This window comes from Heterodontus francisci, unplaced genomic scaffold (genome assembly GCF_036365525.1).
Source record: "Heterodontus francisci isolate sHetFra1 unplaced genomic scaffold, sHetFra1.hap1 HAP1_SCAFFOLD_218, whole genome shotgun sequence".
Lineage (NCBI taxonomy): Eukaryota > Metazoa > Chordata > Chondrichthyes > Heterodontiformes > Heterodontidae > Heterodontus > Heterodontus francisci.
In genome coordinates this window covers 2,895,718-3,039,896 of record NW_027141931.1, presented here as the reverse complement: position 1 = coordinate 3,039,896, position 144,179 = coordinate 2,895,718, and the positions used below count along the sequence as shown (strand labels likewise).

The window sequence follows — 144,179 nt, the reverse complement described above, 5'->3', positions numbered from 1 at the left end:
GACTTGAGGTTGTTTTCGTTGGAGAGAAGGAGGAGGAGAGGTGACTTAATAGAGACATATAAGATAATCAGTGGGTTAGATAGGGTGGATAGTGAGAGTCTTTTTCCTCGGATGGTGATGGCAAACACGAGGAGACATCGCTTTAAGTCAAGGGGTGATAGATATAGGACAGGTGTTGGAGCTAGTTTCCTTACTCAGAGAGTAGTAGGGGCGTGGAACACCCTGTCAGCAACAGTAGTAGACTCGCCAACTTTAAGGGCATTTAAGTGGTCATTGGATAGACATATGGATGAAATGGAATAGTGTAGGTCAGATGGTTTCACAAGTCGGTGCAACATCGAGGGCCGAAGGGCCTGTACTGCGCTGTAATGTTCTAATTCTCTTATTCTTAATGGCATATTGGCCTTTATCGCTAGGGGATTGGAGTGCAGGAATAAAGAAGTCTTACGAAAATTATACAGGACTTTGGTGAGACTGCACCTTTCTACTGTGTGTATTTTTGTCTCCACATTTAAGAAAGGATGCACTTGCACTGGAGGCGGTGCATAAAAGATTCACTAAATTCGTCTCTGGTGTAAGTGTTTTTTCCTATGATGAGAGGCTCATTGGCCCCATATTCTCTGGAGTTTGGAAGAATGAGTGGCGATCTGATTGGCACATACAATCAGAAAGGGCCGGGTCGGGTAGAACTTGAGGGATTGTCTCTGTTGCTCGGGGAATCTATAACACGGGGACAAAGTTAATGGGTGAATCATTCAAGGCTGAGATGAGGAGAAATTACTACTTTCAAAGTGTTGGAAATCTTTGGAATACTCTCCCCTAGAGGGTTGTGCATGTACCGTCGTTGAATATATTTGTGGCCTGAATCGATAGATATTTGGTCTCACAGGCAATAAAGGGATATGGGGAGCGTCGGGGAAAGTGGAATCTTAGCTCAAGATTATCCATGATTATTTTGAATAGAGAAGCAGGCTTGATGGGCCATATGGTCTACTTCTGCTCCTATTTCTTGTGTTTTTGTATTCTTCGAGTTAAAGTGCCAAACCTGGGCAATATAAAGCCCCATAAAACAAAGGTTAATTGTTTGAAAACGATGTTTTGCCTTTCATTCATAGGGAATGGTTTGTATCTTAATTCTGTCGCATTTGAAATTATATTTGTTGTCATTTTTCTTTTACATTGCCCCTCACAAAGAAGGTTTTTGCTGAGGGCCAACGAGACCCACCGTGGCCGCCATTGTTGACAACAAGGATCCAGGAGGAGGCAAAAGAGAACCAAGAGTTTCCATCCACTCTGACAGCGCCAGTGGCAGCTTATGACCATTCAGTTGCAGAATCATACTGTTTTGTTTCTTTAAAATAGTTAGTTTGCTCTCGGGAATTTTTTTCTTCACTTTCCCTCATTCAAGTGCGCAATATTTAATTCATGAATATAGGCAGTGAGAGCTGACATGGTATTCAGACATGGAAGACTACACATGTGGGCAAGGTCCTGGAACTAGCTCAATAGCCATTGCTGTGGAAGCTCCATAGTCAGAAATGTCAGGAGCTGGTTCTGGAGGAAAGACTAAACACGAACTACCTTCTCAAGGAAAAATTAAGGACAGACAGATTATGTTGGACACAAATTTAATGATGTATTTGCCATTTTGTTTACTTGTGCAAGTAGTCAATCTTTGCCAGCACTTGTTGTAGTGACGTGAGGTATTCCAGGTAGATGCCCATCTGTCAGGAGTGATCTTGATCACTCTCTCTCCCTCTCTGTCTGTCTGTTTCTCTGTCTGCCTCTTTCCCTGTATTCCCCCTTTGTGTCGTCCACGCCTTTTGTATACCCATATTATTCGATCTGTCGCCTCTCACTGTCCCCCACTCTCTCTCTCTCTCCCCATTGTGTCTCTGTTCCTCTCTCTGTCTCTGCCCCTCTCTGTATTCCCCAATCCTCTCTCTTCCCGTTTTACCTCTCCCTCTTTCCCACCAATGTCTCTCTGCCCCTCTCTCTGCCCCTCTATACCTGTCCCTCTCACTCCCTTTCTGTATACAACCCCCTCTTTCTGTAGATGGTGGACAGGCTTTAGGGAGTACGGAGATGAATTACTCGCCGCAGGATACCTAACCGCCGACCTGCTCTTGTAGCCACGGTATTTATATGGATATTCCAGTTTAGTTTCTGCTCAATGATCGCCCCTAGGATGTTGACAGTGGGGGATTCAGCGATGGTAGTGGCATTAAATGTCAAGGGGCGATGATTAGATTCTCTTTTTCTGGAGATGCCTGTTACTTCTGTGGTGTCAATGTTACTTTCCACTGATAAGCCCAATCCTGGATATTGTCCAAGTCTTGCTGCATTTCTAGATGGACTGCTTCAGTATCTGAGGAGTCACGAATGGTGCTAAAAATTGTGCAATCATCAGTGAACTCTCCCACTTCTGACTTTATGTTTGAAGGAAAGTCCTTGATGAAGCAGCTGAAGATGGTTCGACTTAGGACATTTCCATGAGGAACTCCTGCAGTGATGTTCTGGAGCTCAGATGATTGACCTGCAACAACCACAACCATCTTCCTTTGCACGAGGGATGACTCCAACCATCGGAGAGGTTCACCCTGATTCCCATTGACTTCATTTTTGAAAGGGCTCCTTGTGCCATACTGGGTCAAATGTTGGCTTGATGTCAAGGGCAGTCACTTTCACCTCACCTCTTGAGATCAGTTATTTTGTCTATGCTTGAACCAAGGCTGTACTGTCAGGAGCTGAGTGGCCCTGGCGGAACAGAAACTGAGCGGCACTGAGCAGGGTATTGCTCAGCAATTGCTGCTTGATGGCACTGTTGATGACACCTTCCATCACTTTACTGATGATTGAGATTAGACTGATGGGGCGGTAATTGGCCCTTTTGTACTTGTCCTGCGTTTTGTGTACAGGACATACCTGGGCAATTTTCCACATTGCCGGGTGGATGCCAGCGTTGTAGCTGTTCTGGAACAGCTTGACTATGTATGCAGCAATTTCTGGAGTTCGGGTCTTCAGTACTATTGCCAGAATATTGTCAGGAACATAGCCTTTGCAGTATACAGTGCTTTCAGTCGTTTCCTGATAATACGTGGAGTGAATCGAATTGGGTAAAGTCTGGCATCTGTGACGCCAGGGACTTCAGGAGGAGGCCGAGATGAATCATCAACTCGGCACTTTTGGCTGAAGATTGTTGCAAATGCTTATTCCTTATCTTTCGCAGTGATGTGCTGGGCTCCCCCATCATTGAGGATAGGGATATTAGTGGAGCCACCTCCTCCAGTTTGTTGTTTAATTGTCCACCAACATTCACGTCTGGATGTTGCAGAACTGCAGAGCCCATATCAGACGTGGTTATGGGATCGCATAGCTCTATCTATCGCATGCTGTTTACACAGTTTGGCACACAAGTAGTGCTGTGTTAGAGCTTCACCAAGTTGATGCCTCTTTTTCTGGTAAGCCTAGTTCTGCTCCTGGCATGCCCTCCTGCGCACTTTGTTGAACCAGGGTTGGCCTTCTGGCATGATGGTAATGGTAGGATGAGGGACATGCAGGGCTATGAGCTTACAGATTGTGTTTTAGTACAATTCTGCTGCTGCTAATGGCCCACAGCGCCTCATGGATGCCCAGTTTTGCATTGATAGATCTGTTCGAAATCTATCTAGTTGCTTTTGCAATAATAAGTTTTATTTTCCGAGCAGATGTGAGGAAATTAGAAGGCAACCAGTGGAGGGGGAAGAGAAAGTGATGCTATTGTTATGCTTCCTGTCCTGCAAGGAGACTCTAAAATTCCTTCTGCCCCCTTTCTCTCTGGTCTTCCGTCGCTCACCACTTGCCACCACCCAACTGATGCTTGACGTGTATTAATCATCAACATGCCTGCTGAGATTGCATTTCAGTTAATCTAGATGTCGGTCACTTGATGCCTTCTGGGCCGCTGCTCTTTGGTGTGTGTGACCACCTCCCGACTACACACCCCACCCCCTACTCTCACTGCAGGCTTATCGTATGTAATCCAGCTGTTGGTTAATTCTGACCAGCAGCCCCATTGCTCTTTGGCGTGTGCGATCCCCTTCCGGCGCCCGCCAATGTATTTTCAGTCATCTAGCTGTTGGTAACCTCTTGACTGCTGTCCTGCTGCTCTGACAATCGTGAGACCCCACCCGCCAAACCCCACAACCCACCCCACCGCTTGTGCATTTCATGCCGTCCATCTGTCAGTCAACTATTGCCATTTGGGCATAGATATAACATCCATGGACTGGAAACAGCTCTGGGATGCTCTCAGTTGTTTTGTTTATTCATTAATTGAATAATTGATGTAACTGGATACTTCACCATACTTTTGAACTGCTCTCCTAAGTCGCCCCGTAAATACATGTGTTTGTGCAGCAACTTAAATTTTGCAGCATATATCCAACAAGTTCAAATATGTATTCAGAATTGATATAATCTCCGGGATCTTTTCCTGAAATGTTATAATAGAAGAATTCTATAACAGTTACCAACCACAGGAGTATGAAGCTGCCGGATATGGTAATGAGTAAAATGACAGACTTCCTACTGCTCTCCATCTCTGGATCACTGCGATTCTCTCCCTTGCTGTGACTCCTCAGTCCTTTATGGACTTGAGTAGCCACTAAAATATGTCTGACTGTCATGAAACACCTCAGGCTATTGCATCATATCCAATTAAAAGAGTATCACAAGAACATTGCTCAAACTAAAGCAATTCCTCAGAGCAATACAGATCCTCAAAGAACAAAGAACAAAGAACAGTACAGCACAGGAACAGGCCATTCGGCCCTCCAAGCCTGTGCTGATCTTGATGCCTGCCTAAACTAACACCTTCTACACTTCTGGGACCCATATCCCACTATTCCCATCCTATTCATATATTTCTCAAGATGTCTCTTAAACATCGCTATCGTATCTGCTTCCACTGCCTCCCCTGGCAGCAAGTTCCAGGCACTCACCACCCTCTGTGTAAAAAGCTTGCCTCGCACATCCCCTCTAAACTTTGCCCCTCGCACCTTAAACCTATGTCCCCTAGTAACTGACTCTTGCACCCTGGGAAAAAGCTTCTGACTATCCACTCTGTCCATGCCGCTCATAACTTTGTAATCATCTATCATGTCGCCCCCTCCATCTCCGTCGTTCCAGTGAAAACAATCAGAGTTTATCCAACCTCTCCTCATAACTACTGCCCTCCAGACTAGGCAACATCCTGGAAAACCTCCTCTGTACCCTCTCCAAAGCCTCCACGTCCTTCTGCTGGTGTGGCGACCAGAATTGCACGCAATATTCTAAGTGTGGTCTAACTAAAGTTCTGTACAGCTGCAACATGACTTGCCAATTTTTATACTCTATGCCCCGACCGATGAAGGCAAGCATGTCGTATGCCTTCTTGACGACCTTATCCACCTGCGTTGCCACTTTCAGTGACCTGTGGACCTATACGTCCAGATCTCTCTGCCTGTCAGTAATCCTAAGGGTTCTGCCATTTACTCTATACCTCCCACCTGCATTGGACCTTCCAAAATGCATTACCTCACATTTGTCCGGATTAAACTCCATCTGCCATTTCTCCGCCCAAGCCTCCAACCGATCTATATCCTGCCGTATCCTCTGACAATCGTCATCATTATCCGCAACTCCACCAACCTTTGTGTCATCCACAAACTTACTAATCAGACCAGCTACATTTTCCTCCAAATCATTTATATATACTACAAACAGCAAAGGTCCCAGCACTGATCCCTGCAGAACACCACTAGTCACATCCCTCCATTCAGAAGAACACCCATCCAATGTTACCCTCTGTCTTCTGTGACTGAGCCAGTTCTGTATCCATCTTGCCAGCTCACCTCTGATCCCGTGTGACATCACCTCAAACCCATACAGTACACAAAACTAATACAACGTAGAATTATCGAATGATATACATTTATGGCAAAGAATGAGGCCATTTGGCCCTGTGTGTCAGTATCCATCTCTGTCAAAAAAAGAACAAAAAACAGCTGTTTAACAAAAGGATGATGGTCGGAAGCCCTCTAAGTTAAGGCATTTAAATACCTTCACTCAGAGAGTGGTAGGTATCTGGAACTCACTGCCTGTAAGGGTGGTAGAGGCAGAAACATTCCTCACATTAAAATTGCCTTCTGTATGCGCTTGAGTTGTTGTAATCTACAGGGTTATGGACCAAAGGCTGGAAGGCATGATTAGGCTGGACATATCCTCATGGTACTATAAACATGTTGGACCATATGGCCTCTTTCTGTGCTGCAAATCTTTCTCTGTCCCAATGTTTTTAACCGCACTGTTTTAGGCGAGTTGGCACAGTGTGAAAACGGAAGACTGAAGACGGGTGAGGAAAACACAGGAGGACAGACAGAGCATTTTGGACAGAATGAGCAACAAGTGAGCAAGCTCTGGGCTTCGCAATTAATTTGCTCGTTCCTTTGCGATGCTGTACTGTGGTTAAATGCTTTCATATGTTGTGGGGTGGTTATCTAACGTACAATATATCATTCAAACTTTCCAGTACTTTAACTCTCACCAAGTGTCATTAACACGTCACCTCCTGTGTTCACTGATCAATATTGGCTCCTGGTCCAGCAAGAGTCGGATTTTAAAATTCGCATCCTCGTTTTGAAGTCCCTCTATGACTCTCCTTCCTCTCCCTATCTCTGTAACTTCCTGCAGCCCTAAAAACTTCGATCCCTGTAACATCCAACAGCCCCTACCAACCCACCTATCGCACTAACCTCCTCCAGCTTTACAACCCTCCTTCTCTCTTAAACCTCATCCAGTCCCTACAACCCTCCCCATCTCTGTAACATCCTTCAGCACATACAAACCTTCCCTAGCTCTGTAATCAAACCGAGCCTACAACTCTCACAATCTCTGAAACCTAATCCAGCGTTAGAACCTCTCTATCTGTAAAGCCCCCTGCAACTCTACAGGCCCTCTAAAACCGCTGAGCTCTTTCAATTTTGACTGTTTACATCCCCGATTTCCATCCCTCCACCATTGACGACCGTGTCAAGAGCCGCTGAAGTCGTGAGCTCTTGAATTCCCTCCTTACCCTCTCCACAAACATACTCTCTTTATTTTTTAAATATCCAGGACCTTTACATTTTGTTGCATGACCGTATATGGGCATTAATTTAAAGGTCCTGACTCCTGCCTGCCTTCTGTGGGTATTTTCGCGTTGGCGTGAACATTCATCACTGCCTCTCCAGTTAATATGTTCCGTAAAACCTAACTCATTGAACAAGCTTTTGGTCACCTCTCCCAATATCCCTTTATGTGACTCGGTATCAAATATTTGTCTGATTAACGCCTGTGCAAAACACCTTGGGAGGTTGTTAACTGCAGTAAAGGGGCTATGCAAATGCAGATTGGTGTCGTTGTTGCAAGCAGACAGTCAGTGATACTGATCTAGACAGAGCGAGGGATATTTATAACTCTAGCGAAACTGTGGGCTGGACTTTGCTCCACAGAGGCTAGTCCCACTGTCGGATACAGAAGTGAGGTTGCACAACATCGAGACCAGGAGTGGCAGGCCACACAAAATGCATTTGCAACAAGCAGAATAATGGCCAAGAATTACGAGGTCAACAAATTCCATGGTCGGTGGCTGTACCACAGCCGGAGCCGCAGACGTCAAGTGGTGGCACCATTCTAAAGGCCTGCCAGCCTTGCATTCAATCTTGCTGTCTATAGTCAGAGGAGCGGCATTACTCAGGGACGCTGCAGAGTGATGGTGAAAATTAGACCACATATGGTCTCATTCCTCAGTGATGCCTCCATTCAGTTGCTTCTACCTGCTGCCAGGGAAAGGCAGCATATACTATTCCTTAGAGATGGGAGCAGGAGACTTGGAGCCTGACTAAGTGAGTCTGGCTGCAGATTTTGGAGGAGTTCAGAAGCTATGCTGTAATACCATGGAGCTGGATTCTGTATCACACGCCTCTCAATGACCTCTTAATCCTTTCACTTCTTGGGGCTTTTACCTAGCAAAGAAGGGAGGATGCGTCCATCGAGGCTTGGGCAAAGGGGCAGGGGTTGCATGCAATCTGCCTGTGGCGTAGTGAAATTACCCTGAAAGGAGCTCATTTATTATTAGACCCTCAAGACGACTCTGGAAAGGGGCTAATGTTTAGCCTAACCCTGTGTTCCAGCTCTTTGTCAGTAGCCCTGTAGTTCACAGCATCTGAAGTGAATATCCAAATGTCTACTTATTAAAAATTTGTTGATGATTTCTGCATCAATAACCATTTCAGGCAGTATGTTGCAGATACCCACCATCCACTTGGTGAAAATATTTCTCCACAACTCCCCTCTAATCCTTATACGAATTCTATACCCCGTCGTTGGTGATCTTTTCTGTAAGTGTATTAGTCCCTTCCAATCGACTCTATTTAAGACGTTCATAATTGTGTACACCGCGGTTATATCTCACCTCACCCTTCTCTTTTACAAAGGGAACACTCCCAGCCTATCCAATCTTTCTTCATGGTTAAAATTCTACAGTCCTGGCAACAACTCTGTAAATATCTTGTGTACCCTCCCTCGTGCGATCACCTACTACCTCTAATGTGGTAAGCAGAATTGTACAGTGTTCATTAGCTGTGGTCTGGACAGTTCAGCACAGAAGCGTCATAAATGGAGTGCACAACAGAGTGCAGAATTTGGGAATTTGCTACGTGGAAATTCGGAGCTGGGGGAAAGCCTTGCTTTTGCCTCCACTATTTTAGTGGTTCGTGTTACAGGCAAATATTAAGCTTATTTCCCAATAACTTAAACTGGATCAAATAATCAGTGGAATACAGTTTTCCATCATTGTATGTTTTTCAATTGTGCTCGATATTTTGTGCTGGTATTGAAGCAGCAATTGCGGGATAGAAAATAGAAAAAGGTGCATTTCTATAGCGCCTTTCACAATACACCATCCATTCCAACGCACTTTGCAGCCAGTCAACGGCTTCCTGAAGTATAGTCTGTATTGTAATGTGGAAAACACAGTAGTAAATTCATGCACAGCAAGCAAAATCCTGGAACTCCCTTCCTCATAGCACAGTCAGTGTACCTACCCCATACAGACTGCAGCGGTTCAAGAAGAGAGCTCACCACCACCTTGGAAAGGGCAATTACGAATGTGCAATAAATGCTGGCCTAGCCACAGACGACCACATCCCATGAACGAATAGAAAAGCTCCCACGAGCAGCAATATGATTATGACTCATAGTTCTGGAGGCGGTTACATAGATAGGGAAGTTTGTAAGGGCTAAAATAGACAACAGAGCCAGGAAGGGATGTAGGGATGAGAGACGTTTACAGAAATAGGGAGGACAGTCGGGGCTGGAGGATGTTCAATAGATAGTGACTGTTGTAGTGGATGGAAGAGGTTACAGACATATTGAGATTTGCAGGCTGTGGAGGAAGTTGCAGAAATCGGGATGATTGTAGCAGAAACAGCAGGTTGCAGAGACAGGCGGGCAGCAGGGGCTGGAGGTTGTTACAGAGATGGAGAGGGTTGCAGGTGCTGGAGGAGGTTACAGAGATAGGACGGCAGTAAGGGCTGGAGGTGGCTACAGAGATGGAGAGGGTTGTAGATGCTACAGGAGGTTACAGAGATAGTGAATTTGCTAGGGCTGGTGGAGGTTACAAAGATATGGATGGTTGTATGACTAGAGGAGGTTGCAGAGATAGGACGGGCAGTAGGGGCTGGAGGAGGTGACAGAGAAAGAGAGGGTTGTAGGTGCTGGAGGAGGTTACAGAGATAGGACGGGCAGTAGGGGCTGGAGGAGGTGACAGAGAAAGAGAGGGTTGTAGGTGCTGGAGGAGGTTACAGAGATAGGACGGGCAGTAGGGGCTGGAGGAGGCTACATAGATGGAGAGGGTTGTAGGTGATGTAGGTGCTGCAGGGGGTTACAGAGATAGTGAATTTTCTGGGGCTGGTGGAGGTTACAAAGATATGGACGGTTGTATGACTAGAGAAGGTTACAGAGATAGGGAGGGTCAAAGCCGCAGAGGGATTCGAAGACAAGAACAGAGTTTTAAATGGAATCATTCGATGAATGCAAGGTGTTGTTCTTGTTGTACATTCCTGAATCATCAAGCAGAGCATGGGAGTGCACGTTACAAAAAAATGAAACTCTCTCTCACACTTCTGCCCCTCTCAGCCTATCGAGAATCACTTTCCATCACCCAAGTGGAGAAGAGGTCAAACAGGATAGATTGCTGTCTAATCAGCACTGGCCTCCGGAGATGATGAGAAGAGTTACCGTTCACTGATCAATGCTGGAGGTTTCGCACATGCAGGAAAGCTTCTCCGTGTCCTTGTTGGCTTTATAAGAAGATAACAGTTCAGAGAAGGAGTCGGCAATTCGGCCGCTCGAGCCCACTTCGCCAACCAATAAGATCTTGGATGGTCAAACTACCTCAACACCCGCCCTATCCTCAAACCTCTTAATACCCCCGTACCCAAAAATCTCTCTATCTCAATCTTGAATATACACAATGACAGCATCCACAGATCTATGGGGGAGAGAATTCCAAAGATTTAAACCCCACTGAACGAAGAGATTTCTTCTGATCTCAGTCTGAAATGGCTGACTCCTTATCCTGATACTGTGAACTCATAGTTCTATATTCTCTAGCCAACAGGAAGCAGCCTCTCCCAACTAACTTATCAAGTCATCTCAGGATTTTATACATTTCGATGAGTTCACCACTAAATCCGCTATGCTCCAGAGAGTATTGATCCACTCTACTCAATAACCGATTAAACGAAGACTTTTTCTTTTTTGGGTGGTGACTTTATTAATATAGAAGCAGTAAATTAAATTCAATCACTTGATCTACTGATCAAGTGAATTATCAAAACACTTCTCTGGGAAGTATGCAAAATGTCTGCCTCTTCCTCTACCGGGAGTTCTACCTTTCGCCCACTTTCTATCCTCTCTCCCTCCTGCCATTTCGCCTGTTCAACATAGGGTGTCAGAAATCAGCCACTCCACGATCACATATTTCCAGTAACTCTTAGCCTACAGCACACACTAACATCACATGATTAATCTTCAAGCTGGCCTTTGGGATGAATGAAGATCAGGATCTGCCACCATTCCTTTCAACAATAGAACCCACAGTCTGATCAATGGTTCACAGGTCAAACTCAAGAGGGATTCTGATAGAGCAAATAAGGGGAAACTGTTTTCAGTGACGGGGGAGTCGGAAACCAAAGGTTACAGATTTTAGATAATTGGTAAAAGAACCAGAGAGGGAGATGAGGAGAAATGTTCTTGTGATCTGGAACGCGCTGCCTGAAAGGCCATTGGAAGCAGATTCAATAGGAACTTTCAAAAGGGAAATGGGGCATATACTTAAAGAGGAAAAAGGTTCAGAGCTGCCGAGTAAGAGTTAGGAAAGTGGGTCTACTTCGATAGCACTTACAAGGAGTCAGTACAGACACAATGGGCAGCAAGCAATCCTGTGACACTGTGCTGTTCTCCCTCCAAAGCAAGCATATTGTTTCTTACATATGGAGACCAAAACAGCACTCAGTGCTCCAGATACGGTATCAACAAAGCCCTGTATAATTGTAGAAAGACTGCCTTATCACTGTACTCCAATCCCGTCGAAATAAAGACCAATATGTTATTTCCCTTCCTAAATTATTGCTGTAATTGCATGTTAACTTTTTTGTGTTCATTATTCCACCAGACTGTTGACATCCTCTTAAACTTTATCACGGCACTTCTCACAGCTCACAGTACTTCCAAGTTTTGTGTCAGCTGGAAAGTGTGCAATAGTGCCCTGTACACTCAAGGTTACGTCATTAATATAGATCCAGAAATGCAGTCATCCTAATGGTCAGAGAACGTTTGGACACTGATATTGTAAACGAGGTTTTGTGAGTTCAAATTTCTCTGGGGCCGACTCAACTTTGGCTTCCCTTTCTAAACTCATGGTTAGCTCATAACCCGATTATACAATCAACAAGAACCAGTCATTCTGAACGTTAAAGGCTCCTCTATCGTGATGTTTTCATATCGAATCTCAGGCCCATGACTATATGGAAGTTTGGCTAGCTAACAGAAAACACAGGGTATGCACAAATTTTCTGATTAGCAGGATGTGATGATTGGAGGTATGCAGGGGTCTCTGCTGGGGCCTCAAGTTGTTACAATTATATCAATGACTTAGATGAGGGTAACAATCGCACAGTAGTTTCGATTGCAAATGACACAAAGATAGGGAGGGAACTATGTTGTGAAAAGGACATAAGGAGGTGTCAGACCGATATAGATAGGTTGAGTGAGTGGGAAAAAAATCTGGCAGATGGAGAATAATCTGAAGTTGTCCACTTTGGCAGGAAGAATAAAAAGCAGAGAATTACTGAAATGGAGAACGACAGCAGAATTCCTAGGTTTTGTGGGATCTAGGTTTTCTGGTGCATGAGTCGCAGAAAGTTAGCATGCAGGTACTGCAAGTTATAAAGAAGGCTAATGGAATGCTATCGTTTATTATGAGAGTAAAATAAAAGTAAGAATGTTCTGCTTCAATTATACAAGGAAATGGTGAAACCACATCTTGCATACTGTGTGCAATTTTGGTCTCCTTATTTAAGGAAGGATGTAAATGCATTGGAGGCAGTTGAGATTAGATTTACCAGATTGGCATCTGGAATGAGCGGGTTGTCTTCTGAGGAAATTTTGGACAGACTGGGCTTGTTTTCACTGGTGTTAAGAAGAGTGAGGGGAGACTTGATTGAAGATTATAAGATCCTGGACGATATTGACCAGGTGGATGTGCAAAGGATGTTTCCTCTTGTGGGTGACTCTAGAACTAAGCGACTCTGCTTTAAAATTAGGGGACGCCCTTTTTAGTGATGATGAAATTTTATTTTCCCCCTCATGCTTGTAGACTTTGGAATTCTCTGCCTCTGAAGATTTGGAGGCGTGGTCATTGAATATTTCAAAGGCGTAGGTGGATAGATTATTGTTAGGCAAGGGATTCAAAGATCATGGGGGATAGGTGGGAGTGCGGCATTTGAGACAGAAAATAGATCAGCCATGATCTTATTTAATAGGGGAGCAGGTTCAAGGAGCCAAATGGCCCACTTCTGCTCCTAATGTGTATGTTTATATGTTTGCATGCATCCTGATATTTCACATGTCCTGGGAGAATGGAACAGATTCTTCCGAGGCAGCGGGGTCGGGAGAAGCATCAGCAAAGAAACTGCGGGAATCGGTGGGATTTAAATAAATATTGGTGGTCAGCCAATCCACTCAAATTGTGGTTCAGCTGTCGAGGACAGGAAGTGAATTGTCAGAGACGGACAATGAGAAGACAAATCGGACGGGAGAAGGGGGAACTGAAAACAAAGTTGCTGAAACTGTCTAGTTAAAGGCTCAGGAAGAAAATTGAACCAGCACAGTCACTTATGTGACAGTTAGAAAAATAAGGAGAGATCCTGAGTAGGATGATAAAAAAGAATGTTCCACGTATTTTGCATAAAGTAGGCATAATTGGATCCAAATGGGTTCCCATAGCTACACCATATGGATGTGGAATATCCCAATGTCCCAAAGTGTGACTGGATGCTGCAAGAGTTTTCTTTCCCAGACCAGAGTCGGTGAGGAAGAGAGGAGATCCAGCCGGATTGGAATAAGATAAAAACAAAATAAATCAATTTGAAATGGGGTTTTTGAATGTACCAGCAGGAGATGGTGGAGGCAAAGGTGCTGGGGAATGGTCTCATGCTGTATGTCATGTAAACTCCCAACCAGTATAAATTTAAACACGGCTTGGGTTTATTGGCCTTTGGAGCAGAGAGGGTCAGACTGACAGGTACAGAAATGTAAATGAAATTCTGGAGCGCATCGCCGAGCACAGAAGGAAGGAAGTCTCATATGATGTGGCAAAGTCAGTGCTGAATCAGGCAGTGGATGCGGAGTCAGAGGTTGAAGAAGGGAAAGACATCTCTGAGGAGAGGTATTAACAATCTGAGCGAATAAATTTGACAAACATCCAAGCCATTGTATGTAAACGTATGGAGATATTCGGGAGAGATCGAAGAGTGTGGAACTTCTTTGCTTCAGATGGATTACATACCTAAAAAGATAGGGAAGAGATAACAGAGGCACGATTGTACGTTCTTTTATAATCATCAGAATCGGGAACAGTTCCAGAGGACAGATGACAGCTGATGTGAGTCCTGTAGTTGAAGCAGAAGGTAGAGCAAGTTGAAGTGAGAGGGGCAGGAAGAGTGCAAGTGAGAGGGGCGTGAACAGAGAGAAAATGAGGGAGCAGACAGCGAGAACATCAGAGAGGCAGGTGGTGAGAGAAAGTGAGGGGCAAAGGGAAAGAGGGACAAAGTGGGTGGAGCAGGGAGAGATAAAAAGTGGGAGGAGCAGGAAGACAGAGAAAGTGGGAGGAGCAGGGAGAGAGAGGACATGAGAGCATCAGATAGAGAGAGAGAATATGACAGGAACAGATGGAGAGAGTAAAAGTAATAGGAAACACAGGGACAGTCAAAGTACGAGTGGCATGCAGAGTGCAAGTCAGAGTGCCGTGGAGAGAGAGAAAGTGAGAGCATCAGACAGAGAAGAAATGAGAGGGGCTGGGAGAGAAAAATAGAGAAGTTCAGGGAGACAGCGAGAGAGCTTCCAGAGACAGAGACAGTGAGATGGTGAGGGAGCGAGAGAAAGTGACAGGTGCTGGGAGAGCGAGAGAAAGTGACAGGTGAAGGCAATGTGAGGGAAAGTGACAGATGCAGGGAAGTGATAGAAAGTGATAGGTGCAGGGAAGTGAGGGAAAGTGACAGGTGCAGGGAGAGTGAGGGAAAGTGACAGGTGCATGGAAGTGAGGGAAAGTGACAGGTGCAGGGAAGTGAGGGAAAATGACAGGTGCAGGGAGAGTGAGGGAAAGTGACAGGTGCAGGGAGATTGAGAGGGCAGCTAGAGAGACAAAGTAAGAGGGGTGCCACATTATTCCCCGATGGCCGAATATCTGCCTGATGGGATTTTGGGTTGGTGTCAATCGTGGGCGATATAATGACCCCTGAAAAGTCTTCATGGTAGTAAAAGCATCAATTCTCTTTCTTTCATTGGGAAAGGTCAGTGTTTTAATCCCTTCTCGTTTGCAAGTTAAGCTGCTGAATTTTCTTTTTGCATGTGCCCCTCACAATGATGGCGGCAGCTGAGGGCAACGAGACCGACTGGGCCTCCATTGCTGATACGGAGGATCTGCGAGGACACAAGAGTGAACTATATTAGCTCTCCCCTCCAACAGCACCAGAGGGGGCTTGTAGATAGCCAACTGCAGCAATCAGATTGTTCTGTTCCATTCAAAAACATATTAACAGATATGTCACTTTAATTTCTGGTAATTGCTTCCTTGTATTCCCTCAGTCAGGTGGCCCAGTGTTCATCTATGAATACACACAAGGGGTCTTCGCAGACTCTTCGTGCATGCAAGTCTGCACAAATGAGCAACGTCCTTGTACTCCCTGAATCGCATCAAATTTGGAAATTCCTTCGCCAGAACAACAGCAACTGGTTTAAGAGAGCCCAGATCCACCATGGCAAGGGATAATTACAAATGGGAAATCAATGCTTGCCTTGCCAGTGGCACCAACATCCCGCGAATTAATCTACACAGTGAACAGCTATTCGCAATAGACAACAGATATATTTTTCAGTGTGTTTGAAAGAACCAGCTCAGCTGGGATGATAAGTCCTACGAAATGTATTAAGTGTCAGTGAGCACGTTAGTGTGGCTTATGAATGGCGTAATATAGCATTTGATCTGACAGTGACACTGAATTTGAGCAGGTGGGTGAATAACACATCTCCACTCCTGCTTCAGCTCATCGACTGCTGATACCCTAATCCATGCCTTTGCTTTCAAAAAAAAAAGTTCACGGATGCGGGCGTCACTAAATAGGCTAGCATTTGTTGTCCATCCACATTGCCCTTGAGAAGGTGTTGCTGAGCTGCACTCTTGAACTGCTGCAGGCCATGTGATGTATGAACACCCACAGTGTTGTTCGGGAGGGATTTCCAAGATTATGAACCAGCGAGAGTGAAGGAAAGGCGATATTATTCCAAGTCGGGTGTGTGACTTGGAAGAGAATTTTCGGGTGGTAGTGTTCCCATTAATCTGCAGCCCTTGTTATCCTCCGTGGTAGACGTTCTGTGTTTGGAAGGCGCTTTGGAAGGAGCCTTGGTGAGTTGCTCAGAGCATATTGTAGATGGTGGACAATAGATCAGATTTCACGATGTGCCCCCATAATTACCCAGGCGAACCTGGGTAAGCAACTGTTACACCAGCAGATTAGATTCCAGGAAACAGAAATGGTAAGGGAAGGAATTTCTGGGACCTTGACAGAAATCTTTGCATCCTCATTGGCTACAGGTGAGGTCCCAGAGGACTGGAGAATAGCCAATGTTGTTCCTTTGTTTAAGAAGGGTAGCAAGGATAATTCAGGAAATTATAGGCCCCTGAGCCTTACGTCAGTGGTAGGGAAATTATTAGAGAGGATTTTTCGGGACAGGATTTACTCCCGTTTGGAAACAAACAAGCTTATTAGCGAGAGGCAGCATGGTTTTCTGAAGGGGAGGTCGTGTCTCACTAATTTGATTGAGTTTGTTGAGGAAGTGACAAAGATGATTGATTAATAAAGGGCAGTGGATGTTATCTACATGGACTTCAGTAAAGCCTTTGACAAGGTCTCTCATGGCAGACTGGTACAAAAGGTGAAGTCTCACGGGATCAGATGTGAACTGGCAAGATGGATATAGAACTGGCTCTGTCGTGGAAGACAGAGGGTAGCAGTGGAAGGGTGCTTTTCTGAGTGGAGGGATGTGACCAGTCGTGTTCCACCGGGATCAGTGCTGGGACCTTTGCTCTTTGTAATATAGATAAATGATTTGGAGGAAAATATAGCTGGTCTGATTAGTAAGTTTGAGGACGACACAAAGGTTGGTGAAGTTGCAGATAGTGATGAGGATTGTCAGAGGATACAGCAGGATACAGATCGGTTGGAGAGTTGGGCGGAAAAATGGCAGATGGAGTTTAATCCGGACAAATGTCAGGTAATGCATTTTGGAAGATCTAATGCAGGTGGGAAGTATATAGTAAATGGCAGAACCCTTAGATATTGACAGGCAGAGAGATCTGGGCATACAGGTTCACAGGTCATTGAAAGTAGCAACGCTGGTGTATAAGGTAGTCAAGAAGGAATACGGCATGTTTGCCATCATCGGTCGGGGCATAGAGTATAAAAATTGGCAAGTCATGTTGCAGCTGTACAGAACTTTAGTTAGGCCACACTATGAATATTGCGTGCAATTCAGGTCACCACACTACCAGAAGGACGTGGAGGCTTTGGAGAGGGTACAGAAGAGGTTTACCAGCATGTTTCCTAGTCAGGAGGGCATTAGCTATGCGGAGAGGTTGGATAAACTCGGATTGTTTCACTGGAACGACGGAGGTGGAGGGGCGACATGATAGAGGTTTACAAAGTTATGAGCGGCATGGACAGAGTGGATAGTCAGAAGCTTTTTCCCAGCGTGGAAGAGTCAGTTACTAGAAGACGTAGGTTTAGGGTGAGAGGGGCAAAGTTTAGAAGGGATGTGCGAGGCAAGTTCTTTACACAGAGGGTGGTGAGTGTATGGAACTTGCTGCCGGGGGAGGTGGAAGCAGGTACGATAATTTCGTTTAAGAGGCATCATGACAAATACATGAACATCCCCTCTAAACCTTGCCCCTCGCACCTTAAACCTATGTCCCCTAGTAACTGACTCTTGCACCCTGGAAAAAAGCTTCTGACGATCCACTCTGTCCATGCCGCTCATAACTTTGTAAACCTCTATCATGTCGCCCCTCCACCTCCGTCGTTCCAGTGAAAACAATCCGAGATTTTCCAACCTCTCCTCATAGCTAATGCCCTCCAGACCAGGCACCATCCTGGTAAATCTCCTCGGTACCCTCTCCAAAGCCTCCACCTCCTTCTGGTATTGTGGCAACCATAATTGCACGCAATATTCTAAGTGTGTGCTAACGAAGGTTCTGTACAGCTTCAACATGCTTGTCAATTTTTATACTCTATGCCCCGACCGATGAAGGTAAGCATGCCGAATTCCTTCTTTACTAACTTATCCACCTGCGTTGCCGCTTTCAGTGACCTGTGGACCTGTACGCCCAGATCTCTCTGCTTGTCAATACTCCTAAGGGTTCTGCCATTTACTGTACACCTCTCACCTGCATTAGAACTTCCAAAATGCATTACCTCACATCTGTCCAGATTAAACTCCATCTGCCATTTCTCCGCCCAAGCCTCCAACCGATCTATATCCTGCTGTATTCTCTGACAATCCTCATCATTATCCGCAACTGCACCAACCTTTGTGTCGTCCGCAAACTTACTACTCAGACCAGCTATATTTTCCTCCAAATCATTTATATATACTACAAACAACAAAGCTCCCAGCGCTGATCCCTGCAGAACACCACTCTTCACATCCCTCCATTCAGAAAAACGCCCATCCACTGCTACCCTCTGTCTTCTGTGACCGAGCCAGTTCTGTATCCATCTTGCCAGCTCACCTCTGATCCCGTGTGACTTCACCTTTTGCACCAGTCTGCCATGCGGGACCTTGTCAAAAGCTTTACTAAAGTCCATATAGACAACATCCACCGCCCTTCCCTCATCAGTCATCTTCGTCACTTCCTCAAAAACACAATCAAATTAGTAAGACACGACCTCCCCTTCACAAAACCATGCTGTCGCTCGCTAATAAGTTCGTTTGTTTCCAAATAGGTGTAAATCCTGTCCCGAAGAAACCTCCCTGGTAGTTTCCCTACCACTGACGGAAGGCTCAGGGGACTATAATTTCCTGGATTATCCTTGCCACCCTTCTTAAACAAAGGAACAACATTGGCTATTCTCCAGTCCACTGGGACCTCACCTGTAGCCAATGAGGATGCAAAGATTTCTGTCAAGGCCCCAGCAATTTCTTCCCTTGTTTCAGTCAGTATTGTAGGGTAGATTCCATCAGGCCCTGGGGACATATCTACCTTAATGCTTTGCAAGACACCCAACACCACCTCCTTTTTAATAATGAGATGACTGAGACTATCTGCACTCCCTTCCCTAAGCTCATCATCCACCAAGTCATTCTCCTTGGTGAATACTGATGCAAAGTACTCATTTAGCACCTCGCCCATTTCCTCTGGCTCCACGCATAGATTTCCATCTATGTCCTTGAGTGGGCCAACCCTTTCCCTGGTTACCCACTTGCTCTTTATAGATGTATAAAAAGCCTTGGGATTTTCCTTAATCCTGTTTGCCAATGACTTTTCATGACCCCTTTTAGCCCTCCTAACTCCTTGCTTAAGTTCCTTCCTACTGTCTTTATATTCCTCAAGTCCTTTATCTGTTCCTAGCCTTCCAGCCCTTACAAATGCTTCCTTTTTCTTTTTGACGAGGCTCACAATATCCTGTGTTATCCAAGCTTCCCGAAACTTGCCAAACTTGTCTTTCTTCCTCACAGGAACATGCTGGTACTGGATTCTAACTAGCTGACGTTTGCAAGACTCCCACATGTCTGATGTTGATTTGCTCTCAAACAGCCGCCCCCAATCTAAATTCTTCAGTTCCTGCCTAATATTGTTATAATTAGCCTTCCCCCAATTTAGCACCTTCACCTGAGGACTACTCTTATCCTTATCCACAAGTACTTTAACACTTATGGAATTATGGTTACTGCTCCCGAAATGCTCCCCCACTGAAACATCGACCACCTGGCTGGGCTCATTCCCCAATACCATGTCCAGAATGTCCCCATCCCTGGTTGGAATATCTACATACTGTTTCAAGAAGCCCTCCTGGATGCTCCTCACAAATTCTGCCCCATCCAAGCCCCTAGCATTAAGTGAGTCCCAGTCAATATTGGGGAAGTTAAAATCACCCACCACGACAACCCTGTTACCTTTACATCTTTCCAAAATCTGTCCACATATCTGCTCCTCTACCTCCCGCAGGCTGTTGGGAGGCCTGTAGTAAACCCCCAACATCGTGACTGCACCCTTCCTATTCCTGAGCTCCACCCATATTGCCTCGCTGCATGACGCCTCTGAGGTGTCCTCCCGCAGTCCAGCTGTGATATTCTCCTTAACCAGTAATGCAACTCCCCCTCCCCTTTTACACCCCCCTCTATCCCGCCTGAAGCTTCTAAAGCCTGGAACATTTAGCTGCCAATCCTGCCCTTCCAACAACCAAGTCTCTGTAATAGCAACAACATCATATTTCCAAGTACTAATCCAAGCTCTAAGTTCATCTGCCCTACCTGTTATGCTTCTCGTATTGAAACAAAAACCTTCCTGAACAAGATCTACCAGCCGCTATCCTTTTTATCAAGGAATGTGAAACATGGGAAGTCACTAACAAGTTCCTTGTGACAAACCCGACCTGGCAAATGGCCGGCTTTTAACTACCACTGCGACAGTGGTCCTTGCTCAACACGTTCAGCATAAGCCTTGCACATCCACCGTCTACCGCTGAGGCCTCAGTGCAAATACCTTCTGCTCTGTGGAAAAAACTCGAGCAATGCTGCACAATACCATGACCTGTGCATCTACAGACTAAATGGCGGACTAATAACTTCAACATCAGCAAACGATGAGGCTATTGCTTGACTCTGGGTATTTTCATTCCATAAATAATAATAAAGTTAATCTTATTGATTGTACTCATTCAATCCATTGTGCGTTTTTGGTGGAGGGAATGAATGCTGAAGGTGGTGGATGGGTTCGCAATCCAATGGGCTGTCTGTCCTGGATGGTGTCAAGCTTCTTGAGTGTTGTTGGAGATGTCCTCAACTAGGCAAGTGGGGAATACTCGATCACACTCCTGACTTCTGCCTTGTAGATGGTGGACAGGCTTTGGGGAAACATGAGCTGAGTTACCTGCTGCTGAATTCCTAGCCTGTGACCTGCTCTTATAGTCACAGTGGTTATGTGGCTTGTCCAGTTCCATCTGTTTAATGGTAATCCAGGGTGTTGGTAGTGGGGGATTCAGCGATGGTCATGCCATTGAATGTCAATGGGCGATGCTTGGATTATCTTTTCTTTGAAATGTATATTGCCTGGCAATTGTGTGGCGCAAATGTAACTTACCACTTATTAGCCCAAGGCTGAAAAATGTACAGGTCTTATTGCAGATGGACACGGACTGCTCCAGTATCTGAGGAATCACAAATAGTGCTGAACAATGCGCAATCAGCAGCGAACATCTCCACTTCTGCCCTTATGATGGAGGGAAGGTCATTGATAAAGCAGCTGAATATGGTTAGGCCAAGGACACGACCCTGAGTAACCCCTGTAGTGATGTCCGGAGCCTGAGATGACTTATTTCCACAGTGGCCTCCCCAATCCCCACAACGCCAACATATCTGTAACATCCTCCAGCGCTGCAAAACATCCTGCCTCTGTGACCTGCTCCAACCCTACATCCCACCATATTTAGAGAGAGGGTCTGGATCGGCGCAGGCTTGGAGGGCCGAAGGGCCTGTTCCTGTGCTGTAATTATCTTTGTTCTTTGTTCTTTTATCTCTATCAACACCTCAGCCTTTGCAACCATCCCTAACTCTTCCGCCTTTCGAACGCTTCTAATCCTCGATATCACAGAAACCTTTCCCAGCTCCTAAATCCTCCATTTCTCTGTAACGTCCTCGAACCCCTATAACTCTCCCTCTCTCCGCAACCTCCGCCAGCCCCAGCAACTCTCCTTACGTCTGGAAACTCTTCCGGTCTCGACACCCCTACGAGATCTCTGTGCTTATCTAATTCTTAATTCTCAAAGAACCCCCGGAAAATCCACTATCGAAATCACGGAGTGGTGATGACAAGAGAAATAGAGAGAGAGAGAGATGGTAGTGAGCAGACTGGGGAATGGAAGGGAGATGCACTCAATAATGTGTTGCCAAACATAGAAGAATAAACAATAAACTCACACAGGATGATTTCCAAAATCTTTTATTTTTAAGAAGCTTTTCCTTCTGAGCAGATGTGAGGAACTAAGAATGGAACCAGTGAAGCTTGAGGAGAGATTCTGTCTGCTGTTTCCCCGGATGCTCTCAGTTGCTTAGCTTATTCATAAATTGAATAATTGATGTAAATGGATATTTCACCGCGATCCTGAACTGCTCCCTGAACTTGGAATGAGTCACCACATAAATAAATGTATTTGTGCAGCAGCTCAACGTCCGCAGCATATATCCAAATCTTTTGAACATATATTCAGAATCGTTGTAATCCCCGGGTTCTGATCCTGAAATGATATAATATAAGAATTGTATAACATACACCAACCAGAGTAGCATGAAGCTGCCAGATATGGTGAAAAGTAAAATAACAGATTTTCTTCCACTATCCATCTCTGGATTACTGCAATTAACTCCCTTGCTCTGACCTCTCAGTCCCTTACGGATTCAACTGGCCACTAAAATGTGTCTGACTGTCAGAGCGTTGAGCAACAGAATTAAAGCGAATTGGAGCAATGGGGTTAAAAGCGTATCAAAACAGTCAAGTCCCACCCAACCAGCATCAGTATAATAGCTTGACTTTAAAGCACAGAACCATGGCATATTGTCGATTATCCATAAAGGTTCATATGCAAAGTAGAAGGGGACGTTTTTTACACAAAGCAGAATCGAGGTTGTTGTTAGAACCACAACCGCAGTTTTCTCGGTGCAATATTTTCTTTTCAGCTTCTGGCGACAAATGGCCATAAATTGATCAAAGGTGAAAGCGACAGTGAACCAGACAGAAAACTCTGTGGCTGCACGAAATATGACAGCGGTTACAATACAAACAGGGGTGATGACCAAGAAAGAACCCAGGAAATAATAAAAAGTGATCCTCCACAGTAAGACCCCAGTGATAATGAAGAGTAGGTCCGTCATTGCCATGGCCACCAGGTATCGAGTGGTGCAGGTGGTGAGGCCACAGTTTCCCTGGGAGAGGATCACAATCGCCAGTAAATTAACTGTAAGAGAGAGAATGGAAAAGAGACTGGAGATTACTGATCAAACATTCCCTACATCTGACAAAGACAATAAGGGAACGATATTGGCACCAAAAGCAGCTGCTATGGAAGCAACACTGATCCCAATGTATTTCTGATCCACCAACTTCCGTGTTTAATGGGGTCGGGGCAGCGGACGGGAATGGAACTGCTCTCAGGAGGCAGGTTGGCAATTTAAATATTTTAATAATCCTGGAAGTCTCTGAATTAATCTGTTTTACGTATGTAACTCTGGCCGCCAAATTTCCCCGTTTATAACCCAAGCCACGTTGAAAGACACCGAGATTGGCAATCAGAAACATCCCCCACTGTGGGATCAAGCTGGTCCCTCTATATTGACTCACACATAGAATCGGTTGACGTGCAGGATAGACCACGCCCCCTCCCCCGTCCCCCCCCCCCCCACCCCTACCCACTACCACGGTTTGAAGTCCCCTCGAGATTGGAGCCCAGCACGGAATCAGATCCCACGACCCGGGACCGGAACTTCCATCGTGTCCCTCGTCCTATCTGGGACCACGCTCCTGCGTTGCAGACCCATCCCCCGTGTTGAGGATCAGAAATATCAACTCCCCCTCCCCTTGCACTTCCCCATTCACGGATCATGCTGCGCAATAGGCGACTCCTCCTTAGGCGAGGTAATTGACAGCTCAACGATCATAAATCTCACCTACTGCAGAGTTGGTGCTTGGTCACCCCCTCCCCCCCAAAATCATACATTGAACCCCCTACCCGGGGTCATGTTTTGGACAGCCCTGGTCCTGACGTCTGCTGCAGACTCCTCTCTGCACAACTGTAAGCCAAGCCCATCAATTGGCTGATGTCACGGTGGGGAAACCCCACAACATTAAAGAAGCAGACTATGGAGTTAGAAATCTGGAAATCCAGTTACCACCTTTCTCACACCCCTTTTGATATCCAAGCTTAAGCATTATCATGAAAATAAAACACTAAAGCAACTGCAAAGCTGATTAAATAGGAAAATACTGAAAATATTCAGCACGTCAGGCAGTGTCTGTGGAGAAAGAAACAGTGTTAACGTTTCAAGTCTTCGCTTTTCCCCAGAACTGGACGATACTGGAAATTGCCTATTTTTCAAACAATTATGCAGCCATTTAAAAGTGGGGTATGGGGTAAAGAAAGGGAAATGGGAAAGTGTTGTTCTTGGGTGGGGGACAGGAGTGATTCGGTGACAAAGGGATGGTGGGAAAACTTCTCGAAAAACATGTGGACAACATCTATAGTCACATGCACAAACGTGAGTTAATTAAGGAAAGCCAGCATGTATTTCTTAATGGAAAATCATGTTCAGCTAACTTGCTAGAGTTTTTCTTAGAAGGTAACAGAGACAATTGATGAAGGCAATGCTGTTGATGTGGTGTGCATGGACTTCCCAAAGGCGTTTGATACAATGCTGCACAAAAGACCTGTGAGCAAACATGGAGCTTTTGGAATAAAAGGGACGGTAGCAACATGGATATGAAATTGGTCAAGTGACAGGAAGCAAAGTGTAGTGCTCGATTGATGTTTTTCGGTCTGGAGGAAGCTTTGAATTTGTTTTTCTCAGGAATCAGTGTTGGGAGCCTTTCTTTTTATGATACATATTAATGGTCTAGACTTTGGTGCACAGGGCGCAATTTCAAAGTTTGCAGATCATGCGGAACTTGGAAGCATTGTGACCTGTGAGGAGGACAGTGTAGAACTTCAAAAGAACATGGACAAGTTGGTGGAAGTAGGTATGAATTTGGTCAGAAGAATGAGGACATACAATGCAGAGTAAAGGGTACAATTCTAAAGCGGGTGAAGGAGCAGGGGAACCTAGCTGCATATGTGCATATGTCTTGAAGGTGTCCGGACAGGTTAGGAGAGCATTAGGCATACAGCAACTTGGGCTTAATTAGTAGGTGTATAGAGAACAAGAGCAAGGAAGTGATATTGAACTTGTATAAGACACTAGCTCGGCCTCAGCTGTGGGCATTGCCTCCAGTTCTGGGCGCACACTTGAAGAAATACGTGAGGGCATTAGAGAGCGTACAGGAAAGATTCACGAGAGTGGTTCCAGGGATGAGAAATTTCAGATAAGATAGATTGGAGAAGTTAGGACTGTTTTCCTTGGAAAAGAGAAGGCTGAGAGTTTATTTGATAGAGGTATTCAAGATCGTGAGGATTCTGGACAGATTAGATTTAGAGACAAAAACAAGAAATGCTGGATTCACTCAGCAGGTCTGGCAGCATCTGTGGAAAGAGAAGCAGAGTTAACGTTTCGGGTCAGTGACCCTTCTTCGGAACTGACAAATATTAGAAAAGTCACAGATTATAAACAAGTAAGGTGGGGGTTGGGCAAGAGATAACAAAGGAGAAGGTGCAGATTGGACCAGGCCACATAGCTGACCAAAAGGTCACAGAGCAAAGGCAAACAATATGTTAATAGTGTTTTGAAAGACAAAGCATTAGTACAGATTAGGTGTGAATATACTGAATATAGAACATCAGCAAGTGCAAACCTGAAAAAAAACAACCTGAAAAAAACAGTGGGTAAGCAAACTGAACAAACTAAGATGAAATGAAATAAATGCAAAAAATGTAAAAAGGAATGCAAAAAAAAGGAAGAAAAAAAAAAAAAAAAAAAAAAAAAAATAAAAAAAAAATAATAAAATAAAATAATAACTAAAAATGACTAAAAATGAAAGTAAAGTGGGGGGCTGTCATGCTCTGAAATTATTGAACTCAATGTTCAGTCCGGAAGGCTGTAGTGTGCCTAATCGGTAGATGAGATGCTGTTCCTCGAGCTTGCGTTGATGTTCACTGGAACACTGCAGCAATCCCAGGACAGAGATGTGAGCATGAGAGCAGGGGGGAGTGTTGAAATGGCAAGCAACCGGAAGCTCAGGGTCCTGCTTGCGGACTGAGCGGAGATGTTCTGCAAAGCGGTCACCCAGTCTGCGCTTGGTCTCCCCAATGTAGAGGAGACCACACTGTGAGCAGCGAATACAGTATACTACATTGAAAGAAGTACAAGTAAATCGCTGCTTCACCTGAAAGGAGTGTTTGGGGCCTGGGATAGTGAGGAGAGAGGAGGTAAATGGGCAGGTATTACACCTCCTGCGATTGCAAGGGAAGGTGCCCTGGGACGGGGACGAGGTGGTGGGGGTAATGGAGGAGTGGACCAGGGTGTCATGGAGGGAACGATCCCTTCGGAATGCTGACAGGGGAAGGGAGGGGAAGATGCGACTGGTAGTGGCATCACGCTGGAGGTGGCGAAAATGGCGGAGGATGATCCTTTGGATATGGAGGCTGGTGGGATGAAAAGTGAGGACAAGGGGAACCCTGTCACGGTTCTGGGAGGGAGGGGAAGGGGTGAGGGTAGAGGTGCGGGGAATGGGTCGGACACGGTTGAGGGCCCTGTCAACCACAGTGGGGGGAAATCCTCGGTTGAGGAAAAAGGAGGTCATATCAGAAGCACCGTCATGGAAGGTAGCATCATCAGAGCAGATGCGTCGGAGACGGAGAAACTGGGAGAATGGAATGGAGTCCTTACAGGAGGTAGGGTGTGAAGAAGTGTAGTCGAGGTAGCTGTGGGAGTCAGTGGGCTTATAATGGATATTGGTAGACAACCTATCCCCAGAGATGAAGACAGAGAAGTCGAGGAAGGGAAGGGAAGTGTCAGAGATGGACCATGTAAAGGTGAGAGAAGGGTGGAAATTGGAAGCAAAGTTGATAAAGTTTTCCAGTTCGGGGCGGGAGCAGGAAACGGCACCGATACAGTCATCAATGTACCGGAAAAAGAGTTGGGGGTGGGGGCCTGAGTAGGACTGGAACAAAGAATGCTCGACATATCCCACAAAAAGACAGGCATAACTAGGACCCATGCGGGTACCCATAGCGACACCTTTTACTTGAAGGAAGTGCGTGGAGTTGAAGGAGAAGTTGTTCAATGTGAGAACAAGTTCAGCCAGGCGGAGGAGGGTGGTGGTGGATGGGGACTGGTTGGGCCTCTGTTCCAGGAAGAAGCGGAGAGCCCTCAAACCATCCTGGTGGGGGATGGAGGTGTAGAGCGATTGGACGTCCATAGTGAAGAGGAGGCGGTTGGGACCAGGAAACTGGAAATTGTCAAAATGACGTAGGGCGTCAGAAGAGTCACGGATGTAGGTGGGAAGAGACTGCACCAGCGGAGAAAAGATAGAGTCTAGATAGGAAGAAATAAGTTCAGTTGGGCAGGAGCAGGCTGACACAATGGGTCTGCCGGGACAGTCCCGTTTGTGGATTTTGGGAAGGAGATAGAAGCGGGCTGTCCGGGGTTGCGGGACTATGAGGTTGGAAGCTGTAGAGGGAAGATCTCCAGAGGAGATGAGGTCAGTGACAGTCCTTTGGACGGTGGCTTGATGTTCGGTGGTGGGGTCATGGTCCAGAGGGAGGTAGGAAGAGGTGTCTGTGAGTTGGCGTTGAGCTTCTGCAAGGTAGAGGTCGGTACACCATACAACAACAGCACCACCCTTGTCTGCAGGTTTGATGACCATGTCGGGGTTAGACCTGAGAGAACGGAGTGCCTCAAGTTCAGAGGGGGACAGATTAGAGTGAGTGAGGGGGGCAGAGAAATTGAGACGACCAATGTCTCGCCGACAGTTTTCAATGAAGAGATCAAGAGCGGGTAAGAGGCCAGGGTGAGGGGTCCAGGTAGAGGGAGAATGCTGGAGGCGGGTGAATGGGTCTGCTGGTCGGGGGGAGGACTCCTGGTCAAAGAAGTGAGCCCGGAGGCGGAGGCGACGGAAGAAGAGCTCAACGTCATGCCGAGCGCGAAATTCATTGAGGTGGGGGCGTAAGGGGATAAAACTGAGTCCTTTGCTGAGTACAGAACGCTCAGCATCAGAGAGGGGGAGGTCAGAGGGTATAGTGAATACACGGCAAGGGGTCAGATCAGAAGGGGTGGGGTCAGAGGGAAGTGAAGCGGAAGGAGGATCTGGAGGGGCATTAGTCCCCATCAGCTGCTGGAGCTTGCGTTCCTTAACACCTGAAAGGAAGAAAAAAAGTTTTTTGTTAATGCGTCGGATGAGACGTAAGATGAGATGAAACTGCGGAGTAGAACAGATTTGAGATAAGGTGAGACGGTGCTGCTGGAGAGAGAGGTCCAGTGTGTGCATATGGCGGCGCATAGCACTGAGTGTAGATCTCAGGATGCGGCGAGAGTAGCAGTCCGAGGAACGTTGTATTTCTCGGAGATACCTGTGATCCTGGGTGGTTTCAAAGCATGATGGGTGAAACTGCAGTTGGAATCCACGTGGAATCAGTTGGAGCCGGAGACAGTCACTGAGGAAGGAGATGTGGCTGTGAAAACGAGTTTTGGTAGATACCTTATCAAACACCAGGAGGGAAATAGAAAGCAATGAAGGTGAACAAGGTAAAAGAGACAAACGAAAATCCCGTCGGAGAGAAGAGCAGAACTTCTTCAAGGTAGGCATTCCTGGAAGAGAAGTGGCAGTGAATTAAACACTAAAATAAAAGCAAAATACTGCGGATGCTGGAAATCTGAAACAAAAACAAGAAATGCTGGATTCACTCAGCAGGTCTGGCAGCATCTGTGGAAAGAGAAGCAGAGTTAACGTTTCGGGTCAGTGACCCTTCTTCGGAACTGACAAATATTAGAAAAGTCACAGATTATAAACAAGTAAGGTGGGGGTTGGGCAAGAGATAACAAAGGAGAAGGTGCAGATTGGACCAGGCCACATAGCTGACCAAAAGGTCACAGAGCAAAGGCAAACAATATGTTAATAGTGTTTTGAAAGACAAAGCATTAGTACAGATTAGGTGTGAATATACTGAATATAGAACATCAGCAAGTGCAAACCTGAAAAAAAACAACCTGAAAAAAACAGTGGGTAAGCAAACTGAACAAACTAAGATGAAATGAAATAAATGCAAAAAATGTAAAAAGGAATGCAAAAAAAAGGAAAAAAAATAAATAAATAAATAAATAAATAAAAAAAAAAATAAAAAAAAAAAATAATAAAATAAAATAATAACTAAAAATGACTAAAAATGAAAGTAAAGTGGGGGGCTGTCATGCTCTGAAATTATTGAACTCAATGTTCAGTCCGGAAGGCTGTAGTGTGCCTAATCGGTAGATGAGATGCTGTTCCTCGAGCTTGCGTTGATGTTCACTGGAACACTGCAGCAATCCCAGGACAGAGATGTGAGCATGAGAGCAGGGGGGAGTGTTGAAATGGCAAGCAACCGGAAGCTCAGGGTCCTGCTTGCGGACTGAGCGGAGATGTTCTGCAAAGCGGTCACCCAGTCTGCGCTTGGTCTCCCCAATGTAAATAGATTTAGAGAAACTGTTTCCACTCGTGAAAGGATCGGGATTGGGAGGGCACAGATTTAAATTATTTGCGAAGAGAAACAAATCGACATGAGGAAAGACTCAGTGAGTGGTTAAGGTCTGTAATGCGCTGCCTGACAGTGTGGTGAGGCAGGTTCAATTGAAGTATTCAAAAGGGGATTAGACAGTTATATGCAAAGAAAGAATGTGTAGGTTTATGGGGAGAAGGCGGGGAATGGAACTGAGAGAGTTGTTGTTTCGGATATGAAGAGCTGTTTGGCCTCTTTCTGCGCTACAATGATTCAGTTATAAAACAATTCTTATTGAAAGATGCAACAGAAATGAATAAACATTTAGACAAACGTAATATGTTAATGAGCAGTCAGTATTAATTCCAAATGGAAAAGCCATATTACATTATTGGATAATATCAGAAATCGGAGTTAAAACTAATGATGCAGACTTATCATACTTGGACTATCGAAAGATCTTCTATAAGATGCCGCACGCAGACTCGTGAATAATCTTAGTGCAAGTAATGTTAGGGGACAAACAACAGAATGGAGAGCAAGCTTGAGAGTCTTCATTATTTCAGGGGCTGTATTCGTTTGAGTGCCTTATTAATTTGAGGGGCTACAGAGCGAATCAATTTGAGAGGAGCAGGTGGAGTGCAAGTTAGAGTGGCGTGGAGAGAGAGAGAAAGTAAAAGGGACAGACAGAGAGAAAGTGCAAAGGACAGGGAGAGACATAGTGAGAGCCGCATGGAGACAGAGAATGTGGGAGGAGCAGGGAGAGAAAGTAGGTGTGAGGGACACGCACAGATATAATGTGAGAGGGACAAATAGAGAGATTAAAAGTGATAGGGTACGCAGAGAGATTCAAAGAGAGAGCGGTAGGCACTGATCATCATTGAGTTTCAATGGAAGAATATAGGAGGTTGAGCATAGAACTGACAGAATGGGAGTTAAATTCAGAATTAAAATTACATGTGACCAGAAACGCATGTACAATTAATGGATATGTTCAACAAAACAATCTTCCAATCTGAGTTTGCTCCTCACTCAATGTCCAGGAGATTGCATCGTGAGCAGAACATACAGTTACAATATTGTAAGAAGTGCAAGCATATCACAGTCACCTGGAAGGAGTGTTTTGGTGTTTGGACTGTGGGAAGGGAGGAGGTGAAATAATAGCTGTTACATCTCTTGTGCTTGCATGGAAAGGTGATCTCGGAAAGGGAGTGGATATTGCTGCTAATGGAAGAGTGGACCACAATTTCTCCATGAGCGTGGGGATGGGAAAGGAAGCAGAATATACCGTTTGTGGTGGACTTAGCTGGACATGGCAGAAATGTTGGAGGATGGTGCATTGAATGTGGGGGCTGGTGAGGTGCAAAGCAAGGACACGGGAAACCTTATCATGGTTCTGTCAGGGAAGGGAATGAAGTGAAGACAGTAATGCGGGAAATGGGCTGGACATGGTCGAGGGCCCTGTTAAACACAGTGGAGTGGAATCCAGACTGCGGAATACTGAAGACATTTCAGAAGCACAGGTGTGGAAGGTAGCGTCATGGGAACAGATGGGACAGTGGTGAAGTAACTTGGAGAATGGAACAGAGTCATTCCAGATAGTGGGGTCGGAGGAAGTATAATCAAAGAAACTGCAGGGGTCGGTGGGGTTGAAATAGATATTGGTGGATCTCCAATCGCCTGAAATGGCGGTGCAGACGTCGAGGAAGGGAAGTGATGTGTCAGAGACGGACAATGAGAGGGCGAATAGGGCGAGGGAAGGGGGATCAAAAGAAAATTTGATGAGATTTTCCAGTTCAGGGCTAAAGGAGAAAATGGTATCAGCACAGGCACTTCTCTGTCAGTAATATGACTTGGGTTGATTGGCCTTTGGAACAGAGAGGCGCAGACTGACAGGTGCAGAAATGTACATGGATTTCTGCAGCGCATCTCTGAACACAGAAAGAAGGAAGTCTGATATGTTGTGGGAAAGTTAGGGCTGAATCAGACAGTGGGCAGAGTCTGAAGAAGGGAAAGACATCTCTGAGGAAAGGTTTTAACAGTCAGATATTAGCGAATAAACTCAGCAAGTACTTCAAGCTATTTTCTGCAAAAGTTGGGGAGATATTGGAGAGAAATCAAAGAGTGGGAAATGCACTGCTTCAGATGATTTTCATCCACACCTACGGAAAAGATAGGGATGAGATAGCAAAGGCACGATTATATGTTCTTTATAAATCATCAGAATAGAGAATAGCTCCAGAGGAGTGATGACAGCTGATGTGATTCCTGTATTTGAAAAAGAAGGTAAAACAAGTTGAAGTGAGAGGGGCGGGCGGATGCATGTGAGAATGGTGTGGATAGGGAGAAAATGAGAGGTGCAGAGAGAGAAAGTGAGAGGGGCAGGGAGAGAGAGAGAGAGAACGTGAGAGGAACAGGGGGGAGAGAAATAAGGGGTGAAGCGAGAGAGAGAACGTGAAAGTGGCAGGGAGAGAAAATGTGAGTGACACGCATCGAGAGAATTTGGCAGATAGAGAGAGTAAATGGTTAAGGGTGCGCAGGGAGAGTCAAAGAGAGAGTGGCAGGTAGTGTACAATCAGAGTGACGTGCGCAGAAAAAAAAGTGAGAGGGCCAGGGAGAGAAACATTGAGAGTGTGAGGGAGCGAGAGCAAGTGACACATGCAGGGTTATGGAGAGAAAGTGAGAGGAGCAGGGAGAGAGAAGAAGTGAGAGGGGCGCCACATTATTCCCCTTTGGCCAAATATCACCTTGAGGGGGATTTGGGTTAAAAGAGTCAAACATGGGCTACATAATTCCCCCTAAAAAGGATTAATGGTATTATAGCCATCAATTCCATTTCTTTCATTGGGAAAGACCAGTGTTTTAATCCTATCTCGTTTGGAAGTTAAGCTGCTGAATTTTCTTTCTTTTTTTTTTGTTTCGTATATGCCCCTCATAAAGATGCTACTGCTGTTAGCAGCGAGTCCGACTGGGCCTCCATTGTTGACACGGAGGATCTGCGAGGACCCCAGAGTGAACTAAATTAGTTTTCTCCTCCAACAGCACCAGAGGTGCTAGTAGCCACCCAACTGCAACCAATAGATTGTTTTGATCGTTTCAAATAGATATTAACAAATATGTCACTTTAATTTCTGATCATTTCTTCCTTGTATTCTCTTATTCAAGTGGCCAAGTCTTCACCTGTGAAAATTGACAAGGGTCTTTACAGGCTCTTCGTCCATGAGCACAAATGAGCAACGCACTGGTACTCCCTCAATAACATCAACTTTGGAAGCTCCTTCGCCAGACGGGTAGTAATTAGTACAAGAGAGCAAAGACCCACATTGTCAAGTGCTAATTAAACAGAAAAAAGTCAATACTTGCCTTGCCAGTGGCACCAACATCCTGCGAATTAATCTATACAGTGAACAGACATTGGAAATAGACAACAAATATTTGTTTTGAAAGTGTCATTGAAAGGCCCTGCTGGGTTGGGCTGATATGTCCTACGATAGATTTTCAGTGTCAGTACATCTGGCTTATGAATGGGGTAATATAGATCTCGATCTGACAGTGCCACTTAATCTGAGCAGGTGGGTGAAGAATGCTTGTCTCCACTTCCACTTCATCTCATCTGCTGCTGAAACCCTTTGCTTTGTTATAACTCTTTCACGGTTGTGGGTGTCACTGATTAGGCTGTCATTTATCCACAGTTGCCCTTGAGAAGGTGTTGGTGAGGTGCACTATTGCATCGCTGCAGTCCATGTGGTTTATGAACCAGTAACAGTGAAGGAACGGCGATATAATTCCAATCCGGGATGGTGTGTGGCTTCGAGGGGAACTTGCGGGTGGTGGTGTTCCCATATATCTGTTGCTTTTGTTGTTCCAGGTGTTAAAGTTCGCGGGTTTCGAAGGTGCTTTCGAAGGAGCCTTGGTGTGTTGCTGCAGTGCACCTTGTAGATTGGGGACAATAGATCAGCGTTCCCGCTGCGCCCCCAGTCATTACCAAGGCACCCCTGTGTTAACCTCTGGCCGATTAATTTCCAGGAGAAAGTTTAAGGACACGGATAGAGTCCCCTTACCGAATCCCAGTCACCCCAGGACCACCAGGTGCAAGAATGAGTCCTTCTGGCTTCATAGTAATAGGGCATGCACTCCAAATCATACATCTTAATGTTGAGGTTCTTTCAGCCGCCATGTGAAACATCATTGGAGGTCCTGCCACCGACTATTCCTTTGAAATTATTTGCCTGCAAAAGAAAGATATTGGAAATGAAGTACCAAGCCGCTATTACATCAAAGACTTTGACCTACTGCGTTACCCACCTCATGTTAAATACGGTCGCGCCACCTATCTGCAATCTGACATTGCCGATGCAGTAGGCCTGTCATCAACCAACTTCTGTGACACAATTCGGGTGTGCAGTTTTCATATTGCAAACGTGTACGAGCCTGCAAGTGCCAGTTGGGAAAAGGAACTTCTGCCAATACTATCTCAACCAGCCATCAAAGTGGGAGATTTCAACAGCACCCCCACACTGATTGGGGTATCATAGCACCAGACAAAGTTGGTGAACAACTTCTGGAGTAGGCCTCGAGAAACGACCTCATTCTAAGACAGGACCCCAGTCAATGGGATAATTATCATCCAGCCAGATGGAGTCGGAAATACTCTTGTCAGTTCCCTTGAAGATCACCCGCAACCATCACAGTGCCTAGTCCTGGGCGACTTTCCACATAATCAACACAGGTCATCGTTCATTTACATTGACCGTTGCACTCCAGTCATCAACAGTGCAAGGAAGATGTAATGGAAATTCCATAAAGCAGAAGGGGAAAATGCAGCGATTGTAAATGTAGCTATCAATAATATACCTATGGAACAATTATATACGGATTTCAGTGTTGCCATTCTCAAAGCTGCTTGCACAGCCATGCCTCGCAGCTACCCATCCATCCACATTCCATGCCTTGAAGCAGAGAGTGCAGCACTCCTAAAGGAATATAAATCATCTGGTAACCCTGATATAATAGACCACCTCATGGAGTCTCTCAATGCTGCACATCGCGACAGATGGGAGGAAATGACAGCAGCGATATCTTTCACTCCTCGTAGTGCTGGAGCCTGATTTGCAGCCTTGGAACAGCCCTTAAATCACCTGTATTAGCCATGTTGCTTGTCATCTTTTCCACGTAGCGATGTCACTATTGGTAATGAAAACAAAACACTTCAGCTACAATGAGCAGAGAAAAATCAACAGCAAAAACATGCAGAATATGCAGTCCTCACCTTTTCAAGAATGCAGAACTGGAGAAAGCATTAATGGGCCTGGAATATCGCAAAGCGGCGGGATATGACAACATTGCACCAGAATTCTTGAAACGACTTGGCCATGTGCTCGTGTCCAGCTGAATCAGTTCCACACATATACCAACATTGATTGCCGTTCCAAAATATAGAAGATGTCAGATCCTTAACGAAGAGAACACAAAGGCTGCTGCAGCACATGTTGTCCATATGTTAATCCCCCGAAAACCATATTCAGTGTATTCCACATCCACAAAGCCAGTACAGTAAAAATTTATGTATATTCATGGGTGGTCAGAGATTAAAGCATTTTCCCCAAACAATATACTTGCAAATGACTCTCGATAGGACTGTGTTCTTCCGTGAGCATCTGAAAAAAATGCAGCAAAGGTCAAAACAAGAAACAAACTATTCAGCAGACTTGGTGGATCGACATGGGGCGCTGCTACCTCAGCACTCCACAACTCAGCACCAAAGTACTATGCACCTGTCTGGCATAGGTCACGACACGCAAATTCAAATGATCATTAAATGTGAATACAGCAATGTGTATTATAAATGAACCCTCCACTCAACACGCCTCCCCTGGCTTCCTGTTCTCACAAACATCACTCGCCCACACTTTCGCTGACTGAAGATAAGCCACTAGCTGGTTAAAATCATGCGTGCTGCACATCAGTTACCACTCCATAATGACATTTGGAATCCACTGACTGCCGCCATTCATCGTGGCGCCTCATATGGAGCAACATTCCTGAGCAAGATCTACCAGCAGATATCCTTTGGATCAAGGAATGGCAAATATGGGAAATCACTGACAAGTTCCTTGTGACAAACTCTATCTGTCAAATGGCAGGCTTTCAACTACCACGGTGAAAGTAGACCTTGCAAAAGTGGCTCAGCACAAGCCAGAGCCCTTGCGCAGCCTACATCCGCCGCTGAGGCCTCAGTACTAGGCAATGTCCATGTAAAACAAGAGAGAATCCAACCATCACACCTTGACATTCTGCTTATGTGTAAAAACGCGAGCAATGCTGCATATTGCCGAGACCCGTACCATCTACACACTAAATGGCGTACTAATAACTTCAACATCAGAAAAAGAGAAGGTTGATGCTTAACTCTGCCATTTTCATTCGATAAATAAGAACAAAAATTATCTTGTTGATTGTACACATTGAATCCATTGTGCTTGGTGGTGGAGGGAATCAATGTTTTCCATCTACCATCACATTTTCCATCATCCAAATACCTCAGCTCATCCAACTGTCTGTGACCCAATATTCTAACTCAGAGCAGGGACAATTCATCCATTTCTTCATTGTTCACTGATCAACATTACATTCTGATCCAAAAGCATCTCAATTTAGAATATTCATCTCTGTGTTCGAATATCTCCACGGCTTTGCCACCCATCACCCTAATCTTCCCAACCTCTAAAACCCGCCCAGTCACTACAATCCTCCAGCCCCTCAATACTGACCTTCCCACCCCCTGCAACGCACCCATGTCTGTAACATCCTCCAGTCTATCTCTGTAAACTGCTGCAACCCTACCACCCACCATATCTCTGTTAACCTCTCCAGCCCTCACAACCATCCCAAGTCTTCCTCCTTCTCGAACGCTTCCAATCCTCCATAAACCTCACCCGGTCCCTAAAACCCTCCACATCTCTTTAACGTCCTCCAGCCCCTACAACTCTCCCTATCTCCACAAACTTCTCCAGGCCCTTAAACTCTCCTTATATTTGGAATCTCCTCCGATCCCTGCAACCCCCGAGAGCTCCTTGCTTCACTGATTCTCATAATTTGAGAATCCTCAAAGGACACCCGCCAACACCACCATCTAACTCACGGGGTGGGGATAACAAGACAGAGAGAGAGATGCCAATGAACGGCCTAGGGAATGGGAGGGAGATGCACTCAAAAAAGTGTCGCCAAACATAAAGAAATTAATAATCAACTTACACGGGAAGATTTCCAACATATTTTATTTTTAAGAAGCTTTTCCTTCTAAGTAGATGTGACGAACTGAGAATAGAACCAGTGGAGCTGGAGGAGAGACTCTGTCTGCTGTTACCCCGGCTGACTTGCCGGGGTCGGTGTGACTCTTAAGTCGTGTGTTGCAAACCCGCCCGCGGTAGTCTATTTTCTGTCTGTCACTCCTTGACTGTCACCTTGCTGCTCTTTGTCATGTGCGGTCCCCCGTCGTTGTATTCGTGTTATAAAGCTGTTGGTCACATTTTTCCCCTCGGTGATCAATAGTACATTCATAGAAGGGAATAAATGGGACCCGCCACTGGGCTGCCCTCAGTTGCTTAGTTTATTCATTAATTGAATAATTGATGTAACTGGATATTTCACCATATTCCTAATCTGCTCCCTGAACTTGGATTGAGTCACTGCATAAATAAATGTATTTGTACAGCAATTAAAAGCCCGCAGCATATAACTTAATCTTTGAAACATATATTCAGAATCGCTGTAATCCCGGGGATCTGATCCTGTAATGATATAATAGAAGAAATGTATAACGTACACCAACCAGAGGAGCATAAAGCTGCCCGATATGGTGAAAAGTAAAATAATCGATTTTCTTCTGCTCTCCATCTCTCGGTCACTGCAATTCTCTCCCTTGCTCCGACCCTTCAGTGCCTTACGGACTCGACTGGCCACTAAAATGTGTCTTACTGTCAGCGCGTTGAGCAAAAAAATTAGAGCGAATGGGAGCAATGGGGTTAAAACCGTATCAAACCAGTCAAGTCCCACCCAACCAGCATCAGTATAATAGCTTGACTTTAAAGCACAGAACCATGGCATATTGTCGATTATCCATAAAGGTTCATATGCAAAGTAGAAGGGGACATTTTTTATGCAAAGCAGAATCGAGGTTGTTGCGAGAACCACAACCGCAGTTTTCTCGGTGCAATATTTTGTCTTCAGCTTCTGGCAACAAATGGCAATAAATCGATCAAAGGTGAAAGTAACTGTGAACCATACAGAAACTTCGGTAGCTGCACGAAACATGACAGCGATAACAATACAGACAGGGGTGGTGACCAAGATAGATCCCAGGAAATAATAAAAAGCAACCCGCCACAGTATGACCCCAGTGATAATGAAGAGTAGGTCCGTCATTGCCATGGCCACCAGGTATCGAGTGGTGCAGGTGGAGAGGCCGCAATTTCCCTGGGAGAGGATCACAATCGCCAGTAAATTAACTGTAAGAGAGAGCAGGGAAAAGTGACTGGAAATTACTGATCAAACATTCTCTGCATCTGACAAAAACAGAAAGGGCAGGATATTAGCAACAAAAGCAGGTGGGATTGAAACAAGTCATATGTCTTTTTTTAAAAATGTCAACACTAATCCCTAGGTAGCTCTGACCCGTCAACTTCCGGGTTTAATGGAGTCGGGACAGGGGACGGAAAGAGAACTGCTCCCAGGAGGAGGGTTGGCAATTTAAATATTTTCATGATCCTGGAAGTCTCTCATGTAATCTGTTTTACATATGCAACTCTGGCCGCCAGGTTTTCCCGTTTATAACCCAAGCCACATCGGAAGACACTCGAGATTAGCAATCAGAATCATCCGCTACTCTGTTATCAAGCTACTCGCTCTGAATTGAATAAGTCACAGCATGGGTTGATGTGCAGGATGGAACTGTCCAACCGCAGGATTCAATAAACCGCGGGAATGCAGCCCAGCAAGAAATCAGACCCCACTACCTGGGACCGGACCTTCCATTGTGTCTTGTACCAAACATCTCCCTCGCCCTATCTAGGCCCATTCCCCAGAATTGCAGACTCATCCTGGTGTTGAGGATCAGAAATTCCAACTCCCCTGATCCTACTTTTACACGGACCATGCTGCACAATAGCCGACTCCTCTCTGGGCTAGGAAATTGGCAGCTCAGCGATTAGAAATTTCTCCTCCTGCAGATCTAGTGTTTGGCCATCCCCCAATGTAGCACAATGAACCCCCGAACCGGGGGTAAGGATTTGGACAGCTCTGGTCATGAGATCTGCTCCAGACTCCTTCACAACGAACTGGAAGCCAAGACCATCAATTGGCTGATTTCACCAAGGAGAATACCACAAGCACAAAAGAGGCATCTGTGGAGTGAGTAATCGGAAACTCCTGTTCCCACATATCTCACACCCCTGTTGATATCCAGGCTTAACCATTGTCGTGGAAACAAAAGATTGAAACAGCAGTAAAACTGATTAAATAGGAAAATACTGAGAACATTCACCACGCCAGACAGTGCCTGTGGGGAAATAAACAGCGTTACCCATTCAACTGATCGGTTTTCCTCAGAAATGGAAGAAACTGGAGATAATCTGTTTGCAAGTAATTATACAGTCATTTAAAAGTGGGGTATGAGGGAAAGAAAGAGAAGTGGGAAACGTCTATAAATGGGTGGAGGACAGGAGTGATTCATTGATAAAGGGATGATAGTGCATGGCAAATGGAACAATTAAAGAAACAGAGAATGGGTCCAGATGTGGTGCAAATTGTAAACACAGAATAACAGAGCAAGATGAGAGAATTAAAAATCTATTTAAAAAAATGCTTCCAATGGCCCCGGAAGTGTGACAGGGAATTGGAGAAGGCGGGGTGGCGGATGCGGGTAGATCCCAGTGGTGTGGATCAGCCTGCCAGTTTTGTTACAGAAGGGGAAGTCCTTCCCAAGCAGCAACCCCAAACAACCTGCATTTCCAGTGACTCGGATATAGCCATCCTTCATAAAAGCACAAGCCATCTGAGAATGTTTGAGCGATGGTTATCAGTGGAAGCATTTAATCTCAGTGTTGGGTCTGACAGGCAATAAAATGCCTAATCAGAAAATCCGGTGCTGTTCCTCGGTGAGAATCAGTAGACTGTATTACGAGGTCGAGGATCGCAAGATCATAACGGGAATGGGATGGAAAGATTTACGTGGCAAGTGACCGGACGCTCAGGGTTATGATTGTGGACTGAACGGAGATGTTCAGAAAAGTAATCACTCAATCTGTGTTTGCGTCTTTTCCGATGTATAGGGGTCTCCTTTGAGAACACCGAATACAGTTTCTATGCGAGAATAAGTGCAAGAAAACCGCCTGGAAGAAGGGGCTGATGCCTCAGGCATCGGAACGGGAGGAGGTGAGAGGGCAGGTATTACAGCCCCTGTGCTTGCAAGTAAGGGTACTCTTAAAAAGTGAGCAGATGTTGGGTGATTGAGAAGTCGACACGGGGTCGCAAAGATCTGGTGAAAAGGGAGGGGAGAAGCATATACGGTATTGATGGACTGAGCTGGATGTGGCAGAAATGTTGGAGGATGAGGCGTTGAATGTGGAGGCTTGATAGGTTGGAAGTTGAGGACAGGGAAACCTTGTCTTGGTTCTGGAAGGGAGGGGATTGACTGTAGGCAGTAAGATGGGAAATTTGATGGACATGGTCTCGGGCCCTATTAAGCACAGTGAAGGCGAATCCTTGGCTGAGGAAAAACAAAGTCATTTCAGAAGCACTAGTGTGAAAGTTAGCATCATTGGAGGGGATGGAGCAGAGAAGGAGAAACATAGAGAATGGAACAGAATCTTCGCAGAAAACAGAGTTGGAGGATGTATAATCAAGGTAGCTGTGGATGAAGGTGAGATTATAGTCCGTATTGTTGGGCAGCCAATCCCCTGAAATGGAGGTGGGGAAAGCGAGGAAGCGAAGGGCAGTGTCAGAGACGGTATGTTTGAAGTCGAGGGACGGGTGGAAATTAGAAACAGGGATGATGAAATGTTCCAGTTCAAGTAAAACGAAGGTAAGAGCAACAGCACTGTCAGCACAATCAAACTAGCAAACAATATGTGTGATGGAGAGGACTGGAGGAGGATTGAAACAAAGGATGGACTATGTTTCCTCCATAAAAGCAGCACATCTAGGACCAGAACAGCTCCCATAGCGACACCATTTGATGGTGGAATTTGCCAAGGCTCGCACTAGAGGTCCAGACGTCAATACCTTACAACATGGTCAGGATCAAAATCCTTTGAGGTTACCATTCCCAGACTAGAACCAGTGATGAAGTGAGGAGATCGAGCGGGAATGACGAGAAATTTAAACGAAACAAATCTGTTCCAGATGGGGTCCTCGAAATGTGCTAGAAGAGGATGGTGGAGGAAACTGATAAGGAAACGGCCTTATTGTGTCTGTCACGACAGATCCCATCCATTGTGAGTTTAAGGACATCTCAGGTTTACGGGATTTGAATCAGAGAGGGACAGCGTGACATAGTCATAAATGTAAATGGACCCGTGCAGAGCAGCTATGAGCTCAGCTGGAAGGAACTCTGGTGTGCAGTGAGATGGTTGGCACAGATGTAGATCACTATTCAGAGTCTGAAGAATGGAAACAGGTCTCTAAAGGGAGGAGCCGAACATTCAAATTATAATGAATCATTTCATTGTAAAACTTCAGGTTAGTTAACATAGAAATTGGGATCATATGTGCAAAAGCATTCAAATAGAGCATAAACTCTTTGGTTTAGATGGATTTCAACCACGTACACTAACAAAGCTAGGGAAGAATTAGCAGAGTCAAAATTATCTGTTCATTAATAATCATCTGAATATGGAATAGAGCGAGAGAAATTCCGGACAGCTAATGTGATTCTTATATTTCAAGCAGAAGATTGAATGATCCGAAGATATTTCAACCAGTTTACATGTTTTTAATGGTCGTGAAGATAATCCAGTATTTATTTCCTGCTTTGGTGCAGTGGTTGGAGTTGTTTGATGAATTCGGGGTAAGCTATTCTACTCATAATAAATAAGTCTGTAAAATTAAGGTATGGCAGGGCAGTTTTTCCGAGAGGAATGTACAACCTGTGGCATGTGGGATCTCATGGACGCACCGCGGGTCTTAGATGAACACATCAGCAGGAGGCATCACCGGTTGCAGAAGCTTAGGTTCCATTTTTCGGAACTCGAAGGAGACTGTAGTCACTGTTGTACATCCACGAAATGAACGACTACTTGGATCGCAGGTTTAGGGAGGTGGTCTCAACGCAGGTCAGAAGTATGCAGGCAAATAGGGAATGAGTGACCGCCAGGCAGACAAAGAGGACCAGGCAGGTACTGCAGGAGTTCACCAGGGTGGTTTGCACTCGCTTGTCGGTTTCCCATTTTGGATACTGCTGAGGGTAATGTTTCCTCAGAGGATTGCAGTCACAGCCAGATTTGTGGCGCCACAGGAGGCTCAGATGCACAGGAAGGGAGGAGGAAGAGTGAAAGAGCAGTAGTGAATCGTTCGTGAGGGGAACAGACAGGCGTTTCTGCGGCAGTGAACAAGATTCCAGGATGGTGTGTTTCTTTCCTGGTGCCAGGGTCAAGAATGTCATGGAGCGGCTGCAGAACATTCTTCCCGGGAAAGGTGAACAGCTCGAGGTCGTGGTCCACATCGGTACCAGTTACATAGGTAAGAACGGGGATGAGGTCCTGCAAGCAATTTTTAGGGAGCTAAAATGAGATTAAAAATCAGGACGAAAAATGCAGTAATATCAAAATTACTCCCAGTCCCACGTGTAAGTGAGCACAAGAATAGGAGAACTGAATGATTGAACACATGGCTGAAGAACTGGTGTAGGAGGGAGAGCAACAGATTTCTGAGACATTAAGACCGTATCTGGGGCAAGTGGGACTTGTCAACGATGGAGGGGTTGCATCTCAGCAGGACTGGGATGAATATCCTCACAGGGAGATTTGCTAGTGCTTTTGGGGAGGGTTTAAACGAAATTGTCAGAGGCATGGGAACCTGCGAGTGTGCTCAGATTGGAAAGAAGCAAAAATGGCAAATCTGCTGCGGTGTGGGAAACAGGAACAAGTATCAGAGATGAATACGAAGGTGCATAGAATGCTGGGGGAGAAAGATAACCCAACAGTAGGACATATACGGTGTGGTCAGATTAAGGGGGAAAGCAAACGTTGCCAGTCATGGTTAATGTATATATATATATATATATGTGAAGGCATGGAGTGTGGTTAATAAGACTGGTACGATACAGGCGCAGATCTCCATGTGGAAATATGACGTTGTGGCTGTAACAGAGACCTGGCTCAAAGAAGGGCGGGATTGGATGATAAATATTCCTGGATGCAAGTTGCTCAGGAAAGATAGGAAAAGAAAAAAAGTGGGAAGGTGGCAGCATAGATTAAGAAGAGCATTGCAGTGCTGTAGAAACATGATGCCAAGAGGGTTCGAGATAAAATCAATTAGACTAGAGCTGAGGAATGAAAAGGTGCGGTTCCATTGCTCGGTTTTTGTCTAAAAAGCACCAGCTTGTGAGAAGGATGAAGAGGAACAAATTTGCAAATAAATTACAGAAAGGTGCAAAACATATCGGGTAGTTATACTGGGGGACGTTTATTATCCAACCATATACTGGGATGGCAGTAGCTTAAAGGGCAGCGAGGGACAAGAGTTCCTAGAGTGTGTTCAGGAAATATTTCTGCAACAATATGCTGCGAGTCCAACGAGAAAGGAGGCACTGCTAGACCTGGTACTTGGAAATGAGGTGGGCCAAGTGGATCAAGGAGGGCATTTAGGGGACAGTAATCGTTGTATCATAAGGTTTAGGCTGACTATGGAAAAGGAAAAAGAACAATCCAAGTTAAGAATAATTAACTGGGTGAAGGCTAAATTCACTGTGGTAGGAATGGAGCTGTGGCGAATAAATTGGTGTCAAAAGCTGGCAGGAAAACGGGTAGATGAACAATGGGCTACCTTCAAAGAAGAGATAGTTGGGGAACAGTCAAGGTATGTTCCCTCGAACGGAAACGTAAAGCAAACAAATCCAGAGCTCCCTGGATCACAAAAGAGTTAGCAATTAAGTTAAAGAAGAAAACATGCTCATGGCAGATGCCAGGTAGAAAGTACTATTGAGAACCAGGCTGAAGATAGAAGGTCCTGAGAGGACGTGAAAAAGCAAATAAGGGAAGCAAAGAGGGAGCATGAAAAGAGACTGAAAGTTAGCATTAAAGGAATTCCCAAAGTTTTCTATAGGCAAATAAATAGTAAAAGGTTGGTACAAAGAGGGGTGGGACCGATTAGGGACCAGAAAGTGGATTTAACCATGGTGTCAGAGGGCACATTTGAGGTATTAACCTTTTACCAAGGAAGAAGATGCAACCCAGGCAATGTTGATATAGGAGGTAAGTCAGACACTAGAGAGGTTTACAATTGTTAAAGAAGAAATATTAGGAAGGGTTTCTTTACCCAAAGTGGGCAAAGCACCAGGGGCGGATGAGATGCATCCAACAATACCAAGGGAAGTGATGGTGGAATTCGCAGAGGCACTGGCCATCATTTTCCTGTCTTCCTTCGACTCAGTGGTGGTTCCAGAGGACTGGAAAATTGCAAACCTTACACATTTTTTCAAAAAAGGGTGTAAAGATCAACGCAGCAACTACAGGCCAGTCAGTTTAACTTCGGTGGTGGGAAAACCTTTAGAAAAAATAATTAGGGACAACATTAATTGCCACATGGGCAACGTGAATTAATTAAAGAAAGCCAGCATGCATTTCGTTAAGGAAAATCATGTTTATCTAAGTTGATGGAGTTTTCCTGAGGAGATAACATTGACGGTTGATGAAGGCAATGCTGTTGATGTGGTGAAAATGAACTTTCAAAAGACGTTTGATACAATGCCACACAGCAGAACTGTGAGTACACATGTAGCTCGTGGAATAAAAGGGAACGTAGCAACACAGATACGAAATTGGCCGAGTGACAGGAAACAAAGAGTAGAGTTTAATTGATGTTTTTTGATTGGAGGAAGGTGTGCAGTTGAGTTTCTCAGGGATCAATGATGGGACCCTTGCATTTCATGACAGATAGTAAAGGCCTAGACCTTGGTGTACAGGACACTATTTCAAAGTTTGCCGATCGTACGAAACTTGGAAGCATTGTGACCTGTAAGGAGGATAGTGTGGAACTTCGAAAGGAGATGAGCAAGTTTGTTCAATGGGCAGACAGGTGACAGATGATGTTCAATGCAGAGAAATGTAAAGTGATTCATTTTGGTAGGAAGAACATGGAGAGACGATATACAATAAAGGGTATAATGCTAAAGGGTGTGCTCGATCAGAGGAACCTACGTGTATATGTGTCAACGAGGTTGATAGGACAGGTTGCGAGAGCGGTTCAGAAAGCAGACTTTATTAATAGGGGCATAGAGAACAAGAGCAAGGAACTAATGTTGAACTTGTATAAGACAATAGCTCGGCCTCAGCTGGAGTATTACGTCCAGGTCTGGGCGCCACACTTGAAGAAAAACGTGAGGGCATTGGAGAGAGTACATGAAAGATTCACCAGAGCGGTTCCAGCGATGAGGAATTTAACTTATGAAGATAGATTGGAGAAGTTAGGACTGTTTTCCTTCGAGAAGACAAGGCTGAGAGGTGACTTGACGAAGGTTTTCAATTCATGAAGGGTCAGGACACACTATATAGAGGCAAAATGTTCCCGCTCGTGAAAGGATCGAGAACGGGAGGGCACAGATTTAAAGTATTTGTTAAGGAAGCAAAAGCGACATGCAGAAAACTTTTCTTTTCACGCATCGAGTGGTTAAGGTCTGGAATGCACTGATGGAGGGTGGTGGAAGCAGGTTCAATTGAAGCACTCAAAAGGGAATTAGACAGCCGTATGAAAAGTGAGAACTGTCCACTGGTGTAGTACCGGATGATTGGAGGGTGGCAAATGTTGTTCCCTTGTTCAAGAAAGAGAATAGGGATAACCCTGGGAATTATAGACCAGTCAGTCTTACGTCGGTAGTGGGCACCTTATTGGAGAGGATTCTGAGAGACAGGATTTATGATTATTTGGCAAAGCATAGTTTGATTAAAGACAGTCAGCATGGCTTTGTAAGGGGCAGGTCATGCCTCACAAGCCTCATTGAATTATTTGAGGATGTGACAAAACACATTGATGAAGGAAGAGCAGTGGATGTGGTGGATATGGATTTTAGCAAGGCGTTTGATAAGGTTCCCCATGGTAGGCTCATTCAGAAATTAAGGAGGCATGGGATTCAGGGAAAGTTGGCTGTCTGGATACAAAATTGGCTGGTCCATAGAAGTCAGAGGGTGGTAGTAGATGGCAAGTATTCAGCCTGGAGCTCGGTGAGCAGTGGTGTTCCACACAGATTTGTTCTGGGACCTCTGCTCTTTGTGATTTTTATAAATGACTTGGATGAGGAAGTGGAAGGCTGTGTTAGCAAGTTTGCCGATGACACGAAGGTAGCTGGAGTTGTGGATAGTGTGGAAGGTTATTTTAGGTTGCAACGGGACATTGACAGTATGCAGAGCTGGGCTGAGAACTGGCAGATGGAGTTCAACCTGGAAAAGTGTGAAGTGATTCATTTTGGAAGGTCGAATTTGAATGCGGAATATCGGCTTAAAGACAGGATTCTTGGTAGTGTGGAGGAACAGAGGGATCTCGGGGTCCATGTCCATATATCGCTCAGAATTGCCACCCAAGTTGATAGGGTTGTTAAGAAGGCGTATGGTGTGTAGGCTTTCATTAACAGGGGGATTGAGTTTAAGAGCCGTGAGGTTATGCTGCAGCTCTATCAGGCCCTGGTTCGAGCAAACATGGAATATTTGTGTTCAGTTCTGGTCGCCTCATTATAGGAAGGATGTGAAAGCTTTAGAGAGGGTGCAGAGGAGATTTACCAGGATGCTGCCTGGACTGGAGGGCATGTCCTACGAAGAAAGATTGAGGGAGCTAGGGCTTTTCTCATTGGAGCGAAGAAGGATGAGAGGTGACTTGATAGAGGGGTACAACATGATGAGAGGCATAGATAGAGTGGATAGCCAGAGACTTTCTCCCAGGGTGGAAAGGGCTCTCACCAGGGAACATAATTTTAAGGTGATTGGAAGTAATTTTAGGGGAGATGTCAGAGGTAAGTTCTTTACACAGAGAGTGGTGGGTGCGTGGAATGCGCTGCCAGCGGTGGTACTAGAAGCAGATACATTAGGGGCATTTTAGCGACTCTTTGATAGGTACATGGGTGATAGTAGAATGAAGGGTAGGTAGTTAGTTTGATCTTAGAGTAGGTTAAAGGTTCTGCACAACATCGTCGGCCGAAGGGCCTGTTCGGGGCTGTACTGTTCTATGTTCTAACGTGCAGGGTTTTGGGGAAAAGGCAGGGTAATGGAATTGAGGGTCTTGTTCTTTCAGAAAGCCGGTTCGGGCACGATGGACCGAATGGACTCCTTCTGTACTGTAATGATTCTGTAATTTTGTGATTCTGTGATGATGGAATTCGTATTGATAGCTGTAACTGAAAAATGAATAAACATCCAGACAAACATAATTAAGATAGAGCAGTCACCACATATTACAAAAGGAAAAGCCATATTAAATTATTTGAATAATACCGGAAATCGTTGTGAAGACTACTGAAGTAGAAGGAACACATTGGATACCATAGGATACCATAAGCAGACTCATGAATATTCATAGCGCAAATGGAATTAGGGGACAAGCAGCAGAATGGACAGCAAGCTGGCTGCAGAAACAGGCAACAATGGGGAGGTTCCTTACTCTGATTGGCAGGGGAGCAGTGATATTTCCCAATAATTGGCATTGGGGTCACTGTTAATCATCAATTCCATAATCGACATGGTCTTGGGAAGCAGAAGCACAAATTCGAAATATAAAGACACATCCACATTGAAAGTACAGTTACCACAGTGGAAGAATGCAACAAATTCCTGAAGATATTAATGACCTTTTACAATGGACATTTAAATGCTGCAATCATACAGGGTTTTGATGAACCCACAATCTGTGTACTATCTACAGTTTTGATCTCTGTAGCTAAGGAAGGACATACTTGCCTTGGAGGGAGTGCAACGAACGTTAACTAGACTGATTCCTTTCTGAAGAGGATTGTCTAACAAGGAGATTGAGAGAGTACCCACGTATTCTCTGTAGCTTAAAAGAATGAGAGGTGATCTCAATGAAACTTACAGCATTCTCAGTTTGCTTGACAAGGTAGATGAGGGGTTGCTTCTCCTTGGCTGGGGCATAGTCTCAGGATTAGGCGTCGGTCATTTCATACTGAAATAAGGGGAAACATCATCACTCAGAGGGCTTCGAATCCTTGAGAAATCTTTACCCAGAGAGCTGTGGGTGCTCCGTTGTTGTTTATATTCAAGACTGGGATCAATAGATACTGCACTTGGTAAATGAGCCCTGATTTTGTTAAATGCTGGAGTAGGTTGGAGGTGCTGCATGGACTGCTCCAGCTTCTATTTCTCATCTTTCATACGTATGTAATTCATTTTGAACAAATAAATCTCGCATTCTAATCTGCAAGTGCATTTATTCAGTCAGTACGTTCCAAAAAAGCAATATTCAGCTGAATAGCCCGAGGGCCAGAGAGTGATATATGCACTCGACCATGAGAGGTAAGCTCACACAATCTGGCAACATCCTAATAACATATTCAACTCATATTTCCTCTTCCCAATTCTACAGAAAGTTTTGTCAGCTCATTCTGAGGAATTATTTACATGCTACCACCCTCTTTCTGTCCTTTATTGCCTCGACCACTCCCTCTAGTTTTCGTCCACTGTCTGTTTAATACTTCTTTCACAATCTCTGTTCCCTCTCTTTCTCACCTTCTCAGTTATCCTTTCTCGTTCACTTAAATACTAATACCATGCGCCTGCATTCTGTTCATGAGCCCAAGTTTAATCATCTTACTCGCAGAATTATTTTGTTCGAGGATGAATGCTGTGTGAATACCTTCTTGTTTATCCAGATCACACAAATCTCCAACTGTTTGGCTACTCTGTTCACCTCATCTACAATTCATTGAATAAACATAATAGAAAGCCACTTCCGGACACATATCATTAATATAATTGAAACTCCTGTAGCCAGTCCTTTAGCTAGAATTTATTCAACTAAAAGGGAGCCAACATCTGCAGATCTGGCGATTGTGCAGTGAAGTAATGTACGGTAAATTGCCAGAAGTGGAGAAAGTTTCATATCCAAGGCACCAATCAGACTTTCAACTTAACTCTTGAAACATACTAGGAGATGAAATGAGGTTATTCATGCGTAGACACTGACACAATCGAGCGATTTCATACCGGTCAAGAGATAGCTAATGCAAGCAGATAGGCCAATGCTGCATGTCAATCCAGATATAAGAGACTTATCTCAACTGTTGAACTCGTGCAGAAACTTCAAATAATATTTACAAACTAGCAATGTGTGGTTTCCAGAATGTCTGGGCAATCAGTCACATCCCTTGGAAATTATAATCCGACAAAAAAATGCTTCACTAAGGATACCCATGTACAGAATTATGAATCTTGACCATTTTCCACATTCAGACGGGTTCGGGTCGGAATTTTAATTGGGTCAAGGGGAGGAGGTGCGGCTTCACCGACCAACACTACGTGTACTAGAATTATGAAGTGCAGCGATAGATGGTGGGTTTGTCCAATTCATACAACACCAACATCACCGCTGCAGTTTATAATCTCCAGATAAATAGAGGGACTCATTATTCCAATAGATACAGTGTAAAATGATACAAGATCACATACATACATTCAATCTTACAATGTCGCCTAGTCTTTCTGATTTAATCCACAGTGAAACAGAAAAGGAAATGTGGAGGGAAGTACATTGTAGTGTCTCCTTGCAACACTGACTCCAGTAGTTGTCTCATTATCAATCCCTGAAACCAGATTCATAACAACGTTCCAGGACAGGTTAGTTCCACAACATGAAACAGACAATCGGGGCAGTCCGATTCCTGCTCTGAGGTAAAATAACTGTGTCAAATAAATTCAGAGCAGAAGACAATGCTGTGACATTATCATGGTTGGATAAACAGACATGATTACAGAAAGAGTACAGCTTCTAGAAAATTGAAAGATTAGAGACCGAGGACGTTCCATCATTGAACCGCTGGAAGAGAACAACGGTTCTATAAAACATACAGTGAGAAAAATATGCCGAGTTCAAAAACAAAGTTAACACCTTTTGACACCAATGACAGATGATATAACAGCTTACCAGGAATTCCAACAGCTGCAAGAACAGGAATATAGATGTATTCTATCTGATCAATGATTGCACGTCCCATGTCTGTGAGAAGCAGCAACATCTGCTGCTCCGGCAGCCACTCTGAGCTGATCCATTCCAATGGGCCCTCATTTATACAGCAGAACAGTCTCCACTGACATGGTTATACCCCTGATCATTTCAATTAGATACAACCACCTGAACAAACACATTATATCAGCAGCTTTGATTCGATGTAAATAATATGGTGGTTAAAAAGCAAACATCTCAAAATCCAGGACATCGAGCAGAAAGAACGCTGAAAGCTTCGTTTATTACCTGACTTGTCACACAATAATAAAACGTTTCATTTACAGGTTTCATATGGTTTTTTGATCATGTTCAAAACAGGCGATGCAATTTTACATCTCATTGATTTCTCCACTGTAGGCATTGATCTATGGTCGCAAGCCGAGCTGTCTCACTCTGCTCGTGCAGTTTCCCACGTAAAATACGAAGTTTGAGTTGCTGACACGGTGCAGTTAAGGGTCATGTTCAGGATTGCCTAGTAAGCACTGTGGGTAATATCAGGGGACAGACATTAGAAGTACCCCATTCATATTTCTCTCACTGCTATCTCACTTCAGATGGTGACTTGGTTAATGCATATATTTCAATGACTCCAGTAAAATTAGAACTATGACCCCTCCTCATTACATTCCTCGAGTTCTCCCTGACCAGCTACCCAGTCTCCACCTTCCAACAATACCAACTGATCCAAAACTCTGTTGTCCATGTCCATGCCTCACCAAATCCCTCTCTCTTGCCCTCACTGATCCACATTGGCTTTCAGTTCCCAGATGCATTAAATGTCAAAGTTCCATCCATAAATGTGAAGGCTAAAATAAAAGCAAAATACTGCGGATGCAGGAAATCTGAATTAAAAAGAAGAAATGCAGGAACCACTCAGCAGGTCTGGCAGCATCTGTGGAAAGAGAAGCAGAGTTAACGTTTCTGGTCAGTGACCCTTCTTCGGAACTGACAAATATTAAAAATGTCACAGGTTATAAGCCAGTGAGATGGGGGTAGGGCAAGAGGTAAAAATGGAGAAGGTGTAGATTGCACAAGGCCACATAGCTGACCAAAAGGTCATGGAGCAAAGGCAAACAATATGTTAATGGTGTGTTGAAAGACAACGCATTAGTGCAGAATAGGTGTCAACAGACTGAATATTGAACAGCAGCAAGTGCAAACATGAAAAATAACAGTGGGTAAGCAAACTGCGCAAACTAAGATGATGTTCACTGGAACACTGCAGCAATCCCAGGACAGAGATGTGAGCATGAGAGCAGGGGGCAGTGTTGAAATGGTAAGCAACCGGAAGCTCAGGGTCCTGCTTGCAGACCGAGCGGAGGTGTTCCGCAAAACCATCACCCAGTCTGCACGTGGCCTCCCCAATGTAGAGGAGACCACATTGTGAGCAGTGAATACAGTATACTACATTGAAAGAAGTACAAGTAAATCGCTGCTTCACCTCAAAGGAGTGTTTGGGGCCTGGGATAGTGAGGAGAGAGGAGGTAAATGGGCAGGTATTACACCTGCAATTGCAGGGAAAGGTGCCATGGGATGGGGACGAGGTGGTGGAGGTAATGGAGGAGTGGACCAGGGTGTCGCAGAGGGAACGATCCCTTCGGAATGCTGACAGGGAAGGGAGGGAAGCTTCTGGTAGGACCTCCTTTTTCCTCAACCGAGGATCCCCCCCCCCAATGTTGTTGTCAGGGCCCTCAACCGTGTCCGGCCCATTTCCCGTACCTCTGCCCTCAACCCTTCCCCTCCCTCCCATAACCATGACAAGATTCCCCTTGTCCTCATTTTCCACCCCATCAGCCTCCATATCCAAAGGATCATCCTCCACCATTTCCACCACCTCCAGCGTGATGCCACTACCAAACGCATCTTCCCCTCCCTTCCCCTTTCAGCATTCCGAAGGGATCATTCCCTCCGCGACACCCTGGTCCACTCCTCCATTACCCCCACCACGTCGTCCCCATTCCATGGCACCTTCCCCTGAAATCGCAGGAGGTGCAATACCCGCCCACTTACCTCCTCTCTCTTCACTATCCCAGGCCCAAACACTCCTTTCAGGTGAAGCAGCGATTTACTTGTACTTCTTTCAATGTAGTATACTGTATTCACTGCTCACCATGTGGTCTCCTCTACATTGGAGAGACCAAGCGCAGACTGGGTGACCGTTTTGCGGAACACCTCCACTCGGTTCACAAGCAGGACCCTGAGCTTCCGGTTGCTTGCCATTGCAACACTTCCCCCTGCTCTCATGCTCACATCTCTGTCCTGGGATTGCTGCAGTGTTCCAGTGAACATCAACGCAAGCTCGAGGAACAGCATCTCATCTATCGATTAAGCACACTACAGCCTGCCAGACTGAATATTGAGTTCAATAATTTCAGAGTACGACAGCCCCCCATTTTACTTTCATTTTTAGTTGTTTTTTCTTTTGATTTCTTTTTTTTCTTTTTTAGATTTTTTACAACCATTTTTTGCATTTATTTCATTTCATCTTAGTTTGTTCAGTTTGCTTACCCACTTATATTTTTCATCTTTGCACTTGCTGCTGTTCAATATTCAGACCGTTAACACCTATTCTGTTCTAATGCTTTGACTTTCAACACACCATTAACATATCGTTTGCCTTTGCTCCATGTCCTTTTGGTCAGCTATATGGCCTTGTCCAATCTGCACCTTCTCCTTTGTTATCTCTAGACCCACCCCTACTTCACTTGCTTATAACCTGTGACATTTTTTTAATTAGATTAGATTAGAGATACAGCACTGAAACAGTCCCTTCGGCCCACCGAGTCTGTGCCGACCATCAACCACCCATTTATATTAATCCTACACTAATCCCATATTCCTACCAAACATCCCCACCTGTCCCTATGTTTCCCTACCACCTACCTATACTAGTGACAATTTATAATGGCCAATTTACCTATCAACCTGCAAGTCTTTTTTTGGCTTGTGGGAGGAAACCGGAGCACCCGGAGAAAACCCACGCAGACACAGGGAGAACTTGCAAACTCCACACAGGCAGTACCCGGAATCGAACTCGGGTCCCTGGAGCTGTGAGGCTGCGGTGCTAACCACTGCGCCACTGTGCTGCAAATACTAATACTTGTTAGTTCCGAAGAAGGGTCACTGACCTGAAACGTTAACTCTGCTTCTCTTTCCACAGATGCTGCCAGACCTGCTGAGTGGTTCCAGCATTTCTTCTTTTTATTTCATAAATTTGAAGGGTTGTGTTCGTTTGAGGGTCTGTGTTAGTTTGAGGGGCCGTATTAGTTTGAGGGGTTGGTTTGGTTTGAAGGTCTATGCTAGATTGAACGGCGGCAGTAGTGTGAGGTCCTGCAGTAGTTTCAGCGGCTGCATTAGTTTGAAGGGCTGCATTAGTTTGAGCGACTGAACATAGGAATATGAAAAATAGGCACAGGAGTAGGTCGTGCGGTCCCTCATGCCTGCCCTCCTATTTAATATGACCATGACTGATCTGTCCCAGACCTCAACTCCTCTTTTATGCCATCTCCTCAGAGCCCTCAAATGGCCGAGATTTCAAAAATCTATCGACCTCCTCTTTAAATACTTTCAGAGATCTAGCCTCCACAACTCTCTGGCGTAGAGGATTCCAAACATTCATTACCCTCTGAGAGAAGAAATTGCATTTCATCTCAGTTTTAAATGAATGTCCCCTTATTCTGTAACTATTTCCCCGAGATCAAGACTCCCCCACTAGTGGAAACATCTTCTCAACATGTATCCTGTCAAGCCCCCTCAGAATCTTGTACATTTCAATAAGATCACCCCTCATTCTTCTAAACTCTCATGAATAAATGCATAACCTGCTTAGCCGTTCTTGATAAGTCAACCCCTCCTCCCAGGAATCAGCCTGGCGAATCTCTTTTGAACAGCCTCCAATGCCAAAATATCCTTTCTTAAATACGGGGACCAAAACTGTACACAGTACTCCAGGTGCGACCTCACCAACACCCTGTACAGTTGTAACAAGACTTCCTTATTTTAAACTCCAACCCCTAGCAATAAAAGCCAGTATTCTATTTGCCTTCTTAGTTCCTTGCTGCACAGGCACGATTACTTTTTGTGTTTCATGCACAAGAACACCAAGATTCCTCTGTGCTGCACTTTTTTGGAGTCTATCTCAATTTAAATAATAGTCTGCCTTTAGATTTGCCAGCAAAAGTGCACGGCCTCACACGTTTCTACATTACACTCCATCTGTTAAGTTTTTGCCCACTCACTCAACCTATCTATATCCCCTTTCAGATTCCTTATCCCCTCTTCACAACATGCCCTTCCACTTATTGGTGTATCGTTTGCAAATATGGATATAACAATGCTCTGCCCCTTCCTCCAAGTCATGAATATAGATAGTAAATAATTGAGGCCGTAGAACTGATCCTTGTGGCACTCCACTAGTTACATCTTTCTGACGTGGAAAAGACTCATTCACCCCGACTCTCTGCCTTCTGTGAGTTGCCCAATCCTTATTCCATGCTAATACATTACCCTCACTACTGTGAGCTCCTAAATTGTGTCATAATTTTTTATGTGGCACCTTATCGAATGCGCTCTGGAAATCCAAATATACTACATCTACCGGTTCCCCTTATCAACTCTGCTTGTTAGATCCTCAAAGAACTCCAGCAAATTTGTCGAACATGATTTCTCTTTCACAAAGCCATGTTGACTCTTTTTGATTGTGTTAACCTTTTATAAATGTCCTGCTACTTCTTCCTTAATGATGCATTCCAGAATTTTCCGAACGACCGATGTTTGGCATACTGGCCTATAACTTCCTGTTTTTTGCCCTCCTCCCTAATTGCACAGGGGCGTCATATTAGCGGTTTTCCAACTAATTGCTTTCGTTTGAGGCGCTGCATTAGTCTGAGAGTCTGCATCAGTTTGAAGGGACGCGTTCATCTGAATGATTGCATTAGTTTGAGGGTCTGCATTAGTTTGAGGGATTGTAATATATTGAGGGGAAATATTAGGTTAACGGACTGTGTTAGTTTGAGGGGCTGCATTAGTCATAGAGTCTTGGAGTCACAGAACAGAAGCAGGCATTTCGCTCCACCGTGTCTGTGGCGGCCATCAAGCCTATCTATTCTAATGCCATTTTCCAGCAATTGACCCATAGCCTTGTATGCTATGACATTTCAAGTGCTCATTTAAATATTTCTTAGATGTTGTGAGGATTCCTACCTCTACCACCCCTTCAGGCAGTGTGTTCCATATTCCAACCACCCTCTAGGTTTAAAATAAAAATCCACAACTCGGCCCTTAACCATCCGTCCCTTCCCTTATATCTAAGTCCCGTGGTTACTGACACCTCTGCGAAGGGAGTAGGTTTCTTCATATCTACCCTATCTATGTGCCTCATAATTTTGTATAACTCAATCAGTTCCCCCCTCAACCTTCTCTGCTCTGAGGAAAACATCCTGGTGAATCTCCTCTGCACCCTCTCCAGTGCAATCACATCCTTCCTATAATGTGGCGAACAGAAGAGTACACAGTATTCCAGCTGTGGCCTAACCAGCATTTTGTACAGTTCCATCATAACCTCCCTGCTCTTATATTCTATGCAAGCCAATTATCCCATATGGCTTCCTAACCACCTTATCTACCTGTCCTGCTGCCTTCAGTGATCTATGGAAAAGTACACCAAGGTCCCTCTGACTGTCTGTACTTCTTATGCCCCTACCATCCATTGACTTGTTAGTCATCCAAAAGTGCATCACCTCCCACATCTCAGGATTAAATTCCATTTGTCACTACTCTGCCTATCACACCAGCCCACCTATATCGTCCTGTAATGTAAGGCTTTGCTCCTCACTATTTACAACACCACCAATTTTCGGGTGCTCGGTGAACTTATTGATATACCTCCTATATTCTCATCTAAATCATTAAAGTATACTTCAAAAAGCAATGGTCCCAGCACAAATCGCTGCGGTACACCACTGGTCATCAGCTTCCATTCGCAAAAACAATCTTCGACCATCACCCTCTGCCCCTGCAACGAAGCCAATTTTAGATCCAATTTGCCAAATTGCCCTGGATCCCATGGGCTCTTACCTTCTTGAACAATCTTACATACGGGTCCTTATCAAAAGCCTTACTCAAGTCCATGTAGCCTATGTCAACTGCTTTACCCTCATTTAGACACCTCGTTACCTCCTTTAAAAATTCTATCAAATTGGTTAGACATGATCTCCCCTTGACAATGCCATGCTGACCACTCTTGATTAATCCCTGTCTCTCCAAGTGGAGAATAATCCTGTCCCTCATATTTATTTTCCCAACAGTTTCCCTACCACTGATATCAGACTCACTGGCCTGTAATTACCTTGTTTATCCCCACTACCCTTCTTGAATAGTAGTACCACATTCGCTGTCCTCCAGTCCTCTGGCACTTCTCCTGTTTGAGGATTTGAAAATTTCTGTCAGAGCTCCTTGAATCTCCTCCCTTGCCTCACATAGCAGCCTGGGATACATCTCATCTGGGCGTGGGGATGTATCCACTTTTACGCCCGCTAAAACAGGTAATGCATCCTCCCTTACAATGTTGATTTGTTCAAGCATATCATAACTCCCCTCCCTGATTTCTACACCTACACCGTCCTTTTCCATCGTGAACACAGATTAAAAGTAATCATTTAAAACATCACCTGCGTCCTCTGGCTCTGCACACAGATTGCCACTTTGGTCCTCAATGGGCCTTATTAATTCCTCGCATATCCTCTTGCCCTTTATTTATTTATGAAAGGCCTTGGGACTTTCCTTCCTCTTGCTCGCCAGTGCTTTTTTCATGCCCCCTCTTCGCTCTCCTAATTACTTTTTTAAAGTACCCCCCACCCCACACACACACATACACACTTTCTATATTCCTATAGAGACTACGCGGTTTTCATCAGTCGAGTCTGCCATCAGCCTCCTTTTTGCCTTATCCAATCCTCGAGATCCCTTGACAGCCAGGGTTTTCTGGACTTATTGGTCCTACCCTTGATCTTTATGGGAACATGTTGGTCCTGAACTCTGACTAATGCCTTTTTGAAAGACGCCCAATGGTCTGATGTAGACTTTCCTACAGGTATCTGCTCCTAGCCCACTTTGGTCAGGTCCTATTTTATTACATTAGAATCGGCCTTCCCCCAATTCCTTTATTTCTGGTCCATTTTTGTCCGTTTCCATAACTACCTGAAAAAATTACATAGTTATGGTCACTATCCCCGAAATGCTCCCCCACTGACACTTCCATCACTTTCCCGGTTTCATTCCCTAAGATTAGTTCCAGTACCGCCACTTCTCTAGTAGGATTTTTTACATGCTGGCTCAACAAGCTCTCCTGGATGCACTTTAAGAAATCCACCCCATTTAAGCCTCTTGCACTAAGACTAGCCTAGTTAATATTGGGGAAGTTGAAATCCCCTACTATTATTACTTCATTATTTTTATACCTCTCTGAGATTTCCCTATATATCTGCTCCTCTATCGCTCCCTGACTTTTTGGAGGCCTGTAGTGAACTCCCAGCAAAGTGATTGCTCCCTTTTTGTTTTTAAATTCAACCCATACAGCTTCATTTGAGGAACCATTTAAGGTATCATCCCTCCTTACCTAAGTAATTGACTCCTTGACCAATAGTGCAATTCCACCTCCTCTTTGACAGATCCCTCAGTCACGCCTGAAGATTCTATACCCTGGAATATTAAGCTGCCAGTCCAGCCCTTACCTCAACCATGTATCTGTGATAGCAGTACTGTCATATTCCCATGTGTTAATCAACGCCCTCAACTCATCTCCCTTATGTGTAAGACTCCTTGCGTTAAAATAGATGCAATCCATCGTTGCACTGTTCACTTGTGCCTGAACAGGAACTTGTGCCTTAACATTTGCTCTGGCTTCTAGACTGACTTAATTTCCCTTCTATATTTTGATGTGCATCACCCCCTACTCTGTTTCCAATACCCCTGCCAAATTAGTTTAAACAACCCCGACAGCTCTCCACACTACCCCCCCCCCCCCCGCCACCCCCCCCCCCCCCCCCCAAACAACAACACTAGCAAACCTCGCTGCAAGAATGCTGGTCCCGTTCTGGTTCTGGTGCATTCCGTCCAAAAGTGCCCTGGTCCCACCTTCTTCAGAAACAGACCTAGTGATCCAGGAATATCAAGCCATCCCCGCTGCACCATCCCTTCTGCCACGCATTCATCGGCTCTATTCTCCTATTCCTATACTCACTAGCACGTGTTACTGGGAGTAATCAAGAGACTGCAACCTTTGAAATCCTGCTCATTAATCTGCTCCCTATCTCCATAAATTCTTGTAGCAGGACATCATTCCTCTTTCTACCTATGTCATTGGTACCAATGCCAATCACGACCTCTGACTATTCACACTCCCCCTTCAACCACTCCGTGACATCCTTCACTCGAGCACCAGGGAGGCAACATACCCTGTTGTTGTCACGTTTGCAGTCACAGAAACGACTATCTCTACCCCGGACGATAGAATCCCCTATCACTATAGCTCTCCCACTCATTTACTTCCAATCCTGTGCAGTTGAACAGCCCGTGGTGCTACAGACTTGGCTTTTGCTGCATTCCACTGAGAGGTTACCTCCCCCGACACTTCCCAAAGCAGAAAGTATTTTAGAGAAGGAGATGCACCCAGGGGACTCATGCATCGTCTGCCTATTTCTTCTACTCTGCCTGGCGGTCACCCATTCCCTTTCTGCTTGAGCAGTCGTTACCTGCGGTGTGACCACCTCTCTGTACGTGCTATCCAAGATGATCTCAGCCTCACGGATGCTCCACAATGTCCCCAGCGGCCGCTCCAGATCCGAAACGTGGATTTCGAGTAGCTGCAGCTGGAGACACCTCCTGCACACGTGTTCGCCCTGGACATTGTAAGTGTCCCTGACTTCCCACATTGCACAGGAGGAGCACTCCATCCTGCCGAGCTGTCCTGCCATGCTTTATCCTTAATTTACCCCCTTAAATTACTCAAACGTTAGAGACTATTTACACTAGGGATCTTGATTCCCTAAACAAACACTACTTACTATATATCAAAAATATGTAGACCTTCCCTTTCTCTTTACTTTTGTTACTAACCCGGCTATTTATAGATGCTCCCCAACAGCATTTGCTCACCACATTGCAGCTCTCCTGTGATGTCACTGTCCTTTATTTTTTTCAAACTCAAACTCAGTCAGTGCGCGCCAACTCTTGAAGATGTCTGACTGCTATTCACTCCTGAAGGTAAGTGAACACTCAGAGTCTCGTGCTGAATTTATCTGCTCCCGATTCTAGCGTTTGTTTAAGGGACTGCAGTCGTTTAAGTGGCTGCAGAGATAGTCAGTTTGAGATGAGCAGGTGGAGTGCAAGTGAGAGTGGCGTGGACAGAGAGAAAGTAAGAGGGACAGAGATAAATTGAGAAAGGCAGGAAGAGAGACAGTGAGAGATGCAGGGAGACAGATAAGGTGGGAGTAGCAGGGAGAGAGAGTCGGAATGAGGGACACACACACACAGAATGTGAAAAGGACGGATAGAGAGAGTAAAACCGATAGGGTACACAGAGAGAATCAAAGGGCGAGTGGCAGGCAATGTTCATCATTGAGTTTCAGTGGAAGTGTGTAGGAGTCGAGGATAGAACTGACAGAGTGAGAGTGGAGTGTAGAATTAAAATGATAAATGGCCATAAATTCAGGATCACGCATGCACAATGACGGGAGATGTTCAACAAATCAGTCATCCAATCTGAGTTTGCTGCTCTCCCAATGTCCAGGAGATCCCATCCTGAGCAGCGAATACAGTTAGAAAATTGTAAGAAGAGCAAGCAAATCTTAGAGACCTGGAAGGAGTGATTTTGCGTTTGGACAGTGCTTGAAATGGGAAGGGGATCTCGGAAAGGGGTCGATGTTGAGGGTAAATGAAGAGTTCGTCACGATTTCTGTTAGAGCTTGGGGAAGGGAAGGGAGCAGAATATACCTTTTGTGGTGGACTTAGCTGGACATGGCAGACATGGTGGCGGATGATGAGTTGAATGTGGAGGCTGGTGGGCTGGAAGTTGAGGACATGGCAAACCTTATCATGGTTCTGTCGGGAAAGGGAATGAAGTGAAGACAGTAATGCGGGAAAAGGGCTGGACATTGTCCAGGGCCCTGCACAGCATAGTGGAGTGGAATTTCGACTGAGGAATACTGAAGACATTTCAGAAGCACAGGGTTGGAAGTTTACATCGTGGGAACAGATGGGACAGAGGTGAAGAAACTGCGAGAATGGAACAGAGTCATTCCAGGAAGCGGGGTCAGATGAAGTATAATTAAAGAAACTGCAGGAGTCGGTGGGGTTGAAATAGATATTGATGGACATCCAATTCCCTGAAATGGCGGTGCAGACGTCGAGGAAGGGAAGTGAAGTGTCAGAGACGGACAATGAAAAGACAAATGAGGAAGGGGAAGCGGGACGAAAAGCAAAGTTGAAGAAATTTTCCAGTTCAGGGATAAAGGAGAAATTCGGAGGAGCACGGTCACATATGTGTCAGTAAAAAATGTGAAGGAAAGATCCTGAGTAGGATTATGAAAAATAATGTTCCCCATATCATACACAAAGGAAGAATAGCTGGGACCCAAACTGGTTTCCATAGAGACACCGTTTGCGAGGGGAATATCCCATTGTACTAATGTGTGTCTGGATGCTACAAGAGTTTTGATTCCCAGACCAGAGCCGGTGAGGAAGAGAGGAGATCCAGCGTGATTGGAGAAAGAACAAAACAAAAGTAGTCAATTCGAAATGGTCCCTCGGAATTTACCAGCAGGATATGGTGGAGGGAAGCTGGCTGGGGAATGGTCTTATGCTGTCTGTCAAGTAAAATTCCATCCACTGTGAATTTAAACACAGCTTGGATTTATTGATCTCTGGAGCAGTGAGGGACAAACTGACAGGTACAGAAATGTAAATGGATTTCTGCAGCGCGTCTCCAAGCACAAAAAGAAGGAGGTCTGACGAGTTGTGGGAAAGTCGGGGCTGAATCACACAGTACATGCGGATTCAGAGCCTGAAGAAGGGAAAGGCATAACTGAGGATAGGTTTTAACAGTCATTTAATAGCGAATAAATTCAGCAAAGAATTTTAAGCCGTTTTATGCAGAAAGTGGAGAGATATTGGAGAGATACCAAAGAGTGGGAAGCGCGCTGCTTCAGATGGAGTGCATCTACACCTACCAAATGATCGGGAAGAGATAACAGAGGAATGATTATAAGTTATTTAATAAATAACAAAATAGGGAATAGTTCCAAAGGACGGATGCCAGCTGATGTGATTCCTGTATGTGAAACAGAAGATGAAACAAATTGAAGTGAGAGGGGCAGGTAGAGTGCAAGTGAGAGTAGGGTGGACAGGGAGAAAATGAGATACACAGAGAAAGAAAGTGAGAGGGGTAAGCAGAGAGAGAAATGTGGGGTGAAGGGAAAGGCAGAAAGTGAGCGTGGCAGGGAGAGAGAGAAAGTGGGAGGAACAGGGAGGGAGAAAGGAAGTGGAAGGAGGAGCGATAGAGAGAAGGTGTGAGGGAAATGCACAGAGAGAACGTGAGCGGGGCAAATAGAGAGAGGAAATTTAGTAGGGTGCACAAGGAGAGTCAAAGAACGAGCGGCAGGCAGAGTACAAGTCAGAGTGCCGTGGACAGACATAAAATGAGAGGGGCAGGGAGTGAAAAATTGGGAGGTTGAGGGAACGATAGTGAGAGGGCAACAGAGAGAGAGAGACCGTGAGAAGGTGTGAGAGAGAGAAAGTGACACTTACAATGTGATGGAGAGAAAGTGAGAGGAGCAGTGGAGGGAGAGGAAAAGTGAGAGGGGCGCCATATTATTTATTGCCTGGCGGCCGAAGATTACATTGAGGGGAATTTGGGTTAAAAATGTTAAACATGGGCTACAGAATGCCACCTGAAAAGGATTAATGGTATTTAAACCATAAATTATCTTTCTTTCCTTGGGAAAGGTCAGTGCTTTAATCAATTCCCGTTTGGAAGTGAAGCTGTTGAGCTGCACTCTTGAACCGCTGCCGTCCATTTGGTGTAAATATACCCGCAGTACTCTTCAGAAGGGAGTTCCAAAATTTTGAACCAGCGACATTGAAGGAGCAGCGATATAGTTCCAAGTCAGGACGACGTGTGAGTTGGAGGGGAATTTGCGGGTGGCGGTGTTCCCATGCATCTGCTGCCCTTGTTTTTTTCTGTGCTAGACCTTCTGGGTTCGGAAGCTGCTTTCGAAGGAGCCTTGGTGAGTTGCTGCAGTGCATCTTGTAGATGGCGGGCAATAGATCAGCGTACACGCCACGCACCCTTCAGTACCTAGGCGCCAGAACTAAGCAACTGATCCACCGGCAGACTAAATTCCAGGCGAAAATTAAAGGACACGAAAAGAGCCCTCTTGCCGGATCCACGTCACCCCAAAGCCACCAGTCGCAACAATAAGCAGCCTCTAGCTTTGTAGCAATACGACATGCACTCCAAGACTTGCAACTTAATGTTGATGGTCCATCGGCCTTCATGTGAAACCTCATTGGAGGTCCTGCCACCCAAAATTCCTTGGAATTCATTTGCCGACAAGTGACTATTATTGGAATTAAAGAAGCAAGCCGCTATTACATCAAAGACTTTGACCGACTGTGCTACTCACCTCATGCTTTATATGGCCGTGCCACCGATGTTCAATCTGACATTGCCGATGCAGCAGACCCCTCACAAACCACGTTCTGTGACACAATTCCGATGTACTGTTTTCATATTGAATACGTGTGCAAGACTTCAGGTGCCAGTCGGGAAAAGCATGTTCTGCCAATGCTGCCTCACAGACACATAAGTGCGAGACTTTTACAGCCACTACACTGAATGTGGTATCATAGCATCTGACACAGATGGTGAACAGCTCATTGTGTGGACCTCCAGCAAATAACTAACCCGAAGCACAACCCCAAGCAATGGGGAAATTCTCATTCAGCCAGTTGGAGTCGGAAATATTCACCTGACCTGGGCAGGGTCAGTTCCCTTGATGATCACCCTCAAACATCATAGTGTCTAGTCCTGGACGGCTTCCCACATAATCAACACAGATCATCGTTCATTTACATTGACCTCTGCACTCTAGTCATCAACACTGCAAGGCAGATGTAACAGCAATTCCATAAAGCAGATTGGCAAACATACAGCGAGTCCTTGGACGGCATCATTGTAACTATATCTATCAATAATATACCTACTGAAGCATTATATAAGTAATTCTGTGTTGCAAATTACCAAAGCTGATTGCATAGCCATGCCTCGTAGCTACCTATCCGTCTATGTTCCAAGCCTTGATGCAGAGAGTGCAGCATTCCATAAGGAATATGAATCATCTGGTGACCCTGAAATAATAGACCACCTCTTGGAGTCCCTCAATGGTGCACGTCGCGCCAAAGGGGATAAAATGACAGCAGGGCTAACTTTCACTACTTGCAGTGCAGGAGTCTCACCGCCTTTGAGCTGCCCAAAAACTAACTGTATTAAATCGTCCATCAGTCAACCCAAACTAAATTGTTGGTCATCTTTTCCATCTAGCGATGGCACCATTGGTAAAGAAATAAAAAAAAACACATCAGCTATAATGAGCTGAAGAAGGTAACACCAAAAATATGCAGAAAATGCAGAACCTCATCCTCTCAAGAATACAGAACTGGAGAAAGCACTAAAGGGTCTCAAATGTCGCAAAACAACGGATTATGGAAATATTGCACCAGAATTTATGAAACGAATTGGTCATGTGCTCGTGAATCAGTTCTGCACAAGAATCCTCAGCTCCAATTCACTCCCGAAAGTCGGGCATTTGCCGAAAATCATTGCCATTACAAAATCCGGAAGAAAGCTCACACTGGCTGCCAGCTATCGACCAATTTCACTACGTTCTGTTTGCTTTAAGATTCACGCGCGTTTTATCCTGCAATACGTATCTCCAGAAGTAGAGAGCACCCTTAATGTCTATCAGGTTGGTTTCCATAAAGGGCGCAGCACATGTCAACACGTTCTGGCACTCACCACCTACATGAAAAGTGGCTTCCAAAAGAACCTAAAAACTGTCATACTGGACCTCACAGCTGCCTGTGATACAGTGTGGCAAAGTGGCCTGCTCCTAAAGCTCTCCATAATTCTTCCAACCTGGGTCCGGACAGTAGCTTAAACATTCGTTCCCGACAGATGATTTACACTTCACATTGGACAAGGGAGAAGTGAGTGGAGAAGACTGGAAAACGGATTTCCACAGGCCTCAGTACTCACCCAAAGCTGTTCAACATATATACAAATGGCCTGCCGACACGTCTCGCAAGTTCATCTATTCGAATGACATCTGTTGTACCATACAAGCTAAATCCTGCTGCACCCTGGACCAGATCCCAAATGAAGACATCACAAAGTTGATGAACTGCTGCAGCTCATGACGTTTCACCGTGAATCCCGCTAAAGCCATATTCAGTGTCTGCCCCCTCCATAGAGCCAGTAGGTAAATAATTGCATATATGCATGGATGGTCAGGGACAAAAACATCATTCCAAACCAATATTTTTGTAAGTGCCTCTAGATAGGACTGTGTTCTTCCGGGAGCATATAAAAATAAAATACAGCAGCAAAGGTCAACATCAGAAACAAACTATTGAGCAAACTTGCTGGATCAATGTGGGGCGCTGCTGCCTCTGCACTCCGGAAGTCACCAGCAGTGCATAGTATACCATGTGTAGCATAGGTCTCCACACACAAATTCAAATGACCATAACATTTGAATGCAGCAACCCTCCACTCAACATGTTTCCCTCTGGCTTCCTGATCTCACAAACATCAATCGCCCACACATTCGCCAACTGAAGAAAACCTCCTAGCTTGTTGAAATAATCCATGCTGCAGCTCATTATTCTATAATGACACTTTCAATCCACTATCTGCCTGCCTTCCTTCGTGGCGCCCCAGATGGTGCAACCTTCCTGACCAATCTATCAGCAGATATCCTTTGGATCAAGAAATGGGAAACACGGGAAGTCACTAACAAGCTCCCTGTGAAAAACCCTGGAAAATGGACGGCTTTTAACGACGACGGCCAGAAATGTCCTTGCAAAACAGGTTCAGCATAAGCCAGGGCCCCCGCACAGCCAACCTCCACCATGAAGCCGCAGTGTAAACACCTTCTGCTTGTGTGGAAATGCGTGAGCAATGCTGCACATTACCGAGACCTGTACATCAACAGACTAAATGGTGGACTAATAACCTCAACATCAGAAAATGAGGAGGCTCTTGATTGACTCTGGGTATTTTCACTCCAAAATTAATTATAAAAATAATCCTGTTGATTGTACATATTGAAGGCATTGAGTCTTGTTGGTGAAGGGAATTAATGTTGAAGGTGGTGGAAGGGTTGGCAATCCAATGGGCCGTCTGTCCTCGACGCTGTCAAGCTTCTTGAGTGTTGTTGGAGATGTACTCATCTAGGCAAGTGGGGATCAATTCTTCCAGGCGATTTACTTTCATTTCTAATAACATAGTAGCTGCATTCGGTGCTCACAAAGGAGTATCCTGTACTTCGAAAAAGGAGCAAATGGAGATTGAGTGATTAGTTTGGGAAAGTTCTCCATTCAGTCCACAGTCATGACCCTGAGCTTCCAGTCGTTAGTCACGTTAATTTTACATCCTAATCCCGCTCTGACCTTGCTCTCCTTGACCTCCGACAATAGTCCACTGACTCTCACCGAGGAACAGCACCGGACTTTTTGAATAGGCACTACTAGTTTGTCGGACCAACGCTGAGATTAAATAATTCCGGTTATAACCATTGCTCAAACCTTCTCAGATGACTGTGCTGTTATGGGGGATGGCTACATCCGAGTCACCAGAATTACAGGGTGTGTGGGGATGGTGCTTGTGAAGAACATCCCCTTTTGTTAGAAAGCTGGCAGGCTGATCAACACAGCTGGGATCAACCCACCCCTCCTTCCATTCCTTGTCGCTTTGCCTAGCCTTTGTAGTCCTTTTCTTTTAGATTTTCTTTTAGATTTTTCTCTTGCTCTGTTATTCTGTTGTTTACAATTCACACCACATCTGGACACATCCACTGTTTATTTAATTGTTCGATTTGCCTTGCACTATCATCCCTTTATCACTGAATCACTCCTGTCCTCCAGCCAATGACAAACATTCCCAGTTATCTTTCTTTCCACCATACCCCACTTTTAAATGGCTGCATAATTGCTTGTAAAGAGGTAATAGAACATAAAACATAGAACATTACAGCGCAGTACAGGCCCTTCGGCCCTCGATGTTGCACCGACCTGTGAAACCAACTGACCTACACTATTCCATTTTCATCCGAATGTCTATCCAATGACCACTTAAATGCCCTTAAAGTTGGCGAGTCTACTACTGTTGCAGGCAAGGTATTTCACACCCCTACTACTCTCTGAGTAAAGAAACTACCTCAGACATCTGTCCTATATCTATCACCCCTCAACTTAAAGCTATGTCCCCTCGTGTTTGCCAATCACCATCCGAGGAAAAGGACTCTCACTATCCACCCTATCTAACCCTCTGATTATCTTATATGTCTCTATTAAGTCACCTCTCCTCCTCCTTCTCTCCAACGAAAACAACCTCAAGTCCCTCAGCCTTTCCTCGTAAGACCTTCCCTCCATACCAGGCAACATCCTAGTAAATCTCCTCTGCACCCTTTCCAAAGCTTCCACATCCTTCCATTAATGCGGTCACCGGAACTGCACGCAATACTCCAGGTGCGGCCGCACCAGAGTTTTGTACAGCTGCAGCATGACTTCGTGGCTCCGAAACTCGATCCCTCTACTAATAAAAGCTAACACACCGTATGCTTTCTTAACAGCCCTATTAACCTGGGTGGCAACTTTCAGGGATTTATGTACCTGGACACCAAGATCTCTCTGCTCATCTACACGACCAAGAATCTTACCATTAGCCCAGTACTCTGCATTCCTGTTACTCCTTCCAAAGTGAATCACCTCACACTTTTCCGCATTAAACTCCATTTGCCATCTCTCAGCCCAGCTCTGCAGCCTATCTATGTCCCTCTGTAACCGACAACATCCTTCGGCACTATCCACAACTCCACCGACATTCGTGTCATCCGCAAATTTACTAACCCACCCTTCTACTCCCTGATCCAGGTCATTTATAAAAATGACAAACAGCAGTCAACCCAAAACAGATCCTTGCGGTACACCACTAGTAACTAAACTCCAGTTATGGTTTGCCATAAACCACCACCCTCTGTCTTCTTTCAGTTAGTCAATTTCTGATCCAAAGCAATAAATCACCTTCAATCCCATACTTCCGTATTTTCTGCAATAGCCTACCGTGGGGAACCTTATCAAACGCCTTACTGAAATCCATATACACCACATCCACTGCTTTACCCTCATCCACCTGTTTGGTCACCTTCTCAAAAACTCAATAAGGTTTGTGAGGCACGACCTACCCGTCACAAAACCGTGCTGACTATCTCTAATGAACTTATTCTTTTCAAGATGATTATAAATACTATCTCTTATAACCTCTTCCAACATTTTACCCACAACCGAAGTAAGTCTCACAGGACTATAATTACCAGAGCTGTCTCTACTCCCCTTCTTGAACAAGGGGACAACATTTGCTCTCCTCCAGTCTTCCGGCACTATTCCTGTCGACAATGACGACATAAAGATCAAGGAAAAAGGCTCTGCAATCTCCTCCCTGGCTTCCCAGAGAATCCTAGGATAAATCCCATCTGGCCCAGGGCACTTATCTATTTTCACACTTTTCAAAATTGCTAACACCTCCTCCTTGTGAACCTCAATCCCATCTAGCCTAGTAGTCTGTATCTCAGTATTCTCCTCGACAACATTTTCTTTCTCGACTGTAAATACTGACGAAAAATATTCATTTAACTCTTCCCCTATCTCCTCTGATTCCACACACTACTTCCCACTACTATCCTTGATTGGCCCTAATCTAACTCTAGTCATTCTTTTATTCCTGATATACCTATAGAAAGCCTTAGGGTTTTCCTTGATCCTATCCGCCAATGAATTCTCGTGTCCTCTCCTCGCTCTTCGTAGCTCCCCCTTTAGATCCTTCCTGGCTAGCTTGTAACTCTCAAGCGCCCGAACTGAGCCTTCACGTCTCATCCTAACATAAGCCTTCTTCTTCCTCTTGACAAGCGCTTCAACTTCTTTCGTAAACCATGGCTCCTTCACTCGACAACTTCCTCCCTGCCTGACAGGTACATACTTATCAAGGACACGCAGTTGCTGCTCCCTCAATAAGCTCCACATTTCGACTGTGCCCATCACCTGCAGTTTCCTTCCCCATCCGATGCATCCTAAATCTTGCCTAATCGCATCATAATTTCCTTTCCCCCAGCTATAATTCTTGCCCTGCGGTATATACCTGTCCCTGCCCATCGCTTAGGTAAACCTAACCGATTGTGATCACTATCACCAAAGTGCTCACCGACATCTAAATCTAACACCTGGCCGGGTTCTCCCGCTCCTGTCGTGAATCATCTTCACTATCCTTTCCTCTACATCTCTGGAACTATTCGGAGGTCGATAGAAAACTCCCAACAGGGTGACCTCTCCTCTCCTGTTTCTAACCTCGGCCCATACTACCTCAGTAGACGAGTCCTCAAACGTCCTTTCTGCCACCGTAATACTCTCCTTGATTAACAATGTCACCTCCCCCCCCCCCTCTTTTACCATCTTCTCTGTTCTTACTGAAACATCTAAATCCCGGAACCTGCAACATCCATTCCTGTCCCTGCTCTACCTATGTCTCCGAAATGGCCACAACATCGAGATCCCAGGTACCAACCCATGCTGCAAGCTCACCCACCTTGTTCCGGATGCTCCTGGTGTTGAAGTAGACACACTTTAAACCAAGTTCTTGCTTGCCAGTGCCCTCTTGCGTCCCTGTAACCTTATCCCTGACCTCACTACTCTCAATATCCTGTGCACTGGAACTACAATTTAGGTTCCCATCCCCCTGCTGAATTAGTTTAAACCCCCCCCCCCCCCCGAAGAGCACTAGCAAATCTCCCCCCCAGGATATTGGTACCGCTCTGGTTCAGGTGAAGACCATCCTGTTTGTAGAGGTCCCACCTACCCCAGAAAGAGCCCCAATTATCCAGGAAACCAAAACCCTCCCTCCTACACCATCCCTGCAGCCACATGTTCGATTCCTCTCTCTCCCTATTCCTCGCTTCGCTAGCACGTGGCACGGGCAACAACCCAGAGATAGCAACTCTGTTTGTTCTCGCTCGAAGCTTCCACCTTAGCTCCCTGAATTTCTGCCTTAAATCCCCATCTCTCTTCCTACCTATGTCGTTGGTGCCTATGTGGACCACGACTTGGGGCTGCTCCCCCTCCCCCTTAAGTATCCCAAAAAACACGATCCGAGACATCATGAACCCTGGCACCTGGGAGGCAACACACCAACCGTGAGTCTCTCTCGTTCCCACAGAACATGCTATCTGTTCCCCTAACTATGGAGTCCCCAATCACTAATGCTCTGCTCCTCTTCCCCCTTCCCTTCTGAGCAACAGGGACAGACTCTGTGCCAGAGACCTGTACCCCAGTGCTTACCCCGGTAAGTCGTCCCCCCCAACAGTATCCAAAAAGGTATACTTGTTGTTGACTGAAACGGCCACAGGGGATCCCTGCACTGCCTGCTGGTTCCCTCTCCTTCCCCTGACGGTAACCCATCTACCTACTTCTTTTACCTGAGGTGTGATTACCTCCCTATAACTCCTCTCAATAACCCACTCCACCTCTCGAATGATCCGAAGTTCATCCAGCTCCAGCTCCAGTATCCTAACGCGGTTCTCGAGGAGCTGGAGTTGGGTGCACTTCCCACAGATGCAGTCCCTGCCGTTCACAATGTCCAGTACCTTCCAGTTCTGAGGAAAACCGATGACTTGAAACGTTAGAGCTGCTTATTTCTCCAGAGACGCCGCCTGGCGTGCTGAATGTTTGTAGCATTTTCCTATTTACTCAGCTTTTCAGTTGTTTCAGTATTTTGTTTTCACAATAATGCTTAAGCCTGGATATCAAGCGGGATGTCGATTGGTGGTAACAGGAGTTTCAGATTTCTGACTCCACAGTCTGCTTCTTTTCTGCTTGTGGGTTTCCTGAGCGTGAAATCAGCCGATTGATGGGCTTGGATTCCGGTTGGGAAGGGAGGAGTCTGGGGGGTATTTTGAGGGAAATATTTTGCGAGGGGGAATAATTTCCGGGGGACAAATTTGCGATGGGGGCTATTGCAGGGCGAGGGGAGGCAAAGAAAGAGAGAGAAAGCAGAAAAATTGAAAAAGAAGGAGAGAGAAAGCAGAAAAAGAGAGAGAAAGAGACAAAGTCCGAGAGGGAGAGGAAGTCAGAAAGAGACAAAGAAAAAGAAGTCATAGAAATGGATAAAAGACAGCAAGAAAATGAAAATAAAAAAGATAAATAAAGAGAAAAGGCAGAAAAAAAGTGGAGGGAAAAAAGGGGAGGGAAAGAACGGAGACACAAAGAAATTGCAAACACCAGAGAGACAGAAAACCAATTGCAGAAAGTCACAGAGAAACACTGAGAGAGAAAGAAAAACACAAAGCGAGAGAGAGATTGAGAGAGAGATGGCGAGATAAAGCCGGTGAAACAGAAAGACACACAATCACTCATGGAGAAGCAAAGAGAGAAACACAGAGAGAGGGAGAGAGAAATTGAGAGAGAGAGAGAGAAACCGAAAGAGAGAGAGAGAAACAGAGGGAGAGAGAGAGAGAAACACAAAGAGTGAGAGAGAGACTGAGGGAGATATAGCTAGAGAAAGCCAGTGAGACAGAAAGACACAGAATCACTCAAAGAGAAACATAAAGAGAAACACAGAAAGAGGAAGAGAAACAAAAAGTGAGGCAGAGAGCGTTTGAGAGAGAGAGAGAGAGATTGAGAGAGAGATGGCCAGAGAAAGCCAGTGAGACAGAAAGAAACGCAATCACTCACAGAGAAACAGAGAGAGACACACACACCAAGTGAGGATGAGAGAGAGAGAAACAGAAAGAGAGAGTGAGAGAAACACAGAGAGACAGAAGGAGTGAGAAACACAGAGAAAGGGAGCGAGAGAGAAACACAGAGAGAGGGAGAGAGAGAAAAACAGACAGGGAAACAGAGAGATTGAGGGAGAGAGAGACTGAGGGAGAGAGATTGAGGGAGGGAGAGATTGAGGGAGAGATTGAAAGAGAGAGATAGAGAGATCAATTGAGAGAGAGAGAGATTGAGATATATTGGGAGAACCAGATTGAGATGGAGAGATTGAGAGAGAGAGAGAGATTGAGAGGGATAGATTTAGAGAGAGAGAGACAGATTGAGAGGGATAGATTGAGTCATATGAAGGGAGAAAGGCAGAGAGGAACAATAAAGATGTGATACTCACTATCCGACATGGTCTGCGCTCGATCGTTGAACTTTACAACCTTCACTCCATCATTTCGTCCATGGGGAAAAGATCCTGGACAACGGCATTGGGGTCGGAATTGGAGGAATGGTTCAGGACTGGGACAGAGAGAGGGATTCAGACTGGACTCTCACACACACACACACTGTAATCAGCTTGAAATTCACCTGGGCACAGAGACACAGAGACTGAGACACAGAAACTCACTTTCAGACACCAGCAGCATAGAAAGAAAGAATGGAGGCTGATGTTGCCCTAATATATCCCAGAACCTGTCACTCAAAACAACCAGTCCACCCAAACTACAGCTCATCCAACCAGCTGTCAACTTTCCCCATCTGGACACTCCCTCCTAGGTATGGGACAGTCCAAGGTGATTCTCTGTGTAAACAGGGAATAGAGGAGAAAGGAATATTCCAACCATATCCCAAATGGACAATTCCAGACAGAAACCTGTCTGTCTGCCTGTCTGTCTGTCTGTCTCCCGCCTCAAAAAACCTCACTAACAGAGCAGAAAAGCTGTTGTAATTTAAAACCTGGAGGGTCGGTTTGGATAATGACCATTTAACACTAATTGCATTAAATGTCTTTCATTATTCACCTCCAGTTAACTGAAAGTTCAGAAAATGACTGAAAATGTCTCACTGCAGTTACCTTGAAATTCTGGCAAAGAGTTTTTGCTTGAGAGGCCGGTTTGACTGCAGTATAAACAGACAGTTTTTATTCGGTTTTTCAATTCCACTGTGTGACAACGACTGAAACTAGATCGAAGTTAATGATGCAGCCAAGAGAACTTTTATAACCGGTGACATTTCACACAACAATTCTCACCCATATTTACCGTTATATTTGTCAATTATACTTTGCACTGCATTTGATGCTGCTGTATTTATGCATTAGTCTGTACTCAATCGAAAAAACCTTCTTAACATTCACCAGTTTAATGTTACAAGGGTTTACAAAGCTGGGAAATGGCCATTTAACACAAATAGTATGAAAGATCTTCCACTTTTCACCTCCACTTTATTTAAAGTTCAGCGATAAAGACCTCTACATTCTGAAAAATAGTTTTTACTGCTGCAATAAAGTGTCACTTGTTTCCAGGTTTCACACTAACCTATTTCATAGGAACAAACCCAACTGGAACACAATCTGTTTCCTTCATGAGTTTGTTAATGTGCATTAGCTCACCCTTAAAGCTATCCTCTCTGAATTATCGAGTCCTGTATCTTTCAGCATGTCTTACAACAAAGATGATTCAAAGTGGAAGAACAAAGAAAAGAACAAAGAAAATTACAGCACAGGGACAGGCCCTTCGGCCCTCCAAGCCTGCGCCGATCCAGATCCTCTATCTAAACATGTCGCCTATTTTCTAAGGGTCTGTATCTTTTGCCTATTTATTACACTACACATTTAAGTTGCATTTTAATCACTCCAAAATTGTCGGCTATTCCTTGAAACCTCTCCCCCTTTCTCTCTCACATACACACACAGTCTTCCTTCGAGACTGGAAAACCTCCTTTGCACTCTCTCCAAGGCCTTGACATCCTTCCCAAAGTGTGGTGCCCAGGATCGAACACAATACTGCAGTTGAGGCCGAACCAGCAGTTTGAATGAGGCAATTGATTTTAATTCCTTGTCTTATTTATATAAAAAATCATCATATGCCGTAACAGGCTTACTGATGCCTTTTGCTCTAATGTCAATGATCTTTAAATTCGTATTTTTTTTTGGCATTACTGCAAATATGTCCTTCAATCTGGAGGAGTCACAGTTGTCTGGTGAGAACACTATGTGTCAATAGAAAGGAATGAGATATCATAAAATAAGGGAGCTCAATCAGTGGGCACTCTGAGGTGGGAAAGGGTCCAGGTTCCAATTGCAGGATCTGTGCTGACATAGCTGATTGCACAGAGACCAGAAGGATGCAATGGCATTCACACATATGCACACAAACACACAAAAACCTTCAAAGAAGAAATGTTTCAGGCACTCCGATGGGAATGGTGTGGGAATGGAGTAAGGATATTCCAGCGAATGTTACAAATGGTTCATTTCAGGACCCTTTCTTTCTCTCTCTCTCCTCCCGCATACTCCCCCAACCCCCAAGACCAAGACCTCATCCAAGACCTCATTTACAACTGAATGTAGAAAAAGTGCTGCAATGTAAAACCTGAAGCGGCCTGTTTGGAAAATGGCCATTTGATACAAATTATATTAAGTGCCTTTCACTATTCACCCCCAGTTTACAGTAAGTGCAGCAATAACGTGAAATTCTGGCAAAGAGTTTTTGCTGGAGAGGCCTGTTTGTTGCAGTTTGAGGAACAACCAATTTTTATTAGGTTTCTCAGTTCCTCTGGGTGACAATCCCTGAAAGTACAGCCAGGTAAATGATGCAGCCAAGAAAACGTTTACAACTGGTGACATTTCACAGTACAATTCTGACCCATATTTACACTTGTATCTGAAAAACATTCGCTTCTTAATGTTGTTGCATTTATGCATTATTCAGTAAGCATTCAAAATACTTTTCTCAACATTTAGCACTGTAACGTCACTAGGGTTTCCAACGTTGAAAAACAGCCATTTCAGCACACATTTTGTCAAAGGTCGTTAATTTCTCACCTCCAGTTTATATAAAGCTCAGCAATTACGACCTCGAAAATGTGGCAATGAGTTTTTGCTGCTGCAATAAAGTGCCACTTGTTTCAATTTCCCTGGAGAAACAAATAGTATTCAAAATCCTTTCACTCAGTTTGGATAAACGAGGACAGTTTGTTTCCAGTATCAGAGAGAGTTCAGGAACCAGAGAGCACAGAATGAAGGTGAATAAAAATGGGAGAGCGATGCGAGGAGATAATCAGGGAAAATAATCCAGCACAAGTTGTTCTGGTCTGGAAGGCACTGTCCGACAGGTTGGTGAAAACAGATTTGATATCGATGTTCAAAAGCTAATTGCATCAATACTTCAATTTCTCTCATTAACAGTAGAAAAGATAACAGCACAAATAGGGAATTGAGAGATGTCATAAATTTAGTGAAGAAGAATTCAACGCAACTTATTCAGTGTATTTTTATTTTCAAATGAATGTTTGGACATTATTTGATGTTCTTGATTTATTTCTGCATTAGCGCTTACTAACACAAAATAATTTTTCAAACAGAAAGTAGGTTAATATTACAAGCATTAACATAGTTGGAAAATTACCAATTAACAAGAGTTGTATTTAAATTCTTTCATTAAGCGTCTAAACGTTACACAAAGTGTCAGATTGACACAAACATGCATTCCTCGAACAAACAGCAAACTTTCAAACTCTCAGTAAAACAGAATATTCCCATCAGCAATGGCTCAATACCTCCATCTGCTGATGTCTCTGTCTCAATGCAGTTACTGCACTCTCTCACCATCTCCATCTGCTGGTGTCCCCGTCTCACTGCAGTTAATGCACCCCCTCACCATCTCCATCTGCTGGTGTCTCAGTCTCACTGCAATCACTGTCCCCACTCACCATCTCCTTCTACTGGTGTCCCTGTCTCACTGCAGTTACTGTCCCCTCTAACCATTCCATCTGCTCGTGTCCCTGTCTCACTGCAGTTACAGTCCCCTCTCACAATCTCCATCTGCTGGTGCCCCTGCCTCAATATAGTTAATGTCCCCTCCCACAATCTCCATCTGCTGGTGTCCCCGTCTCACTGCAGTTAATGCACCCCCTCACCATCTCCATCTGCTGGTGTCTCAGTCTCACTGCAATCACTGTCCCCGCTCACCATCTCCTTCTACTGGTGTCCCTGTCTCACTGCAGTTACTGTCCCCTCTCACCATTCCATCTGCTCGTGTCCCTGCCTCAATGCAGTTACTGCCCCCTCTCACAATCTCCATCTGCTGGTGCCCCTGCCTCACTGCAGTTACTGCCCCCTCTCACCATCTCCATCTGCTGGAGTCCCTGCCTCAATGTAGTCACTGTCCCCTCTCACAATCTCCATCTGCTGGTGTCCCCGTCTCACTGCAGTTACTGCACCCTCTCACCATCTCCATCTGCTGGTGTCTCAGTCTCAGTGCAGTCACTGTTCCCGCTCACCATCTCCATCTGCTGGTGTCGCTGTCTCACTGCAGTTACTGTCCCCTCTAACCATCTCCATCTGCTCGTGTCCCTGTCTCACTGCATTTACAGTCACCTCTCACTGTCTTCATCTGTTGGTGTCCCTGCCTCAATATAGTTACTGTCCCCTCTCACAATCTCCATCTGCTGGTGTCCCCGTCTCACTGCAGTTACTGCACCCTCTCACCATCTCCATCTGCTGGTGTCTCAGTCTCACTGCAGTCACTGTCCCCGCTCACCATCTCCTTCTTCTGGTATCCCTGTCTCACTGCAGTTACTGTCCCCTCTAACCATTCCATCTGCTCGTGTCCCTGTCTCACTGCAGTTACAGTCCCCTCTAACCATCTCCATCTGCTCGTGTCCCTGCCTCAATGCAGTTACTGTCCCCTCTCACAATCTCCATCTGCTGATGTCCCTGTCTCACTGCAGTTACTGCACCCTCTCAACATCTCCATCTGCTGGTGTCCCTGCCTCAATGCAGTTACTGTCCCCTCTCACCATCTCTATCTGCTGGAGTCACTGCCTCAATGTAGTCACTGTTGCCTCTCACAGTCTCCATCTGCTGGTGTCCCCGTCTCACTGCAGTTACTGCACCCTCTCACAATCTCCATCCGCTGGTGTCTCAGTCTCACTGCAGTCACTGTCCCCGCCCACCATCTCCATCTGCTGGTGTCCCTGACTCACTGCAGTTACTGTCCCCTCTAAATATCTCCATCTGCTTGTGTCCCTGTCTCACTGCATTTACAGTCACCTCTAACCATCTCCATCCGCTGGTGTCCCTGCCTCAATGCAGTTACTGTCCCCTCTCGCACTCTCCATCTGCTGGTGTCCCTGCCTCAATGCAGTTACTGTCCCCTCTCACAAACTCCATCTGCTGGTGTCTCTGTCTCACTGCAGTTGCTGCCCCCCTCACCACCTCCATCTGCTGGTGTCCCTGACTCACTGCAGTTACTGCCCTCTCTCACTATCTCCATCTGCTGGAGTCTCTGTCGCAGTGCAGTTACTGTCCTCCTCTCAAGATCTCCATTTGCTGGTGTCACTGTCTTACTGCAGTTACTGCCCGCCTCACCATCTTCATCTGCTGGAGTCTCTGTCTCACTGCAGTTACTGCCCCCTCTCACCATCTCCAACTGCTGGTGTCCCCGTCTCACTGCAGTTACTGCACCCGCTCACCATCTCCATCTGCTGGAGTCTCAGTCTCACTGCAGTCACTGTCCCAGCTCACCATCTCCTTCCACTGGTATCCCTGTCTCACTGCAGTTACTGTCCCCTCTAACCATTCCATCTGCTCGTGTCCCTGTCTCACTGCAGTTACAGTCACCACTCACCATCTTCATCTGCTGGAGTCTCTGGCTCACTGCAGTTACTGCCCCCTCTCACCATCTCCATCTGCTGGTATCCCTGACTCACTGCAGTTACTGCACCCTCTCAGCATCTCCATCTGCTGGTCTCTCTGCCTCACTGCAGTCACTTTCCCCGCTCACCATCTTCATCTGCTGGAGTCTCTGGCTCACTGCAGTTACTGCCCCCTCTCTCCTTTTCCATCTGCTGGTGTCTCTTTCTCACTGCAGTTACTGCACCTCTCACCATTTCCATCTGCTGGTGTCCCTGTCTCACGGCAGTTACTGCCCCCTCTCACCACCTCCATCTGCTGGTGTTCCTGTCTCACTGCTGTTACTGTCCCCCTCACCATCTCCATCTGCTGGAGTCCTTGACTCACTGCAGTTACTGCCCCCTCTCACAATCTCCATCTGCTGGTGTCCCTGTCTCACTGCAGTTACTGCACCCTCTGAACATCTCCATCTGCTGGTGTCCCTGCCTCAATGCAGTTACTGTCCCCTCTCACCATCTCCATCTGCTGGAGACCCTGCCTCAATGTAGTCACTGTCCCCTCTCACAATCTCCATCTGCTGGTGTCCCCGTCTCACTGCAGTTACTGCACCCTCTCACAATCTGCATCTGCTGGTATCTCAGTCTCACTGCAGTCACTGTCCCCGCCCACCATCTTCATCTGCCGGTGTCCCTGTCTCACTGCAGTTACTGTCCCCTCTAACATCTCCATCTGCTCGTGTCCCTGCCTCACTGCATTTACAGTCACCTCTAACCATCTCCATCTGCTGGTGTCCCTGCCTCAATGCAGTTACTGTCCCCTCTCACACTCTCCATCTGCTGGTGTCCCTGTCTCACTGCAGTTACTGCACCCTCTCACCATCTCCATCTGCTGCTGTCCCTGCCTCAATGCAGTTACTGTCCCCTCTCACAATCTCCATCTGCTGGTGTCTCTGTCTCACTGCAGTTGCTGCCCACTCTCACCACCTCCATCTGCTGGTGTCACTGACTCACTGCAGTTACTGCCCTCTCTCACCATCTTCATCTGCTGGAGTCTCTGTCTCAATGCAGTTACTGCCTCTTCTCACCATCTCCATCTGCTGGTGTCTCTGTCTCACTGCAGCTACTGCCCCCTCTCATCATCTCCATCTGCCAGTGTCCCTGTCTCACTGCAGTTACTGCCCCCCTCACCATCTCCATCTGCGGATGTCCCTGTCTCATTGCAGTTAATGCACCATCTCACCATCTTCATCAGCTGGAGTCTCTGTCTCACTGCAGTTACTGCCCCCCTCACCATCTCCATCTGCTGGAGTCCTTGACTCACTGCAGTTACTGCCCACTCTCACTATCTCCATCTGCTGGAGTCTCTGTCTCCGTGCAGTTACTGCTCCCTCTCAACATCTCCAACCGCTGGTTTCTGTGTCTCACTGCAGTTACTGCCCCCCCCTCACCATCTCCATCTGCTCGTGTCCCTGCCTCAATGCAGTTATTGTCCCCCTCACCATCTCCATCTGCGGATGTCCCTGTCTCAATGCAGTTACTGTCCCCTCTCACAATCTCCATCTGCTGGTGTCTCTGTCTCACTGCAGTTGCTGCCCCCTCTCACCACCTCCATCTGCTGGTGTCACTGACTCACTGCAGTTACTGCCCTCTCTCACTATCTCCATCTGCTGGAGTCTCTGTCGCAGTGCAGTTTATGTCTTCCGCTCAAGATCTCCATTTGCTGGTGTCACTGTCTGACTGCAGTTACTGCACGACTCACCATCTTCATCTGCAGGAGTCTCTGTCTCAATGCAGTTACTGCCCCCTTTCACCATCTCCATCTGCTGGTGTCTCTGTCTCACTGCATTTACTGCCCCCTCTCATCATCTCCATCTGCTGGTGTCGCTGTCTCACTGCAGTTACTGCCCCCCTCACCATCTCCATCTGCGGATGTTCCTGTCTCATTGCCGTTACTGTCCTCCTCTCAAGATCTCCATTTGCTGGCGTCCCTGTCTTACTGCAGTTACTACCCGCCTCAACATCTTCATCTGCTGGAGTCTCTGTCTCACTGCAGTTACTGCTCCCTCTCACCATCTCCAACTGCTGGTTTCTGTGTCTCACTGCAGTTACTGCCCCCTCTCGCCATCTCCATCTGCTCGTGTCCCTGCCTCAATGCAGTTACTGTCCCCCTCACCATCTCCATCAGCGGATGTCCCTGTCTCATTGCAGTTACTGCACCATCTCACCATCTTCATCTGCTGGAGTCTCTGTGTCACTGCAGTTACTGCCCCCTCTGATCATCTCCATCTGCTGGAGTCCCTGCCTCAATGCAGCCACTTTGCCCGCTCACCATCTCCATCTGCTGGAGTCCCGGTCTCACTGCAGCCACTGTCCTCCTCTCGCCTTCTCCATCTGCTGGTGTCTCTTTCTCACTGCAGTTACTGCACCTTTCACCATTTCCATCTGCTGGTGTCCCTGTCTCATGGCAGTTACTGCGCCCTCTCACCACCTCCATGAGCTGGTGTTCCTGTCTCACTGCAGTTACTGCCCCTCTCACCACCTCCATCAGCTGGTGTTCCTGGCTCACTGCAGTTACTGACCCCTCACTATCTCCATCTGCTGGAGTCTCTGTCTCAGTGCAGTTACTGTCCTCCTCTCAAGATCTCCATTTGCTGGTGTCCCTGTCTTACTGCAGTTACTGCCCGCCTCACCATCTTCATCTGCTGGAGTCTCTGTCTCACTGCAGTTACTGCCCCCCTCACCATCTCCATCTGCTGGAGTCCTTGACTCACTGCAGCTGCTTCCCACTCTCACTATCTCCATCTGCTGGTGTCCCTGCCTCAATGCAGTTACTGTCCCCTCTCACACTCTCCATCTGCTGGTGTCCCTGTCTCACTGCAGTTACTGCACCCTCTCACCATCTCCATCTGCTGGTGTCCCTGCCTCAATGCAGTTACTGTCCCCTCTCACAATCTTCATCTGCTGGAGTCGCTGTCTCACTGCAGTTACTGCCCCCCCTCACCATCTCCATCTGCTGGCGTCCTTGACTCACTGCAGTTACTGCCAATTCTCACTATCTCCATCTGCTGGAGTCTCTGTCTCAATGCAGTTACTGTCCCCTCTCACAATCTCCATCTGCTGGTGTCCCTGTCTCACTGCAGTTACTGCACCCTCTCAACATCTCCATCTGCTGGTGTCCCTGCCTCAATGCAGTTACTGTCCCCTCTCACCATCTCCATCTTCTGGAGTCCCTGCCTCAATGTAGTCACTGTCCCCTCTCACAATCTCCATCTGCTGGTGTCCCCGTCTCAATGCAGTTACTGCACCCTCTCACAATCTCCATCTGCTGGTGTCTTAGTCTCACTGCAGTCACTGTCCCCGCCCACCATCTCCATCTGCTGGTGTCCCTGTCTCACTGCAGTTACTGTCCCCTCTAAACATCTCCATCTGCTCGTGTCCCTGTCTCACTGCATTTACAGTCACCTCTAACCATCACCATCTGCTGGTGGCAGTCCCTCAATGCAGTTACTGTCCCCTCTCACACTCTCCATCTGCTGGTGTCCCTGTCTCACTGCAGTTACTGCACCCTCTCACCATCTCCATCTGCTGGTGTCCCTGCCTCAATGCAGTTACTGTCCCCTCTCACAATCTCCATCTGCTGGTGTCTCTGTCTCACTGCAGTTGCTGCCCCCTCTGACCACCTCCATCTGCTGGTGTCCCTGACTCACTGCAGTTACTGCCCTCTCTCACTATCTCCATCTGCTGGAGTTTCTGTCGCAGTGCAGTTACTGTCCTCCTCTCAAGATCTCCATTTTCTGGTGTCACTGTCTTACTGCAGTTCCTGCCCGCCTCACCAGCTTCATCTGCTGGAGTCTCTGTCTCACTGCAGTTACTGCCCCCTCTCACCATCTCCATCTGCTGGTGTCTCTGTCTCACTGCAGTTACTGCCACCTCTCATCATCGCCATCTGCTGGTGTCCCTGTCTCACTGCAGTTACTGCCCCCCTCACCATATCCATCTGCGGATGTCCCTGTCTCATTGCAGTTACTGCACCATCTCACCATCTTCATCTGCTGGATTCTCTGTCTCACTGCAGTTACTGCCTCCTCTCACCATCTCCATCTGCTGGTATCCCTGTCTCACTGCAGTTACTGCACCCTCTCACCATCTCCATCTGCTGGTCTCTCTGCCTCACTGCAGTCACTTTCCCGGCTCAGCATCTCCATCTGTTGGAGTCCCTGTCTCACTGCAGCCACTGTCCTCCTCTCGCCTTCTCCATCTGCTGGTGTCTCTTTCTCACTGCAGTTAATGCACCTTTCACCATTTCCATCTGCTGGTGTCCCTGTCTCACGGCAGTTACTGCGCCCTCTCACCACCTCCATCTGCTGGTGTTCCTGTCTCACTGCAGTTACTGCCCCCTTACCATCTCCATCTGCTGGATTCCTTGACTCACTGCAGTTACTGCCAATTCTCACTATCTCCATCTGCTGGAGTCTCTGTCTCAGTGCAGTTACTGTCCCCTCTCACTATCTCCATCTGCTGGAGTCTCTGTCTCAGTGCAGTTACTGTCCCCTCTCACAATCTCCATCTGCTGGTGTCCCTGTCTCACTGCAGTTACTGCACCCTCTCAACATCTCCATCTGCTGGTGTCCCTGCCTCAATGCAGTTACTGTCCCCTCTCACCATCTCCATCTTCTGGAGTCCCTGCCTCAATGTAGTCACTGTCCCCTCTCACAATCTCCATCTGCTGGTGTCCCCGTCTCAATGCAGTTACTGCACCCTCTCACAATCTCCATCTGCTGGTGTCTTAGTCTCACTGCAGTCACTGTCCCCGCCCACCATCTCCATCTGCTGGTGTCCCTGTCTCCCTGCAGTTACTGTCCCCTCTAAACATCTCCATCTGCTCGTGTCCCTGTCTCACTGCATTTACAGTCACCTCTAACCATCACCATCTGCTGGTGGCAGTCCCTCAATGCAGTTACTGTCCCCTCTCACACTCTCCATCTGCTGGTGTCCCTGTCTCACTGCAGTTACTGCACCCTCTCACCATCTCCATCTGCTGGTGTCCCTGCCTCAATGCAGTTACTGTCCCCTCTCACAATCTCCATCTGCTGGTGTCTCTGTCTCACTGCAGTTGCTGCCCCCTCTCAGCACCTCCATCTGCTGGTGTCCCTGACTCACTGCAGTTACTGCCCTCTCTCACTATCTCCATCTGCTGGAGTTTCTGCCGCAGTGCAGTTACTGTCCTCCTCTCAAGATCTCCATTTTCTGGTGTCACTGTCTTACTGCAGTTCCTGCCCGCCTCACCAGCTTCATCTGCTGGAGTCTCTGTCTCACTGCAGTTACTGCCCCCTCTCACCATCTCCATCTGCTGGTGTCTCTGTCTCACTGCAGTTACTGCCACCTCTCATCATCGCCATCTGCTGGTGTCCCTGTCTCACTGCAGTTACTGCCCCCCTCACCATATCCATCTGCGGATGTTCCTGTCTCATTGCAGTTACTGCACCATCTCACCATCTTCATCTGCTGGATTCTCTGTCTCACTGCAGTTACTGCCTCCTCTCACCATCTCCATCTGCTGGTATCCCTGTCTCACTGCAGTTACTGCACCCTCTCACCATCTCCATCTGCTGGTCTCTCTGCCTCACTGCAGTCACTTTCCCGGCTCAGCATCTCCATCTGTTGGAGTCCCTGTCTCACTGCAGCCACTGTCCTCCTCTCGCCTTCTCCATCTGCTGGTGTCTCTTTCTCACTGCAGTTAATGCACCTTTCACCATTTCCATCTGCTGGTGTCCCTGTCTCACGGCAGTTACTGCGCCCTCTCACCACCTCCATCTGCTGGTGTTCCTGTCTCACTGCAGTTACTGCCCCCTTACCATCTCCATCTGCTGGAGTCCTTGACTCACTGCAGTTACTGCCAATTCTCACTATCTCCATCTGCTGGAGTCTCTGTCTCAGTGCAGTTACTGTCCCCTCTCACAATCTCCATCTGCTGGTGTCCCTGTCTCACTGCAGTTACTGCACCCACTCAACATCTCCATCTGCTAGTGTCCCTGCCTCAATGCAGTTACTGTCCCCTCTCACCATCTCCATCTTCTGGAGTCCCTGCCTCAATGTAGTCACTGTCCCCTCTCACAATCTCCATCTGCTGGTGTTCCTGTCTCACTGCTGTTACTGTCCCCCTCACCATCTCCATCTGCTGGAGTCCTTGACTCACTGCAGTTACTGCCCCCTCTCACCATCTCCATCTGCTGGTGTCCCTGTCTCACTGCAGTTACTGCACCCTCTGAACATCTCCATCTGCTGGTGTCCCTGCCTCAATGCAGTTACTGTCCCCTCTCACCATCTCCATCTGCTGGAGACCCTGCCTCAATGTTGTCACTGTCCCCTCTCACAATCTCCATCTGCTGGTGTCCCCGTCTCACTGCAGTTACTGCACCCTCTCACAATCTGCATCTGCTGGTATCTCAGTCTCACTGCAGTCACTGTCCCCGCCCACCATCTTCATCTGCTGGTGTCCCTGTCTCACTGCAGTTACTGTCCCCTCTAACATCTCCATCTGCTCGTGTCCCTGCCTCACTGCATTTACAGTCACCTCTAACCATCTCCATCTGCTGGTGTCCCTGCCTCAATGCAGTTACTGTCCCCTCTCACAATCTCCATCTGCTGGTGTCTCTGTCTCACTGCAGTTGCTGCCCACTCTCACCACCTCCATCTGCTGGTGTCACTGACTCACTGCAGTTACTGCCCTCTCTCACCATCTTCATCTGCTGGAGTCTCTGTCTCAATGCAGTTACTGCCTCTTCTCACCATCTCCATCTGCTTGTGTCTCTGTCTCACTGCAGCTACCGCCCCCTCTCATCATCTCCATCTGCCAGTGTCCCTGTCTCACTGCAGTTACTGCCCCCCTCACCATCTCCATCTGCGGATGTCCCTGTCTCATTGCAGTTAATGCACCATCTCACCATCTTCATCAGCTGGAGTCTCTGTCTCACTGCAGTTACTGCCCTCCTCACCATCTCCATCTGCTGGAGTCCTTGACTCACTGCAGTTACTGCCCACTCTCACTATCTCCATCTGCTGGAATCTCTGTCTCAGTGCTGTTACTGCTCCCTCTCACCATCTCCAACCGCTGGTTTCTGTGTCTCACTGCAGTTACTGCCCCCCCCCCCTCACCATCTCCATCTGCTCGTGTCCCTGCCTCAATGCAGTTATTGTCCCCCTCACCATCTCCATCTGCGGATGTCCCTGTCTCAATGCAGTTACTGTCCCCTCTCACAATCTCCATCTGCTGGTGTCTCTGTCTCACTGCAGTTGCTGCCCCCTCTCACCACCTCCATCTGCTGGTGTCACTGACTCACTGCAGTTACTGCCCTCTCTCACTATCTCCATCTGCTGGAGTCTCTGTCGCAGTGCAGTTTATGTCTTCCGCTCAAGATCTCCATTTGCTGGTGTCACTGTCTGACTGCAGTTACTGCACGACTCACCATCTTCATCTGCAGGAGTCTCTGTCTCACTGCAGTTACTGCCCCCTCTCATCATCTCCATCTGCGGATGTTCCTGTCTCATTGCCGTTACTGTCCTCCTCTCAAGATCTCCATTTGCTGGTGTCCCTGTCTTACTGCAGTTACTACCCGCCTCAACATCTTCATCTGCTGGAGTCTCTGTCTCACTGCAGTTACTGCTCCCTCTCACCATCTCCAAATGCTGGTTTCTGTGTCTCAATGCAGTTACTGCCCCCTTTCACCATCTCCATCTGCTGGTGTCTCTGTCTCACTGCAGTTACTGCCCCCTCTCATCATCTCCATCTGCTGGTGTCCCTGTCTCACTGCAGTTACTGCCCCCCTCACCATCTCCATCTGCGGATGTTCCTGTCTCATTGCCGTTACTGTCCTCCTCTCAAGATCTCCATTTGCTGGTGACCCTGTCTTACTGCAGTTACTACCCGCCTCAACATCTTCATCTGCTGGAGTCTCTGTCTCACTGCAGTTACTGCTCCCTCTCACCATCTCCAAATGCTGGTTTCTGTGTCTCACTGCAGTTACTGCACCCTCTCGCCATCTCCATCTGCTCGTGTCCCTGCCTCAATGCAGTTACTGTCCCCCTCACCATCTCCATCTGCGGATGTCCCTGTCTCATTGCAGTTACTGCACCATCTCACCATCTTCATCTGCTGGAGTCTCTGTCTCACTGCAGTTACTGCCCCCTCTGATCATCTCCATCTGCTGGTATCCCTGTCTCACTGCAGTTACTGCACCCTCTCGCCATCTCCATCTGCTGGAGTCCCTGCCTCAATGCAGCCACTTTGCCCGCTCACCATCTCCATCTGCTGGAGTCCCGGTCTCACTGCAGCCACTGTCCTCCTCTCGCCTTCTCCATCTGCTGGTGTCTCTTTCTCACTGCAGTTACTGCACCTTTCACCATTTCCATCTGCTGGTGTCCCTGTCTCATGGCAGTTACTGCGCCCTCTCACCACCTCCATGAGCTGGTGTTCCTGTCTCACTGCAGTTACTGCCCCTCTCACCACCTCCATCAGCTGGTGTTCCTGTCTCACTGCAGTTACTGACCCCTCACTATCTCCATCTGCTGGAGTCTCTGTCTCAGTGCAGTTACTGTCCTCCTCTCAAGATCTCCATTTGCTGGTGTCCCTGTCTTACTGCAGTTACTGCCCGCCTCACCATCTTCATCTGCTGGAGTCTCTGTCTCACTGCAGTTACTGCCCCCCTCACCATCTCCATCTGCTGGAGTCCATGACTCACTGCAGCTGCTTCCCACTCTCACTATCTCCATCTGCTGGTGTCCCTGCCTCAATGCAGTTACTGATCTCTCACACTCTCCATCTGCTGGTGTCCCTGTCTCACTGCAGTTACTGCACCCTCTCACCATCTCCATCTGCTGGTGTCCCTGCCTCAATGCAGTTAATGTCCCCTCTCACAATCTTCATCTGCTGGAGTCGCTGTCTCACCGCAGTTACTGCCCCCCCCCTCACCATCTCCATCTGCTGGAGTCCTTGACTCACTGCAGTTACTGCCAATTCTCATTATCTCCATCTGCTGGAGTCACTGTCTCAGTGCAGTTACTGTCCCCTCTCACAATCCCCATCTGCTGGTGTCCCTGTCTCACTGCAGTTACTGCACCCACTCAACATCTCCATCTGCTGGTGTCCCTGCCTCAATGCAGTTACTGTCCCCTCTCACCATCTCCATCTTCTGGAGTCCCTGCCTCAATGTAGTCACTGTCCCCTCTCACAATCTCCATCTGCTGGTGTCCCCGTCTCAATGCAGTTACTGCACCCTCTCACAATCTCCATCTGCTGGTGTCTTAGTCTCACTGCAGTCACTGTCCCCGCCCACCATCTCCATCTGCTGGTGTCCCTGTCTCACTGCAGTTACTGTCCCCTCTAAACATCTCCATCTGCTCGTGTCCCTGTCTCACTGCATTTACAGTCACCTCTAACCATCACCATCTGCTGGTGGCCCTCCCTCAATGCAGTTACTGTCCCCTCTCACACTCTCCATCTGCTGGTGTCCCTGTCTCACTGCAGTTACTGCAACCTCTTACCATCTCCATCTGCTGGTGTCCCTGCCTCAATGCAGTTACTGTCCCCTCTCACAATCTCCATCTGCTGGTGTCTCTGTCTCACTGCAGTTGCTGCCCCCTCTGACCACTTCCATCTGCTGGTGTCCCTGACTCACTGCAGTTACTGCCCTCTCTCACTATCTCCATCTGCTGGAGTTTCTGTCGCTGTGCAGTTACTGTCCTCCTCTCAAGATCTCCATTTTCTGGTGTCACTGTCTTACTGCAGTTCCTGCCCGCCTCACCAGCTTCATCTGCTGGAGTCTCTGTTTCACTGCAGTTACTGCCCCCTCTCACCATCTCCAACTGCTGGTTTCTGTGTCTCACTGCAGTTACTGCCCCCTCTCACCATCTCCATCTGCTGGTGTCTCTGTCTCACTGTATTTACTGCCACCTCTCATCATCGCCATCTGCTGGTGTCCCTGTCTCACTGCAGTTACTGCCCCCCTCACCATATCCATCTGCGGATGTCCCTGTCTCATTGCAGTTACTGCACCATCTCACCATCTTCATCTGCTGGATTCTCTGTCTCACTGCAGTTACTGCCTCCTCTCACCATCTCCATCTGCTGGTATCCCTGTCTCACTGCAGTTCCTGCACCCTCTCACCATCTCCATCTGCTGGTCTCTCTGCCTCACTGCAGTCACTTTCCCGGCTCAGCATCTCCATCTGTTGGAGTCCCTGTCTCACTGCAGCCACTGTCCTCCTCTCGCCTTCTCCATCTGCTGGTGTCTCTTTCTCACTGCAGTTAATGCACCTTTCACCATTTCCATCTGCTGGTGTCCCTGTCTCACGGCAGTTACTGCGCCCTCTCACCACCTCCATCTGCTGGTGTTCCTGTCTCACTGCAGTTACTGCCCCCTTACCATCTCCATCTGCTGGAGTCCTTGACTCACTGCAGTTACTGCCAATTCTCACTATCTCCATCTGCTGGAGTCTCTGTCTCAGTGCAGTTACTGTCCCCTCTCACAATCTCCATCTGCTGGTGTCCCTGTCTCACTGCAGTTACTGCACCCACTCAACATCTCCATCTGCTGGTGTCCCTGCCTCAATGCAGTTACTGTCCCCTCTCACCATCTCCATCTTCTGGAGTCCCTGCCTCAATGTAGTCACTGTCCCCTCTCACAATCTCCATCTGCTGGTGTCCCCGTCTCACTGCAGTTACTGCACCCTCTCACAATCTCCATCTGCTGGTGTCTTGGTCTCACTGCAGTCACAGTCCCCGCCCACCATCTCCATCTGCTGGTGTCCCTGTCTCACTGCAGTTACTGTCCCCTCTAAACATCTCCATCTGCTCGTGTCCCTGTCTCACTGCATTTACAGTCACCTCTAACCATCTCCATCTGCTGGTGGCCCTCCCTCAATGCAGTTACTGTCCCCTCTCACACTCTCCATCTGCTGGTGTCCCTGTCTCACTGCAGTTACTGCACCCTCTCACCATCTCCATCTGCTGGTGTCCCTTCCTCAATGCAGTTACTGTCCCCTCTCACAGTCTCCATCTGCTGGTGTCTCTGTCTCACTGCAGTTGCTGCCCCCTCTCACCACCTCCATCTGCTGGTGTCCCTGACTCACTGCAGTTACTGCAGTCTCTCACTATCTCCATCTGCTGGAGTCTCTGTCGCAGTGCAGTTACTGTCCTCCTCTCAAGATCTCCATTTTCTGGTGTCACTGTCTTACTGCAGTTACTGCCCGCCTCACCAGCTTCATCTGCTGGAGTCTCTGTTTCACTGCAGTTACTGCCCCCTCTCACCATCTCCAACTGCTGTTTTCTGTGTCTCACTGCAGTTACTGCCCCCTCTCACCATCTCCATCTGCTGGTGTCTCTGTCTCACTGCATTTACTGCCACCTCTCATCATCTCCATCTGCTGGTGTCCCTGTCTCACTGCAGTTACTGCCCCCCTCACCATATCCATCTGCGGATGTCCCTGTCTCATTGCAGTTACTGCACCATCTCACCATCTTCATCTGCTGGATTCTCTGTCTCACTGCAGTTACTGCCCCCTCTCACCACATCCATCTGCTGGTATCCCTGTCTCACTGCAGTTACTGCACCCTCTCACCATCTCCATCTGCTGGTCTCTCTGCCTCACTGCAGTCACTTTCCCGGCTCAGCATCTCCATCTGTTGGAGTCCCTGTCTCACTGCAGCCACTGTCCTCCTCTCGCCTTCTCCATCTGCTGGTGTCTCTTTCTCACTGCAGTTACCGCACCTTTCACCATTTCCATCTGCTGGTGTCCCTGTCTCACGGCAGTTACTGCGCCCTCTCACCACCTCCATCTGCTGGTGTTCCTGTCTCACTGCAGTTACTGCCCCCTCGCCATCGCCATCTGCTGGAGTCCTTGACTCACTGCAGTTACTGCCCACTCTCCCTACCTCCATCTGCTGGAGTCTCTGTCTCAGTGCAGTTACTGTCCTCCTCTCAAGATCTCCATCTGCTGGTGTCCCTGTCTTACTGCAGTTACTGCCCGCCTCACCATCTTCATCTGCTGGAGTCTCTGTATCACTGCAGTTACTGCTCCCTCTCACCATCTCCAACTGCTGGTTTCTGTGTCTCACTGCAGTTACTGCCCCCTCTCACCATCTCCATCTGCTCGTGTCCCTGCCTCAATGCAGTTACTGCCCCCTCTCACCATCTCCATCTGCTCGTGTCCCTGCCTCAATGCAGTTACTGTCCCCTCTCACAATCTCCGTCTGCTGGTGTCCCTGCCTCAATGCAGTTACTGTCCCCTCTCACCATCTCCATCTGCTGGAGTCCCTGCCTCAATGTAGTCACTGTCCCCTCTCACAATCTCCATCTGCTGGTGTCCCCGTCTCAATGCAGTTACTGTACCCTCTCACAATCTCCATCTGCTGGTGTCTCAGTCTCACTGCAGTCACTGTCCCAGCCCACCATCTCCATCTGCTGGTGTCCCTGTCTCACTGCAGTTACTGTCCCCTCTAAACATCTCCATCTGCTCGTTTCCCTGTCTCACTGCATTTACAGTCATCTCTAACCATCTCCATCTGCTGGTGTCCCTGCCTCAATGCAGTTACTGTCCCCTCTCACACTCTCCATCTGCTGGTGTCCCTGTCTCACTGCAGTTACTGCATCCTCTCACTATCTCCATCTGCTGGTGTCCCTGCCTCAATGCAGTTACTGTCCCCTCTCACAATCTCCATCTGCTGGTGTCTCTGTCGCACTGCAGTTGCTGCCCCCTCTCAGCACCTCCATCTGCTGGTGTCCCTGACTCACTGCAGTTACTGCCCTCTCTCACTATCACCATCTGCTGGAGTCTCTGTCGCAGTGCAGTTACTGTCCTCCTCTCAAGATCTTCATTTGCTGGTGTCCCTGTCTCACTGCAGTTACTGCCCCCCTCACCATATCCATCTGCGGATGTCCCTGTCTCATTGCAGTTACTGCACCATCTCACCATCTTCATCTGCTGGAGTCTCTGTCTCACTGCAGTTACTGCCCCCTCTCACCATCTCCATCTGCTGGTATCCCTGTCGCACTGCAGTCACTTTCCCCGCTCACCATCTCCATCTGCTGGAGTCCCTGTCTCACTGCAGCCACTGTCCTCCTCTCTCCTTCTCCATCTGCTGGTGTCTCTTTCTCACTGCAGTTACTGCACCTCTCACCATTTCCATGTGCTGGTGTCCCTGTCTCACGGCAGTTACTGCCCCCTCTCACCACCTCCATCTGCTGGTGTTTCTGTCTCACTGCAGTTACTGCCCCCCTCACCATCTCCATCTGCTGGAGTCCTTGACTCACTGCAGTTACTGCCCACTCTCACTATCTCCATCTGCTGGAGTCTCTGTCTGAGTGCAGTTACTGTCCTCCTCTCAAGATCTCCATTTGCTGGTGTCCCTGTCTTACTGCAGTTACTGCTCGCCTCACCATCTTCATCTGCTGGAGTCTCTGTCTCACTGCAGTTACTGCTCCCTCTCACCATCTCCAACTGCTGGTTTCTGTGTCTCACTGCAGTTACTGCCCCCTCTCACCATCTCCATCTACTGGTGTCCCTGTCTCACTGCAGTTACTGCACCATCTCACCATCTCCATCTGCTTGTGTCACTGTCTCACTGCAGTTACTGCCCCTGCTCACCAACTCCATCTGCTGGTGTCCCTGCCTCAATGCAGTTACTGTCCCCCGCTCACCATCGCCACCTGCTGGTGTCCCTGCCCCTATGTATTTACTGCGCCCTCTCACAATCTCCATCTGCTGGTGTCCCTGCCTCAATGCAGTTACTGTCCCCCACTCACCATCTCCATCTGCTGGAGACCCTGTCCCAGTGCAGTCACGACTCCCCTCGCACCATCCCCATCTGCTGGTGTCCCTGTCTCACTGCAGTTACTGCCGCCCCTCACCATTTCCATCTGCTGGTGCCCCTGTCTGACTGCAGTTACATTAATTGGCTGTGTGCACTACTGTGTCAGGCTGTGAAGAAGCAGAGCATGTTCAGTACACAATGGGTCAAAGGGAATGATTCACTCCTGTCTGCTACTGGGAAGAGAGACTGACCTTAACGTCAAGGCAGCGTTTGACTGAATGTGGCATCGAGGAGCCTGAGTAAAATTAAAGTTGTTGGGAACCAGGGGGAAAACTCTCCACAGGTTGGAATCGTACCGAGCACAAAGGAAGATGGTTGTGGTTGTTGGAAGTCAATCATCTCAGTCCCAAGTCTTCACTCCAGGAGTTTATCAGGTTAATGTCCTCAGCCCAACCATCTTCAGCTGACATCCCAGCAGAAAGTGTTGGAAATACTGAGCAGGTCAGGCAGCATCTGTGGAGAGAGAAACAGAGTTAGTGATTCAGTTCGATGGATTCCAGATTTCCAGCATCCACAGTATTGTGCCTCGATAATGAAGCAATCCAGAGCCACATGCACCAATACCCGGACAACATTCAGGCTTCGGTCGACCAGTGGCAAGTAACATTCACGTCACACAAGTGCCAGGCAATGACCATCTGCATCAAGAGAGAATCCAACCACCACCCCTTGGCATTCAAAGCATTATCCCATAGCTCAGGGACAGAGAGTGAAAGAAGAATATTTCAATATTCAAAAGGCATTTGATGAGATCAATCTTAGATTTTAAAATGACAATTAATTCTGCATCAATGTGCGCGTGCAGAAGACACGTTCCAAACTACTACCACCGTTTGCCTGGAGTGTCGAATTAACCCGAGTCACTCACTGTGCCCGGCTCAACCTCAAGACTCAACTGCCTCAGTCACTGAGACACTCCTTTGTATCTCTACACTGTCCAAAACAGACACAGTGAGAGACAGAAAGAGAGAAACAGAGAGAAACAGACTGAAGGGTGACAGAGAGAAAGAAGGATATTTACCATCAGACATAGGAAGATGAGGAGGCAATATAACCCCTCGACCCTGTTCCAACATTCAATGAGATCACGGCTGATCTGTGATCTAACGAACACCACAGATCCCACTTTTGCCCCTTATCACTTCATACATTAGGTTAACAAAAATCTATCAATCTCAGATTTAAAAATTAACAAGTGTCTCAGCATCAATTGCTGTTTGTGGAAGAGCTTTCCAAACTGATACCACACCTGGTGTGTTGAAGTGTTTCTTCATTTCACTCCTAAATGGTTTTAGACTATGTTTATATTTTTACACTATGTCCACAAATTCTGGACTCCGCAGCCAGTGGGAATAGTTTCTTTCTGTCTACCCGATCAGTTTCCCTTATTTTTCTGAAAATTATCATCAAATCACCACTTAATCTTCTAAATTCCAGTGATACAGAGTAAAGCTCCATCGACACTGTCCCATTAAACACTCCCAAGCCAAGAACAGTGTGGGGCTGGACACAGAGTAAATTTCCCTCTGCACAGTCCCATCACACACTCCCAGGGCAGGGGAAGCTTGGGGTTAGATACAGAGTAAAGACAGGGCCTATTGTATATAAACAGAGAAATGGTCTTGTGCAGTGCAAACTGAGACCGGGTGAAACGCAGCAGAAGTAGAGACACACACAGATACAGACACTGAGACACACACAAACCGACACACAGAGACTGCACAATCTACACATCAGTAAAAATCAACCAACAGACCCTTCAAAAATTATTCCCATGTTCTGTCTTAATATAAACCTCCAGTCTGAAACAGCCATTGTCCACTCTCTCAGCCAATGTCGTATACACTCAGCCACTGCCCCTTTCATCCATGGAACAACAATATTGCTAACTAGTCAATTAGAAGGCACCATTAAGTGCTCCCCATTAGGACACTGGTCCCAGACCGCTCTGCTTGCACTCTCCCATCAAAATTCCCCAGACAGGTATAGCATGGATTAGATACAGAGTAATGCTCCTTCTACACTGTCCCATCCAACACTCCCAGGGCAGGAATTTAATGGGGCGGATACAGAGTGAATCTCACTCTACAGTGTCCGAAACAGACAGAGAGAGAGAGGGAGAGAAAGAAAGAGCTAAACAGAGAGACACAGACAGACAGGGTGGCTGAGAGAGAAAGAAGGATATTTAACATCGGACATAGGAAGAGGAGGAGGCAATTTAATCCCTCAACCCTGTTCCAGCATTCAATGAAATCATGGCTGATCTGTGATCTAACTTACGCCATATACCCTGCCTTTACCCCTTATCTCTTTAAACCTTCGGATAACAAGACTCTATCAATGCCAGATTTAAAAATTAACCAATAAGCCAGCATGAAATTTCCACAACCAATATCATGAGGGTGTGATGGCTCCCACAGTGGAATAGCTTGCTGGATGTTTAAAATGGAGGCTATTCCTCCTGGATCATCAAAAGTATCCGCCTGCGCCCCAACTCCATTTCTCCCTCTCCCGATGTTTTTTTCCTCCATACCTATCTCTTATTTGCTTATGTACACAGCAGTGAAGGATTAAATCAAATTAATATATCTTACATTCTCCTTTTCAATCCACTCCAACAATCTCTCTCTCTCCAACCTTGTCCCTCTCTACAGCACTCTCTATGTCTGCATATCTAACCCTCTCTCCCTCTGTCTCTATCCTAGTGTCAGAGATAGCAGGAGGAAGATATAGAGAGAGTATGTTGAAGGAACGGTACTCTGTTCCGAAACTGTGCTGAAGCTGCTCTGGGGGTGTTTTATGGGCCACATTAATCGGCCGTGTACAGTCCTGTATCAGGCTGTGAAGAAGCAGAGCATGTTCAGTGCACAACGGGTCAAAGGGAACGATTCACCCCTGTCTAATACTGGGAAGAGAGACTGACCTTAACATCAAGGCAGCGTTTGACCGACTGTGGCATCGAGGAGCCCGAGTAAAATTGAAGTCAGTGGGAATCTGCTGGTTGGTGTCAGACCGAGCACAAAGGAAGATGGTTGTGGTTGTTGGAGGTCAATCATCTCAGTCCCAGGACATCACTGCAGGAGTTCCTGAGGGTAGTGTCCGAGGCCCATCCATCTTCAGCTGCTTCCTCAATGACCTGCCCTCCATCGTAAGGTCAGAAGTGGGAATGTTCACTGATGATTGCACAGTGTTCAGTTCCATTTGCACCTCCTCAGATAATGAAATCCCAGGAGAAAATGCTGGAAATACTGAGCAGGTCAGGCAGCATCTGTGGAGAGAGAAACAGAGTTAGAGATTCAGCTCGATAGTTTCCAGATTTCCAGCATCCACAGTCATTTGCCTCAGATAACGAAGCAATCCACAGCCACATGCACCAAGACCCGGCCAACATTCAGGCTTGGGACGACCAGTGGCAAGTAACATTCATGTCCCACAAGTGCCAGGCAATGACCATCTGCATCAAGAGAGAATCCAGCCACCTCCCCTTGGCATTCAAAGCATTATCCCATCGCTGAATCCCCCTGCATTAACACCCTGGGGAAACATTGACATCAAACTTAACTGAATGAAACACATCAATAGTTTTTTCACCCAGCGGCTGGTGGGTGTCTGGAACTCACTGCCTGAAAGGGTGGTAGAGGCAGAAACCCTCATCACATTTAAAACAATCTCTTGGATATTCACTTCTCCATATTTAAAGTGGGTAAGGAATAACTCTCCTCGTCTGCACCGCCCCATCGAACACTCTCAGAGAAGGTACAGCATGGTTTAGATACAGAGTAAAGCTCCGTTTAAACATTCCCTGGAGTGTCGGATTAACCCGGGTCACTCACTGTGCCCGGCTTAGCCTCAAGACTCACCTGCCTCAGTCACTGAGACGCTCCTGTATCACTTGTCTTAATGGAAGTGGATGCCGGGTTTGGGAGCAGGACAGGCACACGGGATTTGGACGACTGCTCATGTGGAGGATAAGCATCAGTAATGCCTCAGAGATTCAGAACAGACCAGCAAGAATCAGAAAAGGAAACTTCTGTTGAATTTGTGAGTCTTGCAATGTGGAAGGTTTTAGTGTTTGGTGAGAATGTTGAGCCAGTGACGTTTTGCCCCAGTGGGATGCACAGACACTATATGACTTCATTACAACAGTGAGGTACCGTGTGTACTGTAAATATGGACTGAAATAACAATGTAACTGATAAATTTTCAGCTGAATACTATGACTACAGTTTTACCTGCTATCCTGTTATATCTGTGCTGCTATACCTCCTAGATGTGAGAATGTACATACAACACGATGGGATGAAGTCAAAGTGGCCACTGCTAATATTTTTAGACTATGCCCCAAGTTCCTGACTCTGCAGCCAGTGGAAATATTTACTCTCAGTCCACCCTAACAGTTTCCCTTATTATTTTGTAAACCTTCATCAAATCACCCCATAACCTTCTAAATTCCAGGGATACACAGTAAAGCTCAAGCTACACTGTCCCATTAAACATTTCCAAGCCAAGCACAATGTTGGGTTTGACACAGAGTAAATTTCCCTCTACACTGTCCCATCACACACTCCGAGGGCAGTAACATCATGGGGTGGATACAGTGTGAATATCACTCTACACTGTCCGAAACAGACAGAGAGAGAGAGAGACAGAAAGAGAGAAACAGAGAGACATGGACTGCCAGGGCGACTGACAGAGAAAGAAGGATATTTAACATCGGATATTGGAAGAGGAGGATGCAATTTTACCCCATCAATCCTGTTCCAGCATTCAATGAGATCATGGCTGATCTGTGATCTACCTTACACCATATATCCTGCCTTTGCCCCTTTTCTCTTAATACCTTTGGTTAACAAGAATCTATCAATCACAGGTTTAAAAATTAACCAATAAGCCAGCATGAAATTTCCGCAACCAATATCATGAGGGTGTGATGGCTCCCACAGTGGAATATTTGAAAAGGGGGCTGTTCCTTCTGGATCATCAAAAGTGTCCGCCTGGGTCCCAACTTCATCTGCATTTCAACCTCACGCGAAGTTATTTTTCTCTCCATATCAATCTCTGAGATGTTTGTATACACAGCAGTGAAGGATTAGATCAAATTAATATATCTTACATTATCCTTTTCATGCACCTCAACAATCTCTCTCTCTCTCTGCAAGTTTGTCCCTCTCTACAGCCCTCTCCCTGACTTCATATCTAACCCTCTCTCCCTCTGTCTCTCTCCTAGTGTCAGTAATAGCAGAGAGAGACAGAGATGGAAGGAGAGCTAGGGAGTGACAGAGAGGGAAAGACAGAGAGAGAGACAGAGAGAGAGAGTCAGAGACAGAGAAAGAGGGAGAGACAGAGAAGGAAAGACAGATGGAGGGACAGAGAGAGAGACAGAGAGAGAGGCAGAGACAGAGAGAGAAGGAGAGAAAGGGAGAGACAGAGGGGAAAGACAGATGGAGAGACAGAGAGAGAGAGGCAGAGATGGAAGGAGAGGGAGTGAATGACAGGGAGGGAAAGACAGATGGAGAGACAGAGAGGGAGAGACAGAGATAGAAGGAGAGAGAAGGAGAGACAGAGAGGGAAGGACAGATGGAGGGACAGAGACAAAGAGAGGCAGAGATGGAAGGAGAGAGAGGGAGTGACAGGGAGGGAAAGACAGATGGAGAGACAGAGAGAGAGAGAAACAGAGAGAGAAGGAGAGAGTGGGAGAGAAAGAGAGGGAAAGAAAGATGGAGGGACAGAGAGAGAAAGCGAGAGAGACAGAGAGAGAAGGAGAGAGGGAGTGACGGGGCGGGGAGACTGATGGAGAGACAGAGAGAGAAACAGAGAGAGAAGGAGAGTGTGGGAGAGACAGAGAGGGAAAGAAAGATGGAGCGACAGAGAGAGAAAGCGAGAGAGACAGAGAGAGAAGGAGAGAGGGAGTGACGGGGCGGGGAAGACTGATGGAGAGACAGAGAGAGAAGGAGAGAGAGAAGGAGTGACAGAGAGGGAAGGACAGATGGAGAGTCAGAGAGAAAGACAGAGATAGATGCAGAGAGAGGGAGTGTCAGGGAGGGAAAGAAAGATGGAGGGACCAAGCGAGAGGCAGAGATGGAAGGAGAGAGAGGGAGTGACAGAGAGGGAGAGACAGAGAGGGAAAGAAAGATGTAGAGACAGAGAGAGAGAGAGAGGCAGAGATGGAAGGAGAGAGATTGAATGACAGGGTGGGAAAGACAGATGGAGAGACAGAGAGAGAGAGACAGAGATAGAAGGAGCGAGAGGGAGAGACAGAGAGGGAAAGGCAGATGGAGGGACAGAGTGAGAGACAGAGAGAGAAGGAGAGAGATGGAGTGACAGGAAGGGAAGGACGGATGGAGAGATAGAGAGCGAGAAATGCAGAGATGGAAGGAGAGAGAGGGAGTGACAGGGAGCGAAAGAGAGATGGAGAGACAGAGAGAGAGAGAGAAAAACAGAGAGAGAAGGGAGTGGGAGTGACAGAGAGGGGATGTCAGAAGGAGGGACAGAGACATAAAGGCGAGAGAGACAGAGAGAGAAGGAGAGAGGAAGAGACGGGGGGGGAAGACTGATGGAGAGACAGAGAGAAAGACAGAGATAGAAGGAGAGAGAGGGAGCCTCAGGGAGGGAAAGACAGATGGAGGGACAAAGTGAGAGACAGAGATCGAAGGAGAGAGAGGGAGTGACAGAGAGGTAAAAGACAGATGGAGGGACAGAGAGAGACAGAGAGAGAGAAGGAGAGAGGGAGTGACAGATGGAGAGACGGAGAGAAGGACAGAGATAGAAGGAGAGAGAGGGCGAGAAAGACAAATGGAGGGACAGAGAGAGAGAGACAGAGAGAGAAGGAGAGAGATGGAGTGACAGGGAGGGAAAGACAGATGGAGGTGCAGAGGGAGAGACGGAGATAGAAGGAGAGAGAGGGAGTGACAGGAAGGGAAGGACAGATGGAGAGACAGAGAGAAAGAGACAGAGAGAGAAGGAGTGACAGGGAGCGAAAGAGAGATGGAGAGACAGAGAGAGAGAGAGAAAAACAGAGAGAGAAGGGAGTGGGAGTGACAGAGAGGGAAAGACAGAAGGAAGGACTGAGACAGAGAGCGAGAGAGACAGAGAGAGAAGGAGAGAGGAAGAGACGGGGGGAAGACAGATGGAGAGACAGAGAGAGAAAGAGAGAGAGATGGAGTGATGGGAGGGAAGGACAGATGGAGAGACAGAGAGGAAGACAGAGATAGAAGGAGAGAGAGGGAGCGTCAGGGAGGGAAAGACAGATGGAGAGACAAAGTGAGAGACAGAAATCGAAGGAGAGAGAGGGAGTGACAGAGGTAAAAGACAGATGAAGGGACAGAGAGACAGAGACAGAGAGAGAGAGACAGAGAGAGAGAGGCAGAGATCGAAGGAGAGGGAGGAAGTGACAGAGAGAGAGAGAGACAGATGGAGGGACAGAGAGAGAGAGACGGAGATTGAAGGAGAGAGAGATGGAGTGGCAGGGAGGGAAGGACAGATGGAGGAACAGAGAGAGAGAGAGGCAGAGATCGAAGGAGAGGGAGGAAGTGACAGAGAGAGAGAGAGAGACAGATGGAGGGACAGAGAGAGAGGGAGAGACAGAGAGAGAAGGAGAGAGAGGGAGTGACAGGGAGGGAAAGACAGATGGAGGGACAGAGAGAAAGAGAGAGAGAGAAGGAGTGACAGGGAGCGAAAGAGAGATGGAGAGACAGAGAGAGAGTGAGAAAAACAGAGAGAGAAGGGAGTGGGAGTGACAGAGAGGGAAAGACAGAAGGAGGGACAGAGACAGAGAGCGAGAGAGACAGAGAGAGAAGGAGAGAGGAAGAGACGGGGTTGAAGACTGATGGAGAGACAGAGAGAGAAAGAGAGAGAGATGGAGTGACAGGAGGGAAGGACAGATGGAGAGACAGAGAGAAAGACAGAGGTAGAAGGAGAGAGAGGAAGCGTCAGGGAGGGAAAGACAGATGGAGGGACAAAGTGAGAGACAGAGATCGAAGGAGAGAGAGGGAGTGACAGAGAGGTAAAAGACAGATGGAGGGACAGAGAGAGAGACAGAGAGAGAGAGAAGGAGAGAGGGAGTGACAGAGAGGAAAAGACAGATGGAGGTACAAGGAGGGAGACAGAGATAGAAGCAGAGAGAGCGAGTGACAGAGAGGGAAACACAGATGGAGGACAGAGAGAGAGACTGAGACAGAGAGAGAAGCAGAGAGAGGGAATGACAGATGGAGAGACGGAGAGAAAGACAGAGATAGAAGGAGAGAGAGGGTGTGTCAGGGCGAGAAAGACAAATGGAAGGGCAGAGAGAGAGAGACAGAGAGAGAAGGAGAGAGATGGAGTAACTGGCAGGGAATGACAGATGGAGGGATAGAGAGAGAGAGAGAGAGAGAGAGAGAGAGAGAGAGAGAGAGAGAGAGAGAGAGAGAGAGAGAGAGAGAGAGAGAGAGAGAGAGAGAGAGAGAGAGAGAGAGAGATTGAAGGAGAGTTTGGGAGTGACAGAGAGGGAAAGACAGATGGAGGTGCAGAGAGAGAGACAGAGATAGAAGGAGAGAGGGAGAGTGACAGGGAGGGAAAGACAGATGGAGGGACAGAGAGAGAGATGGAGACAGATGGAGAGAGAGATGGAGTGGCAGGGAGGGAAGGACAGATGGAGGAACAGAGAGAGAGGGAGAGACAGAGATAGAAGGAGAGAGAGGGTGTGACGGGTGGAGGGGGAAGACAGATGTATAGATTTAGAGACAGAGAGGGAAAGACAGAGAGAGAGGCAGAGATCGAAGGAGAGGGAGGAAGTGACAGAAGCAGAGAGAGACAGATGGAGGGACAGAGAGAGAGGGAGAGACAGAGATAGAAGGAGAGAGAGGGTGTGACGGGTGGAGGGGGAAGACAGATGTATAGATTGAGAGACAGAGAGGGAAAGACAGAGAGAGAGAGAGGCAGAGATAGTAGGAGAGAGAGGTAGTGTCAGGGAGAGCAAGACAGATGGAGGGACAGAGAGAGAAGGAGAGAGATGGAGTGACGGGGGTGGGGAAGACAGATGTAGAGAGAGTGGGAGACAGAGAGAACGAGAGAGAGGGAGCGAGTGAGAGGGAAAGACAGATGGAGAAACAGTGAGAGAGAGAGATGCAGAGATAGAAGGAGAGAGAGAGTGTGACAGGGAGGGAAAGTCAGATGGAGGGAAAGGGAGAGAGAGAGAGATAGAGGGAGAGAGAGGGTGTGACGGGTGGGGGGGCAAGACAGATGTATAGATTGAGAAGCAGAGAGGGAAAGACAGAGAGAGAGAGAGAGAGGCAGAGATAGAAGGAGAGAGAGGTAGTGTCAGGGAGAGCAAGACAGATGGAGGGAGAGAGAGAGAAGGAGAGAGATGGAGTGACAGGGAGTGGGGAAGACAGATGTAGAGAGAGTGGGAGACAGAGAGAACGAGAGAGAGGGAGCGAGTGAGAGGGAAAGACAGATGGAGAAACAGTGAGAGAGAGAGATGCAGAGATAGAAGGAGAGAGAGGGTGTGACAGGGAGGGAAAGTCAGATGGAGGGAAAGGGAGAGAGAGAGAGACAGAGAGAGAAAGAGAGAGGGGTTGTGACAGGGAGGGAAAGACAGATGGAGGGACAGAGGGAGACAGAGAGAGAGGCAGATAGAGAGATAGAAGGAGAGTAAGGGAGTTTCAGGAAGGGAAGGACAGATGGAGGGATAGAGAGAGAGAGACAGAGACAGAGGGAGAGAGAGATGGAAGGAAAGAGAGGGGGTGACAGAGATGGAAAGACAGATGGAGGGACAGAGTGAGAGACAGAGAGAGAAGGAGAGAGATGGAGTGACAGGAAGGGAAGGACGGATGGAGGGATAGAGAGCGAGAAATGCAGAGATGGAAGGAGAGAGAGGGAGTGACAGGAAGCGAAAGAGAGATGTAGAGACAGAGAGAGAGAGAGAGAGAAACAGAGAGAGAAGGGAGTGGGAGTGACAGAGAGGGAAAGACAGAAGGAGGGACAGAGACATAAAGGCGAGAGAGACAGAGAGAGAAGGAGAGAGGAAGAGACGGGGGGGGGAAGACTGATGGAGAGACAGAGAGAAAGACAGAGATAGAAGGAGAGAGAGGAAGTGACAGAGAGGTAAAAGACAGATGGAGGGACAGAGAGAGTGAGACAGAGAGAGAAGGAGAGAGATGGAGTGACAGGGAGGGAAGGACAGATGGAGGGATAGAGAGAGAAAGAGAGAGATTGAAGGAGAGTTTGGGAGTGTCAGAGAGGGAAAGACAGATGGAGGTGCAGAAAGAGAGACAGAGATAGAAGGAGAGAGAGGGAGTGACAGGAAGGGAAGGACAGATGGAGGGGCAGTAACAGAGAGAGACAGAGAGAGAGAAGGAGCGAAAGGGAGTGGCAGGGAGGGAAAGACAGATGGAGAGACAGAGAGAAAGAGACAGAGAGAGAAGGAGTGACAGGGAGCGAAAGAGAGATGGAGAGACAGAGAGAGAGAGAGAGAAAAACAGAGAGAGAAGGGAGTGGGAGTGACAGAGAGGGAAAGACAGAAGGAGGGACAGAGACAGAGAGCGAGAGAGACAGAGAGAGAAGGAGAGATGAAGAGACGGGGGGAAGACAGATGGAGAGACAGAGAGAGAAAGAGAGGGAGATGGAGTGACGGTAGGGAGGACAGATGGAGAGACAGAGAGAAAGACAGAGATAGAAGGAGAGAGAGGGAGCGTCAGGGAGTGAAAGACAGATGGAGGGACAAAGTGAGAAACAGAGATCGAAGGAGAGAGAGGGAGTGACAGAGGTAAAATACAGATGGAGGGACAGAAAGAGAGAGACAGAGAGAGAGAGAGACAGAGAGAGAGAGAGGCAGAGATCGAAGGAGAGGGAGGAAGTGACAGAGAGAGAGAGAGACAGATGGAGGGACAGAGAGAGAGACGGAGACAGAAGGAGAGAGAGATGGAGTGGCAGGGAGGGAAGGACAGATGAAGGAACAGAGAGAGATAGACAGAGAGAGAGAGAGGCAGAGATTGAAGGAGAGGGAGGAAGTGACAGAGAGAGAGAGAGAGACAGATGGAGGGACAGAGAGACAGATGGAGAGACAGAGAGAGAAGGAGAGAGTGGGAGTGACAGGGAGGGAAAGACAGATGGAGGGACAGAGAGAAAGAGACAGAGAGAGAAGGAGTGACAGGGAGCGAAAGAGAGTTGGAGAGACAGAGAGAGAGAGAGAGTAGACCAGAGAGAAGGGAATGGGAGTGACAGAGAGGGAAAGACAGAAGGAGGGACAGAGACAGAGAGCGAGAGAGACAGAGAGAGAAGGAGAGAGGAAGAGACGGGGGGAAGACTGATGGAGAGACAGAGAGAGAAAGAGAGAGAGATGGAGTGACGGGAGGGAAGGACAGATGGAGAGACAGAGAGAAGGACAGAGATAGAAGGAGAGAGAGGGAGCGTCAGGGAGGGAAAGACTGAAGGTGGGACAAAGTGAGAGACAGAGATCGAAGGAGAGAGAGGGAGTTACAGAGAGGTAAAAGACAGATGGAGGGACAGAGAGAGAGACAGAGAGAGAGAGAAGGAGAGAGGGAGTGACAGAGAGGAAAAGACAGATGGAAGTACAAGGAGAGAGACAGAGATAGAAGCAGAGAGAGCGAGTGACAGAGAGGAAAACACAGATGGAGGACAGAGAGAGAGACAGAGACAGACAGAGAAGCAGAGAAAGGGAATGACAGATTGAGAGACGGAGAGAAAGACAGAGATAGAAGGAGAGAGAGGGAGTGTCAGTGCGAGAAAGACAAATGGAGGGGCAGATAGAGATAGACAGAGAGAGAAGGAGAGAGATGGAGTGACTGGGAGGGAAGGACAGATGAAGGGATAGAGAGAGAGAGAGAGAGATTGAAGGAGAGTTTGGGAGTGACAGAGAGGGAAAGACAGATGGAGGTGCAGAGATAGAGACAGAGATAGAAGGAGAGAGAGGGAGTGACAGGAAGGGAAGGACAGATGGAGGGTTAGAGAGAGAGAGAGAGAGATTGAAGGAGAGTGTGAAAGTGACAGAGAGAGAGAGACAGAGAGAGAGAGACAGACAGACAGAGACAGAGACAGAGAGAGACTGAGAGACAGAGGGAGACGGAGAGAGGGGGAGTGACGGGATGGAAAGACAGATGGAGTGATAGAGAGAGAGAGGGAGATAGATGGAGAGAGAGATGGAGTGGCAGGGAGGGAAGGACAGATGGAGGAACAGAGAGAGAGAGAGACAGAGAGAGAGAGACAGAGAGAGAGAGAGGCAGAGATCGAAGGAGAGGGAGGAAGTGACAGAGGTAGAGAGAGACAGATGGAGGGACAGAGAGCGTGGGAGAGACAGAGATAGAAGGAGAGAGAGGGAGTGACAGGGAGGGAAAGACAGATGGAGGGATAGAGAGAGAGAGACAGAGACAGAGGGAGAGAGAGATGGAAGGAAAGAGAGGGGGTGACAGAGATGGAAAGACAGATGGAGGGACAGAGTGAGAGACAGAGAGAGAAGGAGAGAGATGGAGTGACAGGAAGGGAAGGACGGATGGAGGGATAGAGAGCGAGAAATGCAGAGATGGAAGGAGAGAGAGGGAGTGACAGGAAGCGAAAGAGAGATGTAGAGACAGAGAGAGAGAGAGAGAGAAACAGAGAGAGAAGGGAGTGGGAGTGACAGAGAGGGAAAGACAGAAGGAGGGACAGAGACATAAAGGCGAGAGAGACAGAGAGAGAAGGAGAGAGGAAGAGACGGGGGGGGGAAGACTGATGGAGAGACAGAGAGAAAGACAGAGATAGAAGGAGAGAGAGGAAGTGACAGAGAGGTAAAAGACAGATGGAGGGACAGAGAGAGTGAGACAGAGAGAGAAGGAGAGAGATGGAGTGACAGGGAGGGAAGGACAGATGGAGGGACAGAGAGCGTGGGAGAGACAGAGATAGAAGGAGAGAGAGGGAGTGACAGGGAGGGAAAGACAGATGGAGGGATAGAGAGAGAGAGACAGAGATAGAAGGAGAGAGAGGGCGTGACGGGTGGGGGGGAAGACAGATGTCGAGAGTGAGAGACAGAGAGGGAAAGACAGAGAGAGAGAGAGAGAGGCAGAGATAGAAGGAGAGAGAGGTAGTGTCAGGGAGAGCAAGACAGATGGAGGGACAGAGAGAGAAGGAGAGAGATGGAGTGACAGGGGGTGGGGAAGACAGATGTAGAGAGCGAGAGACAAAGAGAACGAGAGAGAGGGAGCGAGTGAGAGGGAAAGACAGATGGAGAGACAGTGTGAGAGAGAGATGCAGAGATAGAAGGAGAGAGAGGGTGTGACAGGGAGGGAAAGACAGATGGAGGGAAAGGGAGAGACAGAGAGACAGAGAGTGAAGGAGAGAGGGGTTGAGACAGGGAGGGAAAGTCAGATAGAGGGATAGAGAGAGTCAGAGATAGAAGGAGAGAGATGGAGTGACAGAGAGGGAAAGACAGATGGAGGGACAGAGGGAGACAGAGAGAGAGGCAGATAGAGAGATAGAAGGAGAGTAAGTGAGTTTCAGGAAGGGAAGGACAGATGGAGGGATAGAGAGAGAGAGAGACAGAGACAGAGGGAGAGAGAGATGGAAGGAAAGAGAGGGAGTGACAGAGATGGAAAGACAGGTGGAGGGACAGAGGGAGACAGAGAGAGAGGCAGAGGCAGAGATGGAAGGAGAGAGTGGGACACAGAGGGAGGGATAAAGAAAGAAGGAAAAATGGTTGAAACCATTGCTGTCCTGTGTGCGATGGAGGAAGGGAGAGATGAAAAGAAAGAGAGGGGGTAAAGAAATAGGGAGAAATGTTCTCACAAAGACACAGACAGAGTTATGGACAGAGTCAGAGAAAGAGAGGGAGAGAGGGAGAGAAGGAGAGTGATGGAGTGGCAGCGACGGAAGGACAGATGGAGGGACAGTGACAGAACACAGAGGAAGAGGCAGAAATAGAGTGGTAGACTGAGATATAGAGAGGACGATACAGAGACAGTGAGAGAGAGATACAGAGAGAGAGAAAGGCAGTGATGGTGTGAGAGAGACACAAATAGATTCATGGACAGAGGCACAGAGAGAGAGTAACAGAGAGAGAGAGAGAGAGAGAGAGAGAGAGAAACAGAGAGAGAGGGAGCGGCACTGAGAGACAGAGACAGAGACAGTGATAGCTAAAGACAACGAGAGAGAGACATGGGGAAGAGATAGTTGTCGGGGGAGGGAGAGTGATAGAGAGGGGAGAGAGAGATTGAGAGGGAGAGATAGAGGGGAAAGAGAGATAGAGGGGGAGTGGGAGATAGAGGGGGAGAGAGAGAGGGGGAGATAGAGCAGGATAGAGAGATAGAGGGGGAGAGAGAGATAGAGGGGGGAGTGAGAGATAGAGGTGCTGAGAGATAGAGGGGGGAGAGAGATAGAGGATGAGAGAGACAGAGGGGGGAGAGAGATCGTGGGGGGAGAGAGATAGAGGGGATGGAGATAGAGAGGGGAGAGAGAGAGCGGGAGATAGAGGGGGAGAGAGAGAGCGGGTGTTAGAGGGGGAGAGAGATAGAGGGGAGAGAGAGATAGAGGGGGGTGAGAGATAGAGAGGGGAGAGGGAGATAGAGTGGTAGAGTGAGATAGAGGGGTGAGAGGGAGATAGAGCGGGGAGAGAGAGAGCGGGAGATAGAGCAGGATCGAGAGATAAAGGGGGAGAGAGACATAGAGGGGGAGTGAGAGGTAGAGGTGGAGAGAGATAGAGAGGGAGAGAGATAGAGGGGGGAGAGAGACAGAGGGGGGAGAGAGATCGAGGGGGGAGAGAGATAGAGGGGGGAGGAGATAGAGGAGGGGAGTGAGAGAGCGGGAGATAGAGCAGGGAGAGAGATAGAGGGGGAGAGAGAGAGCGGGTGATAGAGGGGGAGAGAGATAGGGGGAGAGAGAGATAGAGGGGGGTGAGAGATAGAGAGGGGAGAGGGAGATAGAGCGGGAGAGTGAGATAGAGGGGTGAGAGGGATATAGAGGGGTGAGAGGGAGATAGAGGAGTGAGAGGGAGATAGAGGGGTGAGAGGGAGATAGAGGGGAGAGAGAGAGTTAGAGTGGGAGAGAGAGTTAGAGGGGGAGAGAGAGAGAGAGAGAAAGAGGGAGAGAGAGAGGGAGGGAGAGAGAGAGAGGGAGAGAGAAGGGGACAGGGAGAGAGAGGGAGATAGAGGGGAGAGAGAGACATAGAGGGGAAGAGAGAGATAGAGGGGGGAGAAAGAGCTAGAGAGGAGAGGGAGATAGAGGCTGCGAGCGAGATATAGGGGGAGAGACAGATAGAGGGGGAGAGACAGATAGATGGGAAAGACAGGTAGAGGGGAAGAGGGAGATAGAGGGGGGAGAGGGAGATAGAGGGGGAGAGAGGGAGCGGGAGATAGGGGGAGATAGGGGGAGAGAGAGGTAGAGGGGGAGAGAGATAGAGGGGGAGAGAGATAGATGGGGGAGAGAGAGAACGGGAGTTAGAGCAGGAGAGAGAGATAGATGGGGAAGAGAGAGATAGAGGGGGAAGTGAGAGATAGAGGGGGCGAGAGTGAGAGCGGGAGATGGAGGAGGAGAGAGAGATAGAGGGGAGAGAGATATAGAGGGGAGAGGGAGATACAGGGGGGAGGGAGATAGAGGGGGAGAGGGAGATTGAGGGGGAGAGATAGATAGAGGGGGAGAGAGAGCGAGAGGGGGGAAAGAGGGAGGGGAGAGAGAGGGGGAGAGAGAGAGAGAGAGGGAGAGAGAGGGGTAGAGGGAGAGGGAGGGCGAGAGGGCGAGAGAGGGTGAGAGGGGGAGAGATGGTGAGAGGGAAAGAGAGGGGGACAGGGAGAGTGAGGGAGATAGAGGGGGAGAGAGAGATAGAGGGGGAGAAAGAGCTGGCGGGGAAGAGGGAAATAGAGGGGGTGAGGGAGATCGAGGGGGAGAGACAGATAGAGGGGGAGAGTGAGATAGAGGGGGAGAGGGAGATCGAGGGGGATTGGGAGATAGAGGGGAGAAGGAGATTGAGGGGGGAGATGGAGATAGAGCGGGGAGAGGGAGATAGAGATGGAGAGGGAGAGAGAGCGGGGAGAGAGATAGAGGGGGATTGGGAGATAGAGGGGAGAGGGAGATAGAGGGGGAGAGGGAGATGGAGGGTGGAGACGGAGATAGAGGGGGAGAGGGAGATAGAGTGTGGAGACGGAGATAGAGGGTGGAGACGGAGATAGAGGGGTAGAGATGGATGGGGAAGAGGGTGGTGAACCTGTGGAATTCTTTACCGCAGAAGGCAGAGGAGACCAAGTCATTAAATATATTCAAGGAGGAGAGAGATATATTTCTTAATGTCAAAGGGCTCAAGGGCTATGGGGAGAAAGTGGGAACAGGGTACTGAATTAGACCATCGGTCGTGATCTTTATAATTGGCAGAGCAGACCCGAAGGGCCGAATGGCCTACTCCTGTTCCTATTTTCTATGTTTCTATGAGAGAGGCGGACTAAGAGGGAGGGAGATAAAGAGAGAGAAGGAGAAAGAGAGAGAGAAGGAGAGATAGAGATGCAGAGAGGAGACCCTGAGATTCTCTCTCTCTCACACACAAACATGCAGACTCACACCGACACACAGATAAAGGGGCACACAAAGGCACACACACACACAGACACACACACACACAGACAGAGAGACAGAGAGAGAGAGAGAGAGAGAGAGAGACACACACACACACACAGACACACAGACACACACACAGACAGATTTTACAGTCCACACTGACGACAGTAAAAATGGCCAACAGAACCTCAGTAACGATCCCCAGTGTCTGCCAGGTCCTGAGAGAGACAGAGAGAGAGAAATAGGGAGTGACAGAGAGAGACAGTGAAAGAGGGAGGACAAAACAACTTGTCGGAGAAACTTTACATTTATTTGTGTTGAACAGATTTAATTAAAAGTTGAAAGGGACTGGACACTGAAAAAGCTGCCAGCACACAACCCTAAGAGACTTTAGAAGTGAGGGAAGGGGAGACACTTTAAAATTCACTCTGATGTCAGTAAAAATCCCCAAACACAGCCTCAGTAACAATCCCCATTATCTGCCCGCTCCTGTATTGTGGGTTTAGTGTGAAAGTTTCAGGGGTGAGTGCTAGATCGGTGTTTGATATTTTCAAACCGCAGGGATAGGATTAAAGGTTTAACGTTAACAAAGAGATGGCTGAAAGCATTGCTGTGCTGGGATTAACATATAAATCGACTGGAAAAGAGTCAGGAAGGTCCTGTCCTGGGATTAACATATCAATGGGCTGGAAGAGTCAGGAAGGTCCTGTCTTGGGATTAACATATCAATGGACAGGCCCCCTCCCCCGCCCCCGAGGCAGGAGATTGAGAGACAGCCCAACATGTCAGAGGCTCAAGGGGAGGAATTTGTAAACAGCTAACTCAGGATATAACTGGGTTGGAAAATCCCAGTTCCAATCACAAAACCCACCTTTTACTCTCTCTCTAGAGAGATTGGACACATTCCCCACTCTGGTTCAGTGTGTGTATCTGTGTGTGTGTGCTCCCTCTGTCTCAATCTGGTATATAACTGTGATTTGATTGTATTTGAATATTGCTGATTGTCTGTGTAACTGAGAAAGGAAGCCCTGGACTCTTGCTGTGCGAATTTGTTTAAAAATGTCCTCGCTTTGTATTTTAATCCAATTTTTTTTCACCTTCTTTCCCCTGAGGAATTTTCATTCTGAAAACTGCATAGTGAAGATGAAAAGAGGGGAAGTTTGGGACGAGGAATCTTTGGACAGGAGCTTCCTGCTGAGGGGACGGACTGAGGCCTTGTCCACAGGCTGCACCCAAAGGGCCCACGTGAGTTGTGTCTGTTTATTAGCCCGAAGTTCAATTTCCTATCTGGGGCCCACCTCGCAAGACTCTCTCTTTCTCTCCATCTGTCTCTCTGAATGGGAGTAACAGGAGGGAGAGAGATGCAGGAGAGTGAGGGAAACATGGAGGGAATCAGAGGGGGAGAGGTGGGGGTAGCCGACTGTTATCAGAATGCTGTTTGTGGGCTCTTGCTGTGCACCAATGGCCTGCAGCATTTCTAACATTGCAACAGTGACGACCACTTTAAAAGTTAACTCATTGAGGGTCAAAAGCTTGGAATTAAGTCACAAATGTGATAGTTTCTAAAGGCTTGTTATAATTCTAGAGTAATCCATATCCTTTGGGCAATGTTATGAATCTTTACTGTTACATAAGATGTACGAAGCTATTTTGTTTAACAATGCCTTTTAATCAATTTTCCCTCCCTCCCTCTTGCCTTCAGGAATTTTCATTTTGGAAAAATGACTGAAATCTGGTTATTATCACATTGCTGCTTGTGGGATCTTGCTGTGCATCTAGTGGCCTGCAGCATCTCGTCCATCACAGCAGTTTAAAATTCAGCTTCCTGAGGGTCTGAGTGTGGATTTCTCTGTGTTTTTACATGAATTTTATAATAATTACAAGAGCTGAACGTGAGGCTGTTTGAAGACTTGTTATAAGTTTAAAGATGGAGTTTAGCATTTTTTCTGGACTGTGATGGGATATTTGGCTATGATCACATTGTGGGATCCTGCTTCGTATAAATTTCCTGCAAACAATTCCTACATCCAACACTGAGGCAGAAATGGATGGAGAGAAAAAGAGGGAGAGTGAGAAACAGCTGGAGGTGGCAGGTTAAACAGAGAGAGAGAGAGAGAGACAGGCGTAATGTGGGTGAGGGAGGGAAGGCAGAGAAAGATGGAGAGAGACAGAGAGAGTAATCCACATCAAAAGCTTGGTATACTGAATATTGCAATGTCACCATTGCTGGGATCTTGCTGTGCACTAAAACAGATTATCTGAATTTTTGCATTATCTGAAGGCCTGGAATTAAAGTCCTGAGCTTGAAGCTGGTATAATTCCCGAGTAATGATGGTGTATTGGGCAGTGCCGTGAATTTGAGGGTGAAATGAAATTGTGGGATCTCAATAGGTGCCACAATGTGTGCACAGCAAGATCCCACAGGCAGCAATGTGATAATATGCAGATAATCTATTTTCAGTGATGTACGTTTAGGGATCGCAGAGGGAAGGACTTTCCTGCAGCAGCTAAATGGTTAGCACCGCAGACTCACAGCTCCAGCAACCCAGGTTCAGTTCTGGGTCCTGCCTGTGCGGAGTTTGAAAGTTCTCCGTGTGGTTTCCTGCCACATGCCAAAGACTTGCGAGTTGATAGGTAAATTGGCCATTATAAAAATTGCCCCTCGTGTAGATAGGTGGTAGGAGAATTGAGGGAAGGTGGGGTTGTGAGAGGGGGAAAAATGGCATTAATGTAGAATTAGCATAAATGGGTGGCTGATGGTCAGCGTTGGGCCGAAGGGCCTGTTTTAGTGTTGTATCTCTCGATGACTCGAATGTGACGCGTGGTTATTTTAAACGGTGACAGAAACATTTCAGTGGACGTTTAAATCCAGATTAAATCCCAGATCGAGAGAGAAAGAAGCAGATGTGGACGAGTTCGGGGAGGGAGCAGGAGAAAGACAGGGAGAGGGGTGTTTGAGATTTTCAAACTGCAGGCAAGTCCCTCCCTCTGGGATCTCTAAACTTAAATCACTAAAGACAGATTATCTGCGTATTATCTTATTGCTGCCTCTGGGATCTTGCTGTGCACAAATTGGCTTAAAGCCCTGGAGTTTGAACTTGTTTGAAAGCCTGGGGTTAAACGAGCCTCCCCAGGAGGGAATCCCATTTGCCACTTGCTACTTCCAGCCCTGTCTGTGAGGTTTGCTGGTTTTTGGGCAACGCCAGGAAGCTTACAGTGAAATAAGATGCTCGGTGCCCATTTTAATTCATTTTACTGTAGGTCTGAGGTTAGCTTTCTCTCTGTCTCCACATTCTTTCCCTGTGTCTCTATCTCCCCCCCCCCCCCCAGCCCCCCCCCCCCCCCCCTCCCCCCCATGCTTTCTCTTCTCTGTTTCGGTTTCACACTCTCCTTCTCCAATTAAACCATTGAAAAATAGAAAACATGCCAAACACGGCAATGTGATTTGTCGTTATTTGTAATGATGAGACAGAGTCAGCCACTTGTTCCCAGTTTAAAGAAGGTGTTTCGCCTTTTCTGGGGACTGAAATGTGGCTATTATCACATTGCAGCTTGTGGGATCTTGCTGTGCATCTAGTGGCCTGCACCATTTCCTGCACGACAACAATGTGGACACTTTAAAATTCAACTTCCTGAGGGTCTGAGAGTGGATTTCTCTGTGTTTTCTCTCCAACTTCCTCTGCTTTTCTCTCCCCCGCACTTCCTCTATTTTAACAATTAATCAACAGGAGCCACAATGTGACGTGTGGTTATTTTAAACGGTGACAGAAACACTTCAGAGGACGTTTCAATCCAGATTAAATCCCAGATCGGGAGAAAAAGAAACAGTTGTGCATGGGGTGGGGGAAGGAGCAGGAGAAAGACAGGGAAAGGTGTGTTTGAGATTTTCAAACTGCAGGAATGTCCTTCCCTCTGGGATCTCTAAACTTGCATCACTAAAAACAGAGTACCTGCATGTTGTCATATTGATGCCTCTGGGATCTTGCTGTGCAGAAATTGCCTGCAGGTTTCCTGCATTGCAACAGTGAGGACCACTTTCAAAATGAATTCATTGAGTGTCAACTGCTCCTGAGGGCCAATAATTACAAGAGCTGAACGCGAAGCTGTATAAAGGCTTGCAAAATGTTTAAAGATGGAGTTTAGCATTTTCTGAAGCCTGTGATGTGACATTTGGCTATGATCATATTGTGGGATCCTGCTGTGCATACATTCCCTGCATCAATTCTTACATTACAACACTGAGGCAGAAACGGAGAGAAAAAGAGGGAGAGTGAGAGACAGCTAGAGGTGGCAGGTTAAATGCAGAGAGAGAGAGAGAGAGAGAGAGATAGGCGGAGTGTGGGTGAGGGAAGGAAGGCAGAGAAAGATGGAGAACGACAGAGAGTGAGAGCGAGAGAGAGAGAGAGAGAGATAAATCCACACTCAAAATCTTCGTAAACTGAATTTTGAAGAGTCGCCATTGCTGGGATCTTGCTGTGCACAGCTTCCCTGTAGAATTCCCTGCATTGTTACTGTGACTGCGTTTTAGAAGTGAATTCTTTGTGTGTAAAGCTCTCCTGAAGGCCTGGAATTTATGTCCGGAGCTTGAAGCCGGTATAATTCCCGAATAATGCTGGTGTTTTGGGCAGTGCCATGAATTTCTCTGTCTCTCTCCATCTGTATCTCTGAATGAGAGTAACAGGAGGAAGAGAGGCACAGGAGAGTGAGGGAAACATGGAGGGAATCAGAGGGGTAGCCGACTGTTATCAGACTGCTGCTTGTGGGATCTTGCTGTGCACCAATGGCCTACAGCATTTCCAACATTGCAACATTGACGAACACTTTAAAAATTAATTCATTGAGTGCCAAATGCTTCTGTAAATCAGCAATGAAATGGGTGAAATGTGAAGGTTTGAAAAGGCTTGTTCTCATTCCCGAATATTGCTGGTGTTTTAGGCTGTGGGCTGAATTTGGCAGTGAAATGAAACACCTGGGGACCATTTGTATTCAGGTTTTCAGGGATGGGAATGTTGATTACTCTATCTATCCTTCTGTGGGAGAGGGGATGGGGGTCACCAGTGTTTGTGTGTTTTTAAAATGAGACAGAAACAGATGTAGAGAGACACAAAGAGAAATAGAGAGAGAGAGACAGAGAGGGAGAGTGAGACAGCAGGAAATGACAGGGTAAACACATCTACACTTCCCAGTCTCTGGCTCTGTGTCGGGGGATGTGTTTGTAAGTCACTGAGAGATTGTTTTATGTGAGTGAGTGAGAGAAAGAGCAATGGGCTATTGCTGCGTTTAATTTCTGTGCAAAAATGCTTTGCTTTGTTTTAATCAATTTTATTTCTCTTATTCCCAAGGAGAATCTTTTCGGAAGCTGCAGCTGTGATGATGCAGAGGGAAAATCTTTTGGCCACGTGGAATTCTCAGACAAGAGCTTTAATCAGAAAGGGGAAATAATAATAACTATAGATTTGTCATTGTCAAATTCATTTCTAGATACAGAAAAGACTGTGTGCTTTTGGGGCTGATAGAGATACAAAAGGCTGGAAATGCTCAGTATTTCCAACACGGTTTTTATTTCAGGTTTCCAGCATCCGCAGTATTAGATTTTGTGTTTTCGGGGGTCTTTGGATTTTTTCACCACAAGGAAGGGGGCTGGAGGGTGCTCCGAAGGGACTTGTTTGGGAAGCGCTGCTGCAGATCTGCCAATGTAATCCTGTAGATTTCCCTCTCCCCATCTCTTGCAGCCACTTGTTCCCTGCACCTTCCTCCTTGTTTGTCTCTCTCTATGCCTACATCTGTCCTTCCCTCCGTGTCACTCCATCTCTCTCCTTCTCTCTCTGTCTCTCAATCTGTCCCTCCATCTGTCTTTCCTTCATTGACATTCCATCTCTCTGCTTCTATCTCTCGGTCTCTCTCTCTGTCTTTCCCTCTCTGTCTCTCCATCTCTCCACTTTTCTCTCTGTCTGTCTCTCTCTCTGTCTCTCTACCTGTCTTCCCCACCACCTGTCACTCCCTCTGTCTCCTTCTACCTCTGACTCTCTCTCTGTCCCTCCATCTGTCTGTCCCTCTCTGTCACTGCCATTCTTTCCTTCTATCTCTATCTCTCTTTCTACCCCTGCATCCGTCATTCCCTCCCTGTCACTCACTCGCTCTCCTTCCATCTCTGCCACTTTCTCACTGTCTCTCCATCTGTCTTTCCGTCTCTGTCTCTCCATCTCTCTTCTCTCTCTGACTCTCTCTCACTTCATCAGTCATACCCACCCCCTGTCTATCCCTCTCTCTCCTTGTATTTCTGTCTCTGCCTTTATCTCTGTCTCTCTCTCTGTCCCTCCATCTGTCTTTCCCTCTTTGTCGCTCCCTCACTCTCCTTCTATCTCTGTATCTCTCTCTCTCTGTCTTTCCATCAGTCTTTCCCTCCCTTTCATTCCCACTCTCTCCATCCATCTCTGTATATCTCTCTGTCTCTCCAACTGCCTTTCTCTTCTGTATCTCCATCTCTCTCCTTCATTGTCTGTCTCTCTCTCTCTCCATCCCTCCACCTGTCCTTCTCTCCTTGTCACTCCATCTCTCTCGCTCTCTCTCTTTCTCTCACTCTGTCCCTCCATCTGCCGTTCCCTCCGTATCACTCGCTCTCTCTACTTCTCTCTCTGTCTCTCTCCTTTTATCTCTGTCTCTTTCTCTCTGTCCCTCCATCTTTCTCTCTCTCTCTCTTTCTCTCTGTCTCTTTCTTCTCTGTCCCTCCAATTTTCTCTCTCTCTGATTCTCCATCTGTCTTTCCCTCTCGACACTCCCTCTCTCTCCTTCTTTCTCTGTCTGTCTCTCTCTATGCCTACATCTGTCCTACCCTCCGTGTCACTCCATCTCTCTCCTTCTCTCTCTGTCTGTAAATCTGTCCCTCCTTCTGTCTTTCCTTCCCTGTCATTCCCTCTCTCTCCTTCTCTCTCTCTGTCTTTCCCTCTGTGGCTCTGCCTCTCTCTCCTTCTCTCTCTGTCTCTCTCTCTCTCTGTCTCTCCATCTGGCTTCCCCACCCCTGTCACTCACTCGCTCTCCTTCCATTTCTGCCACTCTCTCCCTGTCCCTCCATCTGTCTTTCCCTCTCTGTCTCTCCATCTCTCTTCTCTCTCTGACTCTCTCCCACTTCATCAGTCATACCCACCCCCTGTCTATCCCTCTCTCTCCTTGTATTTCTGTCTCTGCCTTTATCTCTGTCTCTCTCTCTGTCTTTCCCTCTCTGTCTCCCCCTCTCTCCACTTTTCTCTCTGTCTGTCTCTCTCTCTGTCTCTCTACCTGTCTTCCCCACCACCTGTCACTCCATTTGTCTCCTTCTACCTCTGACTCTCGCTCTGTCCCTCCATCTGTCTGTCCCTCTCTGTCACTGCCATTCTTTCCTTCTATCTCTAATTCTCTTTCTACCCCTGCATCCGTCATTCCCTCCCTGTCACTCACTCGCTCTCCGTCCATCTCTGCCACTTTCTCCCTGTCTCTCCATCTGTCTTTCCGTCTCTGTCTCTCCTTCTCTCTTCTCTCTCTGACTCTCTCTCTCACTTCATCAGTCATACCCACCCCCTGTCTATCCCTCTCTCTCCTTGTATTTATGTCTCTGCCTTTATCTCTGTCTCTCTCTCTGTCCCTCCATCTGTCTTTCCCTCTTTGTCGCTCCCTCACTCTCCTTCTATCTCTGTATCTCTCTCTCTCTGTCTTTCCATCAGTCTTTCCCTCCCTATCATTCCCTCTCTCTCCATTCATCTCTGTATATCTCTCTGTCTCTCCAACTGCCTTTCTCTTCTGTATCTCCATCTCTCTCCTTCATTGTCTGTCTCTCTCTCTCTCCATCCCTCCACCTGTCCTTCTCTCCTTGTCACTCCATCTCTCTCGCTCTCTCTCTTTCTCTCACTCTGTCCCTCCATCTGTCGTTCCCTCCGTATCACTCGCTCTCTCTACTTCTCTCTCTGTCTCTCTCTCTCTGTCTCTCTCTCTCTCTCTCTGTCCCTCCATCTGCCTTTCCATCCCTGACACTCCGTCTTCTCCTTCTATCTCTGTCTCTTTCTCTCTGTCCCTCCATCTTTCTCTCTCTCTCTCTTTCTCTCTGTCTCTTTCTCTCTGTCCCTCCATCTTTCTCTCTCTCTGATTCTCCATCTGTCTTTCCCTCTCGACACTCCCTCTCTCTCCTTCTTTCTCTGTCTGTCTCTCTATGCCGACATCTGTCCTACCCTCCGTGTCACTCCATCTCTCTCCTTCTCTCTCTGTCTGGAAATCTGTCCCTCCATCTGTCTTTCCTTCCCTGTCATTCCCTCTCTCTCCTTCTCTCTCTCTGTCTTTCCCTCTGTGGCTCTCCCTCTCTCTACTTCTCTCTCTGTCTCTCTCTCTCTCTGTCTCTCCATCTGTCTTCCCCACCCCTGTCACTCACTCGCTCTCCTTCCATTTCTGCCACTCTCTCCCTGTCCCTCCATCTGTCTTTCCCTCTCTGTCACTCCCTCTCTCTCCTTCTATCTCTGTATCTCTCTCTCTATCCATCCATCTATCCTTCCCTCCCTGTCACACCATCTCGCTCCTTCTCTCTCTATTCACACTCTGTCCCTCCATCTGTCTCTCCCTTCCTGGCACTCCCTCTCTCTCCTTCTATCTCTGTCTCTCTCACTCTATCCCTCCATCTGTCCTTTCCTCCATGTCACTCCATCTCTCTCCTTCTATCTCTGTCTCTCTCTCTGTCTCTCCATCTGCCTTTCCTTCTCTGTCTCTCCCTCACTCTCCTTCTATCTCTGTCTCTCACTCTCTGTCTTTCCATCTGTCTTTCCCTCCCTATCACTCCCTCTCTCTCCTTCTACCTCTGTCTCTATCTCTGTCCCTCCATCTGTCTTTCCCTCCCTGTCACTCTCTCGCTCTCCTTCCATCTCTGTCTCTCTCTCACTGTCCCTAAATCTGTCTTTCCCTCTCTATTACCCCCTCCCTCTCCTTCTATCTCTGTCTCCCTCTCTGTCTCTCCAACTGCCTTTCTCTTCTGTCTCTCCCTCTCTCTCCTGCATTGTCTGCCTCTCTCTCTCCATCCCTCCAACAGTCCTTCCCTCCCTGTCACTCCATCTCTCTCCCGCTCTCTCTGTCTCTCACTCTGTCCCTCCAAATGTCTTTCCCTCCCTCTCACTCGCTCTGTCTCCTTCTCTCTCTGTATGTCTCTCTCTCTGTCTCTCTCTCTCTCTGTCCCTCCATCTGTCGTTCCATCCCTGACACTCCGTCTCTCTCCTTCTATCTCTGTCTCTCTCTCTCTGTCTCTCCAACTGCCTTTCACTTCTGTCTCTCCCTCTCTCTCATTCATTGTCTGTCTCTCTCTCTCTCCATCCCTCCAACTGTCCTTCCCTCCTTGTCACTCCATCTCTCTCCCGCTCTCTCTCTGTCTCTCACTCTGTCCCTCCATCTGTCTTTCCCTCCCTCTCACTCGCTCACTCTCCTTCACTCTCTGTCTCTCTCTCTTTCTCTCTCTCTGTGTCCCTCCATCTGTCGTTCCATCCCTGACATTCCATCCCTCTCCTTCTATCTCTGTCTCTTTCTCTCTGTCCCTCCATCTGTCTCTCTCTCGTTGTCTCTCCATCTGTTTTTCCCTCTGGACACTCTCTCTCTCATTCTATCTCTGTCTGTCTCTCTCAATGCCGACATCTGTCTTTCCCTCCGTGTCACTCCATCTCTCTCCTTCTTTCTCTGTCTCTCAATCTGTCCTTTCATCTGTCTTTCCTTCATTGTCAGTCCCTCTCTCTGCTTTTCTCTCTCTGTCTCTCTCTCTGTCTTTCCCTCTCTGTCCATCCATCTCTCTACTTTTCTCTCTGTCTCTCTCTCTCTCTGTCTCTCCATCTGTCTTCCTCACCCCCTGTCACTCATTCTGTCTCCTTCTACCTCTGACTCTCTCTTTGTCCCTCCATCTGTCTGTCCCTCTCTGTCACTGCCACTCTTCCGTTCTATCTCTATCTCTCTCTCCATCCCTGCATCCGTCCTTCCCTCCCTGTCACTCACTCGCTCTACTTCCATCTCTGCCACTTTCTCCCTGTCTCTCCATCTGCCTTTCCGTCTCTGTCTCTCCATCTCTCTTCTCTCTCTGACGCTCTCTCACTTCATCAGTCATCCCCACCCCCTGCCTCTCCCTCTCTCTCCTTCTATTTCTGTCTCCGCCTGTCTCGAACTCTGTCCCTGCATCTGTCTTTCCCTCTTTGTCTCTCCCTCACTCACCTTCTATCTCTGTCTCTCTCTCTCTGTCTTTCCATCTGTCTTTCCCTCCCGAACACTCCCTCTCTCTCCTTCTATCTGTCTCTCTCTCTGGCCCTCCATCTGTCTTTCCCTCTCTGTCTCTCCATCACTCTCCTTCATTGTCTGTCTCTCTCTCTCTCTCTCCACCCCTCCATCTGTCCTCCTCTCCCTGTGACTCCATCTCTCTCCCTCTCTCTCTGTCTCTCTCTCTGTCCCTCCATCTGTCGTTCCAACCCTGACACTCCGTGTCTCTCCTTCTATCTCTGTCTCTTTCTCTCAGTCCCTCCATCTGTCTCTCTCTCTCTGTCTCTCCATCTGTCTTTCCCTCTCGACACTCCCTCTCTCTCCTTCAATGTCTGTCTGTCTCTCTCGCTATCCCTCCATCTATCCTTCCCTCCCTGTCAGTCCAGCTCTCTCCCTCTCTCTCTGTCTCTCTCTCTCTGTCCCTTCATCTGTCTTTCCCTCCCTGACACTCCCTCTCTCTCCTTCTATATCTGTCTCTCTCTCTGTCCCTCCATATGTCTCTCTCTCTCTGTCTCTCCATCTGTCTTTCCCTCTCGACACTCCCTCTCTCTCCTTCTATCTCTGTGTCTCTCTCTATGCCTACATCTGTCCTTCCCTCCGTGTCACTCCATCTCTCTCCTTCTCTCTCTGTCTCTCAATCTGTCCCTCCATCTGTCTTTCCTTTATTGTCATTCCCTCTCTCTGCTTCTCTCTCTCTGTCTCTCTCTCTGTCTTTCACTCTCTGTCTCTCCCTCTCTCTCCTTCTCTATCTCTCTCTCTCTCTCTCTGTCTCTCAATCTGTCCCTCCATCTGTCTTTCCTTCCCAGTCAATCCCTCTCTCTCCTTCTCTCTCTCTGTCTTTCACTCTCTGCCTCTCCCTCTCTCTCGTTCTCTCTCTGGCTCTCCCTCTCTCTGTCTCTCCATCTGTCTTCCTCACCCCCTGTCACTCATTCTGTCTCCTTCTACCTCTGACTCTCTCTCTGTCCCTCCATCTGTCTGTCCCTCTCTGTCACTGCCACTCTTCCGTTCTATCTCTATCTCTCTCTCCATCCCTGCATCCGTCCTTCCCTCCCTGTCACTCACTCGCTCTACTTCCATCTCTGCCACTTTCTCCCTGTCTCTCCATCTGCCTTTCCGTCTCTGTCTCTCCATCTCTCTTCTCTCTCTGACGCTCTCTCACTTCATCAGTCATCCCCACCCCCTGTCTCTCCCTCTCTCTCCTTCTATTTCTGTCTCTGCCTGTCTCGAACTCTGTCCCTGCATCTGTCTTTCCCTCTTTGTCTCTCCCTCACTCACCTTCTATCTCTGTCTCTCTCTCTGTGTCTTTCCATCTGTCTTTCCCTCCCGATCACTCCCTCTCTCTCCTTCTATCTGTCTCTCTCTCTGTCCCTCCATCTGTCTTTCCCTCTCTGTTACTCCCCCTCTCTCCTTCTATCTCTGTATCTCTCTCTGTCTCTCCAACTGCCTTTCTCTTCTGTCTCTCCATCACTCTCCTTCATTGTCTGTCTCTCTCTCTCTCCACCCCTCCATCTGTCCTCCTCTCCCTGTGACTCCATCTCTCTCCCTCTCTCTCTGTCTCTCTCTCTGTCCCTCCATCTGTCGTTCCAACCCTGTCACTCCCTCTCTCTCCTTCTACCTCTGTCTCTATCTCTGTTCCTCCATCTGTCTTTCCCTCCCTGTCACTCCCTCTCTCTCCTTCCATCTCTGTCTCTCTCTCTCTGTCCCTCCATCTGTCTTTCCCTCTCTGTTACTCCCTCTCTCTCCTTCTATCTTTGGCACTCTCCCTGTCTCTCCAACTGCCTTTCTCTTCTGTTTCTCCCTCTCTCTCCTTCATTGTCTGTCCCTCTCTCACTCCATCCCTCCAACTGTCCTTCCCACACTGTCACTCCATCTCTCTCCCGCTCTCTCTGTCTCTCACTCTGTCCCTCAATCTGTCTTTCCCTCCCTCTCACTCGCTCTCTCTCCTTCTCTCTCGGTCTCTCTCTCTCTGTCTCTCTCTCTCTCTGTCCCTCCATCTGTCGTTCCATCCCTGACACTCCGTCTCTCTCCTTCTATCTCAGTCTCTTTCTCTCTGCCCCTCCATCTGTCTCTCTCTCTCTATCTCTCCATCTGTCCCTCCATCTGTCTTTACTTCATTGACATTCCATCTCTCTGCTTCTCTCTCTCTGTCGCTCTCTCTGTCTTTCCCTCTCTGTCTCTCCCTCTCTCTACTTTTCTCTCTGTCTCTCTCTCTCTCTGTCTCTCTACCTGTCTTCCCCAACACCTGTCACTCCCTCTGTCTCCTTCTATCTCTGACTCTCTCTCTGTCCCTCCATCTGTCTGTCCCTCTCTGTCACTGCCATTCTTTCCTTCTATCTCTATCTCTCTCTCTATCCCTGCATCCGTCCTTCCCTCCCTGTCACTCACTCGCTCTACTTCCATCTCTGCCACTTTCTCCCTCTCTCTCCATCTGTCTTTCCATCTCTGTCTCTCCATCTCTCTTCTCTCTCTGACTCTCTCTCACTTCATCAGTCATCCCCACCCCCTGTCTCTCCCTCTCTCTCCTTGTATTTCTGTCTCTGCCTTTATCTCTGTCTCTCTCTCTGTCCCTCAATCTGTCTTTCCCTCTTTGTCTCTCCCTCACTCTCCTTCTATCTCTGTCTCTCTCTCTCTGTCTTTCCATCTGTCTTTCCCTCCCTATCATTCCCTCTCTCTCCTCTCATCTCTGTCTCTCTCTCTCTGTCCCTCCATCAGTCTTTCCCTCTCTGTTACTCCCTCTCTCTCCTTCTAGCTCTGTATCTCTCTCAGTCTCACCAACTGCCTTTCTCTTCTGTCTCTCCATCTCTCTCCTTCATTGTTTGTCTCTCTCTCTCTCCATCCCTCCATGTGCCTTTCTCTCCCTGTCACTCCATCTCTCTCGCTCTCTCACTTTCTCTCACTCTGTCCCTCCATCTGTCGTTCCCTCCCTATCACTCGCTCTCTCTCCTTCTCTCTCTGTCTCTCTCTCTGTCTCTCTCTGTCCCTCCATTTGTCTTTCCATCCTTGACACTCCGTCTCTCTCCTTCTATCTCTCTCTCTTCCTCTCTGTCCCTCCAACTTTCTCTCTCTCTGATCTCCATCTGTCTTTCCCTCTCGACACTCCCTCTCTCTCCTTCTTTCTCTGTCTGTCTCTCTCTATGCCTACATCTGTCCTTCCCTCCGTGTCACTCCATCTCCCTCCTTCTCTCTCTGTCTATCAATCTGACCCTCCATCTGTCTTTCCTTCCCTGTCATTCCCTCTCTCTCCTTCTCTCTGTCTCTCTCTCTCTCTGTCTCCCCATTTGTCTTCCCCACCCCTGTCACTCACTCGCTCTCCTTCCATCTCTGCCACTCTCTCCCTGTCCCTCCATCTGTCTTTCCCTCTCTGTCACTGCCACTCTCTCCTTCTGTCTCTGTATCTCTCTCTCTATCCATCCATCTATCCTTCCCTCCCTGTTACACCATCTCACTCGTTCTCTCTCTGTTCACACTCTGTCCCACCATCTGTCTCTCCCTTCCTGGCACTCCGTCTCTCTCCTTCTATCTCTCTCTCCATCGTCGTCCCTCCGTCTGTCTTTCCCTCCCTGCCACCCCCTCTCTCTCCTTCCATCTCTCTACCTCTCTCTCTGTCTCCCCATCTGTCTTTCACTCCCTGTCCCGCCCTCTCTCACCTTTCAACTCTGTCTCTCTCTCTCTGTCCCTCCATCTGTCGCTCTCTCTATGTCTCTCCAACTGCCTTTCCCTCTCTGTTTCACCCTCTCTCTCCTTCAATGTCTGTCTGTCTCTCTCGCTATCCCTCCATCTATCCTTCCCTCCCTGTCACTCCAGCTCTCTCCCTCTCTCTCTGTCTCTCTCTCTCTGTCTCTTCATCTGTCTTTCCCTCCCTGACAGTCCCTCTCTCTCCTTCTGTATCTGTCTCCCTCTCTCTGTCCCTCCATCTGTCGCTCTCTCTCTGTCTCTCCATCTGTCTTTCCCTCTCTGACACACCCTCTCTCTCCTTCTATCTCTGCCTCTCTCTCTATATGCCTACATTTGTCCTTCCCTCCGTGTAACTCCATCTCTCTCCTTCTCTCTCTGTCTCTCCCTCTCTCTGTCTCTCCATCAGTCTTCCCCTCTCTGTCTCTCCCTCTGTCTCTTCTATCCCTGTCTTTCTCTCTGTCTCTCCATCTGTCCTTCGCTCGCTGACACTCCCTCACCCTCCTTCCATCTCTGCGTTCCTTTCTCTGACTCTCCATCTGCCTTTCCCTCCCTGACACTCCCTCCCTCTCCTCTCTCTACTTCTCTCTCTCTCCATCTGTCTTTCCCTCTATGTCACGCCCTCTCTCTGCTTCTATCTCTGTCTCTCTCTCTCTATCCCTTCATCTGTCCTTTCCTCCGTGTCACTCCATCTCTCTCCTTCTACCTCTGCCTCTCTCTGTCTCTCCATCCGCCTTTCCCTCCCTGACACTCCCTCCCTCTCCCTCTCTCTACTTCTCTCTCTCTCTCCCTCTCCATTTGTCTTTCCCTCTCTGTCACGACCTCTCTCTCCTTATATCTCTGTCTCTCTCACTCTATCCCTCCATCTGTCCTTTCCTCCATGTCACTCCATCTCTTCCCTTCTATCTCTGTCTCTCTCTGTCTATCCATCTGCCTTTCCCTCTCAGTCACGCCCTCTCCCTCCTTCTATCTCTATCTCTCTGGCTCCATCCCTCCATTGGTCCTTCCCTCCCTGTCACTCCATCTCTCTACCACTCTCTCTGTCTCTCACTCAGTCCCTCCATCTGTCTTTCCCTCCCTATCACTCGCTCACTCTCCTTCTCTCTCTGTCTCTCTCTCTCTGTCCCTCCATCTGTCTTTCCGTCCCTGACACTCCGTCTCTCTCTTTCTATCTCTGTCTCTTTCTCTCTGTCCCTCCATCTGTCTCTCTCTCGCTGTCTCTCCATCTGTCTTTCCCTCTCGACACTCCCTCTCTCTCCTTCTATCTCTGCCTGTCTCTCTCTATGCCTACATCTGTCCTTCCCTCCGTGTCACTCCATCTCTCTCCTCTCTGTGTGTCCCTCTCTGTCTTTCCCTCTCTGTCTCTCCGTCTCTCTCCTTTTCTCTCTGTCTTCTCTCTCTCTGTCTCTCCATCTGTCTTCCCCACCCCCTGTCACTCCCTCTGTCTCCTTCTATCTCTGACTTTCTCTCTATCCCTGCATCCGTCCTTCCCTCCCTGTCACTCACTCGCTCTCCTTCCATCTCTGCCACTCTCTCGCTGTCTCTCCATCTGTCTTTCCGTCTCTGTCTTTCCATCTCTCTTCGCTCTCTGACTTTCTCTCACTTCATCAGTCATCCCCACCACCTGTCTCTCCCTCTCTCTCCTTCTATTTCTGTCTCTGCCTTCCTCTCTGTCGCTCTGTCTGTCCCTCCATCTGTCTTTCCCTCTCTGGCACTCCCTCTCTCTCCTTCTATCTCTGTATCTCTCTCTCTATCCATCCATCTATCCTTCCATTTCTGTCACTCCATCTCTCTCCTTTTCTCTCTGTCTCTCACTTGTCTCTCCATCTGTCTTTCCCTCTCTGTATCTCCCTCTCTCTCCTTCTATCACTGTCACTTTCTCTGTCTCTCCATCTGTCTTTACCTCTCTGTCTCTCTCTCACTCTCCTAACTCTGTCTTTCTCTCTGTCTCTCCATATGTCATTCCCTCCCTGAGACTCCCTCTCTCTCCCTCTCTCGACTTCTCTCTCTCTGTCTCTCCATTTGTCTTTCCCTCTCTGTCACGCCCTCTCTCTACTTCTATCTCTGTCTCTCTCTCTCGATCCCTCCATCTGTCCTTTCCTCCCTGTCACTCCATCTCTCTCCTTCTGTCTCTGTCTCTCACGCTGTCCCTCCATATGTCTTTCCCTCTCTGTCTTTCCCTCTCTCGCCTTCTATCTCTTTCTCTCTCTCTATACGTCGGCACAGTGGCGCAGTGGTTAGCACCGCAGCCTCACAGCACCAGCGACCCGTGTTCAATTCTGGGTACCGCCTGTGTGGACTTTGCTAGTTCTACCTGTGTGTGTGTTAGTTTTCTCCGGGTGTTCTGGTTTCCTCCCACAAGCCGAAAGAATTGCAGGTTGGTAGGTAAATTGGCCATTATAAATTGTTCCTAGTATAGGTTGGTGGTAAGAAAATATAGGGTTAGGTGGGGATATGGTAGGAATATGGGAATAGTGTAGGATCAGTATAAATGGGTGGTGGATGCTCGGCACAGACTCGGTGGGCCGAAGGGCCTGTTTCAGTGCTGAAGACCGAAACGAAAAAGACTTTCCATTTGTTTCCCCTCCCTGTCACTCCCTTTCTCTCCTTCCATCTCTGTCTCTCTCTATCCCTCCATCTATCCTTCCCTCCCTGTCACTCCATCTCTCTCCCTCTCACTCTCTGTCCCTTCTACTGTCGCTCTCTCTCTGTCTCTCCATCTGTCTTCCCCTCCCTGTCTCTCCCTCTCTCTCTTCCATCCCTGTCTTTCTCTCTGTCTCTCCATCTGTCCTTCCTTCGCTGACACTCCCTCTCTCTACTTCTCTCCCACTCTCTCTCTCTCTCTCCATCAGTCTTTCCCTCTCTGTCACGCCATCTCTCTCCTTCTATCTCTGTCTCTCTCACTCTATCTCTCCATCTGTCCTTTCCTCCATGTCACTCCATCTCTCTCCTTCTATCTCTGTCTCTCTCTGTCTCTCCATCTGCCTTTCCATCGCTGACACTCGCTCACCCTCCTTCCATCCCTGCACTCCTCTCTCTGACTCTCCATCTGCCTTTCCCTCCCTGACACTCCCTCCCTCTCCCTCTCTCTACTTCTCTCCCTCTCTCTCTCTCTCTCTCCATCTATCTTTCCCTCTCTGTCACGCCCTCTCTCACCTTCTATCTCTGTCTCTCTCTCTCTATCCCTCCATCTGTCCTTTCCTCCATGTCACTCTATCTCTCTCCTTCCATCTCTGTCTCTCTCTCCCTGTCCCTCCATCTGTCTTTCCCTCCCTATCACTCCCTTTCTCTCCTTCCATCTCTGTCTCTCTCCCTCTCTCTCTCTCTCTGTCTCTCCAACTGCCTTTCCCTCTCTGTCTCTCCCTCTCTCTCCTTCAATGTCTCTCCCTCTCTCTCTCTCTCTCTATCCCTCCATCTGTCCTTCCCTCCCTATCACTCCCTCTCTCTCCTTCTCCCTCTGTCTCTCTCTCTCTCTCTGTCCCTCCATCTGTCTTTCCCACCCTGACACTCCCTCTCTCTCCTTCTATCTCTGTCACTCTCTCTCTGTCCCTCCATCTGTCATTCCCTCCCTGACACTCCCTCTGTCTTTCCCTGTCTGACACACCCTCTGTCTCCTTCTATCTCTGCCTCTCTCTGTATATGCCTACATCTCTCCATCCCTCCGTGTCACTCCATCTCTCTCTTCTCTCTCTGTCTCTCTCTGTCCCTCCTTCTGTCTTTCCCTCTCTCTCCTTCTATCTCTGTATCTCTCTCTGTCTCTCCAACTGCCTTTCTCTTCTGTCTCTCCATCTCTCTCCTTCATTGTCTGTCTCTCTCTCTCTCCACCCCTCCATCTGTCCTCCTCTTCCTGTGACTCCATCTCTCTCCCTCTCTCTCTGTCTCTCTCTCTGTCCCTCCATCTGTCGTTCCATCCCTGACACTCTGTCTCTCTCCTTCTATCTCTGTCTCTTTCTCTCTGTCCCTCCATCTGTCTCTCTCTCTCTGTCTCTCCATCTGTCTTTCCCTCTCGACACTCCCTCTCTCTCCTTCAATCTCTGTGTCTCTCTATATGCCTACATCTGTCCTTCCCTTCGTGTCACTCCATCTCTCTCCTTCTTTCTCTGTCTCTCAATCTGTCCCTCCATCTGTCTTTCCTTTGTTGTCATTCCCTCTCACTCGCTCTCTCTCCTTCTCTCTCTGTCTCTCTCTCTCTCTGTCTCTCTCTCTCTCTTTCCGTCCATCTGTCGTTCCATCCCTGACACTCCGTCTCTCTCCTTCTATCTCAGTCTCTTTCTCTCTGCCCCTCCATCTGTCTCTCTCTCTCTATCTCTCCATCTGTCTTTCCCTCTGGACACTCCCTCTCTCTAATTCTATCTCTGTCTATCTCTCTCTATGCCTACATCTGTCCTTCCCTCCGTGTCACTCCATCTCTCTCCTTCTCTCTATGTCTCTCAATCTGTCCCTCCATCTGTCTTTCCTTCATTGACATTCCATCTCTCTACTTTTCTCTCTGTCTGTCTCTCTCTCTGTCTCCCTACCTGTCTTCCCCACCACCTGTCACTCCCTCTGTCTCCTTCTATCTCTGACTCTCTCTCTGTCCCTCCATCTGTCTGTCCCTCTCTGTCACTGCCATTCTTTCCTTCTATCTCTATCTCTCTCTCTATCCCTGCATCCGGCCTTCCCTCCCTGTCACTCAATTGCTCTCCTTCCATCTCTGCCACTTTCTCCCTGTCTCTCCATCTGTCTGTCCCTCTCTGTCACTGCCATTCTTTCCTTCTATCTCTATCTCTCTCTCTATCCCTGCATCCGTCCTTCCCTCCCTGTCACTCAATTGCTCTCCTTCCATCTCTGCCACTCTCTCGCTGTCTCTCCATCTGTCTTTCCATCTCTGTCTCTCCATCTCTCTTCTCTCTCTGACTCTCTCTCACTTCATCAGTCATCCCCACCCCCTGTCTCTCCCTCCCTCTCCTTCTATTTCAGTCTCTGCCTTCCTCTCTGTCTCTCATTCTGTCCCTCCACCTGTCTTTCCATCTCTGTCAGTCCCTCTCTCTCCTTCTATCTCTGTACGTCTCTCCCTATCCATCCATCTATCCTTCCCGCCCTGTCACACCATCTCTCTCCTTCTCTCTCTGTTCACACTCTGTCCGTCCATCTGTCTCTCCCTTCCTGGCACTCCCTCTCTCTCCTTCTAACTCTGTCTCTGCCGCTCTCACTGTCTATCTCTCTGCCCCTCCATCAGTCTTTCCCTCTCTGTCTCACCGTCTCTCTCTTTCTATCTCTGTCTCTGCCTCTCTGTCTGTCTGTCTCTCTATCCCTCCATCTATCTTCCCCTCTCTGTCTCACCCTCTCTCTCCTTCAATTTCAGCGTAAGTTAAAAGTGAATTCCCTTTTGTTTTCGGAGGACCAGGGGACTGCTGGGTAAGGAAAAAGGTATATATTTGTGTGGTGGCTGTACCCGAGACACTACACGTGTAGTGTCTCCCACCCACCCTCCTCCTCTAACCAAAAAAAAAGGACTCTGGTGTGTTGATAAGGTAAACTTTTTATTTAGGAAGTTCTGTCCGTTGGATTGCTAACCTAACAAGTTTTGACTTTTTGTTTTTTTGGTTTTTCAGTAGATTTGTTGGGAATTTGGAATAGTGGGAATGGAGATTAAGGCAGTTGTATGTTCCTCCTGCAGAATGTGGGAGGTAAGGGTCGCCAAGAGTGTCCCTGCTGACTGCATCTGTGGGAAGTGCACCCAACTCCAGCTCCTCGAGAACCGCGTTAGGGAACTGGAGCTGGAGCTGGATGAACTTCGGATCATTCGGGAGGCGGAGGAGGTTATTGAGAGGAGTTATGGGGAGGTAGTCACACCTCAGGGAAAAGAAGTAGGTAGATGGGTTACCGTCAGGGGAAGGAGAGGGAACCAGCAGGCAGTGCAGGGATCCCCTGTGGCTGTTTCCCTCAACAACAGGTATATCGTTTTGGATACTGTTGCGGGGGACGACTTACCAGGGGTAAGCAATGGGGTACAGATATCTGGCACAGAGTCTGTCCCTGTTGCTCAGAAGGGAAGGGGGAAGAGGAGCAGAATATTAGTCATTGGGGACTCCATAGTTAGGGGAACAGATAGGACGTTCTGTGGGAACGAGAGAGACTCACGGTTGGTATGTTGCCTCCCAGGTGCCAGAGTTCGTGATGTCTCGGATCGTGTTTTTGGGATCCTTAATGGGGAGGGGGAGCAGCCCCAAGTCGTGGTCCACATAGGCACCAACGACATAGGTAGGAAGAGAGATGGGGATTTAAGACAGAAATTTAGGGAGCGAGGGTGGAAGCTTAGAGCAAGAACAAACAGAATTGTTATCTCTGGGTTGTTGCCCGTGCCACGTGATAGCGAAGCGAGGAATAGGGAGAGAGAGTAGTTGAACACGTGGCTGCAGGGATGGTGCAGGAGGGAGGAATTTGGTTTCCTGGATAATTGGGGCTCTTTCTGGGGTAGGTGGGACCTCTACAAACAGGATGGTCTTCACCTGAACCAGAGGGGTACCAATATCCTGGGGGGGAGGTTTGCTAGTGCTCTTCGGGGGGGTTTAAACTAATTCAGCAGGGGAATGGGAACCCAAATTGTAGTGCCAGTGTACAGGATGTTGAGAGTAGTGAGGTCATGGATATGGTTACAAGGAAGCAAGAGGGCACTGGCAAGCAAGAACCTGGTTTAAAGTGTGTCTATTTCAACGCCAGGAGCATCCGGAATAAGGTGGGTGAGCTTGCAGCATGGGTTGGTACCTGGGATCACGATGTAGTGGCCATTTCGGAGACATGGGTAGAGCAGGGGCAGGAATGGATGTTGCAGATTCCGGGATTTAGATGTTTCAGTAAGAACAGAGAAGATGGTAAAAGAAGGGGGGGTGTGTGGCATTGTTAATCAAGGGGAGTATTACAGCGGCAGAAAGGACGTTTGAGGACTCGTCTACTGAGGTAGTATGGGCTGAGGTTAGAAACAGGAGAGGTGAGGTTACCCTGTTGGGAGTCTTTTATAGACCTCCGAATAGTTCCAGAGATGTAGAGGAAAGGATAGCGAAGATGATTCTCGACAGGGGTGAGAGTAACAGGGTAGTTGTTATGGGGGACTTTAACTTTCCAAATATCGACTGGAAATACTATAGTTCGAGTACTTTAGATGGGCCAGTTTTTGTCCAGTGTGTGCAGGAGTGTTTTCTGACACAGTATGTAGACAGGCCAACCAGGGGCGATGCCACATTGGATTTGGTACTGGGAAATGAACCCGGCCAGGTGTTAGATTAAGATGTAGGTGAGCACTTTGGTGACAGTGATCACAATTCGGTTAGGTTTACCTTAGCGATGGGCAGGGACAGGTATATACCGCAGGGCAAGAATTATAACTGGGGGAAAGGAAATTATGATGCGATTAGGCAAGATTTAGGATGCGTAGGATGGGGAAGGAAACTGCAGGGGATGGGAACAATCGAAATGTGGAGCGTATTCAAGGAGCAGCTACTACGTGTCCTTGATAAGTATGTACCTGTGAGGCAGGGAGGAAGTTGTCGTGCGAGGGAGCCGTGGTTTACTAAAGAAGTTGAAGCGCTTGTCAAGAGGAAGAAGAAGGCTTATGTTAGGATGAGACGTGAAGGCTCAGTTAGGGCGCTTGAGAGCTACAAGCTAGCCAGGAAGGATCTAAAGGGAGAGCTAAGAAGAGCAAGGAGAGGACACGAGAAGTCATTGGTGGATCGGATCAGGGAAAACCCTAAGGCTTTCTATAGGTATATCAGGAATAAAAGAATGACTAGAGTTAGATTAGGGCCAATCAAGGATAGGAGTGGGAAGTTGTGTGTGGAATCAGAGGAGATAGGGGAAGCGTTAAATGAATATTTTGCGTCAGTATTTACAGTAGAGAAAGAAAATGTTGTTGAGAATACTGAGATTCAGGCTACGAGGCTAGATGGGATTGAGGTTCACAAGGAGGAGGTGTTAGCAATTTTGGAAAGTGTGAAAATAGATAAGTCCCCTGGGCCAGATGGGATTTATCCTAGGATTCTCTGGGAAGCTAGGGAGGAGATTGCAGAGCCTTTGTCCTTGATCTTGATGTCGTCATTGTCGACAGGAATAGTGCCGGAAGACTGGAGGATTGCAAATGTTGTCCCCTTGTTCAAGAAGGGGAGTAGAGACAGCCCTGGTAATTATAGACCTGTGAGCCTTTCTTCGGTTGTGGGTAAAATGTTGGAAAAGGTTATAAGAGACAGGATTTATAATCATCTTGAAAAGAATAAGTACATTAGAGATAGTCAGGACGGTTTTGTGACGGGTAGGTCGTGCCTCACAAACCTTATTGAGTTTTTCGAGAAGTGACCAAACAGGTGGATGAGGGTAAAGCCGTGGATGTGGTGTATATGGATTTCAGTAAGGCGTTTGATAAGGTTCCCCACGGTAGGCTATTGCAGAAAATACGGAAGTATGGGGTTGAAGGTGATTTAGAGCTTTGGATCAGAAATTGGCTAGCTGAAAGAAGACAGAGGGTGGTGGTTGATGGCAAATGTTCATCCTGGAGTTTAGTTACTAGTGGTGTACCGCAAGGATCTGTTTTGGGGCCATTGCTGTTTGTCATTTTTATAAATGACCTGGAAGAGGGTGGAGAAGGGTGGGTTAGTAAATTTGCAGATGACACTAAGGTCGGTGGAGTTGTGGATAGTGCCGAAGGATGTTGTAGGGTACAGAGAGACATAGATAGGCTGCAGAGCTGGGCTGAGAGATGGCAAATGGAGTTTGATGCGGAAAAGTGTGAGGTGATTCACTTTGGAAGGAGTAACAGGAATGCAGAGTCCTGGGCTAATGGGAAGATTCTTGTTAGTGTAGATGAGCAGAGAGATCTTGGTGTCCAGGTGCATAAATCCCTGAAAGTTGCCACCCAGGTTAATAGGGCTGTCAAGACGGCATACGGTGTGTTAGCTTTTATTAGTAGGGGGGTCGAGTTTCGGAGCCACGAGGTCATGCTGCAGCTGTACAAGACTCTGGTGAGACCGCACCTGGAGTATTGCGTGCAGTTCTGGTCACCGCATTATAGAAAGGATGTGGAAGCTATGGAAAGGGTGCAGAGGAGATTTACTAGGATGTTGCCTGGTATGGAGGGAAGGTCTTACGAGGAAAGGCTGAGGGACTTGAGCTTGTTTTCGTTGGAGAGAAGGAGGAGGAGAGGTGACTTAATAGAGACATATAAGATAATCAGAGGGTTAGATAGGGTGGATAGTGAGCGTCTTTTTCCTCAGATGGTGATGGCAAACACGAGGGGACATAGCTTCAAGTTGAGGGGTGATAGATAGAGGACAGATGTGAGAGGTAGTTTCTTTACTCAGAGAGTAGTAAGGGCGTGGAATGCCCTGCCTGCAGCAGTAGTAGATTCGCCAACTTTAAGGGCATTTAAGTGGACATTGGATAGACACATGGATGAAAATGGAATAGTGTAGGTCAGATGGTTTCACAGCTCGGCGCAACATCGAGGGCCGAAGGGCCTGTACTGCGCTGTAATATTCTAATTCTAATTCTAATTCTAATGTCTGTCTGTCTCTCTCGCTATCCCTCCATCCATCCTTCCCTCCCTGTCACTCCAGCTCTCTCCCTCTCTCTCTGTCTCTCACTCTCTGTATTTCCATCTGACTTTCCCTCCCTATCACTCCCTCTCTCTCCTTCTACCTCTGTCTCTATCTCTGTCCCTCCATCTGTCTTTCCCTCCCTGTCACTCCCTCTCTCTCCTTCCATCGCTGTCTCTCTCTCTCTGTCCCTCCATCTGTCTTTCCCTCTCTGTTACTCCCTCTCTCTCCTTCTATCTCTGGCTCTCTCCCTGTCTCTCCAACAGCCTTTCTCTTCTGTTTCTCCCTCTCTCTCCTTCATTGTCTGTCTCTCTCTCTCTCCATCCATCCATCTATCTTTCCCTCTCTGTTACGCCCTCTCTCTCCTTCCATCTCTGTCTCTCTCTCTCTGTCCCTCCATCTGTCTTTCCCTCCCTGTCACTCCATCTCTCTCCCGCTCTCTCTGTCTCTCACTCTGTCCCTCCATCTGTCTTTCCCTCCCTCTCACTCGCTCTCTCTCTCCTTCTCTCTCTGTCTCTCTCTCTCTGTCTCTCTCTCTCTCTGTCCCTCCATCTGTCGTTCCATCCCAGACACTCCGTCTCTCTCCTTCTATCTCAGTCTCTTTCTCTCTGCCCCTCCATCTGTCTCTCTCTCTCTATCTCTCCATCTGTCTTTCCCTCTGGACACTCCCTCTCCCTAATTCTATCTCTGTCTGTCTCTCTCTATGCCGACATCTGTCCTTCCCTCCGTGTCACTCCATCTCTCTCCTTCTCTCTCTGTCTCTCAATCTGTCCCTCCATCTGTCTTTCCTTCATTGACATTCCATCTCTCTGCTTCTATCTCTCTGTCTTTCCCTCTCTGTCTCTCCCTCTCTCTACTTTTCTCTCTGTCTCTCTCTCTCTGTCTCTCTTCCTGTCTTCCCCACCACCTGTCACTCCCTCTGTCTCCTTCTATCTCTGACTCTCTCTCTGTCCCTCCATCTGTCTGTCCCTCTCTGTCACTGCCATTCTTTCCTTCTATCTCTATCTCTCTCTCTATCCCTGCATCCGTCCTTCCCTCCCTGTCACTCACTCGCTCTACTTCCATCGCTGCCACTTTCTCCCTGTCTCTCCATCTGTCTTTCCGTCTCTGTCTCTCCATCTCTCTTCTCTCTCTGACTCTCTCTCACTTCATCAGTCATCACCACCCCCTGTCTCTCCCTCTCTCTCCTTGTATTTCTGTCTCTGCCTTTATCTCTGTCTCTCTCTCTGTCCCTCCATCTGTCTTTCCCTCTTTGTCTCTCCCTCACTCTCCTTCTATCTCTGTCTCTCTCTCTCTGTCCCTCCATCTGTCTTTCCCTCTCTGTTGCACCCTCTCTCTCCTTCTAGCTCTGTATCTCTCTCAGTCTCTCCAACTGCCTTTCTCTTCTGTCTCTCCATCTCTCTCCTTCATTGTCTGTCTCTCTCGCTCTCCATCCCTCCATCTGTTCTTCTCTCCCTGTCAATCCATCTCTCTCGCTGTCTCTGTTTCTCTCACTCTGTCCCTCCATCTGTCGTTCCCTCCCTATCACTCGCTCTCTCTCCTTCTCTCTCTGTCTCTCTCTCTGTCTCTCTCTCTCTGTCCCTCCATCTGTCTTTCCATCCCTGACACTCCGTTCCCTCCTTCTATCTCTGTCTCTTTCTCTCTGTCCCTCCAACTTTCTATCTCTCTGATCTCCATCTGTCTTTCCCTCTCGACACTCCCTCTCTCTCCTTCTTTCTCTGTCTGTCTCTCTCTATGCCTACATCTGTCCTTCCCTCCGTGTCACTCCATCTCTCTCCTTCTCTCTCTGTCTGTCAATCTGACCCTCCATCTGTCTTTCCTTCCCTGTCATTCCCTCTCTCTCCTTCTCTCTGTCTATCTCTATCTCTCTGTCTCTCCATCTGTCTTCCCCACCCCTGTCACTCACTCACTCTCCTTCCATCTCTGCCACTCTCTCCCTGTCCCTCCATCTGTCTTTCCCTCTCTGTCACTCCCACTCTCTCCTTCTATCTCTGTATCTCTCTCTCTATCCATCCATCTATCCTTCCCTCCCTGTCACACCATCTCGCTCCTTCTCTCTCTGTTCACACCCTGTCCCACCATCTGTCTCTCCCTTCCTGGCACTCCCTCTCTCTCCTTCTATCTGTGTCTCTATCGTAGTCCCTCCGTCTGTTTTTCCCTCCCTGCCACTCCCTCTCTCTCCTTCTTTCTCTGTCTGTCTCTCTCTATGCCTACATCTGTCCTTCCCTCCGTGTCACTCCAACTCTCTCCTTCTCTCTCTGTCTGTCAATCTGACCCTCCATCTGTCTTTCCTTCCCTGTCATTCCCTCTCTCTCCTTCTCTCTGTCTCTCTCTCTCTCCCTGTCTCTCCATCTGTCTTTCCACCCCTGTCACTCACTCGCTCTCCTTCCATCTCTGCCACTCTCTCCCTGTCCCACCATCTGTCTCTCCCTTCCTGGCACTCCCTCTCTCTCCTTCTATCTCTGTCTCTATGGTAGTCCCTCCGTCTGTCTTTCCCTCTCTGCCACTCCCTCTCTCTCCTTCCATCTCCCTCTCTCTCTCTCTGTCCCTCCATCTGTCGCTCTCTCTCTGTCTCTCCAACTGCCTTTCCCTCTCTGTCTCACCCTCTCTCTCCTTCAATGTCTGTCTGTCTCTCTCGCTATCCCTCCATCTATCCTTCCCTCCCTGTCACTCCATCTCCCTCCCTCTCTCTCTGTCTCTCCATCTGTCTTTCACTCCCTTGTCCCGCCCTCTCTCTCCTTCCAACTCTGTCTCTCTCTCTCTGTCCCTCCATCTGTCGCTCTCTCTCTGTCTCTCCAACTGCCTTTCCCTCTCTGTCTCACCCGCTCTCTCCTTCAATGTCTGTCTGTCTCTCTCGCTATCCCTCCATCTATCCTTCCCTCCCTGTCACTCCAGCTCTCTCCCTCTCTCTCTGTCTCTCTCTCTCTGTCCCTTCATCTGTCTTTCCCTCCCTGACACTCCCTCTCTCTCCTTCTATATCTGTCTCTCTCTCTGTCCCTCCATATGTCGCTCTCTCTCTGTCTCTCCATCTGTCTTTCCCTCTCTGACACACCCTCTCTCTCCTTCTATCTCTGCATCTCTCTCTAATTGCCTACATTTGTCCTTCCCTCCGTGTAACTCCATCTCTCTCCTTCTCTCTCTGTCTCTCCCTCTCTCTGTCTCTCCATCAGCCTTCCCCTCTCTGTCTCTCCCTCTGTCTCTTCTATCCCTGTCTTTCTCTCTGTCTCTCCATCTGTCCTTCGCTCGCTGACACTCCCTCACCCACCTTCCATCTCTGCGTTCCTTTCTCTGACTCTCCATCTGCCTTTCCCTCCCTGACACTCCCTCCCTCTCCTCTCTCTACTTCTCTCTCTCTCTCCATCTGGCTTTCCCTCTCTGTCACGCACTCTCTCTGCTTCTATCTCTGTCTCTCTCTCTCTATCCCTCCATCTGTCCTTTCCTCCGTGTCACTCCATCTCTCTCCTTCTACCTCTGCCTCTCTCTGTCTCTCCATCCGCCTTTCCCTCCCTGACACTCCTTCCCTCTCCCTCTCTCTACTTCTCTCTCTCTCTCTCCATTTGTCTTTCCCTCTCTGTCACGCCCTCTCTCTCCTTCTATCTCAGTCTCTCTCACTCTATCTCTCCATCTGTCCTTTCCTCCATGTCACTCCATCTCTTCCCTTCTATCTCTGTCTCTCTCTGTCTATCCATCTGCCTTTCCCTCTCAGTCACGCCCTCTCTCTCCTTCTATCTCTATCTCTCTGGTTCCATCCCTCCATTGGTCCTTCCCTCCCTGTCACTCCCTCTCTCTACCACTCTCTCTGTCTCTCACTCAGTCCCTCCATCTGTCTTTCCCTCCCTATCACTCGCTCTCTCTCTTTCTCTCTCTGTCTCTCTCACTCTGTCCCTCCATCTGTCTTTCCATCCCTGACACTCCGTCTCTCTCTTTCTATCTCTGTCTCTTTCTCTCTATCCCTCCATCTGTCTCTCTCTCTCTCTGTCTCTCCATCTGTCATTCCCTCTCGACACTCCCTCTCTCTCCTTCTATCTCTGCCTGTCTCTCTCTATGCCTACATCTGTCCTTCCCTCCGTGTCACTCCATCTCTCTCCTTCTCTCTCTGTGTCCCTCTCTGTCTTTCCCTCTCTGTCTCTCCCTCTCTCTCCATTTCTCTCTGTCTTCTCTCTCTCTGTCTCTCCATCTGTCTTCCCCACCCCCTGTCACTCCCTCTGTCTCCTTCTATCTCTGACTTTCTCTCAATCCCTGCATCCGTCCATCCCTCCCTGTCACTCACTCGCTCTCCTTCCATCTCTGCCACTCTCTCCCTGTCTCTCCATCTGTCTTTCCGTCTCTGTCTCTCCATCTCTCTTCTCTCTCTGACTCTCTCTTACTTCATCAGTCATCCCCACCACCTGTCTCTCCCTCTCTCTCCTTCTATTTCTGTCTCTGCCTTCCTCTCTGTCTCTCTGTCTGTCCCTCCATCTTTCTTTCCCTCTCTGTCACTCCCTCTCTCTCCTTCCATCTCTGTATCTCTCTCTCTATCCATCCATCTATCCTTCCATTCCTGTCACTCCATCTCTCTCCTTTTCTCTCTGTCTCTCCATCTGTCTTTCCCTCTCTGTATCTCCCTCTCTCTCCTTCTATCACTGTCACTCTCTCTGTCTCTCCATCTGTCTTTCCCTCTCTGTCTCTCTCTCACTCTCCTCACTCTGTCTTTCTCTCAGTCTCTCCATATGTCTTTCCCTCCCTGAGACTCCCTCTCTCTCCCTCTCTCGACTTCTCTCTCTCTCTCTGTCTCTCCATTTGTCTTTCCCTCTCTGTCACGTCCTCTCTCTACTTCTATCTCTGTCTCTCTCTCTCGATCCCTCCATCTGTCCTTTCCTCCCTGTCACTCCATCTCTCTCCTTCTGTCTCTGTCTCTCACTCTGTCCCTCCATATGTCTTTCCCTCTCTGTCTTTCCCTCTCTCGCCTTCTATCTCTTTATCTCTTTCTCTAAGTCGGCACAGTGGCGCAGTGGTTAGCACCGCAGCCTCACAGCACCAGCGACCCGTGTTCAATTCTGGGTACCGCCTGTGTGGACTTTGCTAGTTCTACCTGTGTGCGTGTTAGTTTTCTCTGGGTGTTCTGGTTTCCTCCCACAAGCCGAAAGACTTGCAGGTTGGTAGGTAAATTGGCCATTATAAATTGTTCCTAGTATACGTTGGTGGTCAGAAAATGTGGGGATATGGTAGGAATATGGGATTAGTGTGGGATTAGTATAAATGGGTGGTGGATGCTTGGCACAGACTCGGTGGGCCGAAGGGCCTGTTTCAGTGCTGCAGACCTGAACGAAAAAGACTTTCCATTTGTTCCCCTCCCTGTCACTCCCTTTCTCTCCTTCCATCCCTGTCTCTCCCTCTCTCTCTTCTATCCCTGTCTTTCTCTCTGTCTCTCCATCTGTCCTTCCTTCGCTGACACTCCCTCCCTCTCCCTCTCTCTACTTCTCTCCCTCTCTCTCTCAATCCCTCCATCTGTCCTTTCCTCCATGTCACTCCATCTCTCTCCTTCTATCTCTGTCTCTCTCTGTCAATCCATCTGCCTTTCCATCGCTGACACTCGCTCACCCTCCTTCCATCCCTGCACTCCTCTCTCTGACTCTCCATCTGCCTTTCCCTCCCTGACACTCCCTCTCTCTACTTCTCTCCCTCTCTCTCTCTCTCCATCTGTCTTTCCCTCTCTGTCACGCCCTCTCTCACCTTCTATCTCTGTCTCTCTCTCTATCCCTCCATCTGTCTTTCCCTCCCTATCACTCCCTCTCTCTCCTTCCATCTCTGTCTCTCTCCCTCTCTCTCTCTCTCTGTCTCTCCAACTGCCTTTCCCTCTCTGTCTCTCCCTCTCTCTCCTTCAATGTCTCTCCCTCTCTCTCTCTCTCTCTATCCCTCCATCTGTCCTTCCCTCCCTATCACTCCCTCTCTCTCCTTCTGTCTCTCTCTCTCTGTCCCTCCATCTGTCTTTCCCTCCCTGACACTCCCTCTCTCTCCTTCTATCTCTGTCACTCTCTCTCTGTCCCGCCATCTCTCTTTCCCTCCCTGACACTCCCTCTATCTTTCCCTGTCTGACACACCCTCTGTCTCCTTCTATCTCTGCCTCTCTCTCTATATGCCTACATCTCTCCATCCCTCCGTGTCACTCCATCTCTCTCTTCTCTCTCTGTTATCTCTCTGTCCCTCCTTCTGCCTTTCCCTCCCTGACACTCCCTCTCTCTCCTTCTATCTCTGTATCTATCTCTATACCTCCATCTCTCGTTCCCTCTCTGTCTCTCGCTCTCTATCCTTCTATCTTTCTCTTTCTGTCTCTCCCTTGTCTTTCCCTCCCTGACAGTCCCTCTCTCTCCTTCCATATCTGCTTCTCTCTCTCTCTGTCTCTCCAACTGCCTTTCTCTCTCTGTCTCTCCCTCTCTCTCCTTCTCTCTCTCTCATCTGTCCCTCCATCTGTCTTTCCCTTCCTGACACTCCCTCTCTCTCCTTCTCTCTCTGTCTCTGCCACTCTCTCTGTCTCGATCTCTGTCCCTCCATCTATCTTTCCCTCTCTGTCTCTCCGTTTCTCTCCTTCTATCTCTGTCTCTGCCTCTATCTCTGACACTCTCTCTCTCTATCCCTCCATCTGTCTTTCCCTATCTGTCTCTCCGCCTCTCTCCTTCTATTTCTGTCACTTTCTCTCTGTCCCTCCATCAGTCTTTTCGTCTCTGTCACCCCCTCTCTCCTATCTCTGCCTCTCTCTCTCTATCCCTCCATCTGTCCTTCCCTCCCTGTCACTCCCTCTCTCTCCTACTATCAGTGTCTCTCTCTCTCTGTCTCTCCATCTGTCTTTCCCTCTCAGTCTCTCCCTCTATCTCCTTCTACCTCTGTCTTTCTCTCTGTCTCTCCATCTGTTTTTCCCTCCCTGACACTTCCTCTCTCTCCTTCCATCTATGCCTTTCTCTCTCTGTTCCTCCATCTGCCACTCCCTCCCTGACACTGCCCCTCTCTTCCTCTCTCTACTTCTCTCTCTCTCTATCCCTCCATCTGTCATTTCCTCCCTGTCATTCCATCTCTCTCCTTCTATCTCAGTCTCTCTCTCTGTCCCTCTATGTCTTTCCCTCTCTGTCTCCCTCTCTCTCCTTCCATCTCTGTCTCTCTCTCTATCCCTCCATCTGTCCTTTCCCTCTCTGTCTCTCCCTCTCTCTCCTCACATCTCTGCGTTTCTCTCTCTGTCTCTCCATCTGCCTTTCCCTCCCTGACACCCCCTCTCTCCCTCTCTCTACTTCTCTCCCTCTCTCTATCCCTCCATCTGTCCTTTCCTCCCTGTCACTCCATCTTTCTCCTTCTATCTCTGTCTCTCTCTCTCTGACTCTCCATCTGTCTTTCGCTCTCTGTCTCTCCCTCTCTCTCGTTCTATCTCTGTGTCTGTCTCTATCCCTCCATCTGTCTTTCCCCCTCTGTCTTTCCCTCTTTCTCCTTCAACCTCTGTCTCTCTCTCTGTCTCTCCAACTGCCTTTCCCTCTCTGTCTCTCCCTCTCTCTCCTTCAATGTCTGTCTCTCTCTCTCTATCCCTCCATCAGTCCTTCCCTCCCTGTCACTCCCTCTCTCTCCTTCTCTTTCTCTGTCTCTCTCTGTGTCTCTCCATCGCTCTTTCCCTCCCTGACACTCCCTCTCCCTCCTTCTTTATCTGTCTCTCTCTCTGTCCCTCCATCTGTCTTTCCCTCACTGTCTCTCCCTCTCTCTCCTTCTATGTCTGTCTTCCCTCTCTGTCTTTCCATCTGTCTTTCCCTCCCTATTACTCACTCTCTCTCCTTCTACCTCTGTCTCTCTCTCTGTCTCTCCAACTGCCTTTCCCTCTCTGCCTCTCCCTCTCTCTCCTTCTCTGTCTCTCTCTCACTCTGTCCCCCCATCTGTCCTTCCCTCCCTATCACTCCCTCTCTCTCCTTCTGTCTCCGTCTCTCACTTGGAATATTGTGTTCAGTTCTGGTAGCCTCATTATTGGCAGGATGTGGAAGCTTTAGAGAGGGTGCAGAGATTTACCAGGATGCTGCCTGGACTGGAGAGCATGTCTTGTGAAGAAAGGTTGAGGGAGCAAGGGCTTCGCTCATTGGAGCGAAGAAGGATGAGAGGTGACTTGATAGAGTGTACAAGATGATGAGAGGCATAGATAGAGTGGATAGACAGAGTCTTTTTCCCAGGGCGCAAAGGGCTATCACCAGGGGGCATAATTTTAAGGTGATTGGTGGAAGGTTTAGGGGAGATGTCAGAGGTTGGTTCTTCAAACAGAGAGTGGTGTGTGCGTGGAATGCACTGCCAGCGGTTGTAGTAGAAGCAGATACATTAGGGCCATTTAAGCGACTCTTGGATAGGTACATGGATGATAGTAGAATGAAGGGTATGTAGGCAGTTTGATCTTAGAGTAGGTTAAAGGGTCGGCACAACATCGTGGGCCGAAGGGCCTGCACTGTGCTGTACTGTTCTCTGTTCTATTCTCTCTCTCTCACTCCTTCCATTTCTGTCTCTCTGTCTCTCCATCTGTCTTTCCCTCTCTGTCTCTCCCTCTCTCTCCTTCTCTCTCTGTCTCTCTCTCTCTCTCTGTCCCTCCATCTGTCTTTCCTTGTCTGTCACTCCCTCTCTCTGCTTCTATCTCTGTCTCTCTCTCTCTGTCCCTCCATCTGTCTTTCCCTCCCTGACACTCCCTCACTCTCCTTCTATCTCTGTCTCTCTCTCTCTCTATCCCTCCATCTGTCTTTCCTCCCTGTCGCTCCCTCTCTCTCCTTCTAACTCTCTCTCTGTCTCTCCACCAGTCTTTCCCTCTCTGTCTCTCCCTCTCGCTACTTCTCTCTCTGTCTCTCTCTCCCTCCATCTGTCTTTCCCTCTCTGCCACTCCCTCTCTCGCCTTCTATCTCTGTCACTCTCTCTCTATCCCTCCATCTGTCCTTCCCTCCCTGTCACTCCATCTCTCTCCTTCTCTCTCTGTCTCTCTCTTTGTCCCTGCATCTGTCTTTCCCTCCCTGACACTCCCTCTCCCTCGTTCTGTCTCTGTATCTCTCTCTGTCCCTTCATCTCTCTTCTTCTTTCTCTGTCTCTGCCTCTCTCTATGTCCCTCCATCTGTCTTTCCCTCTCTGTCTCTCCCACTCTCTCCTTGTCTCTCTGTCTCTACCTCTATCTCTGTCTCTCTCTCTATCCCTTATCTGTCTTTCCCTCTCTGTCACTCCCTCTCTCTCCTTCTATCTCTGTCTCTCTCTCTGCTATAACTGACAGTGGGAGAGAGACAGAGGGAGGGAGGGTTAGATATGAAGGCAGAGAGAGGGCTGTGGAGAGGGACAAACTTGGAGAGGGAGAGATTGTTGAGGTGGATGAAAAGGATAATGTAAGATCTATTAATATGATGTAATCCTTAACTGCTGTGTACACGAACATATAAGAGATAGGTATGGAGAGAAAATAAACATCGGGAGAGGTAGAAATGCAGATGAAGTTGGGGCCCAGGCGGGCACTTTTGATGGTGCAGAAGGAATAGCCTCCATTTTAAATATTCAGCAAGCTATACCACTGTGGGAGCCATCACACCCTCATGATATTGTTTGTGGAAATTTCATGCTGGCTTTTTGGTTAACTTTTAAACCTGTGATTGATAGATTCTTGTCAACTAAAGGTATTAAGAGATAAGGGGTATAGGTGCGATACATGGTGTTAGTTAGATCACAGATCAGCCATGATCTCATTGAATGCCGGAACAGGGTTGTGGGGTTAAATTGCATCTTCCTCTTCCAATATCCTCTGTTAAATATCCTTCTTTCTCTATCAGTCATCCTGTCAGTCTGTGTCTCTCTGTTTCTCTCTTTCTGTCTGTCTGTCTCTCTCTCTCTCTGTTTCGGACAATGTAGAATGAGATTCACTCTGTATCCACCCCATGATGTTCCTGCCCTTGGAGTGTGTGATGTGACAGCACAGATCGAAATTTATTCTGTGTCCAACCCAACATTGTGCTTGGCTTGGGAATGTTTAATGGGACAATGTAACTGGAGCTTTACTGTGTATCCCTGGAATTTAGAAGGTTATGGGGTGATTTGATGAAGGTTGACAAAATAATAAGGGAAACTGATCGGGTGGACTGAGAGTAAATATTCGCACTAGTTGCGGAGTCAGGAACTTGGGGCATCGTCCAAAAATATAATCAGTGGCAACTTTGACTTCATCCATCGTGTTGTATGTACATTCTCACATATAGCAGGTATAGCAGCACATTTTTAACAGGATAGCTGACATAACTGTAACCATAGTATTCAGCTGAAGATTGATCAGTTACATTGTTATTTCCGTCCATATTTACAGTACAAACGGTGCCTTACTGTTGTAATAAAGTCATATAGTGTCTATTCATCCCACTGGGGCAAAATGTCACTGGCTCAACATTCTCACCAAATACTAAAGCATTCCACATTCTGAGCCTCACTGGTCTGTTATGATCTCTGAGGGATTACTTATGCTTATGCTCCACATGAGCAGTCGTCCTAATACCGTGTGCCTGTCCTGCTCCCAAACCCGGCATCGGCTTTCATTAAGGCAAGTGATACAGGAGCGTCTCAGTGACTGAGGCAAGTGAGTCCTGAGGCTAAGCCGGGCACAGTGAGTGACCGGGTTAATCCGACACTACAGGGAATGTTTAAAGTGAACTGGACTCTGTATCTAACCCGTGCTGTACCTTCTCTGAGAGTGTTCGATGGGGCAGTGCAGACAAGGAGACTCTGATAGGGTCGACAGAGGGCAACTATTCCGACTGGCTGCTGAGTCAGGAACTTGTGGGCATAGTCTAAAAATCTAAACATAGTCTAAAAACCTTTCAGGAGTGAAATGAAGAAACACTTCAACACACCAGGTGTGGTATCAGTTTGGAACTCTCTTCCACAAACAGCAATTGATGCTGAGACACTAGTTAATTTTAAAATCTGAGATTGATTGATTTTTGTTAACCTAAGGTATTAAGCGATAAGGGGCAAAAGTGGGATCTGTGGTGTTAGGTAGATCACAGATCAGTCCTGATCTCACTGAAAGCTGGAACAGTGTCGAGGGGTTATATTGCCTCCTCATCGTCCTATGTCTGATGTTAAATATCCTTCTTTCTCTTTCAGTCACCCTGTCAGTCTGTTTCTCTCTGTTTCTCATTTTTGTCTCTCACTGTGTCTGTTTCGGACAGTGTAGAGTGAGATTCACTCCGTATCCACCTCATGATGTTCCTGTCCTGGGACTGTTGGATGGGACAGTGTAGAAGGAGCATTACTCTGTATCTAATCCATGCTGTACCTGTCTGGGGAATGCTGATGGGAGAGTGGAAAAAGAGAGGTCTGGGAGCAGAGTCCTCATGGGGAGGACTTAATGATGCCTCCTAATTGACCAGTTAGCAATATTGGTGCTCCATGGATGCTCCAGTGGAACTATATCCTTTCTTAAATGTGGAAACCAAAACTGCACACAGTATTCCAAGTGTGGTCTCACCAATTCCTTATACAATTTCAATAAGACTTCTTTATTCCTGTCCTCTCATCCCCTTGCCATAAAATCCAACGTGCCATTGGCCTTCCTTTTTCCTCGGATGGTGATGGCAAACACGAGGTGACATAGCTTTAAGTTGAGGGGTGATAGATATAGGACAGATGTTAGAGGTAGTTTCTTTACTCAGAGAGTAGTAGGGGCGTGAACGCCTTGCCTGCAGCAGTAGTAGACACGCCAACTTTAAGGGCATTTAAGTGGTCATTGGATAGACATATGGATGAAAATGGAATAGTGTAGGTCAGATGGTTTCACAGGTCGGCGCTGTAATGTTCTAATTCTAATTCTAATAGCCTGCTGTACCCGCATGTTGACTTTGTGTGTTCCTTGCCCGAGTACCCCCAAGTCTCTCTGAACATCAACACTTACAAGCTTCACAACTTTTCCAAATATTCTGCTTTTATATTCTGATGGGGCGAATAAAAGTGTTCTCGGGATGCTCATTGTATGCTTTGAGCACACCTGATCGCACATGGATACTCCACAATACACTTGGATGCACGATGTCATTCTCAAGCACATTCTTGGATAACGCTATCACACTCTGGGCAGATTGAGCACTCTCGTTGGCAACGCTATTATACCGTGGCCTCCCCTCGCACTCTCTTGTGCGCACTATCACACTATTGGCCACCACATAATGACCACATAATGACCTCTCCGAGCACATTCTTGGGCAACACAGAAGACTCTTCGGCACACCTATTGCACTCTGGGTGCTCAAGCGCCCTCTCGGGCACAACGAGAACATTCTGTCACTCCTAGCATACCCTTGCCATCCCCTGGCACCTAATGGGCACATCTAGGACGCTCTGGGCACTCCAATTACCCCTTCAGGAAAACTAGCCCCCTCTTGGGAAACCTGCACACATTTGCCAGCCCCTGGCACATGTTTGCTAACAGTTATCACAGTCTTGGTCACCACATGCACAGACTTGCTCACTACTGGCACACTCTTGCACAGACCTAGCACAGGCCTCAGTGCACCTGTGGAAACACCAATCACACTCATTGGCACCTCATGCATACACTGGGCACCCCTTGAACACTTTGTATACGCCATCACACTTTGGATACCACGAACACATGTTTGGACATCCCTAGCACAATCTGGGCACACCGAGCACACACTTGCCATCACCTAGCACTCTCGTGAAGTTATTCACTTTAGCCATAAAAATAGAAAAGCAGAATATTTTTAAAAGGTGTGAAACCTGTAAGTATGGATTTTCAGAGAGACTTGGGAGTACTCGGACAAGGAATTCACAAAGCTCACACGCAGGTGCCGAAAGCAATTAGGAAGGCAAATGGCATGTTGGTCTTTATTGCAAGGGGGTTAGGGTATAGGAATTTATTTATTTAGAGATACAGCACTGAAACAGACCCTTCGGCCCACCGAGTCTGAGCCGACCAACAACCACCCATTTATCCTCATCCTACATTAATCCCAAATTCCCTACCACCTACCTACACTAGTGGCAATTTACAATGGCCAATTTACTTATCAACCTGCGCGTCTTTGACTGTGGGAGGAAACCGCAGCACCCGGCGAAAACCCAGGGAAAATTTGCAAACTCCGCACAAGCAGTGATTAGAATCAAACCCAAGTCGTTGGAGTTATGAGGCTGCGGTGGTAACCACTGCGCCACTGTGTGAACAAATGCATCTTGATAACATTGTACAGGGATTTGGTGAGACCACACCTGGAATATTGCGTGCAGTTTTGGTTTCCACATTTAAGAAAGTATATACTTGCACTGGAGACAGTACAGCGAATATTTTCTCGATTGGTGGCTGCAATGAGTGGATTGTCCTATGATGAGATGCTGAGTAAATTGGGCCTATATTCTCGAAGAGTTCAGAAGAATAAGAGACGATCTACTTGAGACAGACAAGATTCTGAAAGTTCTTGATATGGTAGAAGCTGAGAGAGTTCTCCCACTGGTCTGGGAATCTAGAACATGGGACGGAGT

General features: G+C 47.6%; 1 protein-coding gene across 1 annotated transcript; it reads right to left on the bottom strand.

Moving 5' to 3' along the window:
• Positions 1-37,046: 37,046 nt before the first annotated feature.
• Positions 37,047-38,483, bottom strand: LOC137365659 (probable G-protein coupled receptor 139). The gene is made up of 2 exons (XM_068028026.1): positions 38,465-38,483; positions 37,047-37,957 (listed from the first exon to the last, which is right to left on the bottom strand). Exons 1-2 carry the CDS (start codon positions 38,481-38,483, stop codon positions 37,047-37,049), a joined length of 930 nt encoding a protein of 309 aa, XP_067884127.1.
• Positions 38,484-144,179: the final 105,696 nt, after the last annotated feature.